Source organism: Microcaecilia unicolor, chromosome 11, assembly GCF_901765095.1.
Source record: "Microcaecilia unicolor chromosome 11, aMicUni1.1, whole genome shotgun sequence".
Lineage (NCBI taxonomy): Eukaryota > Metazoa > Chordata > Amphibia > Gymnophiona > Siphonopidae > Microcaecilia > Microcaecilia unicolor.
In genome coordinates, this window is record NC_044041.1 from 605,806 (window position 1) to 727,701 (window position 121,896).

At 45.1% G+C, this 121,896-nt stretch overlaps 1 protein-coding gene and 1 long non-coding RNA gene across 2 annotated transcripts; one reads left to right on the plus strand and one right to left on the minus strand.

Annotated features, from left to right (window-relative positions):
* The first annotated feature begins 37,755 nt into the window (after positions 1 to 37,755).
* Positions 37,756 to 121,321, plus strand: LOC115479528 (proline dehydrogenase 1, mitochondrial-like). Its single transcript, XM_030217482.1, has 13 exons — positions 37,756 to 38,158; positions 43,484 to 43,692; positions 58,539 to 58,573; positions 61,309 to 61,458; positions 63,543 to 63,607; positions 65,462 to 65,658; positions 72,767 to 72,848; positions 89,039 to 89,131; positions 91,046 to 91,192; positions 91,269 to 91,444; positions 94,681 to 94,779; positions 108,962 to 109,050; positions 120,224 to 121,321. Exons 1-13 carry the CDS (start codon positions 37,811 to 37,813, stop codon positions 120,412 to 120,414), a joined length of 1,881 nt encoding a protein of 626 aa, XP_030073342.1. The 5' UTR covers positions 37,756 to 37,810; the 3' UTR covers positions 120,415 to 121,321.
* LOC115479529 lies at positions 76,509 to 94,716 on the minus strand. Its single transcript, XR_003943709.1, has 4 exons — positions 94,640 to 94,716; positions 88,424 to 88,428; positions 83,064 to 83,068; positions 76,509 to 76,521 (listed from the first exon to the last, which is right to left on the minus strand). It is a non-coding gene; the product is annotated as an uncharacterized LOC115479529 (long non-coding RNA).
* Positions 121,322 to 121,896: the final 575 nt, after the last annotated feature.

Sequence of the window (121,896 nt, forward strand, 5' to 3'; positions counted from 1 at the left end):
CTCCCACCACTAAATATGCCATTTCACAACTTTTTATTTTCACCCTCAAATGTCATACCCACCTCCCTGGCAGCAGTATGCAGGTCACTGGAGCAGTTATTGGGGGGTGCAGTGGACTTCAGGCAAGTGGCCCCAGGCCCATCCACCCCCACCTGTTACACTTGTGCTGGTAAATGGGAGCCCTCCAAACCATCCCCCAAACCCACTGTACCCACATGTAGGTGCCCCCCTTCACCCCTATAGTAATGGTGTAGACTTGTGGGCAGTGGGTTTTGAGGGGGATTTGGGGGGCTCCACACCCAAGGGAAGGGTGCTATGCACCTGGGAGCTGTTTTACCTTTTTTTTTTTTTTTTTGTAAAAGTGCCCCCTAGGGTGCCCGGTTGGTGTCCTGGCATGTGAGGGGGACCAGTGCACCACGAATCCTGGCCCCTCCCACGAATAAATGTCTTGGAGTTATTCGTTTTTGAGCTGGGCGCTTTCGGTTTCCATTATCGCTGAAAAACAAAAACGCCCAGCTCAAAAAAAGATAAACGTCCATGTTTTTCGAAAATACAGTTCGGTCCGCCCCTTCACGGACCCGTTCTCGGAGATAAACGCCCATGGAGATAGATGTTTCCATTCGATTATGCCCCTTTTTAAGACTTTAATTCTATCCTTGAACCTCAGCTGGACTCTTTGGCTGGATTAAGTAGGGTTAGTCCTCAACCTGATAATGGTTTAAAAGTTTGGCATAGGAGCTTAGATTTGATAGGTGCGTGGAGAGTTCTCCAAACACAGGAAAATGATTTTACTCACTTGTTAGAGTACACAACACTTTTTCCAGAATAGATAACATTTTTGCATCCAAAATCCCTTTTTTTCTAAGGTAACAGCAGCTGAGATTGGTGCCTTAGCTTATCCGATCATGCTTCCATTTGGCTTGAAGTAGATTTGGGAGGGCTTCGGGTTGGAGGTGGGGGTCGCTGGAGATTCCCTGCTTATCTTTATTCAGATGTCTTTTCACAAAAATCTTCTTCAGAAATGGCAGATCTATGCATTTTGTAATGATGGACAGGCCTCAAATGTTCCCCTCTTTTGGGAAATGGCTAAGGGTGTTTTTAAGAGGAGATATTATTGCCTATGTCAGTAAACATAAAAAGCAACTCACAGCTAGGCAAGCTTTTCTCACTGCACAGTTGGCCCTTAATCACCTTATTCAGGAACACACCTCAGAGACATATCTTTTATTACAAATAAAAGCTTTATAGGTTTGGCAAGAAACAGGTGACTTTTGGTGAATCTTAAAAGCTCGACTGCACCAGCTCTAGTGACCTCTTTAAAAATTAAATCAGGGGATGTAGTCACAGGGCAAAAACAGAATCGCTCTTTATAAGCTTTTATAGGTCCTTGAATCAATCAGAACAAAGGGGAAAGTGGAGAGGACATTCATGGTTTGTTTGTTTTTAAATACTCTTCCATTGCCCTGTTTGGTAGACCCTTAGAGAGAATGTTTGAATGCCCTTTTCTTTGAAGAGAAAATTCAGAAGGATATCAAGGCATTAAAGCTTCATAAGTCCCCAGGGCCTGATGGGTATAGCGGAGAATTTTACAGAATTTTGAATCCGTATTTAGTGGGTCCTTTGGTAGCTATTTATACTCGGGCTATTGAAACCCATGGGTGTCCACCATCTATGAACCAGGCTTTTATAACTGTTCTACTCAAATCTGGTAAAGATCCTTTGTATCCAGAGTCCTATAGACCCATTTCCTTAAATGTGGATCTCAAGCTTATGGCGAAAATTCTGGCTGACCGGCTGGCACTCTATATTCCAAAGTTGGTGGCTGGGGAGTAGGTGGAATTTGCGGTAATCAATGTTTGTAAATTGATACTGGCTATTGAGTTTTGATTCAGAAAAGGCTTTGATAGGGTGGAGTGGTCATTCTTTTTCCCTTTGCTTGGGTACATGAGCTTAGATGGTTTCTTTTTACGAGCCATAGAAACTCTGTATACAAATACAGTGGTAGCCATTTTGGTTAATGGTGTCTTGGAGGATTTTCCTTTGCAGAGTTGGACGAAGCAGGGTTGCCCACTCTCTCTGCTCCTCCATATTCTCTTTCTAGGACCTTTACTGTGTCTGCTGAAGCATAATGTGAATATCCCTGGTGTGAGTCTGAGTAAGGAGCAGATTACACAAATGAACTAAACTAATCCTATGAACCCATTTACCTAACACTTGCCCATCTCTACCCACCTATCTTCTATTATTCTGCTTTACTTAACTTATATTTTCCCTATCAAGTTTCACCATCAATAATCTGTAATCCCTATTACTATGTAAGCCGCATTGAACCTGCTTTGAGTGGGAAAGCGCGGGGTACAAATATAATAATTAATTAAATGTATGGCTTTTGCTGATGATATTATACTTATGCTTACACAGCTGCACCACTCTCTAGACAAGGCCTTGCATGTGTTCCAATCATTTGGAGCTCTGTCCAGCCTAACTCTTAATGTCTCCAAGTCTGAGGCGATGCCGTTTCAGTTTCAGATTGCTGAGTGCTGAACATCTTTTCGTTTGAAGGAGGCCCAGGATATAGGGAAGTACTTGGGAACTTTTATAACCTCTGATGTACAGCATCTTTGAGTGTCATGTGCCTCCTTTGCTTAAGAAATCTATAGATTGCGTGTGTATATGAGGGGCTTTTCTACTATATCTGGCGGGATGAATCTTTCTTTAGAATATGTTGATTGTTCCCCAGTGCTTGTATCTTCTTCAGACATTACCTGTGTGGTTGCGTAAAAGATATTTGTATAAGCTTCAACAAGCACTCCGTGGTTTTTTTTTTTTTTGTTTGGTGGTGGTGGTGGTGGTGGTGGGGGGGGGGGGTGATAAAACTTCAGCTGTCTTTGCAGGTTCTTGCACTGGCCCAGGGATAATGGAGGGTTTGATTTATGAGATTTATGCACCTATAATTTAGCTTTGGGGCTAAGACAACTTTGAGACTAATATTTGGGGGATTAATCATGCTACTCCTTTGTTGCTGGAAGAGGTGGCTTTATGTCCTATGTCCTGTCTGTATTTCTTGCATGCTAAGCCATCTAGGTTGGATTCTGTTCACCATACATATGAGACATATTTGGCAGAAGCTGTGTAAGCATTTGAGGGGAAGCTGTAGGCAAACAGGACAAATAAGAGAGAAGGGAATTACTTAAGGTGAGAATGATAAAACAGACATGGGTACTGAACAAGTGAATAGGAGTTAAAAGCAGCCTCAAAAAGTTGGCCTTTTAGCCTAGATTTGAAGATGGCCAGAGATGGAACTTGATGTACTGGTTCAGGAAGCTTATAGAAACTTGACGGCAGATAAAGGCCATATGACCCATCCAGTCTGCCCATCCTCTGTAACCCCTAACTCTTCCTTTTCCTAAGCGATCCCACATGCTTATCCCATGCTTTTTCAATTCTGGAACAGTCCTCAACTCCACTGGGAGGCCATTCCATGCCTCCACCACCCTTTCTGTGAAATCGTACTTCCTTAGATTACTCCTAAGCCTATTCCCTCTTAACTTCATCATATGCCCCCTCATTCCAGAGCTCTCCTTCAGTTGAAAAAGGCTCTCTTCCTGTATATAAATGCACTTGAGATATTTAAATGTCTATCATGTCTCCTCTCTCCCTCCTCTCTTCCAGCGTATACATGTTGAGGTTTATAAGCCTGTCCCTATAATTTTTGCGTTCAAGATTGCTTACTAATTTTGTAGCCACCCTCTGGACTGACTCCATCTTGTTTATATCTTTCCGCCGTAGGTGCAGTCTCCAGAACTGCACACAGTACTCCAAATGGGGCCTCACTAGAGACTTATACAATGGCACTATCACCTCCTTTTTCCTGCTGATCATTCCTCTCTTTATGTACCCAAGCATCCTTCTGGCTTTGACTGTCGCTTTTTCTACCTATTTGGGAGCTTTTAGGTCATAAGACACAATCACCCCCAAGTCCTGCTCTTCCTTCGTACACTGAAGCACTTCACCCCCTATACTATACCGTTCCCTTGGATTCTTGCGACCCAAGTGCATGACCCTGCATTTTTTGGGGTTAAACCTTAGTTGCCAAATATCGGCCCATTCCTCCAGCTTCCTTCCTCATGTCATTCATGCCCTCTAGGGTGTCCACCCTGTTGCAGAGTTTGGTATCATCCGCAAATAGACAAACCTTACCAGACAGCTCTTCCGCAATATTGCTCACAGACGTTAAAAAGAGCCGCCCTAGGAGTGATCCCTGTGGTACTCCACTGACTACATCCTTTTCTTCAGAGCAAGCTCCATTTACCACTACCCTCTGTCTCCTACCAGTCAACCAATTTTTAACCCAATCAGTTACTCCAGGTCCCATACCGAGGGCACTCAATTTATTTATCAGTCTCCTGTGTGGAACCGTGTCAATGGCTTTGCTGAAATCCAAATATACCACATCAAGCGCCCCTCCCACATCCAACTGTTTGGTCACCCAGTCGAAGAAGACAGATTTGTCTGACACGACCTGCCACCAGTGAAGCCATGCTGCCTCGGGTCCTGCATTCCATTTAGTTCAAGAAATCTCACAGTCCTCCTCTTTAGAAGTGTTTCCATTAGCTTACTCACCACCGAGGTCAGACTGACCGGTCTGTAATTCCCAACCTCCTCCTTACTTCCATTCTTGTACAAAGGAACCACATCCGCCCTTCTCCAGTCCACCGGGATCACTCCAGTTTCCTCAGGTCCTGTAACCAGTTGTCTTCTAGAAAGTTAACTATCTTTTCTTTCAGCAGCGACTCCATTATTTTTCCTACCACTGACGTGAGACTTACCGGTCTGTAGTTTCCCACATCTTCCCTGTCTCCACTTTTGTGAAGAGGGACCACATCCGCTCATCTCCAATCTCATGGAACCTCTCCACTTTTGTGAAGAGGGACCACATCCACCCATCTCCAATCTTGTGGAACCTCTCCCGTCTCTAAAGATCTATTAAATAAATCTTTAAGAGGTCCCGCCAGGACCTCCCTTAGCGCCCTCAGTATCCTGGAATGTATCCAATCCAGCCCCATAGCTTTATCCATCTTCAGATTCTCCAGCTGTTTATAAACTCTTTCTTCCGTAAATGGCGCAGTATCCACTCCATTCCCAGATATTCCCTCGGCAGCCAACTGCGGTCGTTCTCCAGGGTTTTCCTCTGTGAATACCAAAGAGAAGTAACTGTTTACCACGTTTGCTTTATCCTCGTCACTCTCCACATAACCATTCTCATTAACTGTCAGTCTCGCAATTCCATTCCTATCTTTTCTCCTTTCTCCAGTATATCTGAAAAGGTCTTGTCACCTCTCTCTACATCTTTAGCCATTTTTTCTTCCGCTCACGCTTTCGCTAGCCATATTTCCCTCTTCGCTTCTTTGAATTTAATCCAATAATCTTTTTCGTGATCCTCTCATTGCATTCTTTTGAATTTCTTGAACAAAGCCTCTTTATAATTAAGTAAACATTCATGGTTTCCACCCTCCCACCCGATCTTAATTTGATGTATAACACGCCAGTGAGGATCTGATACAGAATGATTATATTGCATTCAATGGGAGACTAAGGAGGCTTGTTCATTTTTAGTAACGATTCTCGATTTGTGTTCATTTAATCGTATCTTGATTGATGGGAAGGTGGTAGAACGAGAGGACATGAAATGAGATTGAAGGGGGGCAGACTCAGGAAAGATGTCAGGAAGTATTTCTTCACAGAGAGGGTGGTGAACGCTTGGAATGCCCTCCCGCGGGAGGTGGTGGAGATGAAAACGGTAACGGAATTCAAACATGCGTGGGATAGGCATAAAGGAATCCTGTGGAGAAGGAATGGATCCTCAGAAGCTTAGCTGAAATTGGGTGGCGGGGGGAAGAGGGGTTGGTGGTTGAGAGGCTAGGATAGGGGAGGGCAGACTTATACAGGGTCTGTGCCAGAGCCAGTGATGGGAGGCGGGACTGGTGGTTGGGAGGCAGGAAATACTGCTGGACAGACTTATACGGTCTGTGCCCTGGAAAAGACAGGTACAAATCAAGGTAAGGTATACACATATGAGTTTATCTTGGGCAGACTAGATGGACCATGCAGGTCTTTTTCTGCCGTCATCTACTTTGTTACTATGTATCTACTGCTATGTCCCACATACACGAGGTTACACAGGCATTGTATTATATAGACTACATCAGAGCTATTACATGTAGTGTTCCCCTTAGTTCGTATAACTAAACCTGCATGCTCATTTTTCCACTGTGATCCAGTTAGGGCAAAGGGACACCATTGACATGTTCCACATGAAGTATGCTGGCCAAACTCTCAGTATCATATTAATGGCAATACCGTTGTTTCTTTAATAGCTCTCCTATATTCTTGCATCTAGTGTATGCAATTACTGGGAAATTGTCAAAAGCAGGATGAATCTCCAATATATGCCAATGTGTTCATAAAATGTGTACAGACTTGGAGGATAGCTGACTATACAGCATGACATAAGTCAAAATCTCTTCATGAATTGGGCGTTTATCCTGTATTAAGAGCTCCCTTTGTGCATATCGGGCTCTAAGGAATGCCCGCCGCAATGCTTTCTGAGGATATCCTCTAGCAAGGAACCAAGTGGTTAACTTCTGGGCTTGTATTTTAAACTCTGATAAATCTGAACATAATCTCCTCAGTCTGTAAATATTGACTCACTGGTAGATTAACTTTTAAATTGTAAGGATGATAATTCCCAAAATGTATTCTTTTCCACCGGTTTGTGGCACAAAGTTGTTTCAAATTGTCGATGCCCTTTAGATACCTGTATAGCCAAAAACTCTAAGCTTGTCCAATCATATTTCAAAGTAAATTCAAGATTAGAATCTAATGTGTTAATCCAAAGTGCAAACGATTGTAACTCATGTTCTGTACCATCCCAAAAAAAGAACACATCATCTAAGAATCATTTCCAAAAGTAAACCTTTTTGAAATTATCAGCAGGATACAGTTTAGTTTCGTTAAATTGTGCCAGATATAATGTGGCGGGTCCAAGAAAACAGCAGACGATCCTCAAACTCCAAGATGGAAAACAACGAAGCAGATCAGTAGAAAATAAAAATAGACTTTATTAATAAAATAACATCTGGAGTATATTGCCCGACACAGGCCGTGTTTCGCCCAGCAAGGCTGCGTCAGAGGCTATAAAATTGAATAAAACATACAGACAAGTCAGTAACAAATAAATTTGTTGGTAAAATGTCCCCTCATACCACAAATACAGGTCTGCATAGTCCATCCAGTTGGCCCAACGAGATGGCCAGAGCCGTCCCCGCCACTCTAGGCAAGTTACAGTCATTCATGCTTAAACACCAGTGGGAATTTGCCATCATGCCAATAACATATATGCAGTTAAATATGATGGAGTCTCGGGCCAAAATTATTGCTAACAGTATTTAACTTGACAATCATTTTTCCTGTATTTTAGAACAGGCAAATCTTGAGATGCATGTCTCAATTCCTACTTCTATGATCTGTCTAAAGTGAGGCTGACAATATACAGGCACAAATCTTTATACTCTTCAAATATACACACTTACGTTGGGGATCAGAGAAATACATATTTTTTAAAAAAATGTAGGGCTCCTTCTTCACAGTTTCTGAAATACCGGTTAACATTAGGCATGTCAGATTTCCAGCATACAGTACTCTCTACCCAACCTATATAACCAAGGATGCTACTTTATCCTTGTGATTGTTTTTCATATACTAAGGGGCTCATTTTCAAAGCAGACTATGGAACTTAGACTTACAAAGTGCTTTGAAAATACTCCTTTAAGTGTATTTGTCTATAAAGCAGCCGTTTCTAGTTTTTAGTGGTTATTTTGGAGGGGAAAGGAACGTGCATGGGGTAGGACGTGCACTCTTTTTGCTATCTCCCATAAAGTCTCTGGCTCTGTCATTTTCAAAGTTGTAAAAATATGAAAAATTTACAGTTTCTCAGGAAAGCTTTGTTGACTACATTGTGCCGTAACACCTTAAAAAAACAAGCAGGGGCTTAATAACTGTGTTGTGCTTATGAAATTTTCCATTAACTGCTTTAAAAATTCATAACTCTGCAGTACATCAAGTCTAAAATCAATACCCTCTGTTCTCCTGGGAAGCTATGAGCTGTCTGAGTGAATTTGTTTCATGTTCTGCATTAGGATACAAGATTAGACCCTCTCAGACAGTGGTCAATATTTTAGACTATCAGGGAGCTAAATGATAGGCCCTGGCCACATTGATTCAGAACTAAGTGATCAAAAGCAGCTCTCTGCAGCGAGCCACCGATCAGGGGTCTGTTCATTTGAGGAGGTAGCTGTTGATGCATAGGTGGATTGCTCTGATTCCCCAGGATATGGAGGAAGACACAGAAGCAGTGAGTTGATTCCCCCCATCTCCAGATGCAGGTTCTTGACTGGGTGACCAGAGAATTGAATCAAGGACGTGCGATAGATGTAATCTACTTAGATTTCAGCAAAGCCTTTGACATGGTTCCTCATATGAGGGCCTTAATTAAAGTTGACAGGCTGAAGATAGGACCCAAAGTGGTGTACTGGATTAGGAACTGGTTGACGGACAGACGCCAGAGGGTGGTGGCTAATAGAATTCACTCAGAGGGAAAAGTGAGTACTGGAGTGCCTCAAGGATCAGTACTGGGGCCGATTCTGTTCAATATATTTGTGAGTGACATTGCCAAATTGTTAGAAGGTAAAGTTTGCCTTTTTGCGGATGATACTAAGATTTGTTATGGAGTGCCCACCCCAGAGGGAGTGAAAAACATGAAAAAGGATCTGCAAAAGCTAGAAGAATGGTCTAATGTTTGGCAATTAAAATTCAATGCAAAAAAAGTGCAAAGTGGTGCACTTAGGGAGTAGAAATCCACGAGAGACGTATGAGTTGGGCGGTGAGAGTCTGGCGGAAGAATCGCGGCAGACCGGAGATCTGGAACATAGAGTTTCAGAGCTTGAAGACACGTGCTCCCCAATGCAACAGCAAATCCGCCAGTTACAGACCACAGTGACAATGCTATCAGAAAAGGTAGATGAACTAGAGAACAGAGGCAGGCGCAGCAATCTGCGCTTGATCGGCCTACCTGAATCGATCGGAGACTCCGCACTTGCAACGGTAGTGGAGAAGTGGCTACAAGAGGAGTTTGCCTTGTCAGACAACGCGGGGGCCCTGTGCCTGGAAAGGGTACATCGCATAGGCCGAATTCAAGATAGTCGCCAGGCCCCGCGCGCTGTTATCCTGAAAGTCCATAATTACTTACACAAACAAGAGATTCTGCGGGGCTACCGCATGAAATGAGATGATACGAAATACGATGGACACCTGATTAGAATATTTCAGGACTACTCTGCCTCACTCCAGGAGCGCCGGAAGAAATTTACTCCGCTGTGTCGACGGCTCCAAGAGCTGCATGCAAGATTCATGCTGGTTTACCCGGCAGTGCTGAAGATCCGCCATGAGGGACGCTGGAAGGCATTTGAATCTGCAGATGCGGCGAAAGCATACATCACTGAACTTGAGCAGCAATCGGCAGACCCGAATGGACAGCTGGTGGGAGAGTGATTAAACTTAACTTTGAACTTTCGGCAGCAAACTAGTACAACAAGAGATGAGGTTTGAAAGTATTGTACCTATTGAGGGCGGGGAGGCCTCGGGCATGGAAGGGGCTTCTCACTTATTAGGAGCATTCGATGTACAGGGGAAAGGAATTAGATCGGTTTAATGGGGGGAGGGGATAGCGAAGGGTTTCGGGAGGGGGGGCAGATAGGGATGGGGAACGCACAGGATCCAAATGTACAATCTAGAATACCTGGCAGAGATGGGCTCAATACATACAAGTTCATGGGATATCTAGTGGAAAGGAGGGTAGTGGCCACTGTATGTCTCTGGGGTAAGGCTGGGTGCCCGGGAGATGATTCACAGCTCATCTTGGGGCACACATATCTACAGACTCAGTCCTGCATCGAATAAAGTGCGCTTGATCTCCTGGAATGTGGGTGGCATCTCCTCCCCAATTAAGAGAACTAAGATTTTAACAGCCTTAAACAGGCACGGGGTGGGGATAGCCTGCCTACAGCAGACAAGACTTTCCCAAGAAGAGCACGCAAAACTGAAGCGTTTTTGGGTGGGGGAGGTGTTTTGCTCACCAGCTAAGGGAAGGAAAGGGGGGGTAGCTATATTAATTCATAAATCGCTTATGTGCACGGCAAAACTAGAGTTCAAAGATGATGAGGGGAGGATGGTAGGGGTACAGATTAATCTGCAGGGCAGGGAGTTGCTTCTGGTGTCAGCCTATGGCCCCAACACAACACCATCAGGTTTCTTTGCCCAGCTACTGGCACGGTACCGGGGGCACCAACCGCTCCCACTGATCTTAGCGGGGGATATAAATCAGGTGTTGGATGTAGACTTAGATCGGTCTAAACACCCACAATCGAGATCGTCATCTGCCCCTTCGGTCTTAGAAACATTTTGTCAGGAAATGGGATTGGTGGACCCATGGAGAATACTACATCCAGGGTCCACTGGACACAGTCCAGAATAGACTATATTTTTACTTCACAGATTTTATTCCCTCGGGTATTAGAAGCTTCTATAGGCCCAGAAGAAATCTCGGACCACTCCTTAATCTAGGTAGATCTTGAACCAGCATCATATTTTCAACAGTCACCGGGGTGGAGATTCCCTGCTCACTTGTTTCCCTCTAAAGACTTCACAACGTATTTACAAAAGAAATGAGAGGAGTTTACTTCACATAATCAGGAACATCTTGAGGATGCAGTCTTGTTCTGATCCACGGCCAAGGCCGTGCTCCGGGGCAAGATTATTGCCTAAGTCAGTAAACGGAATCGGCATATCGCCCAAGGGGTTGTAGCTCTAGAACGGCAGCTCAGAGCGGCGAGGCGAACATATGCTAGAGCACCGACCCAGACAAATTACGAGACACTCATGTCCACCAGGGTGGCACTTAACAGTTTACTGCACGAACGGGTAACGAGATCCCTCCTGTACAAGAAATATAAATTGCACAAATATGGAGACAAGGCGGGAGGGATGGTTGCCAGACTCGTGAAAGGCACACAAAAAGCCCACTTCATTACAGCGCTTCGCACATCGGCGGGGAGAATAACACATGACCTTCATGAGATCGCACAGACTTTCCATCAACACTTCACCACCTTGTACAGGGGGGAACGGGAGAGTGTAGGAACATGAGAGGCTATACAACAATATCTGAAAGATGTAGGACTAGAGAAAATACCCGCAGCCCAATTAATTTCCCTCCACGCTCCGGTATCGGCCAAAGAGTTACAAAAGGCGATTGGAACGTTGAGGTTATATTCAGCGCTGGGGCCGGATGGCCTCTCTGGAGAATTTTATAAAATGCTCAACACACAGATTGTAGGGCCGCTGACTGAGTATCTTAACACTGTGGTGGAGACTGGACACTTTCCCCCACATGCCAACACGGCGCTAATTAGCTTGATCCCCAAAAAAGATAGAGATCCGTTACAACCCAACTCCTATAGACCTTTCTCTCTGATCGATGTTGAGATCAAACTGTTATCACGCATTCTGGCAGAGAGACTAGCGCCCCTGATGTCGCGTCTTGTTAAAGAGGACCAAGCGGGCTTCGTCCGGGGCCGCCAATCTGTGTTGAACACACGCAGACTGATCCTTGCAATGTTGGCTAGCCCGCACCTTGGTGCACAGAGATTGGTGGTGAGCCTTGACGCGGAACGCGCATTCAACCAGATAGAGTGGCCATATATGTTTGAAATTCTGAAAGACATAGGGTTAAGTGGGTGGTTTCTCAGTGCTATAGAAACACTTTATACGCAACCGCAAGCTATGATTCCAGTCAATGGGGTTAAAACTTCAGGATTTGACATCGGCAGAGGCAGTCGCCAGGGTTGCCCTTTATCCCCGTTACTTTTTCTGTTAACGCTAGAACCCCTGCTAACGAAGATTTGCGCACAGGACAGCATAAAAGGGATTAAGGTCAGTGGGAGGGAGCTGAAGGTGCTCGCTTATGCAGATGATGTGATGGTGCTCCTGAGTGACCCACAGACCTCTTTGGGGTGCCTTCTGCACATTATTACTGACTATGGCGATCTTTCGGGCTATAAGCTTAACAAGTACAAATCAATGGCACTGGCCTTAGACGACACACTGAAATCAGAATGGAGAGGTCATTTCCCCTTACAGTGGGCAGATGGTCAGCTTCGATACTTAGGGGTAACTATCCCCCAGGCCTTGGAGACATTATCCTGCTTATAATCGAACGAGAAAAACGCCCAAGTTCCGACCTAAATCGGAAGATGGACGTTTATCTCACAAAAACGAATAACACGGTATAATCGAAAGCCGAACTTGGACGTTTTCAACTGCACTCCATTGCGGAAGCATACAAAGTTGACGGGGGCGTGTCGGAGGCGTGGTGAAGGCGGGATTGGGGCATGGTTATCACCCGAACAGAGATGGGCGCCTTTCGCCGATAATGGAAAAAAAGTATGTGTTTGTAGCTAGAATTTAGGGCACTTTTCCTGGACCCTGTTTTTTCACGAATAAGGCCCCAAAAAGTGCCCTAAATGACCAGATTACCCCCAGAGGGAATTGGGGATGACCTCCCCTGACTCCCCCAGTGGTCACTAACCCCCTCCCACCACAAAAAAATAATGTTTCACAACTTTTTATTTTCACCATCAAATGTCATACCCACCTCCCTGGCAGCAGTATGCAGGTCCCTGGAGCAGTTGTTAGGGGGTGCAGTGGACTTCAGGCAGGTGGACCCAGGCCCATCCCCCCCACCTGTTACAATTGTGCTGCTTAATGCTTTGTCGTCCAACCCCCCCAAACCCACTGTACCCACATGCAAGTGCCCCCTTCACCCCTTAGGGCTATAGTAATGGTGTAGACTTGTGGGCAGTGGGTTTTGAGGGGGATTTGGGGGGCTCAACACACAAGGGAAGGGTGCTATGCACCTGGGAGCTCTTTAACCTTTTTTTTTTTTTGTAAAAGTGCCCCCTAGGGTGCCCGGTTGGTGTCCTGGCATGTGAGGGGGACCAGTGCACTACGAATCCTGGCCCCTCCTACGAACAAATGCCTTGGATTTATTCGTTTTTGAGCTGGGCGCTTTCATCTTCCATTATCACTGAAAAACAAAAACACCCAGCTCACAAATTGTCGAATAAAACATGGATGTCTATTTTTTGTGAAAATACGGTTCGGTCCACCCCTTCACGGACCCATTCTCGGAGATAAACGCCCATGGAGATAGACGTTTTCGTTCGATTATGCCCCTCAATATGAGGCAAACGTAAGACCCTTATCGGCCACCACCAGGCGACTGTTGAAGTTGTGGGGAGCCTGCCCTTTATCTCTCGAGCCGCATAAGTCTGTTTAACATGATGATAGCCCCCAAATGGCTATATCTGTTCCAGATGTTGCCACTATATCTGAGGAGGGGGGAAGAGCGGACATTATATCGTTCCATACAGACCTTTTTGTGGAACGGGAAGAGACCTAGGCTCCCAATTCAAGTTATACAGAAGCCAAAACCACAGAGGGGGATGGGGCTGCTTAATATACGATCTCTCACAATAGCATGTTCCATGCGACATATCAGAGACTGGCTGGTGGGGACAGGTGATTTTTCAGTGATAGAACTAGAGAGGGCCCTGGTACCTACTGTATATTTAGGATGGAGGTTACACGCTCTGGGAGGGGGGCTAGGAACCGGGAAAGAACAGAACCCACTAGTTGCATCGGCGAGGGCAGCTTGGAAGTGGCTCTGCAAGCGGCACAGATTTGATTGGAAAGCTACCCCTTTCTTACCGCTGTTTCATAACCCAGATTTCCCAGAGGGAACTTCCTCGGTGGCGTTTCATCGCTGGCGGAAGCTTGGGATACAGTATGTTTATCAGCTGGTGTCAGATGAGGGGAGAGCGCGGCCCTTCGCAGATCTGCAGCAGGAGTTTGGACTCACAGAAGCAGATCGTTTTGCATATCTTCAGATGTGCCATTATGTCTCAGCATTGGGCTGGGCCAACCTGAGTGAAGATGTTCAGGATACATTAAATATAGCACTGACATTGGGGGCACAGAACTCGATACCTCTCAAATTCCATCATAGATTTTTACAAGACTCGACTGAGAATATAGACTTCCGCATGGGAGCGCAGCGCTGGGCCAAAGATTTGACGCCAGCAGTAACAGAAGAGATTCTGTGCAGATTTCTGACCTCCATACAGAAACGCTCCGTCTTCAGTCGATACTGGGAGATGCAATATAAATTTATTCTCCAGCTGTACATTTCACCAGCACGAGCCTTCAAGGCGGGCTTTGGACACTCAGATGCATGCCCGTGGTGTAGTCAAGCCCCAGCAACATTAGGACATATGTTTTGGTCTTGCCCACATGTTGGACTGTTTTGGGCCCAGGTGCTTGGTGAGATACAGTGGTACTGGGGCCGCACAATTGAGAGACAGCCACTGATGTTATTTGGGGAGTACAAATACGCGCGACCAGTCCCTCCAGGCTTTTGCGCATTTCTGCAGAGAACCATGCTGATGGGAAAGAGAACCATACTGTTGCACTGGCGAGAAAATAAAGGTCCATCTATGGGAGCATGGAGAACTCAAATAATAGAATTTTTGAAACTGGAAAGACGTGGAATTTCAGACATGTCCTCTGCGGAAGGGGAACATCTTCAGAAGACATGGGCGAACTTTTGGGACACTCTGCAACCCACAGCTAGAAGCAGAATCCTAAACTAGGGGATTACTGGTCTCTGTCACTGTTTGCACCTGCAGACTACAACTCCTGTGCGGGGCCGGGGGAGGAGGAGAAGGGTTGGTAGAGGGAGGGGAGATAGGTGGGAAGGTAGGGGAGGGTAAAAGAAAGTAGGGGAGGGGAGGGGGGTTGATAAAGTGAGTGGTTAGCCCATCTACCAACCCACCTGCCTCACTCACTACTTATGGCCCCTGTACACATTCTCTTCCTTGCCCTATCCCTTCCTAATCTTTTTCCCCTCCCCCTACCGCTGTCTACCACTGAAACGCACTGCCCACCCATGTCCTCTCCAGTCCTACTCACTACTGCAACACCCTATTCACCCCCGCCCATCACCACCTCACCATCTCTCTTATCCCCCTCCTCCTTCCTAGCTCTCAACCTTCAACTCTTCCTTCCTGCCATTAACCCATCCCCATTCCTCCTAAGTGCATCCTGTGTTCGTCGCCTTCGTCACCCTACCTCCCCCACTCTCCTCCGCACTCTCTTGCTCCTCCTCCTGCTATCCGCAGGAGACATCAATCCCAATCCAGGTCCCCCCCCCCCCCACCTCTCCTCGTCCTACCCATGCAGACGATTCTGGGATGTCTCCAATCTCATCTCTATTCCCCCCTCCTCCCTCCCCTTCTCATGTGCCCTTTGGAACGCCCGATCGGTCTGCAATAAACTCCCCTTCACCCATGATCTCTTCATCTCTCGCTCCCTTCAACTACTCGCCCTAACTGAAACCTGGCTCTCCCCTGATGACTCTGCCTCAGTCGCGGCCCTATGCCATGGAGGTTATCTCTTCTCCCACACTCCCCGCCCAGTTGGCCACGTCGGAGGCGTCGGGTTACTACTCTCGCCCTCCTATAGTTTCCAATCCCTCCTCCTACCGCAATCCCACTGCTTCTCATCCTTTGAAGCCCAAGCCATCCGTCTATTCTACCCGTTGCCACTCAGAGTGGCAGTCATTTACCGCACGCCTGATAAATCTCTCTCTTCCTTTCTCACTGACTTCGATGCCTGGCTTTCTGTTTTTCTTGATCCTTCATCTCCGTCCCTCATTCTCGGAGACTTTAACATACACGCTGATGACCCATCCGACCCTCACGCTTCTCAGTTCCTCACTCTAACATCCTCCTTCAACCTCCAGCTGTGCTCCACCACCCCTACTCACAAAAATGGCCATTGTCTCGACCTCGTCCTCTCCTCCTCTGGCTCACCCTCCAACTTCCATGCCTCAGCTCTTCCTCTCTCTGATCATCATCTGATCACCTGCACTCTTCTTCACCCCCCCCTCAGCCCCCCCCCCAACATTAACCACTACTTAAAGGAATCTCCAGGCTATTGGCCCTTCCACCTTATCCTCTAGTATTTCTAATCTCCTCCCCTCCATCATGTCCTCCGAGTCTGTCGACAAGGCTGTCTCCACTTACAATGCCACTCTCTCCTCTGCTCTGGACACCCTCGCGCCATCCATCTCCCGCTCCACCTGGAGTATTGTGTTCAGTTTTGGAGGCCGTATCTTGTTAAGGATGTAAAAAGAATTGAAGCGGTGCAAAGAAAAGCTACGAGAATGGTATGGGATTTGCGTTACAAGACGTATGAGGAGAGACTTGCTGAACTAAACATGTATACTCTGGAGGAAAGGAGAAACAGGGGTGATATGATACAGACGTTCAAATATTTGAAAGGTATTAATCCGCAAAGGAACCTTTTCCGGAGATGGGAAGGTGGTAGAACGAGAGGACATGAAATGAGATTGAAGGGGGGCAGACTCAAGAAAAATGTCAGGAAGTATTTTTTCACGGAGAGAGTAGTGGATGCTTGGAATGCCCTCCCACGGGAGGTGGTGGAAATGAAAACGGTAACGGAATTCAAACATGCGTGGGATAAGCATAAAGGAATCCTGTGCCGAAGGAATGGATCCTCAGGAGCTTAGTCAAGATCGGGAGGCGGGGCTGGTGGTTGGGAGGCGGGGATAGTGCAGGGCAGACTTATACGGTCTGTGCCAGAGCCGGTGGTGGGCAGCGGGACTGGTGGTTGGGAGGCAGGGATAGTGCTGGACAGACTTGTACGGTCTGTGCCAGAGCCGGTGGTTGGGAGGCAGGGCTGGTGGTTTGGGAGGTGAGGATAGCGCTGGGCAGACTTATACGGTCTGAGCCAGAGCCGGTGGTTGGGAGGAGGGGCTGGTGGTTGGGAGGCGGGGATAGTGCTGGGCAGACCTATACAGTCTGTGCCCTGAAGAGCACAGGTACAAATCAAAGTAGGGTATACACAAAAAGCAGCAAATATGAGTTATCTTGTTGGGCAGACTGGATGGACCGTGCAGGTCTTTTTCTGCCGTCATCTACTATGTTACTAAGGCGTACTAATCCCCAGCCCTGGTTGACCCCTTGCATCCGCTACCCTCGCTCCTGCGCCCGATCTAATGAATGCCTCTGGAGGAAATCTCGCACCTATTCAGATTTCCTTCATTACAAATTCATGCTATCCTCCTTCCAGTACTCCCTATTCCTTGCCAAACAGGACTACTACACCCAATTGACCAATTCTTTCAGCTCCAACCCTCGTCGTCTCTTTGCCACCCTTAACTCCCTCCTCAAAGTGCCCTCCGCTCCCACCCACCCCCCTCACTCTCTCCTCAATCACTGGCTGACTACTTCCGCAACAAGGTGCAAAAGATTAACCTTGAGTTCACTACCAAGCCACCTCCTCCCCTTCACCCTTCAACCCTCTCCCCCAACCAACCAACCCTGGCCTCCTTCTCCTCCTTTCCTATAATCACCGAGGAGGAAACCGCCTGTCTTCTTTCCTCCTCGAAATTCACCACTTGTTCCTTTGATCCAATCCCCACCAACTTACTTAACACCATCTCTCATACTGTCACCCCCTCCATCTGTCATATCCTCAACCTCTCTCTCTCCACTGCAACTGTCCCTGACACCTTCAAGCACGCCGTAGTCACACCTCTCCTAAAAAAACCATCACTTGACCCTACCTGTCCTTCCAACTACCGCCCCATCTCCCTCCTACCCTTTCTCTCCAAATTACTTGAGCACGCCGTTCACAGCCACTGCCTTGATTTTCTCTCCTCTCAGGCCATCCTCGATCCGCTTCAATCCGGTTTTCGCCCTCTACACTCGACAGAAACAGCACTCTCTAAAGACTGCAATGACCTGTTCCTTGCCAAATCCAGAGGCCACTACTCCATCCTCATCCTCCTCGATCTATCCGCTGCTTTTGACACTGTCAATCATGATTTACTTCTTGCAACACTGTCCTCATCTGGGTTCCAGGGCTCTGTCCTCTCCTGGTTCTCTTCCTATCTCTCCCACCGAACCTTCAGAGTACACTCTCATGGATCTTCCTCCACCCCCATCCCGCTCTCTGTTGGAGTTCCCCAGGGATCTGTCCTTGGACCCCTTCTTTTTTCAATCTACACCTCTTCCCTGGGCTCACTGATCTCATCTCATGGTTTCCAGTATCATCTTTACGCCGACGACACCCAGCTGTATCTCTCCACACCAGACATCACCGCGGAGACCCAGGCCAAGGTTTCGGCCTGCTTATCCGACATTGCTGCATGGATGTCCAACCACCACCTGAAACTGAACATGGCCAAGACCGAGCTTATCGTCTTTCCACCAAAACCCACTTCTCCTCTTCCTCCGCTCTCGATCTCAGTAGATAACACCCTCATCCTCCCCGTCCCATCCGCCTGCAACCTCGGAGTCATCTTCGACTCCTCCCTCTCCTTCTCTGCTCATATCCAGCAGACAGCCAAGACCTGTCGCTTCTTCCTCTTTAACATCAGCAAAATTCACCCTTTCCTCTCTGAGCACACCACCCGCACTCTCATCCACGCTCTCATTACCTCTCGCCTTGACTACTGCAACCTACTCCTCACTGGCCTCCCACTTAACCATTAATCCGTTCAGAACTCTGCTGCACATCTTATATTCCACATGAACCGATATACTCATATCACCCCTCTCCTCAAGTCACTTCACTGGCTTCCGATCAGATACCGCATACAATTCAAGCTTCTCCTTCTTACCTACAAATACACTCAGTCTGCAGCCCCTCATTACCTCTCTACCCTCATCTCTCCTTACGTTCCCGCCCGAAACCTCGGCTCACAGGACAAATCCCTCCTCTCAGTACCCTTCTCCACCACCGCCAATTCCAGGCTTCGCCCATTCTGCCTCGCCTCACCCAATGCTTGGAATAAACTTCCTGAGCCCTTACGCCAAGCCCCCTCCCTGCCCATCTTCAAATCCTTACTCAAAGCCCACCTCTTCAATGTTGCTTTCGGCACTTAACCTTTATACCTTTCAGGAAATCTAGACTGCCCATTTTGATGACCCCTACTTGTCTAACTGTACATTTTATCCTTTAGATTGTAAGCTCTTTGAGCAGGGGATGTCCTTTTATGTTAAATTGTATAGCGCTGTGTAACCCTAGTAGCGCTTTAGAAATGTCAAATAGTAGTAGTAGTAATAGAAAATACCACTGCTGTATTGTATTTTGCTGGTTGGTTTCTTGTTGAATAAAAAGGATTTAAACATAAATATAACTTAATGGGCACCTCGAATATTGCGTTCAATTCTGGTTGCCACATCTCAAAAAAGATAGAGTGGAATTAGAAAAGGTGTAGAGAAGGGCAACGAAAATGATAAAGGGGATGGGACAACTTCCCTATGAGGAAAAGCTAAAGCAGCTAGGGCTCTTCAGCCTGGAGAAAATGCGGCTGAATGGAGATATGATAGAGGTCTATAAAATAATGAGTGGCGTTGAACAGGTAGATGTGAAGCGTCTGTTTACGCTTTCAAAAAATACTAGGACTAGGGGGCATGTGATGATGCTACAATGTAGTAAATTTAAAACAAATCAGAGAAAATGTTTCTTCACTCAATATAAAATTAAACTCTGGAATTCGTTGCCAGAGAATGTGGTAAAGGTGGTTAGCTTAGCACAGCTTAAAAAAGATTTGGATGGCTTCCTAAAGGAAAAGTCCATAGACCATTATTAAATTGGACTTGGGGAAAATCCACTATTTCTGGGATAAACAGTGTTTTTGTACTTTTTTGGGATCTTGCCAGGTATTTGTGACCTGGATTGGCCACTGTTGGAAACAGGATGCTGGTCTGACCCAGTATGGCAATACTTTTGTATTTATGTAAGCCCCTAAATCAATCCATTGGTTTTCTTATATATTGTCCTTGTGATTACTTATAATGTGCCAATCAATAGAAATAAACAAAATAAAACATGGAAAAGAAAATAAGATGATACCTTTTTTATTGGACATAACTTAATACATTTCTTGATTAGCTTTCGAAGGTTGCCCTTCTTCGTCAGATCAGAAATAAGCAAATGTTGGTAGATGACAGTATATATAAGTGAACTTGTTTGCCTCTCGTCATTGGTCAATATATTTATATCTATTTTTCTTTTTTTATATCATTTAACTTTTTATATCCAATCTTTCTCAATCATCATAAAAATGATTGGATATAAAAAGTTAAATGATATAAAAAAAGAAAAAAGATATAAATATATTGACCAATGATGAGAGGCAAACAAGTTTAATCACTAGATGTTTGATAACATCAAAGTGAAAGCGTAACACCAACAACATCTCTGAAGTCTGCTATAATAAGAATGAATATTCAAGAGAATTAATATACAGCACTGTGTGTTAGTGACTGATTATTGAATCGTTACATTGCTATACATTTACATATCAATAGTGGGCATTCCTTTTGAATCAGTATATATAAGTGAAACATCAAAGCATTTCAGTGACAGTCTAACAGGATGGGGGTGGGTAGGTGAGAGTCAGGGAGACAGGAGACCACTACAATTTAAAAAGCAATACAATGTTATGCTTTGTAATGGGCTAGAAAACCCAGATCTTTAAGTCCTGTCTGGTGGGTGTCAAAATATTTAATCATTTTGACTTCAAAGGTCTTACGTTCCTGTATTGTTTTAAAGTTCCCTTTCAGGATCCTTACACTGAAATCACCAGTACAGTGTTCTGGTTTTGTAAAAAAAAAAAACAAAAACAGACTTTCATTTTGAAGCATGTGCTTGCAGGGTCCTCCTGCTCACTCATTAAGTGTTACTGCCAGCCCCCAACTTCTGTAGAAGTGAAATGTTGGGGGGGGGGGGGGGGGGGCGAAGGTGAGAAAATAAGTAAATCCAAGGGAGGGAGAAGGGAAAATCCCGGTAGGGGGGACCACAAAATACCTGGTAATGTTATAGAACTCATGGTTTCAAAAGGTTAAATGACAGAGTCCGTGCTGTTCTGTTGAATGATGAAGTTGTAATGTCACTTTGCTCTAGAACTAGAATAAAAGACAAAAGTGACAGAAGAAGGGCCAGCTGCAGTGGTGTTTTGGAGCGGGCTCTCACGGGCTCGCGAGAGCCGTTTGTTAAGTTTTTAAGAATTTTGGGGCCTCCCCATGGCTACTTTAACAACTGACTCCCAAAATGTGGGCTTGGGCCCCCTCCTGAATTCTCTTTTACTTTGCTGGCAGTGAGTAAATAGACTGCTGCTGCTCCCTGCTCCTTGTTTCTGACTCTGAGCATCAGGCTGGGACTTTTCATGCAAGCGCAAGAAGGTTCCATCATGCTGCTCAGAGCCAGAAACAAGCAGCAGAGAATGGTGGCTGGTGGGGCTCGGCAAAGGTATGCCTAGCGTGCCCGCACAAGGGAGGGGAGAGAGAGGCATGTATTGCCCCCTCCCCCCAAATTTCAGGGCCGGCTATGTCCGGAGAGAGAGCCCGTTGTTAAAAATTTACCAGCACACCCCTGAACAGCTGCTTCATTTTTCCTTATCTAGCCGTGCTTCTACTTCCTGCTGAGAACTGTTAAGGGTACAGTGATCTAAAAATGCCAACATAATAACCTCATCGACCTCCCAACCAGAAATAGATCATCGTCTTCTCGTACGTACCTCAATTTACACCTTCCCAACTGCAAAGGTATTAAATACAAGACCTCCTATGCATTCAGTTTCTCCTTTTTGGGCAGCCAGCTTTGGAACGCTCTGCCAAGATCCATCCGAACAATCGACGACCATCTACCATTCAGAAAAATGTTGAAGACCCATCTCTTCAAGAAAGCTTACCCTAATGACCCAACTTAACTTTTTTAACCCACCCACATGATTCCTGCCCCGACGATTATTATACCTTTGACCATGTCTCACAATCTCCTTATGCTCATTCCTCAATCTCTTCCTCTCCATCCTTCCTACTCCTTACCCCTCCCAATCACTTCTCCTTTTGCTCATCCTACCTTTGTTTACCTCTCCATGCTCAATTTACATATCCTCAAAACCCCACTACTACTATGTTTACTACAACTTGTAACATTCTCCTTCAAGACTTTGTAATTCTATTTACTATGTAAGCCGCATTGAACCTGCTATGTGTGGGAAAGCGCGAGGTACAAATGTAATTAATAATAATAATAACATTTCAAAATGATTTGGGATACCATACTTTTAATGGAAGAAGCAACAAGCTTTCTAGTGCCACACACATTCACCCTCAGATTCTGTATAGCGTGCCTAGAGATCGGCACAGATTCTATAACATAGTAACATAGTAGATGACGGCAGAAAAAGACCTGCATGGTCCATCCAGTCTGCCTAACAAGACAAACTCATATGTGCTACTTTTTGTGTATATTTTACCTTGATTTGTAACTGTCATTTTCAAGGCACAGACCGTATAAGTCTGCCCAGCACTATCCCCGCCTCCCAACCACCAACCCCGCCTCCCACCACCGGCTCTGGCACAATGTACGTAACTTAACAAGCTTAACAAGCTAATGAGTTCTGGTAACAGCACTTAAGCAATAAAGAGCACTAATGGCACTGATTAGAATTTAGGCACACAAGTCGCTAAGCGTATTCTGTAACGATGTACTCTGAACGTTTAATGCGCATAGACAAAAAGGGGCGTGGTTATGAGTGGGGAAATGGGTGTTTCATGGGTGTTCTGAAATTTATGCTCCTAGTTATGGAATATGGTCCACTGTGGCCCAATGCACCTAAATCTACGTGCTGGGACTTACAACATGTTTTTGTTGGTGTAAATGGATGCACTTAGATTTAGGCGCTGAAATATCAACTAAGCATTTTTTTAAATCACCTTATAACAAGGACAAACCATCTGCACATATTATAGCAAGACTCACTTATTTACTACCCCTAGCTGAGATTATATTCATACACCTTTCTGACTTCAAGCGCCAAATTAGTCTTCTTACATTAAAATGTTTTATTGCAGTTTTTGTTGACATTGTAAGAATATTTTTACTGTTGTAATTGTCTATTGTCTGTGTTTGACTTATTCTTGCTGTACACCGCCTTAAGTGAAATTCTTCAAAAAGGTGCTAAATATCAATAAATAAATATGTTTGCCTAGGGCCCAACATAGTGTTAATCCGGCCTTACGTGCAAGCCCTTAGCTGCTGGTAGTGAGAAGCGAATGTGTGCGAATCAGAGCAAACCCAAAAGTGAAAGCACATGTTCGGGCCTGTTTCCGGTGCTAAATTTATTTATTTATTTATTTATTTGTTGCATTTGTATCCCACATTTTGCCACCTATTTGCAGGCTCAATGTGGCTTACATAGTACCGGAGAGGCGTTCGCAAACTCCGGTGTGCACAAATACAAAATGATATTGTGTTGGGATAGGTTCTCGTGGAACAGTCTTATTTGGGGTTTCATAAGGCGTAAGGGTTGTGTAATGACCATTGCGTACTTAGGTTTTGATGTGTTGCAGAGTTTGAGCATTTACGTTGGATCGGTAGGGTTTGCCTTTTGAAACAAGTTGGTTTTTAGTGGTTTCCTGAAGTTTAAATGGCCATATGATGTTTTCACAGCTTTCGGTAATGCGTTCCACAATTGTGTGCTTACACAGGAGAAACTGGATGCGTAGGTTGATTTGTATTTAAGTCCTTTGCAGCTTGGGTAATGGAGATTTAGATATGTCTGTGATGATTCGGATGTGTTTCTGGTTGGTAGGTCTACGAGGCCTATCATGTAGCTTGGGACTTCTCCGAAGATTATTTTATGGACTAGGGTGCAGATTTTCAAGGCGATGCGTTCTTTGATAGGGAGCCCGTGTAGTTTTTCACAGAGGGGTTTTGCGCTTTCAAATTGTGTTTTTCCAAATATAAGCCAGGCTGCCGTGTTTTGAGCGTTCTGAAGTTTCTTTACAATCTGTTCTTTGCATCCCGCATAAATTCCATTACAGTAGTCGACATGACTTAGTACCATTGATTGTATCAGACTGCGAAATGCTTCCCTCGGGAAGAATGGTTTCAGTCATTTGAGTTTCCACATTGAGTGGAACATTTTCTTTGTTGTGGATTTCGCTTGGCTCTCTAGTGTTAGGTTACGGTCCAATATGACGCCAATGATTTTCAAGGTGTCTGAGATAGGGAGGATCTGGGGTGTTGATAGTTGTGGGGTTGTATGTGTTGTATTGGGATGAGAGGATAAGAGTGTTTTTTCTTTATTGAGTTTTAGTTGAAATGCGTTAGCCCATGAGTCCATGATGTTCAGGTCGAGTTTGATTTTGTTGTTGATTTCTGTTAGGTCATGTGTGTATGGAATGTATATTGTGACATCATCTGCATAGATAGAAGGGTTAAGGCCTTGGATGGATAATGCCTTGGCTAGTGGGGTCATCATAAGGTTGAAGAGGATCGGTGATAGTGCTGATCCTTGGGGTACACCACAGTCTGCTTTCCACGGTGGTGATATGTGGGTTTGCCTGGTGCATGCACTTCAGAACTCTTCTGCACATTCTCCAAGCATGTCCCCCCCCCCCCCCCCCCCCCCCCCTTTGCTTTCACTTTTACAGTGTGCATATGATTTGAAAAACACTTCCTTTGAGCATTGGAGAGTTAGTTTTCCTCACTGTTCCAGCGGTATGGGTTCTGTGCCATTGGCTTTACCGCGGGAAGTTCTGAGGATCGCTCATGAGCTGTGCTTAAGGTTTTTATGTTTAAATATATTTTATTGAAGAGACAACTTCCATTTTACAAATGACACAGAGAATTAGAACAATTACCTCTGCTCTCCAAGAACATTTTACATTTTTTCCTTCCCTCCCATCCTCCCCCCCCCCCCCCCCCCCCCCCCCCCAAATCTCTAGTTGTTTTTGATGGTACTGCATAAGGAACATTTTCAAGTAACAAATGGAGATAAGCCATATAGTACAAATGCGCATGCAACTCTCATTGAATAGACCAATCTACCATCAAACATTACTTCCAACCTTTCCCACCCCCTTCCCAAAAGCCCCTCATAAACTGCGTTCCACATTACATTGACATCCATGTATGACCCCCTAACATGAAACAATATTACAATGCTGCATCACAAACATTATTAGTGGAGCCTTCAACTAGCACAGCAGTATTTAAATGTCACTGCTCGAGCAGAGTGCCTGAACTCTGATGACACTCCACCCTAATTTAGAAACCATCTATTAACCCCCCCCCCCATGACCCTTTCCCACCCCCCCTATGGATGCACTTTCCCATCTTCTGTGTCTTTATGCTTCCTGACTGTCCACACAGACAAAAAAAAAAAAAAAAAAAAAAAATTCCTTCCTATCAGAGCTTGTTAAATATTAAACTGCGAGCTTTGTGTGACAAGGATTGTATGTAGGGTTCCCACACCGCCAAAAATGCTTTACGCCTTCTGGGGGACGACCCTACCCCCCTGCGCTCCAACAATAAAAGTTCATGTAATTTGTTCCTCCAGTGCCAGTAATCTGGTGGGGACCCACTCGTCCATGCGCCCATTATAAGCTTCTTCCCAACCAGACTGGCCTTGCGAATGAGCCGCTGGGTCCCTCCACCATGAAGTCGAAATACTTCATATTTATCCAATAATATCCCCTGGGGCGAAAGTGGTATCCTCAGCTTCACCAGAGACTCTAGATAATGAAATATCTGCCTCCAAAATGCCTGAATTTTATGACATGCCCAAAGGGAGTGCACTAGCGTACCCTCCCCCTGCTCACATTTCGCACAAAGCGGATCTGCAACCCCCCCAAATTTGAATACCTGACTTTTGGCCATATACGCCCTGTATATTATACGGTACTGACACTCCCGAAGACCAGCATTTACCGACAACTGGGGAATACGAGCTATCAATTTGGGGAAATCTAATTGCAAGTTTGGTTGTCCCAGATCTACTCCCCATCTTTGGCGAATAACCTCCGTATTCCTCTGTCCCTCATGTACCTCTAAAGCTTTCTGCAGGCCCGATACCGACAACCTATCTCCGGGTACCATCCCAAAAAAGGCTCTAATTCTACGCCCATGCCCACTTTCCAGCTTACTTTGGTTCAGAGACCGTACATAGTGAGCCAATTGATGATATGCGAATAGGTGGTTCATACAAATACCTACTCCTAAGGCTCCTAATGATAGGATCTTCCCCTTTGTATCCAGAACATGCTCAAGCCTCGTGATCCCCAAATCTGCCCAATTGCGAAATATTTTATTTTCAGACCCTGGGGCAAATTGTGGGTTATCCTGCAGTGGCAGTAGATCTGATACATCTGCCGCCAAACCCCATATCCTATTCAAGTTCCTCCAGACCTCCCTTAAGGGACCCAATAGCACGCTGTTTCGCATGTATATCGGAATTGCTCTCCTCTCGCAATGCAATAGGTAATGTGGATGAAACGGTTTAAAAAAACTCATATTCCACATCTCGTGGTGTGTAGTCCTGCCTCCCCATTAGCCAGTCCCCTAAGTGGCGCAGCAGACAAGCTTCGTTGTATCTGCGGATGTTTGGAAGTCCCATACCTCCCTCTCTCCAGGAGCCCATGAGTAAGTTCAAAGGAAGTTTCGGTTTAGCATCTCTCCATACGAACCTCCTCAGGTACCCATAGAGCTGACTCAAATCTTTACGCCTAAGCCACAAGGGTAGCACCTGGAATGTGTATAGCCACCTCGGGAATTCAGCCATTCGAAACAGATGTATCCGCCCATGTAACGTAAGCGGTAATGTCCCCCACAAGCTCAATCGACTCTTTAGCTTATCCAATAGATGATTAAAATTTAGTTGGTATAACTGGGACGTATTCATCGAGATTCTCACTCCTAAATAAGGAAGAAAATCCGAAGCCCATTTGAGCGGGAATCCAGCTCCCCACTCCGACTTTACACTTGTGTGAGCTGTTAGTGCCAATGATTTAGAGTAATTGATTTTGAGCCCTGCAAAATCACCGTACTCCTGAAATAATTCCAACAGAGCTCTCAACGATCGAGCTGGGTGTGTTAGATGTACTAATATGTCGTCCGCGAACGCTGAAACCTTGAACGATGAAGTGCCCCATGTCACCCCCTCCACTTCTGGGTGGTTCTCAATTTCCCTGATCAAAGGGTCTAGAGCTAACACAAACAGCAGTGGGGACAAAGGACACCCCTGCCTAGTGCCTCTTCTAATCTGAAACCGTGCCGAGTTCTCCCCATTAACCCACATGTATGCCTGTGGGTTTGAGTAAAGCGCACCCACTGCCCTCCGAAAGTACCCGTCCACCCCGACTCTTTCCATAACCGTAAACATGAAATTCCATATCACCCGATCAAAGGCCTTCTCTGCGTCAAAACTGACCAACAGGGAAGGCCTTTTCCGCCTCTCCACAGTCTCCAGGGATGCTAACAGTGCCCTGACATTCCTCCCCACCGACCTACCTTTCACAAATCCCACCTGCGGGGGCGCTATCAAATCTGGCAATACTCGTGACAGCCTGTTGGCTAAAATCTTAGCATAGATTTTGACATCACAATTTAGTAGAGATATGGGCCTATACGACTCTACCTTAGACCCATCTTTCCCAGGCTTCAATAACACTATTACTTTTGCTACGTTCATGGCATCTGACATTGCCCCTGAAGTTGCCATATCGTTGTAGAGATTTAATAGAGGGATTGTCACCTGTTCTTGGACTAACTTGTAATATGCTATGGTAAATCCATCTGGCCCCGGTGCCTTTTGTAGATTACTCTGCTGGAGCGCCAGCATCATCTCACCCTCTGTAATTGGACCATTTAAATATGCCTTCTGGGATTCTGTCACCCGAGGTAATGCCTGGTTAGTTAGGTACAGCATACTGTCTTCTATTGTGTCCAGTGACTCCCCGTACAATTTCTCATAATACCGTTTGAAACATTCTGCAATGTCCTTAGATTTTCTACAAAGCAGGCCACCTTCATCTTTCACCTCTAATATTCCCTGTGTACCTCTTTTCCCCCGCACCAATCTCCCTAGCAGTGCCCCAGCTTTGTTACCATGAATGAAAAATTGATATTGATAATACTTATGAGACTTAACAGCCCTCTGATGGAGTAATTCATTCAATGCTTTCTGAGTGGCCAAGAGAGCTCCCTTCTCCCCAGGTGTCATACGTATCCCACATCTAATCCTCTGTGAACGGACCTCCTTTTCCAGTCTGATGATCTCTTTATCCCTCATCTTCTGAACTCTAGCTCTGTACGCAATTATCTCTCCCCGTATCACCGCTTTTGATGTTTCCCAATATAAGCTAGGTTGATTTTGATGTTGCTTATTGTGAGTTGCATATTCCTTCCATTTGTCATTTACATATGCTTTAAATTGGGAGTCCCAAAATAGCTCAAAGGGGAACCTCCAACCTCCCCCTCCTCCCCCAGATCCTAGACCTTGTAGCTGGAACCAGATGATTGAGTGGTCCGAAACCTCGCATGGCCCTATCTCCGCTACTTGTACTTTGGAAAATAGATTCCTAGAGATGAAGAAGTAATCTATACGCGATTGCGTAAGATGCGCTCTAGATGTATGAGTATAATCCCTTACATTCGGATGTAACACCCTCCATACATCTATCAAGTCCAATGTAGAGCAGAGAAAGGGCAGGCCCCCCACCCCTGGGCTCTGACCTGATGCTGAGGAACCTGTTTTATCCATTTGAGCATCATATACCAGATTAAAATCACCTCCCAGGATCACATTTCCTCCCTGATAGGGACCCAGCAGCTCAATGAGGGATCGGTGGAACTTACGGTCATACACATTGGGTGCATACACATTACATAGAATATACATAGAGTGCCCCATTTCCACTTCAACTAGTACATATCTGCCCTCAGAGTCCCGCTTGACTCGTTTTATCCGGGCCTGTAGGCCTTTCCGGATTAATATCAAAACCCCCCCCTTCTTACCTACCGCTGGGGATCCTATTGCCTGTTCCACCCATCCCTGCTGGAATTTATTGTGCTCCTGGGTTGTCAAATGTGTCTCCTGTAACAAAGCAAGATCTGCCTTGTGCCGCCGCAAGGCCTGCAGCACCTTAGTGCGTTTAATGGGCGAGGAAACCCCCCCCACATTCCAGGAAATTAATTTAACAGATCCCATCGTTCAGTGAGACTTCTGTGCTGTATATGTGTTGTTGAACTCTCCCTGTGAGACCGCACCCCCCAGCCCTTGGGTGCAACCTCCATCCACCTTTCCTCTGGAAACAGAGCATTTCACATCTCTCAACCTTTTCTGCTCGGAAGGAAGAATTACAATAAGAAAAAAACATAACAAACCATACTAGACACAGGAGATATTTAAACCCATACTTATACTCCCCCCCCTCTCCCCTTCCCATCCTCCCCCTCCCTCTTCCCCAACCCCACCCCATTGGTAGCTGCGTTCTCTCTGAGAACTGGTCACGCCCCCTGCCCCTCCCCTCACCCAGCGACATCTTCTTACAGTATAACTTTTAGTAACTCAATTCTGGAAAAAGTTTCCAAATTATAGGCATATCTCTTCTAACTTGCCCTCATGCCCATCAGTAACTTAACACCTGCAGTGCACTGTCCTCTGCTGCTCCTGGTGCGTCTTCCTCAGTGATCTTCTCCTTGCGGCTTTTGTTCCTCTCTGCCTGGATCTCTCTCCGCCGGGCGCTGACCCAATAACTTGCCAGAAACCTCTCCGTCACCACTCTCCTGCTCGTGGACTTCCATTCGGTTCACAAATTGCTTTGCCTCTGCAGGGGATGTGAAAAAATGTGGCTTGCCTTCAAATTGAATGCGCAGCTTGGCGGGAAATAGTAGTGCAAAACGTGCCTGCCTCTCATAGAGCTGCTTGCAGACCTCTGTGAACTGTCTGCGCTGGGCCGCCACCGCTGCTGAAAAATCCTGAAAACAAAGTACTGTAGAAGCTTCATACTGGATCTTGCCCCTCGAGCGCCATGTATGTAAAATATCTTGTTTGTGGGTATAATTCAGAACTCTGCATATTACAATTCTTGGTCTCTCTTTCCCTTGTCTGGTGCTGCCCAGCCGGTGTGCCCGCTCTATCTTCAAACAGTTTTCCAGTTCTTTCAAGTTCAGCGCTTTAGGCAGCCATTTCTCCAAGAACTGCCTGAGATCCACTTCCCTAATGGACTCCGGCAATCCCACAAACCTTAGATTATTACGACGTGAGCGGTTCTCTAAGTCTTCCAGCTTGGATTCTAGGCTTTCCAGCCTTTTTTGCATCTCTTTCTGTTGGTTTTCATGCTGCATACTTTGGTCTTCCATATTAGAAAGGCGCTGCTGGAAGCCTGACATGTCCGTTTTTAAGCCTTCCACTTTCCCGTCCAGCTTTTCAATTTGGTCTGAGATCCGTTGCAGTTTCTTGTCCACCGATACCTCCAAGAGGCTCGATACTTCCCCCGCAATCTCTGTCGCCCAGATCGAGCTCAGCGATTCACCCGAGGGGCCTGCGTCCGCCATTTTGCCATCTCCCACGCGGCTCCTCGCTCCTTCCTTGCGGCTCGATTTTGACGCCATTCCAGCCTGTTTACAATGGCGATTTCGATAGATTTTATTGCCAGGGAGTTCCCGCGGTTCTTGCGGCGGTTTCACTGAGTTTTCCCCCGATTTTGATGTCGCTACGGGTCGATGTTATCTGGGGATCCGCGGAGCTACTACGTGCGGCGTCCTCCCCTTAGCCTAGCATCACGTGACCCCCCCTGTGCTTAAGGTTTTTATCCTGTCTTGACCACACCATCCCTGCTCTGCTCCTGCTGGGTCATCTCCTTCCTGACCTGTAGCCTGACTTTTAAGGTGGCTTTGTGGCTGTGAGATAATGCTGTGAAGGGGGAACACACTCACCTTGAGCTGGTTGGGTGAGGCGTTTAGGGGGAACAGAAGAGATTTGGCATTTGGCTCACACCTTTTGAATAGTAGTAGTTTAAGATGAGCTACACTGGGGTACAGTAGATAATTTCCTGTCCCTGGAGGGCTTACAGAGTTTATACCACAGGCAATAGAGGGTTAAATGACCTTCCCAAGATCCTAAGGCGCTGCAGTGAGATTTGAACCGGAATCTCCCATGGTTCTCAGACTCCTGCTCTGACCATAAATATACAGAAATATTGCTTTCTCATCATTTGTTTATATATTTGTGTTTCTGACAACCCCTTGATGGTTGAGGGGGGGATATGATAGAGGTCTATAATCCCCTGAGTGGAGTAGAACAGGTAAACATGAATCAATTGTTTACTCTTTCAAGAACTACAGAAGCTAGGGGATGGTCCATGAAGTTACATGCTCTAGTGTACCTAGGGCAGAGCAGTGGGGGTGGTCCTCCCCGTGTGCTGGCAGCAAGGGGGTGCATGGAACAGGCACACGTCTGTCGGCTCTGCCGGTCCCCTGCCCCCTCTGACGTCAACTTCTTGTTCCAGAGCAGGGGACCGGAAGAGCCAACAGCCATACACCTGCCTCGCGCACCCCCTTGCTTGGAGGAGAGGGTTGTACTCCACCCTGGGTGCTATATAAGGTAAGAATGCTGCTAGTTACATGGTATTATTTTTTTCACTCAATAGTGTAATAATCTGGGCTTAAAAAAAGGTTTGGACAATTTCCTTGAGGAAAGGTTCATAGTCTGCTGTTGAGCTAGTCCTGGGTGAAGCCACTGTTTGCCCTGGGATTGATAGCATGAAATGTTGCTGCTAATTGTGAATCTGGGCAAGTCACTTAACTCTCCATTGCCCAGGTGTCACGATCGTGCCCATGTTTCAGGCTCTCAGTCATCTCGCCACCTGGTGGTCAGACCTGGTGGCAGCATTGGACTGTCTGTGTGCTGTTTCCCATGTTCCAGAAATCATGCCGGTCCGGATCTTCCAGCCTCCCAGACTATCTTGGGATTTTTGGAACTTAGCAGCACCCTTACCTGGTGAACTCCCTTGTATGTGGCCTTTATTAGCCACCTGGAAGCTTCTGTGTTTGCCTTTGCATTGTCTAAGGTCCCTGGTATGCTGGTGTGCTCTGTGCACTTCTGCCTAGTCCAGTTTATTATCTGAGAGTCTTGCCTGTTTCTAGTTTAGTCTTTGTGTAGTTTATCTTGTACTGTTTTGCTTGCTTCCAAGTCTTGTTTCTTGTTTGTATTTCTATGTCTAGTTCTTGGTGGTCTGTGTTTCTTGTTTAGTGGCTGCCTGGCAGCTTTCAGTTCTGTCTCTTACCTGTTTGTATTCCCTTTCTTAGTGGCTGCTTTGCAGCTTTTAGTCCTTGCTCTCAAGCCTGTCCATTCCCTGCCTAGTGTTGTATTGTCTGTCTGTGAGTCCTAGCCCAGTTTCCTGCCTTGCTGCTCATGTATATTCCCTTCCCCTCTGACCCTCAGTCCCTGTTCTCCAGTTCCTGCCCTGTCTGGTAAGTCCTGTCGGCCGCCTGCACCCAGGGGCTCAACTCCTGAGGAACGGCGGTCAAGTGCAGGTGAAGTCTAGCTGTTCATGTCAGAGTTCTGCCTTGACTCTGGTGTGGGGTGGTTTTGCCTGCCACTGCTGCTCCACAGCAGTGGAGGAGTGGCCTAGTGGTTAGGGTGGTGGACTTTGGTCCTGGGGAACTGAGGAACTGAGTTTGATTCCCACTTCAGGCACAGGCAGCTCCTTGTGACTCTGGGCAAGTCACTTAACCCTCCATTGCCCCATGTGAGCCACATTGAGCCTGCCATGAGTGGGAAAGCGAGGGGTACAAATGTAACAAAAAATACTTCTTCATGGAATCGTGATGGAGACAAAAACAGTGTCTGAATTCGAGAGTTTAGGACAAGTACATAGGTCTCTGAAGGAGTGATAGGGAGAGTACAGGGCATGGTTGGGCAGACTGAATAGGTCATATGGTCTTTACCTGCCTTATTTTTTCTCTGTTTTGTTGATGTACTGGATCTGTGCAGGGTGCTTGTTGCCACATTGAACCAGAATTCTGTTTGGGATAATGCGGGATACAAATGTCATAATAAATAAATAATAAAATGTGCAGAGTACTTATTCTCAGTGCGTTAGTGGGCGTGGTTACTGATGGGTGGACCTGTCCTGCAGGTTCTGTTGCTGTATATAGATCTGTACAGGGTAGTGCTGTCCAATTCACAATTCGAATCGATTTATTGATTTGTTTTGGACAAAAATCAGGAGTCTCAATTTGGGATTTCCCCACCTCCCTCCCACCCGCCCGCTGTCACCCAAGCCACTGCTTCCCTCCCTCATGCTGTCACCCAAGCCACTATCGCTTACCATAGCAGTGCTTGAGGTCTCTTACATTGAGAGCCATAACATGATGTAAATAAAGAAAAATACAGCAACCCACACATGGCTACGTATAGTTCAACAAAGGAGGTTAACATCCTCCATAACAATATAAGCATTAACAATGAACAAGTAACTCTCAAACCTTGAACAGGCCCATGTTTTAGTGATATTTAATGGTTATTTCTTTTCTCCTCCACCATTTAAGATACTGCCTATCCGACTGAAACAGCTTTAGACTTGTTACAGATGGACCAACAATAAAAAATGACAACGTGGATGCAGCAGCTGATAAGTTTGCTTGCTTTGTTCTGAGTGAAGGCAATGACGGCACGTCCCACCTCTGCGGAAAACAGGAAGTTGCATTAGAGTAGGCAGGACGCGCCTGCGAAGAGGCTCCGATGCTGGCAGAAGGCTGACTACGTGAATTGCCGGTGCCGGAGGGAGAATGCTTTAGAGCAGTGAAAATGACCACGCAGACGGGAGAGAGCGGCGAAAGATGTAAGACTCGGGGGGAGGGGAGAAAGGAGAAAGAGCTGCCCAAGGAGGTTTAATAGACTGGAGTCCACTGTAAGCAAGGGAGCCAATTTGGTTAATCTGTTTCCATTCCCCCCGCGCTGCCGTCATTGCCTTCACTCAGAACAAAGCAAGCAAACTTATCAGCTGCTGCATCCACGTTGTCATTTTTTATTGTTGGTCCATCTGTAACAAGTCTAAAGCTGTTTCAGTCGGATAGGCAGTATCTTAAATGGTGGAGGAGAAAAGAAATAACCATTAAATATCACTAAAACATGGGCCTGTTCAAGGTTTGAGAGTTACTTGTTCATTGTTAATGCTTATATTGTTATGGAGGATGTTAACCTCCTTTGTTGAACTATACATAGTAGATGATGATGACGGCAGAAAAAGACCTGCATGGTCCATCCAGTCTGCCCAACAAGACAAACTCATATGTGTATACCTTACCTTGATTTGTACCTGCCTTTTTCAGGGCACAGATCGTACAAGTCTGCCCAGCAGTATTTCCCGCCTCCCATCACCGGCTCTGGCACAGATCGTATAAGTCTGCCCTCCACTATCCTCGCCTCCCAACCACCAACCTCTCTTCCCCCACCTGCTCCGCCACCCAATTTCGGCTAAGCTTCTGAGGATCCATTCCTACTGCACAGGATTCCTTTATGCATATCCCACGCATGTTTGAATTCCGTTACCGTTTTCATCTCCACCACCTCCCACGGGAGGGCATTCCAAGCATCCACCACCCTCTCCGTAGCCATGTGTGGGTTGCTGTATTTTTCTTTATTTACATCTTGTTATGGCTCTCAATATCAAATAAAGACTTCTATAAATGAAAAAAAAAATTATTGTAGCTGGTAGAAACCGCAATTATAAACTCTGTTGGTTGTGTTCGTTTTTCTTCACTGTTCTATACAATACAGATGTTCAGATTTCAGTGAGGATATCCTGTTTCCTGATGGGTTCATTAACTGTTGCTGTAATCTGTCTTGGGAAGCCTGGTGTTGTAGTGATAGAATAGAAGTAGAATTAAATTCTTCTTTCATTGGGGCACATGGAATCACATCTTCATCTGTTTTGTAGAAGTTTACCTTTTAGATACACAAATGGATTATTCTGTTTTTGAACATGTTTCTGCTGCTGGGCAAATTATAGCTGCAAGACTGAGGGCAAGGTGCACTAAACGAGCCTTTAACGAACAAGTTTTTAACACTGGCATGTATTAAAGCCCAATTTAAGACGACGGTAGCAGCAAACAAAAACGGAATGCAGATGAGGAAATTGTGTAGAAACCCTATTGAAATGAGATGCATCAAAGTTTACCGCTTGCCCTAACGCTGGAAAACTCCAGGAAAGCTAACGAGAGGTCTGTACCTCTCGTTAGGGCTGCCTAGTTTAAAAAAGTAAAATGTTTAAAAAAAAAAAACAAATCGCGGGGGGACAAAAACGCTCGTCAGGAGCGTCCTTTATGGACGGCCTTGCCCCCCCCCCGCCCCGCCCGAGGTCGCCGCTGCTCCCCGCTCCCCCTGCATTAAAAAATCATAACTTTAGTCGTCAGGGAACGTCCTTTATGGATGGCCTTGACCCCCCCCCCCCCCGCACGAGGTCGCCGCTGCTCCCCGCTCCCCCCTGCATTAAAAAATCAAAACTTTATTTTTATTTATTTATTTATTGCATTTGTATCCCACATTTTCCCACCTCTTTGCAGGCTCAATGTGGCTTACAATACATCATGAATAGTGGAAATACATAAGAAAATAGACATTTAGTATTGCATAAGGATCTTATGTAACATGATAATGATAAAGCATGACAGTAGTATAACAAGCATATAACGTAAGGCAATTCTGGATATTTGTGTAGGAGTTCACATTTGTTGATCTTTGTGGTATACCTTGTTAAAGAGATGGGCCTTCAGTAGTTTGCGGAAGTTATTAGTTGGTAGATCGTTTTTAAGTTGCGCGGCAGCGCGTTTCAGAATTGTGTGCTCAAGTAGGAAAAGGTTGACGCAGTAGGAAAAGTAGGAAAAGGTTTAGGCAGCTCCGGCCCCCCTCCCTTCCTCTCTTCCTCTCTTTCTCCTCAGCTCCATCTCCCGCCATCCCCTGCCCCCGTGCCCCGCCCCCGCCGCCCCCCTGAGGTCGTCGCCGCTGCTCCCCCCTCAACCAGGCCCCCAATCCGTCTTACCGGGCCCTCACATCATAACGCTTGGCTGCTCTGCGCATGCTTTACGGGCCGATTACCGACAGTTTTAACGAAGGGTTAGTGAAAACAAGTGAGCTGCAATGAGCAGCTCATTTGCATTCTCTTTCCTTCGTGCATAGCCGTTCCATACCGATTCGTTATGGAATTCGGTACGGAACGGCTCTAACGAGGACTTTTGTGCATCTTACCCTGAGTTGTCTGAAGCCAGCCAAAGTGGAGAAAATGATTTCTTAATAAAAACTGGAAGATGTAGGACTTGACCAAACTTCACTTTTCACATGATGTAACACAGCATGGCGTGCTCGCATTGAAGTTTGCCTTTGTTCAATTGCTGCTGCCTGGTTTTTTTTTAACCCTTTGTGTTATAATATTAGCATGTGGGCCTCACTATTTCAATTAAGTTAAATTGAATCGAAAAACCAAAATTTTTTTAAAAAAATTGAATGGTATGTAATCGAATTTGACTGAATGGGACAGCACTAGTGCAGGGTACTTGTTTTCAGTGCTGTAGTGGGGTGGGTGGGCGGGCTTGTCCTGTAGGTTCTGTTGATGTATGTACTGTGCAGGGTGTTGCAGTGGGCGTGGTTATTGGTGGATGGGCGTGCCCTGCAGGTTGTGTTGATGTATGCACTGTGCAGGGTGCTTGTTCTCGGTGCTGCAGTGGGGCGTGGTTACTGGTGAATGGGCGTGTCCTGCAGGTTCTGTTGATGTATGTACTGTGCAGGATGTTGCAGTGGGCGTGGTTATTGGTGGATGGGCGTGCCCTGCAGGTTGTGTTGATGTATATAGGTCTGTGTAGGATGCTTAGTGGGCGTGGTTACTGGTGAATGGGCGTGTCCTGCAGGTTCTGTTGATGTATATAGGTCTGTGTAGGATGCTTTGTGGGCGTGGTTACTTGTGAGTGGGCGTGTCCTGTGGGTTCTGTTTTAGGTAAACTGCGTGTGGGTCCAGTGCTTGTTTTCGGAGTAACTGTAGCTTGTCCTGTTTTGTACACAAGGTGCAATGTACTGGTGCTTGTTTTCGGAGTAACAGTGGCCATGGCTACCGGTGTGAGAGTGACTGAGGCATCTGCTGTATGTTGCACCCGGTGCGTGTTCTTGTGATTGTGGGCGTGGTTACTGGTGAGTGGGCGTGTCATGTGGGTTCTGTTTTAGGTAAGCTGCCTGTGGGTCCAGTGCTTGTTTTCGGAGTAACTGTAGCTTGTCCTGTTTGTACACAAGGTGCAATGTACTGGTGCTTGTTTTCGGAGTAACAGTGGCCATGGCTACCAGTGTGAGAGTGACTGAGGCATCTGCTGTATGTTGCACCCGGTGCGTGTTCTTGTGATTGTGGGCGTGGTTACTGGTGAGTGGGCGTGTCATGTGGGTTCTGTTTTAGGTAAGCTGCCTGTGGGTCCAGTGCTTGTTTTCGGAGTAACTGTAGCTTGTCCTGTTTTGTACACAAGGTGCAATGTACTGGTGCTTGTTTTCGGAGTAACAGTGGCCATGGCTACCAGTGTGAGAGTGACTGAGGCATCTGCTGTATGTTGCACCCGGTGCGTGTTCTTTTGATTATGGGCGTGGTTACCGATGTGGGCGTTTCCAGAGGCTCTTCTATATAAGCTGCGTGCGCCCGGTGCCGGTTTTCATTGTGATTCATTTCACAACCGGTTAACGTCTCTTGCTCCACAGTGTCTCGGAGGCTCCATGGCCAGCAGGCGTTTATCCCCGGTGTCCCGGGCCCTAATCCCGGTCTTTCGTCGTCTGCAGTCTTCCGTTGCCCCCCAGCCGCGGCGCTCTACCGACTCGGAGCCAGTACCGGGGCCGCTGAAGCGGTGCTCGCTGCGGACAAAAGTGGAGCACATGCAGCGGGCAGAGGACGTGACTCGAACCCCTTCCTCCTCCTCCTCCTCCTCCACTCTCTCCTCTGACGTCACCATCCGCTTCCGAGACCCCCGGGAAGCCTATCGGAGTAAAAACACTTGGGAGCTGCTCCGGAGCCTGATCGTCTTACGCCTCTGCTCCTACGATGCACTGGTGGAGCGGAACCAGCAGGTGAGTCCTGGGGGGGGGGGGGGGTACAGAGGACAACTGAAGGAAGGTGGGGGAGTTAGAGGAGGAAGACAACCTGAATGCCGGGCATTAGGACACAGGGTAGTTAGCAGAGTCTTAAAAGAAGTAAGGAAGTGAAAGAGTTAAACTGGGGGTGTTAGGGACACGGAGTTAGGGTAGTTCTGAACGAATGAAAATGTTAAATTTGGGAGAGGAAGAGACAATCTCAATGCTGGGCATTAGGACACAGGGTAGGTAGCAGAGCCTTAAAAGAAGGAAGGAAGTGAAAGTGTTAAATTTGGAGGGAGGGAGGAGGAAAGTGTGTGTGTGTGTGTGTGTGTGGATGGGTGGGTGGGGGGGGGGGGGGGTATCCGGATGCTGTGCGGGTAGATAGAGTTTTGAAAGACTAAAGGAAGTCAAAGTGTCTTTTTGTTCCGAGACTAGAGCCCAAGACTTTTAAAGAATAACCTCACCTTGTGGGCGGGTAGTTCCCAGCCAGGGGGCTGTAGCAGCAGGAAGCTAATGCTGTTGCCGCCCCCCCCCCCCCCCCCCCATGCCTGTCACTTTCCCATCCAGAGGCTCCTCCCTGCATTAAAGTGATGCACTTAGCTGGTAGGAAGGGGCTTGACGGTACTGTCAATCCTTCATAGCACCTGCTGGTCATTATTTATTTGTAGCATTTGTATCCCACATTTTCCCACCTATTTGCAGGCTCAATGTGGCTTACATTATGCCGTGATGGCGCTCGCCATTTCCGGTACAGAATTTCAAATGGTATTATTAGTGCTGTTGGTATGTTCACTTATATTGGACTCAACAAAATAATGCAGATATGACCAGTGGTGAATCAGGTAAATCTATACGAACTGTAATATAATCACTCCTCAATTGTAAATTGCCTTTGCCACATCTCTGCAACACAACCAAACTAAAGAACGTAATGGACATAACACAATTCTTCCGTTGTACTATTCCTACAAACTTTATCTTACCACAACATCACCCTGTATTTGTTCACACCGGAGTCTGCTATGCTAATAAGATGGCGCTTACACCATCTAGACTGCTGTCATCAGCTGGTCTTAAAGGAGCAGGTTACCTGCGCACACTTAATAAAATATGAGCCAGTCTATTTTACTGTTCAAACCCTCTTCTAAAGACTTTAAATATCCATTTGGCCTGTCTACGTTTCAGTTTGTGGCAGGCCTGCTTCTTCTCACTGATGGGTCTGCGTCCACGGCAGCCCAGAATCAGTAAAACTTTGCCAGATGCTTCCAGAACGCGGGGCACCGCGCATGCGTGGCTGTCTTCCCGCGCAGCGCACGCGAGTCCCCACTCAGTTTTTTCTTTTCCGCGGTTGGAGAGTGGCTGCTTGTTGGTCTCTCTCCGTTTCGGCCCGAAGAATGAGCTTTCAGTGCTCGAGGTTTTTTGCCTCTTAGTTTCTTTTCTTTCTCATCAGTGTGCCTTCCCGTGTTTAAAAACAAAACAACCTTATTTTCTTTTGTTTTGGTCCCCTTAAGTTTCCTTTTGCTTCCACTGCGGCCCTCTTAGGCCGCGCGTCTTCTTTTTTGCGCCTCCTTTTCGGCACCATCACAAATTTTGATTTTGCCGCTGTGATTTATTTCGTCCATGTCATTGAGGACTCCCAGCGGCTTCAAGAAGTGTACTCGGTGCAACTGTACGATCTCAGGCACCGATCCCCACACGTGGTGTCTTCAGTGCCTTGGGCCCGACCAACGCCCAGTCGCATGTAAGTTGTGTCTTAGCTTGAAAAAGCGGACACAGGCGTCGAGACAAGCTCAGCGGGACCGACTTTTTGGAGCTGGGAGTCGACTTCTCGGCACCGCCATCTAGGACATGGTTCCTCAGTGTCAAAACGGGCCCGGTTTTGGATGGCCGTTGGAGAACTCTTGTCCGATACCGAGGAGGATGCCTCGTGGGATGAAGGCGAAGACCCCAGGTATTTCTCTTCTGAGGAGTCTTGTGGTCTTCCCTCTGATCCTTCACCAGAAGGAAAGCTTTCTCCTCCAGAGAGTCTTTCTTTCTCTTCATTTGTCTGGGAAATGTCTGTGGCTATTCCCTTCCCTGTGGTATCTGAAGATGAGCCCAGGACTGAGATGCTCGAGGTCCTTGATTATCTTTCGCCACCTAAGGAATTGTCCATTGTTCCTTTGCACAATGTCCTTAAAGAGACACTTCTGAGGAACTGGATGAAGCCATTAAGTAATCCCACCATCCCCAAAAAAGCTGAGTCCCAATATCGGATTCACGGAGAACCTGAGTTGATGAAGTCGCAGTTACGTCACGACTCTATGGTTGTGGATTCCGCTCTCAAGACAGCTAAGAGTTCTAGAGATTTTGCCTCGGCGCCCCCTCAGTTCTGTTCTAGGCTTCAGGTCCATGACAGACTAGCGTCAGATGCCTTTCTCCTTCATTGGGGGAAGGGCCTTCTGTATGCATATCCTCCCATACCTCTGGTGGGGAAGACTTTGCTGAAACTCAAGCAAGACCGCGGAACCATGATTCTGATTGCTCCTTTTTGGCTGCATCAGATTTGGTTCCCATCTTCTTCTGGAGTTGGCCTCCGAAGAACCGTGGAGATTGGATTGTTTTCCATTACTCAGAACGAGGGGGTGCTTCTGCATCCCAGCCTCCAGTCTCTGGCTCTCACGGCCTGGATGTTGTGAGCATAGAATTCGCTTCCTTGGGTCTTTCTGAGGGTGTCTCCCGAGTCTTGCTTGCTTCCAGGAAACATTCCATGAAGAGGTGTTACTCTTTTAAATGGAGGAGGTTTGCCGTCTGGTGTGAGAGCAAGGCCCTAGATCCTCGCTCTTGTCCTACACAGACCCTGCCGATTCCAGGCCGCCATGGACGCTGACCCATCAGTGAGAACAATCAGCCTGCTGTCCTCGGAGAATACCTGCTGCAGGTAAGTATCTTCGCTTTACCGCCCCTCTGGTGTGTATGTTGTATACGTCATTCAATGTCCGTGTGACAAAGTGTACGTGGGAATGACAACCTGAGCCTTTAAAATCAGGATGCTTGAACACAAGTCTAACATCAACAGGAAAAATACAAAAGAGCCTCTGGTAGAGCATTGCATAGAGAAGAAACATTCTTTTGAGGATCTAAAATGCTGCATTTTGGAATTGAACAGAAACATAGTAGATGACGGCAGAAAAAGACCTGCACGGTCCATCCAGTCTGCCCAACAAGATAAACTCATATGTGTATACCTTACCTTGATTTGTACCTGCCTTTTTCATGGCACAGACCGTACAAGTCTGCCCAGCAGTATTTCCCGCCTCCCAACCACCAGTCCCGCCTCCCATCACTGGCTCTGGCACAGACCGTATAAGTCTGCCCTCCACTATCCTCGCCTCCCAACCACCAACCTCTCTTCCCCCACCTGCTCCGCCAGACAAGTAGCTGAAGTTAAGCATTCACAGTTCATAAGCCTTCGAGACCACTGTTTTCACTCTCGGAAAAATTTAAAACTTCCTTCGTTGTATGACTGGTACAGACTTCCCATTTCTCTCTTATCACCTGCTAGACCTCAACTTTGTAGTTCTCCCGGGTCCCCTTCAGGGTCCCTACAACACTGTATCTGTAATTTACTTTGAGCTTGGATTTGGAAAAGGTAAATAAATCTAAAGGTTGCAAAAAAAGTCTACAAATGGTTAAGGTAGATTTGTGGGAAAGTCACAGCATGACATATTCTGCCTTTTGGGCTTCTGCCAGATATTTCTGACCTGTTTCTTCCACCCTTAGAAGCAAGATGCTGGGCTTCAGATATACTTGATTTGACCTAATACGACAGCTCTTGTTAAAATCCAAATCAAATTTTTTGCATTAAAATAATAGAGATTTGAAAATAATACATTGCTATAGACTAGAGTTCTGGTTATCAGAAGGAATGTAAATAGATGAGTGTAACAGAAGTGGGATTAGAATCAAGTTCCTTAGAGGTGCCATAGAGAAGTGTTTGGACAGTTTGGTTAGTAGAAAGCATTCACCCAATCGGAGGCTTGATTAGTTTGGTGTTGCACACAGTTCTGATGACTCTACCACTTCAGGCTGTTGGTTGGGGGGGGGGGGGGGGGGAAACAGCAATACTCTTGAGTCTTTCATAAAATAGTGCATGTGGTTTTTGCGTTAATAAAGTATCTTCCAGTAGTACATCTGTACATGACATGTGCTGCTGCTTTTGGTTCAGCTTCTCTTGCTCTCGCACGCCATTGTGCACAAAGTGATTGGTCTTAAACACAGCAACCCAAGGCTTTCTCTCTTATCTCTCTATGTAAAAGGCAACCCCAACGTTCTGAAGCCTCCACGGAAGTTGAGGCGCCAGAGATATCCGGTGTGCCCTGGAGTGTCTGCACCGCCCTCGCGTCAAAACGTCATTACGTTGAGGGCGGAGCTATAACACTCGAGGGCCGAAACGCGAGGCGAACGCGAACCCCGAACAAGTAACGCAAGTAGCTCCGAGGGAGGGGGCCCCTTGCTAGCGCCCGTTTCATTGCACTCAGAAACGGGCATTTTTTCCTAGTGTAGAATAAATGGCTAGCAGTTGTAAAATATTCAACAGTGATCAATAGTTCTGTTTCAAAGCTGTACAGATTTTTAGCAGCATAGTCCATCAGTGATTCAGCTGAAATTTCACATGTAACTTTAAATTGGTAACTGTTGTAGGTTTATACCTGCTATTGTTGCAGGACCATGTGGACAAATTGTGTAGTGACTCTCTCCTCTTAAATGGTTAACTGTTTGGGCCAATTTTGGGATACTCCTACCCATGCCAAAATTAGCAGCTGTAAAACTGGTGATGTAGCAAGTCATGTGGCCAAAGTTATGAGTATTAACTACTCAGGATTTAATAAAAACTTGTGGTCAGTGCTGTTATCACAAGTGTCTAATACTGACCAATAGTAGCAAAGATAATTTACAGCAAAGTGTCTGATGGCACATGTAATTCTTTGAGTCTCTTTACGAGAGTTAATTACTTGAGCCAGACGCACTCCATGACAACTACCTGACAGCGCTCATCGGTGAATTAATGGCACCTTCTCTCAGACTTAGCCCAGCAAGTTAGATATCCACAATATAAAGTGCCTTAGATTCAGCCTAGCAAAATGAGATGGGGGGGGGGGGGGTACTTGGGGGCAGATACAGTACCCAATAGGCTCAGTTCAAGAACTTGGTTCTCCCAGTATATGGTATCTGACAGTAGTTTGTAGAAGTGATTGAGCAGAGGGAGGGTTTGCGGCGTCTTCCAGCCTGTAATACCGGGGAAAAGTCAGGTTTCCGGCTTTTTCTCTTTGTTCACAGCTGATGACCCTCTGCAGAGCCATTCTGGGACAGCAGCTGTTTGAGATGATGATGAAGATGACATTCTATGGACAGTTTGTGGCTGGAGAGGACCAGGAGTCTATCAAACCTGTCATTAGAAGGAACCGAGCCTTTGGAGTGGGCTCTGTTCTCGATTACAGTGTGGAGGAAGACCTGACGCAGGAAGAAGCGGAGAAGAAAGATGTGGAGTGAGTAGACTGGTTTCCCAAGGCCTGATAGAAAAGCTTTTCCTTGTGACTTACAACTGGTACAACAGCCAAAATTGTTTTTCTGTATATGTTAAATTGGAGACTGCTAAACCAGCTTTCATATGACACACTGGCTCCTCCCACAAGCTGTAGGTTACTCTTGGTCAGCTTTCATTCTGGTGTTAGGTCACTTGGGCTTGGAGTAATAAATATTCAGCAGGCAGCGATCAGCATGTCCACATATTGAATGCCAGGCCATGTCCAGGCACTGGCATTGAGTATCTGGGTTTGCGTTAAGTGTGATCTTCAGCCTGTAAATGCCTAAGCAACACAGGATAAGAATGGACTGAGTTTTTCATGTGGTCTGACTCGTCTGGTTAACTTAGGTGTTTAAGTGCTGAGACTGCCCACGTTAGCCAGTTTTCACTTTAGTGGGTAGCGCTGATATTCAAATGAAGTGCCGTTGAATATTGGTGGCACTAAATACCAGGCAATCCTTGTCACAACAGGCCAGGATTTTGGAAAAGGTAATTGCAAAATTATCTTTATTCTTGGGTTCTGGTTTATAAAACCTTTTTTTTTTTTTTCTCCTGTGAATCCGATCTCTAGGACGGTACCTCATTAATAGGAATTTTCATTCTGAAGGACTTGTCAGTTCTATAGACAGGCTCAGGGGCTGCAAGATTTCAAAGAGAAATGTGCTGTGACGTTTGTCTTGCAAACCTGTTGCACATGCTTCTGGTGCAAACTGTCTCCCAGGAAGCATGTGCAATGAGTTTAAATAGTTCACTGCATATACTTTGCCAGGGTAATCTTAGTATTGGCTTTACCATTTTCTCCCATGGGAGCGGTATGCATCCTGTGGATAACACACTTCCTTGCACTCGGGGTGGGGCAGCCAACTTTGAAAGAGGGAGTTCTGCACTGGTAAAAACCAACATATCCATGGATGCTTTTCAAAGAAATTATCCCCTGATATTTCTGCCGGGGCACTGATGATCATACAGGTAGACAAAATGATTCCTGAAAACTACAGGGCTGGTATTGGTACTCGGTGATTGAAACAGCTCCTGGACATTTATTTAGCTTGCCTGGGCCTATGCTGAAAATGCGCAGTTAGTACTTAAGACAAAGCTGGCTACTTTTGGGTATTTTGGGGCAGAGCTAGTGTTTGGAACTTAATTGGTTAGGATAACTGAATAAATAGGAGCCCATAACAGTCCTATCTTTATGTGGGTCATCGTAGCTGGTTAAGTGCCAAGCATTCTAGATCATTTTAAAATTGTCATGTGTTGGACTGTTGACACAATGAGGAATGAGCCTTTATATTTCTCACAAGATGATTAGAATATCTGAAAGTTTATTTCTCTGGGTTTCTAAATATCAAGAAGTTTTCTGATACTGGAACACGTCTATAAATGTTTGACGTTACCCCCTAAAGAAACATGTAAGACCCATAAACACTCCTCTCTGTAGTTTTCTTTAAGGGGAAATTGAAGTCTTTAGAATGTGAATGGATTACTAAACCTACAGATGAAATTGAGCTTCGTTTACTGAAACATAGACACAATATCGGTCACTAAAAGGAGTACTTTGATAAGCTTTCACCCTCCTTAACAGGTTGTAAATATTTGTTCTCTTTTTTTTGTGAAGACATTGACTAGCAGTAAATCTTAAACTTAGAAACGTCTGCTCAAACCTTTGCAGATGCCTTTTCTTTAAAATCAATTTGACTCTTGAGTCCTTATCTTTTCCTGTCTCTGATCAATGTTGTATTGATGATCCAGAAAAGTGGAAGGAATTTTTTTTCTGGTTTCAAGGAAACAAGCTTTACAGATTGTTAAAGGGTTGACTAACATTTTGTAAATTGGATCCCTGTCCAGTTTAAAATCTTTGCAAGTGGCTCAGAACTCTGCAGCTCGTCCAATTACTCAAACCTCAAGATTTGATCAGTTTTCTGTTCTTGGCGTCTCTTCAATAAAAGGATTCATTTTATTTTATTTATTTGTTGCATTTGTATCTCACATTTTCCCACCTATTTGCAGGCTCAATGTGGCTTACATTGTTCCATTATGGCATTCGCCATTCCAGAGTAAGAGATAACAATTGGTGTTACATAGAGAACATGGATGACATAATAGAATTTGGCAATCAGATATAGGAAGAAAACACTTCAGAATATAAGGTAAAGTGGTGGTGTTACGTTTACAATAATTGATCGTTGTGGTATGCCTTGTTGAAGAGAGAGGTCTTCAGAGATTTACGAAAGTTAATTAGTTCGTAAATTGTTTTTAGGTTAAGTGGCAATGCATTCCACAACTGCGTACTCATGTAGGAAAAGCTTGGATGCATGTGTTAGTTTGTATTTTAGTCCTTTACAGCTGGGGAAGTGAAAATTTAGGAATGTGCAGGATGATCTTTTACCGTTCCTGGGTTGTAAGTCAACCAGCTCTAACATGTAACATAGTAGATGACTGCAGAAAAAGATCTGCACGGTCCATCCAGTCTGCCCAACAAGATAAACTCACATGTGCCATTTTTTGTGTATACCTTACCTTGATTTGTACCTGTCTTTTTCAGGGCACAGACCGTATAAGTCTGCACAGCACTAGCCCCGCCCCCAACTACCCACCCCGCCTCCCACCAACCGCTTTTCTAGTTTTTGCAACCACATCCAAAGCGATTTACCTGGGGCGACGGAGAGTTAAGTGACTTTACTCATTGTCACAAGGAGCTGGAGCGGGAATCGAGCTCAGTTCCCCTTGACCGAAGTCCGCTGCACTAACCGCTAGGCTACTCCTCCACTCCAACAGCTCTGGCACAGACCATATAAGTCTGCCCAGCACTATCCCCGCCTCCCAACCACCAGCCCCGCATCCCACCACCAGCTCTGGCACAGACCGTATAAGTCTGCCTAGCACTATCCCCGCCTCCCAACCACCAGCCCTGCCTCCCACCACCGGCTAAGCTTCTGGGGATCCCTTCCTTCTGAGCAGGATTCCTTTATGTTTATCCCACGCATGTTTGAATTCCGTCACCGTTTTCCTCTCCACCACCTCCCGCGGGAGGACATTCCAAGCATCCACCACTCTCTCCGTGAAAAAATACTTCCTGACATTTTTCTTGAGTCTGCCCCCCTTCACTCTCATATCATGTCCTCTCGTTCTACCGCCCTCCCATCTCCGGAAAAGGTTCATTTGCGGATTAATACCTTTCAAATATTTGAACGTCTGCATCATATCACCCCTGTTTCTCCTTTCCTCCAGGGTATACATGTTCAGGTCAACAAGTCTCTCCTCATACGTCTTGCAATGCAAATCCCATACCATTCTCGTAGCTTTTCTTTTTCACCGCTTCCATTTTTTTTAACATCCTTCGCAAGATATGGCCTCCAAAATTGAACACAATACACCAGGTGTAGGCCGGGGCATCTCCGTGAATGATTTTATGAACTAGAGTGCATACCTTAAACGCGATACGCTCTTTAAGTGGAAGCCAGTGTAGCTTTTCTCTTAGGGGTTTTGCACTTTCATATTTTGTTTTTCCAAATATGAGATTCTGACTTTGGTTTTTAGGATTTTAAAAAATGAAGCTCCTTCAATTTTGCCCATTAGAGCCTTAAGGTCTGCTGATAAACTCTTGGAAATCCCTAGTTGTTGTACTATTAATCTACTTGGCATCTACATTTCAAGTAATAAGTCCCACTTTATGGAACTCATTGTCTGTTGACTTATGGAGAATTGATTCACCTCTTTCCTTTAGAAAGCAGTTTAAGGCTTATTTCAGAAAGCATTTTCATAAGAGTTGAGTACAGGTTGTCTTTTGTGATAGGATGTGGCGTTTGGTATGATTTGTGAAAGTTTATTTTGATTGTGTTGTGCATTTGGTTGTTTTAATTATGTATGTTACTGTTGTAATCCACTAGGAACTGTGAACTAAGCAGAATCTAAATATTTGATGCTGGTGCCTTTTTACATGACCTGGCATATCTGGGAATAAAGCCAGCTGAATATCAGGCCCTACATTTTTAACCTGAAGCGTTGTCCCAAGCAGTGTGTGTTAAATGCAGAATTAGGTTTAGCAGTAGCGTCTGTGGAAGTTATTGTGCTGTTAAAAGCCTGTAACATTGTAAAGCGTTGAAAGTATTAGGGCTGCTGTGAGGACAGGAAGCCTCCAGTATGCTTCATGCTATGATAATCACATTGGGGGGGGGGGGGGGGGGGAGAGAATCCAGCCTTAAAGAGGAAAGTATTAGGGGATGCCAGTAGGACACTGCTCTGAGGAGAGGAAGCCTCCAGTATGCTTCATGCTATGATAATCACATGGGGGGGGGGGGGGGGGTGGGGGGAGGAAGGGAAATCCAGCAATCAGGCACATATCCCACCATAGCTCTCAACAGCTCTCTCAAACTTACTGTGCCCATAGCTTTCTATAAATCCTTCTGATATACCTGGGCTCTTTTCTTGCTCCCTGCCCCACAGCATCCTCCGTGTGTGCACACACTTCACCTGAGGCAACCCCCCCCCCCCCTCCCTTGTGACGTCCTCTCCTGTGCCTTTCAGCATAAAGGAGAGCACTGCTGCATGCCGGGCCACATCCTTTCACTTCCTTTGCTACCCCAGCTCTGTAAAGGTGGAAGGTGTGGCCTAGCCTACCCTTCATTTCCCATTTGTGTTAAGTGCAGGAGAGGCAGGGGAGAGAGGAAGCTGGGGGATGTTGTAGTGGTGGTTGGGGGAGGGGGGGTGCAATAGTGCCAGTTGCAGAGAATTCCCTAAAACAGGAGTGGCAACAGGACAATGCAGAGTTTGCACAAAATTACCCCAGTGGGAAAGTAGATGTCAATTTACAGATGTAACTCAAAGTGCCTTAAGCTGAGGGTTGTCTGTCTGGACCTGTCAAGTCACTAGTTCAGTGGCATAGTACATGGGGGTCATTTGCAATATTCTTGACAAGGTGAACAGCAGTCCTGCTTCAAGGATAAGTATAAAACTTATCAAGTGCTTTCGTAGATATAAAACCAGCACTTGCACACCAGGGTTGCCGCCTTTTAATGTTTGTTTGTTCAACCAGTCACTCTTGGCTCAAAATCTTTCATTCCTTTACTGAGGCAGAAATGTCATGTGAGGGGAGGGAGGGCTGTAAGGGTGGTGGTTTTTTTTTTTTTTTTTTTTTTTTTTGCCTCATGGAAAGGAACACGGTGGATGTTTGTCCAGTGTTACATGGAACATGTGATCTCCATGTGCCTATTAAGAGGCAGGAGTTTGTTTTATTCTTGGCTGCCCTCTCTGCTATTGCTGGGCCTTACATAATCAGAAGCCGTCTCTGCGTCCAGGGTTTATCTGAAGATTTCCAAGTGGCCCAAAGCCAGGGAGGCACTGCAAGGCATTGAAGCTGGTGTGCAGAGGGAAAGCTCGATTGCCAAGTGACTGTTTCGGGATGTGGCTTTCTGACATTATGTGCTTTCATATGTAATTAAGGGTATGATCCCTGCACCAGTGGGGACTTGAGAGGAACAGTTATGAAATTATTTCACTTGCACTTCAGAGTGATACATTAGTGGAGTGACTTGACGGGATTTGCTTAGGTAACTCCATGGAAAACTGGGATATGAGGCAGAGAGGATACAATTTGATAACTGGGCCTGGAGGCTCCCCGCCAGTCAGGTTTTCAGGATATCCACAATGAATATTCAGGAGAGATTTACTTTTCCTGCCTCCACTGCATACAAATTTCTCATGAATATTCATTCTGAATATGCTGAAAACCTGACTGGCTAAGGTGCCTCCAGGACCAGGTTTGAAAACCACTGACCTAGGTGAACTACCCACTTAATGCTGGTAACATTTACACCGAGTCTATGGTGGGAATAAGTGTTAGCACCTTCGACACTTATGCGTAATTAAGTTTTCTGTACATTAAACACAGATTTGGGCTCTGCCCATGTGAGCCTCTGACAATTATATGCTTAGTGCTTCATTTCATAATCACATGCACTGCCTTCATTTAACACATGAATATATGCACTTAAGTCCTAGTCGACAAATGTTAAAGCGCATGTGATTTGGGCCTAGACAAAGATGTAAAAATGAAACCAGTGCCTTATTAACAAATCTGAGGCCTGTTGCATCACAGGGCCAGGAAGAAACAATGAAGTATTTTTAGTTCAGATAAGTCTTAACCAGGGTCTGCGGCTGACAGTTGCTCTCTCTCTTCTCCAGCCACAGTACCTCAGCCAGGTTACTAGACATAGCTATGCCTTCACTTCTTCCTTCCCTGTGCTTCTTTAGTCCCACACACTCTGGCCCTGCCTTTTATACTACAGTGAAACCTCGGTTTTCGTTGACGTCGGTTTCGGATTTCGTTGATTTTTTTTCGACTAGAAATTTGTCTCGGTTTTCGTCGGTTGCCTCGGATTTCATCGAAAAAGAAGGATGTCCATCTCCCAATTTGTATCGGAAGATGGACATCCTTCTCTGGATTTTGGTCGTCGTCGTTAATTGCCTCGGTTTTCGTCAGTTTCGGATTTCACTGATTGTTTTCGGACGGATTATCGACGAAAACCAAGGTTTCACTGTACTTGGTTCTCACTCTACCCTCCTGTCTCACTTCCTTCCTGGGCGGGACTAGAGGTTTTAAGGTGGCTCAAGCTATCTGAAGGACTATTAAGTGTGAGCCACCTTAAAACCTCTAGTCCCGCCTAGGGAGGAAGTAAGATGAGAGGGTGGAGTCAGGAGCTTAAGTTTAGGTGACACTGGAGAAGGAAGCAGTACCTTGAAAGGAATAAACAGCGGGAGAGTGCAGAGAAAAGCAGGGTCTGCATCTAAAGTCCTTAGAGAAAGTAAAGGGCCTAATGTGTAGCTTGAAGAGAAGAGGGGACCAAATGATTTGAAGGCTTGTCAAGTGATTCATGTTGGCTATACTGTAATTATGATTTATTGCTGTTTAATGCTCCATAAGGCGATCATAGAAAGGGAAGAGTATCAAATGTAACCAAGGGAGTGGAGTTGCAGTGAACAAACAAGATCAAGATTAAAGGGTTTAGGAATAGGGGAGACACGATTAATACTTAAGATATTAATATCTTTTTCAGAGACGGGGGAAGCAGTAGGTCACCAGTTGAGGTTTCAGGATGGGATACTTAGGAGCAATGCCAGGAAATACAGGGTGGTGAATGCCTGGGGTGCCCGCTCTCAGAAAATTGTGAAGACAAAAAACGATAGCGGAATTCAAAAATACGAGGGATGAACAGGATCACTGTATAGAAAAAAGGATGGGATCCCCTTAAAGCAAAACTTAAATGACCTCATAACTGGAGTGACCCAGGCAGACTTGTACAGTCTGGATCTCATATGGCAGATACAGGTCAGGGTCAAGGCTGGAATTGCCTTTGCCAGCTTCAGTACTTGGGAAGTATAACTGGTAACAGGCAGACTTCTCAGTTCTGTGCCCATAGGCGTAGTTTGACTGTTTCATTTGGGGGGGGCAAAGAATGGGCGGAGCATATTAGCATATCATTTGCATATATAAATATGCAAATGAATATGCTAATATGGAGGAAGGAAATGAAATTTACAGGCAAAATATCACAGATGCACATTTCAAAAAGCTGACACATTTCAATTAATAAATTATGAATAAAATACTTTTATTTACCTTTGTTGTCTGATCATTTAGTTTTTCTATTCGCTTTGATCCCAGTGTCTTCTGTTTTATGCAGTGTCTTCTTTCCAGTAGGCTTCCCTCTGCTCCCCACCCTCCCAGTCCCATCCATCTCTTGCTCCTTCCCTCTGCTCCCCAACCCTCCCAGTTCCATCCATCTTCTGTTCCTTCCCTCTGCTCACCATCCCTCCGTCCCATCCATCTTCTGCTCCTTCCCTCTGCTGTGCCTGACCTCTCCCAATCCCATCCATCTCCTGGTCCATCCCTCTGCTCCCCGCCCCTCGCAGTCCCATCCATCTCTTGCTCCTTCCCTCTGCTTCCCACCCCTCCCAGTCCCATTCATCTCCTGCTCCTTCCCTCTGCTTCCCACCCACCCAGTCCCATCCATCTCCTGCTCCTTCCCTCTGCTCCCCACCCCTCCCAGTCCCATTCATCTCCTGCTCCTTCCCACCCCTCCCAGTCCCATCCATCTCCTGCTCCTTCCCTCTGCTTCCCACCCCTCCCAGTCCCATTCATTTCTTGCTCCTTCCCTCTGCTTCCCACCCCTCCCAGTCCCATCCATCTCTTGCTCCTTCCCTCTGCTTCCCACCCCTCCCAGTCCCATTCATTTCCTGCTCCTTCCCTCTGCTTCCCACCCCTCCCAGTCCCATCCATCTTTTGCTCCTTCCCTCTGCTTCCCACCCCTCCCAGTCCCATTCATCTGCTCCTTCCCACCCCTCCCAGTCCCATCCATCTCCTGCTCCTTCCCTCTGCTTCCCACCCCTCCCAGTCCCATCCATCTCTTGCTCCTTCCCTCTGCTTCCCACCCCTTCCAGTCCCATCCATCTTTTGCTCCTTCCCTCTGCTTCCCACCCCTCCCAGTCCCATTCATCTCCTGCTCCTTCCCTCTGCTTCCCACCCCTCCCAGTCCCATTCATCTCCTGCTCCTTCCCTCTGCTTCCCACCCCTCCCAGTCCCATTCATCTCCTGCTCCTTCCCTCTGCTTCCCACCCCTCCCAGTCCCATTCATCTCCTGCTCCTTCCCTCTGCTCCCCACCCCTCCCAGTCCCATTCATCTCCTGCTCCTTCCCACCCCTCCCAGTCCCATCCATCTCTTGCTCCTTCCCTCTGCTTCCCACCCCACCCAGTCCCATCCATCTCCTGCTCCTTCCCTCTGCTCCCCACCCCTCCCAGTCCCATTCATCTCCTGCTCCTTCCCACCCCTCCCAGTCCCATCCATCTTCTGCTCCTTCTCTCTGCTTCCCACCCCTCCCAGTCCCATTCATTTCTTGCTCCTTCCCTCTGCTTCCCACCCCTCCCAGTCCCATCCATCTCTTGCTCCTTCCCTCTGCTTCCCACCCCTCCCAGTCCCATTCATTTCCTGCTCCTTCCCTCTGCTTCCCACCCCTCCCAGTCCCATTCATCTCCTGCTCCTTCCCACCCCTCCCAGTCCCATTCATCTTCCCTCTGCTCCCCACCCGCGAGGTCCAAGATGGTGACTCCGTTTACCCCCTCGCTTCCTCCCTCCCTCCCTCCCTCCGGTGCAGGCAACAGTCTTCAGCTTTTCCAGCGTTCCTGGCAGCGGTAGCGATGTACACGCTGCCTTCGGTCTGCCCCGGAAGCCTTCTCTTCAAGTTCCTGTTCCCACCTATGCGGGAACAGGAACTTGAAGAGAAGGCTTCGGGGCAGAGCCAAAGGCAGTGTGTACAACGCTACCTCTGCCAGGAACGCTGGAAGACTGCTGCCTGCGCCGGAGGGAGGGAGGAAGAGAGAGGGGTAGACGGACACGCTCCTCTCCGTCCGCTTGGCTTCCCTGCCCTCTCTGTCTGCGTCCCGCCCGAAAGGAAATGACATCAGAGGAAGGCGGGACGCACGCAGATAGAGAGGGCAGGGAAGCCAAGCGGACCGAGAGGAGCGCGTGCCTGCATGTGGTTTTTTTTTTTTAAACTAATGGCGCGGCGGCGCCTCACGTCGTTTGGGGGGGCATTGCCCCCCCCCCCCCCCCCCCCCCCCCCCAAGTCTACGCCTATGTCTGTGCCCCAGAATAGCTAGGGAGAGTCAGATTACAGATAACAGTGGAACCTGTGTAGTGCCAGATTCAATTCAGGCACCTTGGTGGACAAACTAGATAGACCATGAGGTCTTTATCTGCCGTTACCGTAAAGGTCTGTAATCCCTTGCAATAATCTTCAAAGCAGACGTGGGCCTCTACTTTGTGAATTTGTTTTAAGCAATTGCCTTTAGAGGACTGAAGTATGAAGCCTGTGAACAGTAGTTCTAGTCCTGGTTACTGTTCAGATTTTTAATTTCTTCATAACTTAGTCCTTAGTGGTGCTCATGATCTAGTGCAGGGGGTAACGATACGAGGGCCGCTTGATAACAGTGATCATAATATGATCAGTTTTGATATTGGCATTGAAGGAAGTGAAACTAGGAAATCAAGTACGCTAGCGTTTAACTATAGAAAAGGTGATTACGACAAAATGAGAAAAATGGTGAAAAAAAGACTGAAAGGAGCAGCTCGCAGAGTAAAAAACTTGCATCAGGCGTGGATGCTGTTTAAAAACACCATCCTGGAGGTTCAGGACAAATATATTCCACGTATTAGAAAAAAGGGAAAACAGACTAAACGTCAGCCGGCGTGGCTAAACAGTAAGATAAAGGAAATCATTAGAGCCAAAAAACAATCCTTCAGAAAGTGGAGAAGAGAACCAACTGAAAGTAACAGGATAGATCATAAGGAATGCCAAGCCAAATGCAAAGCGGAGATAAGGAGGGCAAAAAAGGACTTTGAGAAGAAATTAGCGTTGGAAGCAAAAATACATAGTAAAAATTTTTTTAGATACATTAAAAGCAGGAAACCGGCCAAAGAGTCGGTTGGGCCGCTGGACGAAAATGGTGTTAAAGGGGCGATCAAGGAGGACAAAGCCGTAGCGGAGAAATTAAATGAATTCTTTGCTTCGGTCTTCACCGAGGAGGATTTGGGGGGGACACCGGTGCCGGAAAGAATATTTGAAGCGGGGGAGTCGGAGAAACTAAACAAATTCTCTGTAACCTTGGAGGATGTAATGGGTCAGTTCAGCAAGCTGAAGAGTAGTAAATCACCGGGACCTGATGGTATTCATCCCAGAGTATTAATAGAACTAAAAAATGAACTTGCGGAGCTACTGTTAGAAATATGCAATCTGTCCCTAAAATCGAGTGTAGTACCGGAAGACTGGAGGGTAGCCAATGTTACTCCGATTTTTAAGAAGGGTTCCAGAGGAGATCCGGGAAATTATAGACCGGTGAGTCTGACGTCGGTGCCGGGCAAGATGGTGGAGGCTATTAAGAATAAAATTGCAGAGCATATACAAAAACATGGACTGATGAGACAAAGTCAGCACGGATTTAGTGAAGGGAAGTCTTGCCTCACCAATCTAATGCATTTTTTTGAGGGGGTAAGCAAACATGTGGACAATGGGGAGCCGGTTGATATTGTATATCTGGATTTTCAGAAGGCGTTTGACAAAGTGCCGCATGAAAGACTCCTGAAGAAATTGCAGAGTCATGGAATCGGAGGTAGGGTATTATTATGGATTAAGAACTGGTTGAAAGATAGGAAGCAGAGAGTAGGATTGCGTGGCCAGTATTCTCAGTGGAAGAGGGTAGTTAGTGGGGTCCCGCAGGGGTCTGTGCTGGGTCCGTTGCTTTTTAATGTATTTATAAATGACCTAGAGATGGGAATAACTAGTGAGGTAATTAAATTCGCCGATGACACAAAATTATTCAGGGTCGTCAAGTCGCAGGAGGAATGTGAACGATTACAGGAGGACCTTGCGAGACTGGGAGAATGGGCGTGCAAGTGGCAGATGAAGTTCAATGTTGACAAGTGCAAAGTGATGCATGTGGGTAAGAGGAACCCGAATTATAGCTACGTCTTGCAAGGTTCCGCGTTAGGAGTTACGGATCAAGAAAGGGATCTGGGTGTCGTCGTCGTCTGATACGCTGAAACCTTCTGCTCAGTGTGCTGCTGCGGCTAGGAAAGCGAATAGAATGTTGGGTGTTATTAGGAAGGGTATGGAGTCCAGGTGTGCGGATGTTATAATGCCGTTGTATCGCTCCATGGTGCGACCGCACCTGGAGTATTGTGTTCAGTACTGGTCTCCGTATCTCAAAAAGATATAGTAGAATTGGAAAAGGTACAGCGAAGGGCGACGAAAATGATAGTGGGGATGGGACGACTTTCCTATGAAGAGAGGCTGAGAAGGCTAGGGCTTTTCAGCTTGGAGAAGAGACGGCTGAGGGGAGATATGATAGAAGTGTATAAAATAATGAGTGGAATGGATCGGGTGGATGTGAAGCGACTGTTCACGCTATCCAAAAATACTAGGACTAGAGGGCATGAGTTGAAGCTACAGTGTGGTAAATTTAAAACGAATCGGAGAAAATTTTTCTTCACCCAACGTGTAATTAGACTCTGGAATTCGTTGCCGGAGAACGTGGTACGGGCGGTTAGCTTGACGGAGTTTAAAAAGGGGTTAGATAGATTCCTAAAGGACAAGTCCATAGACCGCTATTAAATGGACTTGGAAAAATTCCGCATTTTTAGGTATAACTTGTCTGGAATGTTTTTACGTTTGGGGAGCGTGCCAGGTGCCCTTGACCTGGATTGGCCACTGTCGGTGACAGGATGCTGGGCTAGATGGACCTTTGGTCTTTCCCAGTATGGCACTACTTATGTACTTATGTACTTGTATCTATCCATGTCCATTTTTCTTTGTACCTGGATAAGAAATGCCAGACGCATACAGGTTGAAATTCTTAATGAGTCTGTTTTGGAAGCTTGGATCTCGAAACATGTTTGAGGTAGATTTCGTCAGTGAGGAAGTAGGGGATATTTTGAGGGCTGTGCCCAAGCAAATTGTACGTTGCCACTGATCTGCTGTAATCCTCTTAATATATTGTGAAATGTAAGGGTTTTTTTTTTTTTTTCCAGAGTCTCGGCTGTCCAGTTTAAATATGCTCCTAAGTGACAGCTTTGTGTGTATAACCTGTCTGTGGACACAGGATGAGATGGAAATTTGAGCTCCAGTGTTTACAAAGTGCAGTGTAGTTTTGCAAGTCCCTGGCCTCCTGCCAACCTCTTTGATTGGCTAATGTGGCCCATCCCCTGAAGGGGACTGGCTGCTACGGAGGCAGTGCCCTTACCCAAACAGGACTTCTGGTTGCAGCTCACAAAGGGAACGTGACTCAGCTGGCAGTTCACCAGAGGTTTTTGTTTATCAGCATTAGCCAGTCTCAGCCTGTGAGTCTGAAATAAGCAGGATCTCAGTACTTTAATTCCAGTGCTCTGTCCTGGCTGGGGTTGGGAGAGGAGGTGGTGAGTGAAGTGTGTTCAGCAAGAACGCTGGTGTGAATCTTGCTCAGGAAGACTTTGTAATAGTTCTCCTGGGCACCAACCACCAAGTGTGTCAGCTGAGGCCTTTCTTTGTAAGGAGAGGGCAAGATTGTGTGCCCCTGCTTAACTGACAGGTGATGGGTAGGCCTGCCTGTAAAGTCTGGAGACTTTTTAAATTTTGTTTCCAAAGAACGCAGCTAAATCATTGCTGTACGTTTCAAATGGGCAGGCTGGTTTCATTATAGGGATTGTAGTAGGCAGTTTATTGTGCTGAATAGCTACTCGGTTGAATTGGCAGCCTTTTCAATGCATTGAGATTATCAATAGAAATCAAACAAAATAAAACATGGAAAAGAACATAAGATGATACCTTTTTTATTGGACATAACTTAATACATTTCTTGATTAGCTTTCGAAGGTTGCCCTTCGTCAGATCGGAAATAAGCAAATGTTGGTAGATGACAGTATATATAAGTGAAACATCAAAGCATTTCATTGACAGTCTAACAGGATGGGGGTGGATAGGTGAGAGGAGGGTGACAAGCAAATGAGATCAAGTGTTTATTTCAGTAGGACTTAGCCCACTGAAGCCCCAGATTATACGTATTTGAATTTAAATCACTATTCAGGGCTCAATCAAATACAAATATTCAGTACAGCCCTAATATAAATATATATTTTGCCCTCCTAAGGCCTTAAAATGTGATGGAAGAGTACGGAGTCCACCTCTCACCAAAGGTAGGGGTGGGGATTGACTAGCGGCCCACTGAGCCACCAGGGCTCCATTCATATGAGGGGATACCAGGGGGGATTATGGGGGCTGGAGACCCCCCGGATCTGAGTCGGGGGGACAGGAGGTTCACCAGACCTCCAGCCCCCGTGTCACTGGAGGGGGGTGTCAGGTCGGGGTTCCTGCTCTTGTGGGGGTGGGGGTGCAGGCTGTAGCATTGGGGGGAATGGGGGAGCCTGCTAGTATGCAAATTCATGCTGGACACGGCTCACTGTTCCTCCCCAATGGTCTGCAAACCCTAATGCCAGCTTCAAGCTGGTGTAGAGTTTGCCATGGCCTGCAAGCCAATTTTTGGCGCATCGGTCGCTGATCATTGGGGAGGAATAGGTTTAGCATGCATTTGCATGTTACTTACGCTAAGAGCCCTGTTTTGCATGCTAAGTGCGTTGTTTCATGTGCTCGGGGGCTCTGATCATGGAGCGGTAGCATGGCACTAGCAGCCTCTTTTGCCTGCGTTTGCTTCTGATCATCGGCCTATCAGATAGGAGCACAGAGGGCATGATACAACTTCACTCAGTAGCAGCGTTCAAATGGCCTAATGGTTAGTTCAGTGGGTTGCAGACCTGAGGAACTGGGTTCAATTATCAGGCAGTGAGTTGAGATCCTAGGAAACCAAATTCAATTCCCTCTGCAGCTCCTTGTGACCCTGGGCAAGTCATTTAGCCCTAACATATAACGTAGATTGGGATCCTGTAATAGGCATTGTAAACCACATAGTCGGCTCAGGGCTCACTTGCGGTATATCAAGTGCTGAAAGTAAATATAAAATTTGACCAGGTAATTAGGAAAAGTTAATTTTATCCAGATAATTATGTGGCATATTTATCTGGATAAGTTCCACAGATCATCTAGATAGTTGTATGGAACTGTACTGCTCCATTGCTTTCAGTATGGGGGGGGGGGGGGGGGGGGGGAAGGGGAGAGCTCAACAGTGTCAAAGCTAATGATGTCTTACTGGTTAATTTTAGGTTTTGTCAGGATCAGGACAGCAGAGGCTTTAACAGACAGTAACACTTTTTTTTTTAATATCTTGGTCAGGTCTTGCACTGCAGAAGCTGAGAGAGAGCAGAAGGGTATGTATATACTTACTATCCTTATAAAATGCCCAGGTCACCACTGGTACTGTGTTCTGGAAATCCGTGTGATACATCTGTCCTAGAACACTTTGTAGTATGAAGTTAAAACTACCTTCTGGGTTTCTCAACAGGCTCCTATTCCTCTCCCAGTAAGACCTCTTTTTAAAGATTTACAGCCTTGGACTAAACGGTGACTTGAAGATATATAGAATCGAAGTAAATAGTCCCCCAAAAATAAGCACCCGATCTGGTCACCTCTTTTAGGCAAGTGATTTAGCTTTCCAGGAGCCATTTCTGGCTGGTTAAATTGCTTTGAAATATCAACTCCTGAAATTTCAGCTGAACTTGGGAACTGACATTTCAGTGCTTATACTCCAGTCCTCTCAAAGACATGAAACAAAGCAGTTTACGGTTAAAAAAAAAAAAAAAAAAAAAAAAGAGTATAGCATTAACTTTATCCGAGTTATGTCACACTCTAGACCAGGGGTTCTCAAGCCAGTCAGATCTTCAGACAAATTTCCATATAATGGAGGTAAGGCATTCAAATCTCTCATGAATATTCATTGTCAATCCAGTCAATCATATATTTATTCACAGAACTATATACACCAAATGTCTTGGTGTCCAACAATGAATGTTTTTTTCCCATTGTCTCTTTCCAATGTTTCTAAGTTGATGTCCCATTGTTATATTCCCAATGATATTCGAATGTCTCGCACAACCCTGTTCAATGTAATCCATAACCTAGTTGTAACCAATGTATCTCTATTATTCATATCTTATTGTAAGCCACACTGAGCCCGCAAATAGGTGGGAAAATGGGGGATACAAATGCAATAAATAAATTGAGTATCCTGAAATCCTGACTGGCAAGGTGTCCTGAGAACCCCTGCTCAATGCTTTGAAGGAAAATTCAGTCACTGCCTTTGATGGGGGAAAACCTGTACTCTGTCTCCATCTGGCTTTGGGTCCAGGAATGTAATTGAACCATATGAATTTTGACTGATGTGCCTGGGATCTCTTTCCTTTATAGTGAAGGAGTATACTTGTTATAGCCATATCTTACCTGTTGTAAGTGCTCTATAAGCCAGCCATAGAGCCGCAGTAAGGGCTTATACCTAAATGCCAGTGATACCCACACAACTCCTAGTGTTCAGTGCATTTAACACTCCCCTGTCAAATACACGTTGTGCAAGATTCTTAAGTTCTTACTAAGCAGATGGTTGGCATTTACATCTCTGCTAGTGTTTTAATCATTTACTTGCATATCTGACACACATGTTGGTGCCTTCTTGGTGTAGAAATGTCTAATACTAATTTTACACAATCAAGAAACTACTCCAGAGTTTAAAGTAGAGGCCTCATTTCAATTTCAATGGAAGAGCATTCCACATTAGAGGGACTGCCCCTAAAAAACACAACCTGTCTTCTTTCACTTAAACTCTGAACCAAGTGGGTGGTGATAGGGATCAAAGGGTACACTTGGAGGTGCAAAATTTCAAGTGCTCTATTTCATGAAGAGCTTTAAACAGCAGGCATAATGTTTTAGGAGTTATCTTATCCTATATCAAATGCGCTGGTATATTTTTAGTCCTTTGCAGTTTTTTCATGCTCTTTGTTAACCCTATATCAATAGCATTGCAGGAAGAGTTGCTTGAAGCACTGTCCAAAAATCATGAGGTTGGGGGAAATCCTCGGCAGTTATACCATCTTAGTTTGAACCAGTCTTTCCTTACTACCCGATTAATTTGTCAATTCAATGTTCCCAATATTTTTCAACTCTAAACTGACACGTCCTGATTCACACACACAGTACATAATTCCCCAGATTCACAAGATCTGTTTTAGCCACATTCAATTTTAGGAAACATACTATCCAGAAATAGTCTGCAGTCCGTCTTCTAGCCACTGTTTCATTATTTGTGTTCTGCATTAGGGACATAAAAACCTTTCCCTGCTTGTTGTAGATTGCCATGAAGTGATTACGTCTCATCTGCATCTACTCCTGCCTCATGATTGGTAGCGACTTTTCTAAGTTTCCACTGTCTTGTACCATTTTAATACCTTTTCAGTAGTGTCTGTCGTTGCTTCCACTTACTTGCATGGAGGAGTAACCCAGTGGTTAAAGCAGCAGGCTGAGGACCAGCAAAGTCGGGGTGCAAATACCACACACTCTTTTTTTTTTTTTTTTTTTTTTTTTTTTCAATTGTTTGTTTTGGGTTTTTCCATCATTTTACAAGAAAATACAAATACAGTAAAATCTCAGAACATCAACTTTTACCCAAAACACACAGAGCTTTGTCTATAATATCATAGTCCCCTTCCCCCTCCCCTCTCTATAATATCTTAGTCCCCTTACCCCCCCCCCCCCCCCTCAAATGCCACACATTCTCATTGTGTCCACTGGATTGTATGCCTGTTGGGCACTGGAGAAGAGATTCTAGTACCTGAATGTAACGTGCCTTGAATTGCTGAAAGATGTGAACTAAATGAAAATAGAGAATGGTGGCTTTGCAAAGAGAGATGATCGGTTTGAGACAGAATGAGACTTGGCACATGCTGACAATTCTCAAGGCAGTGTTATGCCCCAGCTTCCTTGCCTTCTGCAGCAGTTAGTGTAAGTTGGCCTGAACAAACCCAGAATCTGATTTCTAGCTTTCTGCCTGTAGAAATGTACAAAATGCAATATAATTGCAGGACAGAACTAATACCGCATGGCTTCTGCTTTTCAGGTGCAGACCATCGAGAGAAGAAATACCAGATACACCCAGGGTTTGGGGACCGAAGAGGTGGTGTTATTAGTGCCAGAACGTACTTCTATGCCGATGAGGCCAAGTGCGACCAACATGTGGAGACATTTTTGAAGTGCATAGAGGCATGTGGTATGTGGTGAGTCTGCAGGTGTCCGCACCACCCATGGGGAGAAGTAGGCAAATTTAGAGGCCTGTAAGTGCTTTGTGCATCTTGCAACAGTGTTTTGGAGTAGCAACCAACGGTGCCCTGTAAGTGTGTATCAAGGAACGGAGACATTGCTGTGGCAGCTTGCAACAGTAGAGGCAATGAAGTCATATGGAGGGGTGAGAATAAGATGTTGTACAAGTGAGTTTAATACTGAGAAAACCATGGGTGAGGAGGGATGATCGGGGGGGGGGGGAGGGGGAAAGGAGCACAAGGGTCACATGGAGGATTACTGACGTAGCACAGGTAAGGGATACAATGCTATATCTCGCTGAATAGAATGGCCCGCATACGAGAAGGGACACACAAGGCTTCTGATTGAACACTTATAAGCAGTGGTGTACTCGTAAATGTTTAACAGGTTCTCTCCCCGTCCACCTCTGCGCCCCCCCCCCCCCCAAATTGCAGAGCTGGCTATAGCCGGGGAGAGAGCCTGGGGTGGGCGGCAATGCATTACTTTCTCCAGAAAAAAAAAATTAAATGCTCCCAGGTTCCAAACTAATTCATGTTTAATGGCTTTTTCTTCCCTGATTGCCCCTTTTATCCCTCGGTCATCTAGCAGTCCAACCGATTCTTTTGCTGACTTCTTGCTTTTAATATACCTAAAAACGTTTTTACTATGTGTGTTTTGCCTTCCAACGCAATCTTTTTTTCAACGTCCCTCTTTGCCTTCCTTATCAGCGCTTTGCATTTGGCTTGACATTTTAACTCCAGGAACTTGTGGATAGACCATGGCCTCTAGGAAATTCTCAATGCTCAGCTTTTTTTGTCTCTGATCTTCTTCCAAACTCTACGAGGTGCCATTTATTTCAGGTGGTCACTTAGGGAAAATGTAATTAGAAAATAGTCTGACCATGATAGGGGTGTTATTTCAATACTTCTATCCCAGAATTCTGGAATGTCAACCTCTTTGTAGAATACCAAATCTAGTATGTGACCCTTTTCGTGGGTTGGAGAATTGATCACCTGTAGAAATCCTAGTGCTGTCATCGTGTCCAGAAAGGCAACTGTGGTGGTATCTGGGGATTCGACGTGTAGATTGAAATCTCCCATGGTCACCATCCTAGGGTAATTCAGGGTCACTTGAGTAATCAGGTCTAGGAGTTATGAGGTGATTGGTTTCTCCTCTTCAAGCTGGATTAAAAGAGATTCTGATTCATTTAGCTGGGGTATGGAGATTCTGCGCAGTTTGATTGTTTCCCGAATCACAACTGCTACCCCTCCACCCCATCTTCCTGGTATTGGTTGATGTTGGATATTGAAACCTGTTAGGTATAGTTCAGCCAGTGGTAGACCCCCCCCACTTTCATCTTGCCGGGTTTCACTTATTCATAGGATGTCAAGATCCTGTTCATGTATGACATCGTGGATGATTGAGGCTTTCTTTTGCTGCTGATCTGGCATTCACCAGACCTATAGTTTCCAAGGGTGATCTGGGGGTAATGGGGATTATAGTTTCCTCTCCCACATACCACTGGGATCCCAGATGTCTCTTGGTCTGCTGGACCAAGGTACGTTCTTTGTGTCAGAAGCTAGTTAGGCAAATTTCACTTGGTGGCACTGCAGTTCACCCTGTGGATCAGCAGTCTTACTAGTTGGCAATGTAGAAGAAACTTAGAAATACTTATGCAGTTAAAATAAAACTTCAGCTCACGGATTGTAGGTATTCACTTTGCAGTTTTTGGTTCTGAGATGGTCCAATTGATGCAGGTTGTCCAAGAGGGGAGGGTTGGATGTAAATTATAAATCAGCTCAGATTACAGGACTCGAAGTTATAAATAAGCAAAAAGTGTATTACTTAATCTAGCCTGAAGTGAACACAGCCAATCCCAGCCCCCCTCCCCCTCCCAGTTGATGCACAGGGTGAGTGCTAAGCTTCTGGGTGGCTGTGTATTTAGTCTGTGCTCATTCTTTGTTCTAAAAACTCCTTGGAAAAGCTTAGCTAGTAAAACTTAACCTCTTTTAGTGCTTTGGTCTGCATGTGTTCACGATGCATTTGATTTTACAGGTGGTAGCTCAGAAGATGGATTTTCTGCAATCAAGCTCACAGCCCTGGGACGGCCCCAGTTCCTGGTCAGTATCAGAATTGTGTGGCCATTTTTATAAAAGGATTTCCACGGTCATAGACTGCAGTTTCAGCCCCTGCTGTGCCACGCGTGTGCAACTCTAATATACACGGACCTGTGTAGTAAAATCTGTGAGAATTTGTGGTGTTTTGAGGGATTTTGTATCAGTCCAGAAAGGAGTGGCTAACGAGTTTAAAACCTATCTAGTTCTGCCCTGAATGCTTCCAGTATAACTGGCCTTAGGAAAGTAGCATTGACGCAGGTCTACTAACAAATAAGTATGCCACTAAACTCCAAAAAAACGTAGACTGTAGGTTCACTACAAATTTGGTATGTGGGGGAAAAGAAGTCTCATTCTTGTCACAGGGTCATGATTTGCACAATCAACACCCAGTCTATGGACGAAACCTTTTATTTTGTGACTGGCTTAATCATAGACAAAAACCCTCTTCCAACCAAATATATGTCTACAATTGTGCAAAGAAAATTTTACTTTTTAAATGTTTTTGAAAAATAAGCATCGAAAAACTTTTCAAAGAGTTTAAAAGGAAAAATTTTCTTTGCGTAATTGTGGACATATATTTGGTTGGAAGGGGGTGAATCATGACCCTGTGACAAGTATGAGACTTCCCCCCCCACCCCCCACATACCAAATTTGTAGTGAACCTATGGTCTACCTTTTTCCAGTATAACTGGCAAAGAACTGGAGAGGGAGGACGGAACTCTGGAAGAGGCACCAGGCTGACCTGACAGCCAGAGTGTTTTGTTGAAGGTAGAAAGTGCAGAGATGAGGGAAAGAGCTGATAGGGGCGGCATTCAATGAGCAGCATCATAACACCACAGCAGAAGTGTGAACAGCAAGAGTGCATGTCTATTGAGAAGGAGGGGAGAAAAGCTCAGGAAAGTACCAGCTTGACAGCTCTCTTTTGAAAATTGGGCTAGTACTACTGTTACAAATGTATCCATGTCAGTGGCATAGCTAGGAGGGGGCCTGGGCCCCCCCCCAATTCTTCTGGGCCCCTGGTTTTGCAGGCGGGGGTCCTCAACCCGCGCCAGCTGAAGCGTTCATCCACTGCATTGCCTGCCCTGCTCTCTCTCCTCCTCATGTCTGGCACGCTCCTTTTAGTGAAACTGAGCATGCTCAATTTCACTAAAAGGAGAGTGCAGGATGTGAAGGGAAGAGAGAGCAGGGCAGGCAATGCAGTGGTGGCCCCAGAGACCAGGAAAGCTGTGCACTAAAATCTTAGAGGAGAAAGATGGAGTGACTGGGGTGGGGAGCATAGGAGCCGATTCTGTGGCTGCTTGAGCTCCCCCAATATTGAGAAAATTCCTTGTATGTGTCCAAGGAGGGGTTATTTCCATTGGGTTTAGCACCCCCAATAATTTTGAAAAGTTGGCTCCTATGGTGGGGAGAATTCTGAAAAGTATGAGAGGGGGGGGAGCCTAAACATGTATTAGTGGTTTCCTATAGTGTTAATGTGGCCGTGGATGTGGGACAGAAGAATTCTGTACTTAAACCACAAAATCCTTTCTTTGAGAACGTGTGGTTTCATAATTTTTCACACTCCATTTAATTGGCTACCACATCATTACAGCCATTCCTCTATCAGAGCCATGCAGGAGATTGGAAAGAATTCCATAAGCCGTGTTCACATGCTTTCCCCACTTGCTTTGCATGGTTAGCTGAATGTTTTTGTTTTTTTTATCCCAACGTCTCCTCTCTCCATCATGGCTGTTCCAGTGACTTCCTTGGCCAAGACAAAGGTGCTCCATAGCAGGTGCTCAGAGGAAGCAAGAACCAGGATCTCCTGAACAGCATGTTGGGCTCAGTATGTGATTTGCACTCATGTTCTTTCCTCAGCTGCAGTTTTCAGAGGTTCTGATCCGGTGGCGAAGGTTCTTCCATCAACTGGCAGCAGAGCAGGGGAAGGCAGGACTGGCAGCAGTGGACATACGACTGGAAGTAGAGAAGTTACAGGAGACCCTGGAGAATTTGGGTATTGTGACTAAGGCTGAGTGCCAGCACTGGTTCACTGGGGAGAACCTGGGGGTCTCTGGGTAAGGATTCCTCGTTTTTTTAAGAGAACTTCTGGAACTTAAAACTATGACATTTAAAATAGTCTGTGATGAGGAGGAACACTTTAATGTTAGGTTCTTTAACCTGTGCCCTCTCCAGACCCTTTGCATGCATTTCATAAAAGTCTAGAAGGGTAGTTTGGGGTAGAAAAATGTCTCAAGCCAGTGGCCCCTGTGGCTCAAATAGGCCGATGCATCTTACACACCAATCGATTCGGAAACGCTTCATTGTGTTAGTGTTTCCATATTAAAGAACAGACTCCAGCAGTTCATTTTATTTATACTCTTAAGGTTAATGAGTGTGTGAACTTCTAATTATTACCATAAGCAGGGCCAAGGGAAATGGGATTTGATATACTGCCTTTCTGAGGTTTTTGCAACTACATTCAAAGCGGTTTACATATATTCAGGTACTTATTTTGTACCAGGAGCAATGGAGGGTTAAGTGACTTGCCCAGAGTCAGAAGGAGCTGCAGTGGGAATCGAACTCAGTTCCCCAGGATCAAAGTCCATTGCACTAACCACTAGGCTACTCCTCCACTCATTCCACCAATAAGAGCCAACCTCATCAGTGATGTCACAATGGCTTAAAGTCCACTGCACTAACCACTAGGCCACTCATTCCACCAATAAGAGCCAATCTCATCAGTGATGTCACAATGGCTTGATTGCCCGATACTTGGCTCACTTCTGTTATTGTGATGTCATAAGGGAAAGGGGGAAAAGGAAATGGGACTTGATATACCGCCTTTCTGAGGTTTTTGCAACTACATTCAAAGCGGGTTACATATATTCAGGTACTTATTTTGTACCAGGGGCAATGGAGGGTTAAGTGACTTGCCCAGAGTCACAAGGAGCTGCAGTGGGAATCAAACCCAGTTCCCCAGAATGAAACTCCACTGCACTAACCACTAGGCTACTCCTCCTTCCCTTTCCCATGGAAGTTCTTATAAGGTGGGGATAGTCTGTTGGAAATTTATGGCCTGAGATTCAGCTTGTGGCAATAAGTGACTTAAAGCCGCCCATAGCTGTGGCTGAATTGACCCCAGATATTTAGTGCCGGGGAATTGTCTGGTCTCCGGCAATGAACATCTAGGTTAGTACAGCAACCTGGTTAACCAGGGCAGCCACATACGTGTTAGTGACAATATTAATTCTGTTAACCTGTTAAGTAGTGGCTCAGCCCAGACTTCACCCCCAGACTGCCCTTAACATAGTAGATGATGGCAGAAAAAGACCTGCACTGTCCATCTAGTCTGCCCAACAAGATAAACTCATATGTGCTACTTCTTGTGTAGCTGATTGCTGCTAATTGGGCTTCTGCCAGGTACTTGTGACCTGGATTGGAAGCAGGATACTGGGCTAGATGGACCTTTGACCCAGTATGGCTATTCATCTCTAACCAGCTATTCCCTAATCATAACAACTATGTGGTTAAGTGCCACTGAATATCACTGGGCAGGACCCTCTCCTGTCCCATTAAAACCCTTTGAATATTGGGCCCTTGGTAACAAGCTTTTAGGGTTCAGATCCTCTAATTTCGACCTGCAACTTTGTTTTTTGAGATTATTCTGAGATGGGCAGGAAGGAATATTTGGAGGATCAGATATGGGAGTTGTCAGGTCAGTACTACACAGAAGGTAGGTGCCAGGCAGTTAATTGCAGTAACGTACAAGACCCGACACTTGCCTGCAACAGGGATCTGCATGAAAATACATATAAAGTACATATATTTTAAAAATATTTTTATAAAATTTAATGTATATTCAACGTATAGTTAAATTGCAATCAACATGAAAAAGGGCCTCTTTTACTAAACTGCGCTAGCAATTTCTGGCACGGCAAATGCACAATAGTCCGTCCATTTTGAATGGGCTGTATCACATTTGCCGCGTGGGAATCAGTAGAGACTTATTAAAAGAGGCCCTAAATGCATTACTGAATTAAAAAAAAAAAATGTATAAAAAGGAAGTGAGGAAAAATGTCGAGTGAAGCACCCCACAGTTTTTTCCATCCCATTTGACTGGAGACAATCTGTTCAGACATAAATGAATACATCTTAAACGGAAAGAAAAATAAGTACCATTCTTAAGCATAAATAGTGATTTGTAGAGTAGCATTTAATTTCCTTTACAATATAACGAATATATCTGTATGTAGCGAAGACACATGATTACATAGATATGTGGTATCTGGATTGGCTGCTGTCATGGACCCTTGGTCTTTTCCCAGTGTGGCATTACTTATGTACTTATTAATCATAAAATATAATACTTAAAACAATTATAAAAACATAATTTATAAATTTATCTCTGTTAAACTATAAAACTATGGTAAAAAAACTTGTGCTCGATTGAGTTTTAAAAAGAGAATCCATTAAGAACATAAGCTTAAGCTAACATGTTCATAAAATATTCAAATGAAGAGAACTTGCTCTAAAAAAGTGAGCAAACTCCTAAATGTGTTTACAAACACAAATGTGGTCTCACACATTTTTTTTTTTTTTTTTTTTTTTTTTTTAATTTTCAAAAATGTATATACTGCACAATTGCAGGGGATGGTGCGAGAGGTGATGGTGTTGGATCCACTAGGAAATAGTGAACATAAAATGATCAAATTTGAGCTGCTGTCTGGAGTGAATTCACTAAAGAAATCTACTGTAATAGCATTTAATTTTCAAAAGGGAGACTATGACAAAATGAGGAAAATGGTTAAAAAGAAGCTGAAAGCGTTGGCCACAAAGTTTAGGACTTTAAATCAGGCATGGATGTTGTTTAAACATACCATTGTGGAAGCCCAGATTAGATGTACTCCACTTATGAACAAAGATGGAAAGAACAACAGACAGCCAGTGTGGTTAAAAGGTAAAGTGAAAGAGGCTATTGGAGCCAAAAGATCGTCCTTCAAAGAATGGAAAAAGGATCAGAATGAAGAAAATAAGAACCAACATATGAGGTGTTAAGTTAGATGTAAAGCACTGATAAAAAAAAGGCTAAAAATATGAAGAAAATCTTGCTGTGGAGACAAACTCATTATAACACCCTTTTCAGGTACATCAGAAGCAGAAAGCCTTTGAGGGAATCTGTGGGATTGTTAGATCATGAAGGAGCAAAAGGGGCACTCGGTGGACAAGGCCATAAAGGAGATATTGAATGATTTCTTTGCCTCGGTCTTTATGAAATAATATGTAACAGGGTGACGATGCGGAGGAACTGAAAGAAATCTCTTTGAACCTGGAAAATGTACTGAGCTAAATTGACAAGTTAGAGTGATAAATCACCTGGACTGGATGGTACACACCTCAGGGTACTGAAAGAACTCAAATGTGAAATTGCTGATCTGTAACCTGTTTAAAATCACCCATAGTACCTGAAGATTGGAGGGTGGCCAATGCAACACGATTTTTTGTTTGTTTTTGTTTTGTTTTTTTGAAGGGTTCCAGGGGTGATCATGGAATTACAGACCAGTAAGCCTGACTTCAGTGCTGGACAAAATAGTGGAAATTATTATAAAGAATAAAATTACAGAACATGTAGACAAACATGGTTTAATGAGACAGAGTCAGTATGAGTTCATCTTGCTTCACCAATTAGCTTCATTTCATTGAAGGCATAAATAAACATGTGGTTAAAGGTGAACCGGTTGACGTAGTGTATCTGGATTTTCAGAAAGCTTTTGACAAAGTTCATCATGAAAATTTAAGAGAGTCATGAAATAGGAGACACTGTTCCGTGGTGGATTAGGAATTTTTATTGGACAGAAAACAGAGGGTAGGATTAAATGGCCACTTTCCTTGATGGAGGAGGGTGAAAAGTTGAGTGCCGCAGGGATCTGTACTGGGACCAGTGTTATTTTAACATATTTATAAATGGTCTGGAAAATGGTGTGATTGAGCTGATTTAAATTTGCAGATGACACACCGTTTCTGGTCTCTTAAAGCGTAATATCTTAAGACAGACAGGTTCCAAAATAACCAAACAGTATATCCTTGGTGTGACAGCAAGCACCAGAAGCCTTTCTTTTTTTAATTGAATAAATATTGCCAATTTAGTATTACTACTACTTATCACTTCTATAACTCAGTAGATGCTCAGAAATTACTGCCCTGAGGCAAGAGACTTCATAGTTCTGAAAGCTGTAACAGAGGGTGGAGATGGAAATGTGAAGAGAATGAATTTTTTTTATGGTAGAGGTGAGAGAGCTGATAGGTGTTGAAGGTGGTTCAGAGATGAGATGCTGGTTCATGCAGTATCTTGCGAGAGAGAATGAATGAGGTAAAAAGACGGGTTCTCTTCAGGGGAACAGGTGCATGCAGACAAGATGGAGAAAGTGAGCTCATGGGACAGAGGTTGAGAAGAATACCCACAAGCCCTGGGGAGAGAGAAGGACCAATAGGGACAGAATTTGAGACCAGGTAGCAGAGGTGGTCCTAGAGGGCAGCCCTCGATTGAGGAGACAGATCATACTCTAGCTGCCCACCATAGGGACAGAATTTGAGACCAGGTAGCAGAGGTGGTCCTAGAGGGCAGCCCTCGATTTGGGGAGACAGATCATACTCTAGCTGCCCACCAGGACAAAGATAGTAGAAATATTCAGGCAATGACAATAAATAAAGAAACCAAGCTTGGCTGAGAAAAGGAGGAGGCCTTGCAGGAGAATAGACCACTAGTAACAAACTTTATACTAAAGAGCAGGAGTGGCTGCAGGACTAGTGAGACTACATTTTACAAAATGCATTGCTCATATATCTTTGCAGGGAGTGATGGCAGTAGTAAAAATCCTTAGAAGTAAGAATGACAGTGAAGGCATTAAATACATTGTAGGGCTGCACTATAAAACCTAGTGTAAGGCTTTTGGGGGCAGACCACTTGTTACAATTTATTACAGATAACACAGAAAACTATTAAAAATTGTCTAAACACATGAGGATTGTGAAAAATTGCAGGAAGACCGAGCATCCAAATGGCAGATGAAATTTAATGTGGACAAATGCAAAGTGATGCATATTGGGAAGAATAATCCGAATCAGTTACCTGATGTTGGGGTCCACCTTAGGAGTCAGCACTAGGCGTCATTGTAGACAATACACTGAAATTTTCTGCCCAGTGTGCGGCGGCCAAAAAAGCAAATGAGATGCTAGGAATTATTAGAAAAGGGATGCAAAGTAAGACCAAGAATATACTATGCCTCTGTATCGCTCCATGGTGCGACCTCAGCTTGAGTATTGCATTCACATATCGCAAAAAAGATACAGCGAAATTAGAAAAGGTTTCCAGAAGTGCGACCAAAATGATGGGGTGGAACTCCTCTCATATGAGGAGAGGCTAAAGAGATTAGGGCTCTTCACCTTTCAAAAGGCTCAAGGGGAATATGATCGATGTCTAAAAATCCTGAGTGGTGTAGAATGGGTAAAAATTGAATCTATTCTTAACTTTCAAAAAGTAGAAAGACCAGGGGACACAATATTACATGGAAATACTTTTAAAACAGGAGAACATATTTTTTTCTCTCCAAGAATAATTAGGCTTTGAGGATGTGGTAGCAACGGTTAGCGTTTCTTTGTTTAAAAAAAGGTTTGAACAAGTTCTGGAGGAAGTCTATAGTCTGTTGAGATGAACATGGGGAAACCACTGCTTGGTCTGGGATTGGTGTAATGAAATGTTACTAATTGAGTTTCTGCCAGGTACTTGTGACCTGTATTGGCCACTGCTGGAAGCAGGATATTGGGCTCGATAGTTAGACCCAGTATGGCTGTTCTTAGGTAACCAATCATTTAGCTATGGGTAGACAGTGCTTCAGATATTACCTGATCCAGTGCTTGCAGGATTTATATTGTGTTCTGCCATTCCTGATCAGCTTTGTGAAGTCCATTCTAACAAACATACAACAAACCTCTGCAGTCTAAAGACAGACTCAAACACAGCGTGTTTACATAAGTCCAGCCTATCACCTTCACTTAAGCCTTTGCTCTTGTGTCTATCACAGCACTGTGCAACTGCCTCTGCACATCAGCTTGCATTTGTTATTCTTGCTTGATGTATCTGCAGTCATGTGGTCATCTTCAGTGGTTTGTCAAGCTTCACTGGAACCAGAAGATACATCAGTTCCAAAAGTTTCTACCTGTTCTCTGCAGTTGTGGTGTCACTCCCATGCCTCTGTTGCAGGATATCCCTTTCAACTGCCAGTATCTCAGGTCACCCTGACACCCAACACACATAGCTCCTAATTTAGGGAGGGCCAACTAGATCAATCAGAGTCGGTGGACTTGTCACAAATTGTGAGCCCATTAGGGACAGAAAAGTACCTGCAAAAAATAGTATGTACAAACCACTTTGAGTGTATCTACAGAAAGGTAGCAATATCATGTGGAATAAACAGCTGGAACTCTGAGCCGTATCCTACACATGTAGATACTAGCAAAGAATGTCCTCATTGCCTCATGCCCTGTACAGACAACCCTGTTCTATTACAACAGGAGACTCAGGATCCCTGTGACTCTGGCTAAATGCCAGGTGCATGTGGCTTCCTGAAACTCACAGCAGGAGAGTGCAATCAGTTTGCAGACTAGTGAGTCTCAAGTTCATCCCTCACAAATGGTGTCTGACCCACGGTTTAGCAACTTGTATAGATTGGGACAGCCTCGTTTTAGACTTCTTTGCCATGCCAGAGAATGCAAAATGTGTGCTTCCTTCTCTTCCCTTCATCCAGGAGAGGCACCCATAGCCTGTGGTGTTTTCACATCTCATGCAACGGAGGTTTTACACCCCCCCCCCCCCCCCACCTCTTCTAATATCCCAAGTCCTCCAGAAAATATGGCAGGACTCTGCACAAATCGTAATAGTGTCTCTGGCCAAGACAAGTGTGGTTCCTTTCTCCTATAATATAACAGTATATAAATACATATAAGTACATAAGTATTGCCATACAGGGACAGACCACACTTGTCTTGGGCAGAGACACTGGAGGATTTGGGATATTAGAAGAGGGGGGGTGTAAAACCTCTGTTGCATGCCTGCATATGATTTGGCTGAGACTGAGATGTAGGAGCGGTAGCCCTATGAAGATTTAACTCTGTTTCCTCTTTACCCAGTACTGTGGATCTGTTGGATTGGAACAGCCTCATTGATAGTAGGACTAAGATCTCCAAACTATTGCTGGTGCCAAATCTGCAGGTACAACTGAAGCTACCTTTCTTTGTGTTTAACCTCTTGTACTCTTCCATCCTTCAGACATTACCTTTGATTACTGCATGGTGTCCAGAAAAAAGGAACCCCCCCCCCCCCCCAAAAAAAAAAATTTTTTTTCCAAATAATACAGAAACAATTGTACTAGTAAAAAAATTATTATTGACAAATGTTGCTGTAAGATGCTGTATAAACTGGATGACACCTGTTTTCAAAATGACGACATTCAAGAAGCGGCCATCCATTTTAGCAAAATGGCGTTTAGTGAAAATAAAGTAGTGATTCAAATTTTGCGACAAAATAAGGTATACGGTGCAAAATGTTTGCTAAGGGAGTTTCCTAATAAAGGTTGGACTAATGTATTTTCAAAGGTCAAATTAAATGTTTAAAGAAATGCAAAGTATTTTGAAACTATGTAAGGGGTCCTGTTTTTTTTTTCTAGACACCATTTATATTCCCTAAACACCTGAGAGGAAACGTGAACTACTTCAAAATTTTGACTCCAGATGTTTGAGACTCTGAGTAATATTTCTAAATGTGGTGTCTCCTTTTATTTTTCCTGTCTTTTCTATGATCTGTTGTAGTTTATGAATGCTGACCTTCTTGTGTTTCCCCTGTTTTAAGGGGATGACTTTATAGTTTGAGCATTTCCATATAAATTGAATGTCAATATGATCGTTTTTGTATTACTATCTAATCTGCCTGTATTGTGGGGGGGGACTATAAATGCTATATTAAATAAGTACATAAGTACATAAGTAGTGCCATACTGGGAAAGACCAAAGGTCCATCTAGCCCAGCATCCTGTCACCGACAGTGGCCAATCCAGGTCAAGGGCACCTGGCACGCTCCCCAAACGTAAAAACATTCCAGACAAGTTATACCTAAAAATGCGGAATTTTTCCAAGTCCATTTAATAGCGGTCTATGGACTTGTCCTTTAGGAATCTATCTAACCCCTTTTTAAACTCCGTCAAGCTAACCGCCCGTACCACGTTCTCCGGCAACGAATTCCAGAGTCTAATTACACGTTGGGTGAAGAAAAATTTTCTCCGATTCGTTTTAAATTTACCACACTGTAGCTTCAACTCATGCCCTCTAGTCCTAGTATTTTTGGATAGCGTGAACAGTCGCTTCACATCCACCCGATCCAGTCCACTCATTATTTTATACACTTCTATCATATCTCCCCTCAGCCGTCTCTTCTCCAAGCTGAAAAGCCCTAGCCTTCTCAGCCTCTCTTCATAGGAAAGTCGTCCCATCCCCACTATCATTTTCGTCGCCCTTCGCTGTACCTTTTCCAATTCTACTATATCTTTTTTGAGATACGGAGACCAGTACTGAACACAATACTCCAGGTGCGGTCGCACCATGGAGCGATACAACGGCATTATAACATCCGCACACCTGGACTCCATACCCTTCCTAATAACACCCAACATTCTATTCGCTTTCCTAGCCACAGCAGCACACTGAGCAGAAGGTTTCAGCGTATCATCGACGACGACACCCAGATCCCTTTCTTGATCCGTAACTCCTAACGCGGAACCTTGCAAGACGTAGCTATAATTCGGGTTCCTCTTACCCACATGCATCACTTTGCACTTGTCAACATTGAACTTCATCTGCCACTTGCACGCCCATTCTCCCAGTCTCGCAAGGTCCTCCTGTAATCGTTCACATTCCTCCTGCGACTTGACGACCCTGAATAATTTTGTGTCATCGGCGAATTTAATTACCTCACTAGTTATTCCCATCTCTAGGTCATTTATAAATACATTAAAAAGCAACGGACCCAGCACAGACCCCTGCGGGACCCCACTAACTACCCTCCTCCACTGAGAATACTGGCCACGCAATCCTACTCTCTGCTTCCTATCTTTCAACCAGTTCTTAATCCATAATACCCTACCTCCGATTCCATGACTCTGCAATTTCTTCAGGAGTCTTTCGTGCGGCACTTTGTCAAACGCCTTCTGAAAATCCAGATATACAATATCAACCGGCTCCCCATTGTCCACATGTTTGCTTACCCCCTCAAAAAAATGCATTAGATTGGTGAGGCAAGACTTCCCTTCACTAAATCCGTGCTGACTTTGTCTCATCAGTCCATGTTTTTGTATATGCTCTGCAATTTTATTCTTAATAATAGCCTCCACCATCTTGCCCGGCACCGACGTCAGACTCACCGGTCTATAATTTCCCGGATCTCCTCTGGAACCCTTCTTAAAAATCGGAGTAACATTGGCTACCCTCCAGTCTTCCGGTACTACACTCGATTTTAGGGACAGATTGCATATTTCTAACAGTAGCTCCGCAAGTTCATTTTTTAGTTCTGTTAATACTCTGGGATGAATACCATCAGGTCCCGGTGATTTACTACTCTTCAGCTTGCTGAACTGACCCATTACATCCTCCAAGGTTACAGAGAATTTGTTTAGTTTCTCCGACTCCCCCGCTTCAAATATTCTTTCCGGCACCGTATCTTCACAATTAAGAATGCTCTCACTATATCATAATGGATAGAGGGCTTTTCAAATATTCAATTTAAACAAATGAAACCTCAAGTGTCTAGGGTGCCTACAGATATGATCTACCCTTTAACGGACTCATCATCATAGGTTTCTTTCCAACCTCCGGAACCAACCAATTTTGTAAAAAAACTCCTTGATGGAGAAAAAACGGAGGAAACTATTCAATAGAAAAGTCCACTATCCATAGTGAAATGTTCCAAAGAACTGGAAAAGATATATAACCAAAGTACTAATAATACACCACATAAGTGTAGGAGAAAAACGTCACTTAGCTTCTACCACTGGAGCAGAACAAACTGTAGTCCAATCTAGGAGAGCGATGACTTTAAATCGTACAACCCAAAAGAGTGGCCACTGTCTTAGTTGCCCCAACAGTGGGATCCCCTGTTTCGATCCTGCCTCAGGGGAAGTTCTAATAAATTCACCAGTCTTGAAAGCAACGGTTTCAGAGGTTGGTTCGAAACTTATGATGACGACGAGTCCGTTAAAGGGTAGACCATCTCTGTAGGCACCCTAGACTCTTGAGGTTTCATTTGTTTAAATTGAATATAATATTTGAAAAGCCCTCTATCCATTATGATATAGTGAGAGTATTCTTAACTGTGAAGTTTCCATTATTGTTGCTCTCTAGCTCTATACATTTATATTTTGCATAGTAACACAGTAAGTGATGGCAGATAAAGACCTGTATGGTCCATCCATAACATAGTAGATGACGGCAGAAAAAACCTGCACGGTCCATCCAGTCTGCCCAACAAGATAACTCATATTTGCTGCTTTTTGTGTATACCCTACTTTGATTTGTACCTGTGCTCTTCAGGGCGCAGACCGTATAAGTCTGCCCAGCACTATCCTCACCTCCCAACCACCAGCCCTGCCTCCCAACCACCGGCTCTGGCACAGACTGTACAAGTCTGTCCAACACCAGCCCTGCCTCCCGATCTTGACTAAGCTCCTGAGGATCCATTCCTTCGGCACAGGATTCCTTTATGCTTATCCCACGCATGTTTGAATTCCGTTACTGTTTTCATTTCCACCACCTCCCGGGGGAGGGCATTCCAAGCATCCACGACTCTCTCCGTGAAAAAATACTTCCTGACATTTTTCTTGAGTCTGCCCCCCTTCAATCTCATTTCATGTCCTCTCGTTCTACCATCTTCCCATCTCCGGAAAAGGTTCGTTTGCGGATTAATACCTTTCAAATATTTGAACGTCTGTATCATATCACCCCTGTTTCTCCTTTCCTCCAGAGTATACACGTTTAGTTCAGCAAGTCTCTCCGCATACGTCTTGTAACGCAAATCCCATACCATTCTCGTAGCTTTTCTTTGCACCGCTTCAATTCTTTTTACATCCTTAACAAGATACGGCCTCCAAAACTGAACACAATGCTCCAGGTGGGGCCTCACCAACGACTTATACAAGGGCATCAACACCCCCTTTCTTCTGCTGGTCACACATCTCTCTATACAGCCTAACAACCTTCTAGCTACGGCCACCGCCTTGTCACACTGTTTCGTCGCCTTCAAATCCTCAGATACTATCACCCCAAGGTCCCTCTCCCCGCCTAACACATACGTCTCCCGTGGATTTCTATTCCCTAAGTGCATCACTTTGCATTTCTTCGCATTGAATTTTAATTGCCAAACCAGTCTGCCCAACAAGAAAACTCTTGTTACTTTATACCCGAGTTTGATTTGTCCTTGCCATTCTCAGGGCACAGACCGTAGAAGTCTGCCTAGAACTGTTCTTGTACTAAGTTCTGAAGCTAATGTTGAAACCCCTCAAAACTTACACTCCAGCCCATCCATATCTATTCAGTCATGATCAGGGCGTAGACCACGGACGTCCACCCGGCACTGGTTATGCTTCCCAATTACCGGCGTCGCCACCTAATCTCTGTTAAGATGCTGTGTAACCATTCAGGGCCGTGCCAACACGGTAAGCGGGGTAAGCGCCGCAGGGGGGCACCTGCCTTCAAGGGCGCTGCACCATCGAGTTGTATTTTTAAAAAAACCCTTACTTCTCCACTCCATCCCCGATTCCCCAGTGCTTTAAATTTACCTTGCTCCGCCTCGGACGTCTGCGCAGTGTCAGTGAAAGCGCTGCCTGTCTGTCGTCTCTCCACCAGCCTTCCCTTTGCTCGTTCGTTCCCTCTGTGACCCGCCTTCTTCTGACGTCATTTCCTTGAGGGTGGGACACAGAGGGAACGAACGAGCCGAAGTGAAGGCTGGTGGAGAGACGCCAGACAGGCAGCGCTTTCACTGACGCTGCGCAGATGTCGGAGGTGGAGCGAGGTAAATTTAAAGCGCCGGGGAATCGGGGATGGAGCGGAGGAGGCTCAGGCTGACTGAGAAGTATGCTTAGAGCCTCCTTTGTAGGCGAAACCCAGCCATTTCATCCATCGCGCCCCAGATGGCAGCTTGGGGGAGCAGCGCTCAGCTCTTTGGCACCGCCCAGCTCTTCCATGCGCCTTGGAGCCAGGCAGGTCCAGGGGGGCGCACGCCAACTGATAGTCTGCAGGGGGCGCCAGAGACCATAGGCACGGCCCTGGAACCATTCTAAACAGGATTCCTTTGTGTTTATCCCACGCACGTTTGAATTCCATTACCGTTTTCATCTCCACCACTTCCTGCGGGACAGCATTCCATGTATCTACCACCCTCTCCGTGATCAAATACTTCCTGACATTAGTCCTGAGTCTGCCCCCTTCAACCTCAATTCATGTCCTCTAGTTCTACCGCCTTCCCGTCTCTGAAAAAGATTTGTTTGCGGATTAATACCTTTCAAATATTTGAATATCTGTATCATGTCACCCCTGTTTCTCCTTTCCTCCAAGGTATACATGTTCAGGTCGGCAAGTCTCTCCTCGTATGGTTTGCAATGCAATTGTATGCAATATTTTTGCATGACCACTGCTAGCAGTACAGGTGCAGTAGATACAGTGGCTTGAAGATGTCTTAGCCTGCAGGTCCCCTGGAGCTACTTTAGAAGCAAACAATCTCCCTGGCTCTATAATCAGGTTCACACACTGCACACGTCTCCTCTTCTCTCCTCTTCCACAGTTTGGATTGGCTGCTCAGAACTGACTCACACACTGACCAACCACACTGACCTCAGGACATGGCCCTTCTGGATTGACCAATTTCTTTATCCTTACCCTCCACCCTGACTATCTCTTTCCGTTCATTGTACTCAACTATTTGTAATAAATGTTGTAAGCCACATTGAGCCTGCCAGTGGTGGGAAAATTGTGGGATATAAAAGCTGAAAAATAAATAAACTCAAGAGAGGGAGACGAATGGGCTGTTGATAAAATTTCTGGAAGAGGTAGATCTGGGAATCATCAGGGGAGGAGATCAGAGCTCCAAGGGAATGAATATGAAGAGAAGAGGTCCTAAGATTGAGCCTTAAGCTATAGCAGATTGATAGTGGAGAGACCACCAGAACATACACTGAAAGTGTAATGGGACAGATGAGAATACCAACACAAAACATAGCCCTGAGTGCATCAAATTTTACTTACATACAGAGGCTGATTTGATAAAGAAATGGCACATCTAAACTTTCTGATCGCTGCTGATACTTAGCATAAATATAGACATCAGAGATGCCAAGGAGTTTGATTTATTTTCAGACAGAACAGCAGACTGTAAGTCTAGAATGATTTAAGTGTAGTATTGCTTTGCAAATGATACTGCCAACAGACACAGTGGGGAGCGATTTGTATAAATGTTTTTCAGCTGAAAATTCTTCCATCCAGTAGTTAAGTTTGTACGTCAGTTTCAGAGTGCATTCGCTTGCAGTAAAGCGAAAAGGGACAGGGGAAGCAGTAGGCAGGAAGGTTTGCTCAGATTTCCTCCTACTGCTTTGACCACTTGGTTTACTTCTCTAAGCCCTTCCAAGATTTGTGCGCTGGTATTGAAGTGCTGAATGAGAAATAGGGCTCAGAGTGTGAGAGCTTTAAAATGAGTGTGACACATTCCTAATGAGTGACACTTGGCATCTCTGAGACAGTGACAAACTTTATTTAGATATTGAGCTGGCCTTATCTGGATAACGTTATCCAGATAACTTACTATGTGGTGAGTATCTTTCCCCGATACTCTTCAACCTCATGATGATCCCCTTGGCCAGGTTATTAGCCAAACATGGCCTTAATCCCTTTATATACGCTGATGATGTCACCATATTTATCCCCTTTAAATTCAAATTTATCTGAAATTTCCAATAAAATCAATACATGTCCACCATAACCTCCTGGGCTAATGCCTTCAAGATGAAATTAAATAAAGAAAAAACTCAATGCCTAGTCCTTTCATCTCAATACTCCCCACTTCTCCCGGCTATTCTCAGTACCCCAGATGTAACTCTCCCCATCTCCAATAGCCTAAAGATCCTTGGAGTTATGATAGCCACTTATCCTTCGATAACCACGCTGAGCTCACCATGAAAAAAATGTTCAATATGATGTGGATTCTGAAGCAAGTAAAATCTTATCTTCCCTTGAACACTTTCTGGAACCTGGTTCAATCCACAGTCATTACCCATGTCGATTACTGCAACAGTGTTTTCCTAGGTTGTAATACCCAAGTCCTGAAAAGTCTTCAGACTGCCCAGAACACAGCAGCCAGACTTATCTTTGGCAAGTCAAGATTTGAAAGCGCATCACCCCTCCGAGAGAAGCTTCACTGGCTCCCCATCAAAGAGAGAATATACTTCAAGGCCCATACAATGATCCATAAGATCATATCAGGAGAATCCCCTAACTATATGAACAACTTGATAGACCTTCCTATCAGAAACAGATTGTCATCACGAACATATCTCAATTTACACCTTCCCAATTGCAAAGGTATCAAATAGAAAACCTACTATGCATCAAGTTTCTCCTTTTTTGGGTAGTCAACTTTGGAATACTCTACCAAGACCCATCCGAGCAATTAACAACTATTTACCATTCAGGAAAATGTTATAAAGTCCCATTTTTTTTCAAGCAAGCTTACCCTAATGGACCAGCTGAATTCTACCAGCCCACCTACAATACTCCTGCTCTGACGATGACACTGACTCTGACACCAATTATACCTCTCACCTTATTTTCAAATCCCCTTATACTCAATCGCCAATCTTCTCCTCTCCATCCTTTTTACCATATCTCTCCCAATTTCCTTCCATTTTACCTTTCCTATCCTATCCTTCCCTATTCCAATTCACATATTCTTGGACATTGTTGCCACTGAGTTTATCACAGTTTATAATATTCTTCTTACGTGTCCTTTGTAATGCTTTTTTTAAGCCGCATTGAGCCTGCTGTATGTGGGAAAGTGCGGGATACAACTGTAATAAATATTGGGCTTATTTTGTTGTAGATCTCGAATGATCTTGAGTCTTTTGGCATAAGAACGCTTACAATACAGAAGTATTGTAATGGTTTGAGGGCAAATTTTCAAAATCTTGTGTATATAAATTGGCAGTCTGAAATTGCACTCCAGTGCCACTAAAACTACAGATTTCTCATTTTTATATTTTATTATATTTTCAATTCAAATTTCATTACAAATTTGAATAGCAAAGGATACAAGTAAACTTACAATACATAAAGGAAATAGTCAAACAGTGTCATCACAATCCTCACTAAGAACTGAAATATCAAAAAAAGGGATCCAAATAAGAAAAAAAGGAGATCTATAAAGGAATTATGCAAATCATAATTACTAAAATCGCCTGGTTCCCCTCAATCTAATCACATAAGCCCTCAATATCCAGCTCCCACGTAAATACATTGACATCTCTGAGACCACACCTACATTTGTAGACCACCTTACTTTCATTAAAATTCTGACGTGGAACATACAAAAAAAAATCTATTATTCTCACTGGTAACAATACATTTGCATGGAAATTGAATAAATACCTGCATACCCAAGTCGCAAGCAGAAAGAACTTTCTCCGAGGACGAGCAGGCTGCTTGTTCTCACAAGTAGTAAGTGGGTTGGCGTCTGCGTCGGCCCAGGGCAAAATTTTTCCAGCAAAAACATAAAACTCAGTTCTTCTTTTGTCCGGACGAGGTGACAGCTGTTTTTTTGGTTCTCCTCGTTTTTTTGGCCCAGGAACAAGTGTCTGACGACTTTTTTCTTTTTTTCTATTTCTTTAAATTTTTTTATCCCCGTAGTTTCCTTTAGTGTTTTTTGGCCTATTTTTAAGTTTACTTTCTTTTCGACGCGGCCGGCCTTTCCCCTTTTTGTGTCCTTCGCTTTTTTGGCACAATCACTTCATTTGATTTTGCCGAAGCCATTTTTCCTTCCATGTCAACAAAGGCCACCCAGCAGCTTCAAACATTGTGCAACCGGACCATCTCAGGTACCAATTCCCACGCCTGATGTATCCAGTACCTTGGGCCCAACCAGCCCAGCCGCTTGTAGTCTGTCTCTTTGTATGAAGAAACTGACTCAAGTGTCTCGAAGCCCAGCGAGAAAAGCTTTTTGGGGCTCAGTCCGGTCCTTCAACATCAGTATTGAGGTCGGCGGCGTCGGAGTAGACATCAAAAGGAGCATCAACGTCTGAAGGAGAAGTAATGGCTGCCCCAAGACCACCACATACTGGGAGCAGTGGGGCGTTGAGTGGGTCTCCACCTGCCTTGAGGCCTCCTGTTATGCAGGCCCTCCGGAATCGACCTTTGTCGGACCCGGCCCTGAGGAGACGTGAGAATTCCACGTCCTCATCGGTACTGAGGAGTATCGACGGGCGTCGAGCGAAGGCTAAGAAGCACCGTCATCGTTCTCCTTCGACACATGGTGCCGGGAGCTCTGGGTGTTGAGAGAATCGGCACCCGAGAAGCGTCAGCATCAAGAGGACCGCTCCCCCTCTATACAGGAGGTGTTAATGCGTCAATCTCGTGGCAGCCCCGATACCTCCTCCCGAGCCTCGACAGATTCTGCTACCGGCTGCTTCACCAACCCTGCAGTCTTTTCCAATGGCGGCTCTCGACGAATGCATCCGGGCCCTGCTACCAGAGCTGCTGGAGGGATTGCTGCACCAGTCTGCTTCGTTGTTGGGGGTGCTTGCGCCTTCCGTGCCGCCGGCGTAGCAGCATCTGTCCCTTCTCCTGTGGAGAGGTCCCCTGCCCTGGTGCTGCCTGCGGCATCGACGTCAGCTGCCACCCGGGTTGACTCCTCTTCGACGTCGGTGGAGGAAGCTTTACTGCAGTCTAGGCGGCCGTCAGCTTATCCGATACTGAAGAGGAGCGTTCGTGGGAGTCAGAGGAAGACCCCAGGTACTTTTCTTCGGACAAGTACTTTGGGATTCCCTCTGAACCTTCCCCTCCACCAAAAAGGAGACTATCTCCACTGGAGAGTCTGTCCTTTACATCTTTTGTCCGGGAAATGGCTACGGCTATTCCTTTCCCTATGGAGGTTGAGCCCAGGGCTGAGATGCTAAAGGTCCTGACTTATCCTTCTCCACCTAGAAAGGCTGTGACAGCTCCTCTACATAAGGTACTGAAGGAAGTCTTATGCGGAACTGGTCGTTCCCTCTGTCTAGCCCCGTGATCCGGAAGAAAACTGAATCCCAATATCGGATCCAGGGTGAACATGGATTGATGAGGTCTGTTACCCCACAATTCCATGGTGGTGGACTCCACCCTCAAGAGAGCCAAAAGTACTAGGGACTATGCCTCAGCGCCCCCAGGCAGAGAAGCTAGGACTTGATTCTTTTGGGAGGAAAACATATCAGGCCATTATGCTCGCTGCCAAAATTCAATCTTGCCAGCTCTTCGCGAGCATTCACTTACGGAACTCGGTGAAGCAACTGTCCCGCTTGGTTGATGCACTCCTTCCGGAGCAGGCCGCACCAGGTGGTCAGGCAGCAGAAGGTGTCAAAATTCCTGGCCAGGGGTACATTCGACACTTTTGATGTAGCATCCAGGATCGCTGCCCAAGGTATAGTGATGCGCAGACTCTCATGGCTGCGTGTCTCTGACCTGGATCATTCGGTCCAGCAGCGGATGGCAGATGTTCCTTGCTGGGGGGATAACCTTTTTGGTGAGAAAGTAGAGGATCTAGTTGACCAGATCAAGAAGCACAATGATGCTATGGATTCTTTCTCCCGCCGGGCGTGTTCTGCTACTACCTCCTCATCTAGGAGGATTTTTGGAGGGAAGAGGAGTGCTCCCTATTCCTATGCTAGGCATAGGTACACTCCTGCTTCTCGGCAGCCTGCCCAGGCTCAGTCCCAGCTCGCTCGTTCTCATCAACAGCATGCGCCTAAGGCCACTGTGGCTCCCCAGCAAAAACAAGGGACGGGCTTTTGACTGGCTTCAGTTCAGCATAGTCCCAGTAAACGTGTCCGTACTGGACGACTTGCCGGTTGGGGAGAGGTTAATTTTTCACCGAAGGTGGCCTCTTATAACCTCCGACCGGCGGGTTCTTCAAATTGTCCGGTTAGGATACACCCTCAATCTGGAATCCAAGCCTTCAAATTGCCCACCGGGAGCTCAGTCCTACAGCTCCCAGCACAAGCAGGTACTTGTAGAGGAACTCTGCACCCTTCTACAGGCCCAAGCGGTTGAACCCATTCCACCAGGGGAAGAATGACTGGGATTCTATTCCAGGTACTTGTGCAACAGAAAACAGGGGGGATGCGTCCCATCGTAGACCTAAGGGCCCTGAACAAATTTCTTGTCCGAGAAAAGTTCAGGATGGTTTCCCCGGGCACCCTTCTTCCCATGATTCAGGAAAACGATTGGCTATGCTCTCTGGACTTAAAGGATGCTTACGCACATATCTCGATACTTCCAGCTCACAGGGAGTATCTTCAATTTCGGCTGGGAACACAGCACTTTTCAGTACTGTGTACTGCCTTTTGGCCTGGCATCTGCGCCCAGAGTGTTTACAAAATGCCTAGCTGTAGTCGCAGCGTCACTATGCAGACTGGGAGTGCATGTGTTTCCTTATCTCGACGATTGGCTGGTGAAGAGCACCTCAAAGAAAGGTGCTCTGGAGTCCATGCGAATGACTATTCAGGTGCTGGAGCTATTGGGGTTCGTCATAAATTATACCAAGTCCCATCTCACCCCAATCCAAAAATTGGAATTCACTGGAGCTCTGCTGCACACTCAGACAGCTTGAGCTTATCTCCCCGAGGCAAGGGCGGACAACCTTCTGTCCCTGGTGTCCATGGTTCACTCATCTCAGCAGGTCATGGCTCGGCAGATGTTGAGACTTCTGGGGCACATGGCCTCCACAGTTCATGTAACGCCCATAGCACGTCTACACATGAGATCAGCTCAATGGACCCTAGCTTCCCAGTGGTTTCAAGCTGCGGGGGATCTAGAGAATGTAATCCAACTGTCGACCGACTTTCGGAATTATCTTCAGTGGACGATTTGATCCGATTTGACCATGGTGCAACCATTCCAAGTTCCTCAGCCACAAAAATTGCTGACAGATGCATCCCTCCTGGGTTGGGGAGCTCATGTAGATGGACTTCACATTCTAGCTTGGTCCTTTCAGGAAAAAGATCTTCAGATCAACCTCCTGGAATTACGAGCAATCTGGAACGCTCTAAAGGCTTTCAGAGATCGATTATCCAACCAAATCATATTGATTCAGACAGACAATCAGGTTGCCATGTATTATACCAACAAACAGGGCAGGATAATGCAACTTCATGAGTGGTCACTGAACATGGGCGTAGTCCACAAGATCTTCCGAGCGTGGGGCACCCCCTCTGTGGATCTTTTTGCCACTCAGATCAATCACAAGGTCCCTCGGTTCTGTTCCAGGCTTCAGGCCCATGACAGACTAGCGTCAGATGCCTTTCTCCTACATTGGGGGACAGGCCTTCTGTATGCGTATCCTCCCATACCTCTAGTAGGGAAGACTGTGCTGAAACTCAAGCAAGACTGCGGAACCATTCTGGCTGCGTCAGATTTGGTTCCCTCTTCTTCTGAAGTTGTCCACCAAAGAACCGTGGAGATTGGAGTGTTTTCCAACCCTCATCACTCGGAAAGAGGGGTCACTTCTACATCCCAACCTCCAGTCTCTGGCTCTCACGGCCTGGATGTTGAGAGTTTAGAATTCGCCTCCTTGGGTCTTTCGGAGGGTGTCTCTCGAGTCTTGCTTTCTTCCAGGAAAGATTCCACGAAGAGGTGTTACTCTTTTAAATGGAGGAGGTTTGCCATCTGGTGTGACAGCAAGGCCCTAGATCCTTTTTTTTGTCCTACACAGACCCTGCTTGAATACCTTCTACGCTTGTCAGAGTCTGGTCTCAAGGCCAACTCCGTAAGAGTTCACTTTAGTGCGATCAGTGCTTATCGCCGTGTAGAGGTAAGCCTATCTCTGGACAGCCTTTAGTTGTTTGCTTTATGAGAGGTTTGCTTTTGTCAAAGCCCCCTGTCAAACCTCCACCAGTGTCATGGGATCTCAATGTCGTTCTCACCCAGCTGATGAAAGCTCCTTTTGAGCCACTAAATTCCTGCCATCTGAAGTACTTGACCTGGAAGGTCGTTTTCTTGGTGGCTGTTGCTTCAGCTCATAGGGTCAGTGAGCTTCAGGCCTTGGTAGTTCATGCACCTTATATCAAGTTTCATCACAACAGAGTATTCCTCTTCATGCACCCTAAGTTCCTGCCAAAGGTGGTGTTGGCATTCCATCTGAATCAGTCAGTTGTGTTGCCAACATTTTTTCCCCGTCCTCATTCCCTCCCTGGCGAAAGCAGTTTGCATACCTTGGACTGCAAGAGAGCATTGGCCTTTTACATGGAGCGGACAAAGCCCTTCAAACAGTCTGCCCAGTTGTTTGTTTTCTTTCGACCCCAACAGGAGGGGGGGGGGGGGGGGTCGCCATCTCTAATTGGCTAGCAGATTGCATTTCCTTCACTTACTCCCAAGCTGGGCTGACTCTGAAGGACCATGTCATGGCTCACAATGTTAGAGCCATGGCTGCATCAGTGGCTCACTTAGTCAGCCTCCATTGAGGAGATTTGCAAGGCTACAACGTGGTCACATCTCACTACTGCCTTCAGCAGGATACCCGACGCGACAGTCGGTTTGGGTAGTCAGTGCTGCAGAATCTGTTCGGGGTTTAGAATCCAACTCCACCCCACTAGACCCATTATTGTTCTGTTCCAGGCTGCACTCTCAGTTCTTTGTTTTCAGGTCAATCTATGGTATGTCCTCGCCGTTGCGAGGCCCAGTTGTCCAATGTTCATTGTTTTGAGTGAGCCTGGATGCTAGGGATACCCCACTTGTGAGAACAATCAGCCTGCTTGTCCTCGGAGAAAGCGAAGATACATACCTGTAGCAGGTATTCTCTGAGGACAGCAGGCTGATTGTTCTCACAATCCCGCCCACCTCCCCGTTGGTGTTTTCTTATTTATATGCTTTTTGATTTAACTATTCTTACTGTATAACTGAGGAGGCACGCTTGTGACGGGCTGGAGGTTGTCCGCGCACGCACGGTGTGCGCTGCTTATGTGCCAGAAGGCTCTGGCAAAGTTTTATATTTTTGCTGGAAACATTTTGCTGCTTCCTGGGCCGACACGGATGTCGACCCACTTACTACTTGTGAGAACAGTCAGCCCGCTGTCCTCGGAGAATACCAGCTACAGGTTAGTATCTTCGCTTTCTTGCGCCTCTCTTCATAGTTCTACATTAATCAGGAAAAACCCACAATTTCTGACCTAGAAACAAATCTGTTCAGTAATGTCAGTACAGAGTAAATATTCTATCTTTGTCCTGCTCAACATCTAATGCTACTAACAATGTAGCTCTGTTTGTTTCTCCATCTCCAGATCTCTCCAGGATGCCTGACACATTGAGACTATCCTCTGTGATAACTCTTTCAGGTCCCCCTTGCCCTTATCTCACAGGCAAGAAATAACATCTAGCAAAAGGAGGGTTTAAGTCTTGAGGAACCTTCAAAATATCCATAAAGTACCTTTTCAAGGTGTCCTTGAGAGGCACCTTGAGAAAATTCACAAATCTCAAATTCAGATTCCTTAATTTATTCTCTAAGATCTCAGTCCTTTGATTAGAAATAAATCTATCCTGAACAAAAGGGTTAGTAAAATCCACCTGTTTCAATGACTGTTCAACCTCCTCCACTCTCCCATTCAGGGCTCCAGCTCTCTCCTCCTGTTGTGATGTACCCATTTCCAACTTATTTGCAATTGCAGCAAGATTCAAGGAATTTTGTGAGCCTGAGGTTTCCAAATGAGCTAACGCAGTCCACATAGTATCATGTAATCACTGGAAGTTTGACCACAGTAGGTTTAGGGGTAAAACATTCCAAGTGGGTCCCCACTTGCCAGTCCTGTAAAACAGGACTCACTGATGGTAACTGCTGACCAAACTGCTGGTTATACCCTGCAGGTATGGGATCTTCACTCTTACCGCACTCTCCAGGGCCTGAAACTCCCAGTGAAGCTTCTGATTCCATGCAAGGATATATCCCCTTTAGGATCCTGTCCGAACAATGCTTCACTTCCTCGCACTTTGGGGGTTGGCACTTCACCCCATAGCCTCTCTGCTCTGGGAGTCGGAGGGGGAAGGGTTCCTCTCATCTGGGCTCAAAGAGCATTCCAGCATAAGCAGTTGAGGCAAGGCCTCCTTACCCAGCGGCTCATTGACTGGAGACGACTTACAATCTGAGAGAGCTACGAAAGATGTAATCAAAAACTGTGATTCTGTAACAGAACCAAGAGATTTTGAGGGGTGGCTCTTGAGTTTCTCTCATCACGTCGGGTGTCATCTTCAAGGTTAAAAGGTTGGTAGGCAAATAACAGGAACAATATTTTCCAGCTTTGTCCCCGTACAGCTTACGTGTCACTCCAGGCAGCAGCCATCTTGGATTCCAAAACTACAGATTTCATTCCAAATGTAGAGAAGGTGATCCCAGAAAATAGCACATGATCTGAAAAAAGCAATGTATGTGTTCGACAAATAAAGCACCTAAAAAAGGAAAACCTTGCGCAACCATGTGGATATGGTACGTGTACAGGAAGTTTCAGTGTGGACTTTGAAAACTACCCCTCCTTTTTCTTAAACTGTCCAGAGGGAACATTTTTTAATCGGATTTGCAAAGACAGTGGGACCAATATTCAGATTGTGGGAGGGAGCCTGCTAACTACCATGGTCATCCCAGATATTCAATGCCAGGATTTTTCCAGTGACTGGCATTGAATATCCAGTTTATTTTTGGACGGTTTAACTGGTTAAGTTGATATTCTGAGGTAGCCAGCTAAGTTTAAACTGGCCAAAGATATCTCCTAGACGCTAACCGGGAGTATTCATTGAAGGATAGCAGATTAAGTTCCATTTAACTGGCCAGGTGCCATTCCTGGACGCTTAAATGGTTTTCAGTATCTGGGGGAGAGAGTGTGCATGTTAGATATATAATGTAATTAAAATGTTTAAATGGGATTAGAAGTTAACGTAGTAGGAAGTAAAGTGCTCTGCAATTAAATGTAAGCATATTAGTGTAAAAATTACCTAAGTCAAGGGCCCGTTTCAGCCAAACTTGAATACCCGTTAATGTGCTGAACATGGGTGCTGCTCTTGTTTTGAATTTTGCCATCTTGGCTGTTGTATATATGAGGGGTTTTGGTGACAGAGGACTCAGGTGTGTTTTTCCTTTCACTGTAGACTGGACATCTAGAGCCGCTTCTTTCCAAGTTCACAGAGGAGGAAGATCTGCAAATGAAGAGGATGCTGCAGAGGGTGGACATCTTGGCAAAGGTGAGGAAGATGGATTCTTAGTAGATGACGATGGAAGGAATCCTAGTTGCCAGCTATAGATGCCGCTTGATTACCACTAGGCTGTTGCTTATCATCCAAATAGCTTTTGTCACCTTTTAATAATCGTCTGTCTGCATTGGTGGAGAGCCAAAATTCCTATACTCAATTCAGTACCCCATCCCATCTCCCCACATTAACCACAAGTCCTACAGAAATCCAAGAAACTACCAAAACAGACCAAACATGTCTGTCTAGGTGCCCAGTATCACCTAATGGTAGCCAACCACTACAACCCTTCAGTCACTGCTGATTTTTCTAATTGGTCATCAACCTACCAGTATCAGCATCACTGGGGCTGGGTGTTACTTGCCCTTCCCATTGTACTGTCCCAGGCTTATTTAATCATGTCCTGGATCTGGTAGTTATCTGAACTGAGAAGTGATTCAGGCATTTTATTTATTTATTTGTTACATTCGTATCCCACATTTTCCCACCTATTTGCAGGCTCAATGTGGCTTACATAGTACTGTAAAGGCGTTCGTCAATTCCGGTATGAACAAATACAGTAATGTTGTGGTAGAATAAGGTTTGTGTGCACAGACACATTAGGGAATCGTAGAGAAGAAGAGTTATTATATGTCCATTACAAGCTTTGGTTTTGTTGTGTTGCAGGGTACAGGCATTTAAGTTGGGTCGGTAGGGTATGCCTTTTTGAGCAGGTTAGTTTTTAATGATTTCCGGAAGTTTAGATGATCATAAGTTGTTTTCACTGCTTTTGGTAATGCGTTCCATAGTTGTGTGCTTATGTAGGAAAAGCTGGATGCATAGGTTGATTTGTAGTGGAGATTTAGGTATGTTCGCGTTGATCCTTTAGTGTTTCTGGTTGGTAGGTCTATGAGGTCTGTCATGTATCCCGGGGCTTCGCCGTAGATAATTTTATGAACCAGGGTGCAGATTTTGAAAGCAATATGTTCTTTGATTGGGACCCAGTGCAGTTTTTCTCGGAGGGGTTTGGCGCTTTCGAATCCCGTTTTTCCAAATATAAGCCTGGCTGCCGTGTTTTGAGCGGTCTGAAGTTTCTTTATAATTTGTTCTTTGCATCCCGCATAAATTTCGTTGCAGTAGTCTACATGGCTTAGTACCATTGATTGTTTCAAGTTGCAAAATGTTTCCCTCGGGAAGAATGGTTTCACGCATTTGAGTTTCCACATTGAGTGAAACATTTTCTTTGTTGTAGATTTCACTTGGTTCTCTAGTGTGAGGTTACGGTCGATTGTAACACCGAGAATTTTCAGGCTGCCTGAGATAGGGAGGGTATAATCTGGGGTGTTTGTGGGTTTGTTCGTATTGCATTGGGATGAGAGGATGAGACTATGTGTTTTTTCTGTGTTGAGTTTTAGTTGAAATGCGTTTGCCCATGAGTGCATGATATTCAAGCTGAGCTTGATTTCATTGGTGATTTCTGTCAGATCACGTTTGTAAGGAGTGTATATTGTGACATCGTCTGCATAGATGAAAGGGTTAAGGCCTTGGTTGGATAAGGATTGGGCTAGTGGGGTCATCATTAGGTTGAAAAGGATCGGTGATAGTGGTGATCCTTGAGGTACTCCGCATTCTGCTTTCCACGGTGGTGATATGTTTGAGCTTGATTTCACTTGATATGTTGTAGTGGTTAGGAAACCCTTGATCCAACTAAGTATGTGTAATCTAGGAGTCTCATTTTATGGTTTCCCATGTCAAACGCACTGGACATGTCGAATTGGAGGCGAAGTATACTTTTGCCTGTTGCTATTTCCTGCTTGAATTTGGCTAGGAGGGTAATTAGTATTCCTCCTCCTCTTGTATCCAGTTTGCTTGTGCTTTACGCACTTTATGCTGCTCTCGACTTATGTTCAGGCCCTTGTTCGTTCATAGAAAGCCTTGAAGATGGGAGTGAGGTTGATGGTAGATGCTGAACAGACCTATTTCCAGCCTGCTATCAGCCGGCTTACCTTGGAGATGCAGCGCAAGTTTAACATTGAGAAACCCACAATATTCAACACCTATCAATGCTACCTGAAGGTAAGACACTTTCTCCCAAACCCATTATTGTTACCTGACAGTGCCATCTAAGATTAATCTGTTGTTCTTTTTGCAGGACGCATATGATAATGTGAGTGCAGATGTGGAACTCTCACGCCGTGAGGGATGGTATTTTGGGGCCAAACTGGTGAGGGGGGCATACATGCAGCAAGAGAGGAAAAGAGCAGCCGAACTGGGCTATGAGGACCCTATTAACCCAACGTATGAGAGTACTAATGAGATGTATTACAGGTACTGTAAAGAATGGATGGTGGCTTAATAACATTGGTAGAACCAGGATGTACTACAGCTATTAACTTATAATGGTGATGGCTAGAGGGGTGAGACTTTACTGACCTACAGGTATGAAAACCCCTTGATCATTTGTTCCAATGACTTGCCAAACGAGCAGGAGTTGATGCAATGTCTGCATAGCACAGAGTAAAACATATACCCAATATTCAGAAAATGATGAGATCCTACGCTTCTGCCCTATTTTCAGCCAAATTTGGGAACTTAAGTTATGCTGATTGAATTTCGGCCTGCCATTTGTCTATATTTGAGCCTAAATTATGAGGCTGTTACTAAAAATCAGAGCTAAGTTCCTAACATCTTTCACTGCCCTAAATCCACCCATCTTTCTACCCACTCTTTATGCTCTTAGATTTAAAGATTTAGTGAAATTTTGAGTAAAAATGCATGCATTTAGCCCTAAACAGTACTAATGTCTGATCTTTAATAAATTGAAAATAAAACGAATATGGTAGGTACAGGTTTCATCACCCTTCCAGTTATTAAGTTATGGCCCAATATGTTAGGTTTTCAGTTAGGTGAGGACAATTCCATGTTTGAACAAAGACTGACCTGTCAAAATGAAATAACAGTCTGAGATGTTAGTGTAAACAGCTATGGCTCTTTTAAACAGCTTGTCTGAGCATTAGAAAATGAAGAACATTATTCTTACAATCCAGAGGAAAATCTAAATGCTATCAGCAATTTCATTTGGAAGGCAAAGGAGATCGTATTACTCTGAGGTGTAGGTATTCTCCGTCTTGCTCTTCCCAGTCATTGAGGAATTTTTCTTGACCCAAATAGCAAAGGGCCCCTAAGATACAACCTACATCGCAGCCAAAACCAGAGACAGTATGTTGACTATCTACATGAGAACATAACAGAATCCTGATGTGACTAGAACCAGGGGAGGGCAACCTTTATACACAGTCGCATGAATATTCATACTTTCCCAAGCGAGCCACAACATTACATAATATCAAGTCTTCTGTACTGCTAATATCCCCTTTCCAGGGTTCAATGTGGTTTACGTTCTAGATGAGACAAAAGCCAATAATTTTAACATGAGGTATGAACAATTAGAGACCATTGGTAAATGCACGTCGGAACTGGAAGCACAGAGATCACCTTTCATAAGTAAAACAATGAAAACAGAGTGGCTATTCTGAAAATATTTGTGAAATACGCAGTGGCGTACCAAGGGGGGGGGGGTGAGGGCGGTCCGCCCCGGGTGCACGCCGCTGGGGGGGTGCCGCGCGCCTGCCGGCTCTTCGTTTTCATGCTCCCTGCATGCTCCCCCCCGGGGGGGGGGGTTCTTTCGCCGGGGGGGGGGGGGGGGCGTCGCGCTGTTCCGGGGGGCGGGGCGCATCAGCGATCCGCCCCGGGTGTCAGCCCCCCTAGGAACGCCACTGGAAATACGGTATCTAAATGCCAACGTTTTGGTTAATGTTTTTCTGTATCTACTTTTCATGGTCTCAGGGGCCATATAAACTTCAATGGTGAACTGCATTCAGCCATCAGGTCTATCATACCGGTCTATCATACCATCCATGTACTATTCAAAACATTACCAAATTGCCTACTGAGAGCATTGTGGTTAATCTCTCAGCATTTAAAAAATACTTAACAAGATTCTTTTTCCCTCTTAGGTGTAAACATGTTCCCACCAGAAGGGGCAGAATATTTACTCCAAATATTTAATTCTTGGTCACAGAAAAGATTGGGGATTCTGTCCCATCCTAGACCTAAGGACTGAATAAATTTCTAGTAAGAAGTTCATGATGGCTTCCATGGACCCCCCCTTTAATTCCATTTCTTTAAAGAGGATATGGAGTTATGGTCTCTGGCCTTAATATTTACACCTAAGTAGAGACATCCCAGTCGCAGGAAGAATCTGATTTCCTCATAGGGAACCAGTACTGCATGCTTGTTTTGCCTCCAAGTATTCAAAAAAGACCTTGTGCTCATAGCAGTTCACGTTTCCCTATCTGGATGACTGACTGGTGACGAGCACATCTTGAAGCAGAAGGTTCACTGCACAAAATCATCCAGGTGCTTACTAGGGTTTCTCATAATCTACCCCAAGTCCCAATCGAACCTGTCGCTGCAATTCATTTCATTGGAACTGTGCTAGACACGACTTGGGTAAAAGCCTTTTTACCATAACAAAAGATCTAGTGGTTGAAATCCAGAGGAGTCGGATGTTAGTATAAAATAGGTTGAATGTTGGGCCACATGACCCTCTACTACATGCAACGCCGCTGGCAGGTCTCAAAAAGAGAAGCTCAATGGACCTTGTGCAGTTAAGCCACTTATTCAGCACATTCAAACCATCAGAAAAACCCTCTGGGCCCAATATTCAGCTCTATTTAACCAGCCAGGAAAGGCTCCTGGCTGGTTAAAAAACACTTAGCTGGCTAAGCGCGAATACTCAATGTGAGATAGCTGGGTATCTTCACTGAACAATAGTGCTTGGCAGCTAAGCATGAATACAGTGCGAGGTAGCCGGTTATCTTGGCTGAATTATAGTGCTTGGCGGCTAGCCGGGAGACTTAGCCAGCTAAACACGAATATTCAACGCTAAACTGGCTAAGTTGAGCGGTTAAGATAGGCGCTTAAATATCAGGCCTATATTTAACCGCTATTAACCAGGTAGTGTTGAATATTCACTTTGCCGGTTAAGTTGCAAAAGCCAAAACTGAAACCAGATATTCAGAGCCGGTTGCCAGATATGGCCCACCATTGAATGTTTGGGGTCAATAATGGCAAGTAACCATTTGGGGGGGGGGGGGGCGGTTCTGTGCCTAGTGGGCTCGCAATTTAAGCCTTTTGTAGTTAGGGCAGTGGAGGGATAAATGACTTACCTAGGGTCAGAAGATGCCACAAAAGGAATTGAACCCTGGTTTACCCAGTGCTTAGCCCACTGTGTTAACCATGAGGCGGCTACTCCACTCCCTGCCCAAACAAGTTTCACAGTGTTAAACATTTTGTGGTGTTTGAGAACAGTAAAATCAGCAAGTCATTGTTTGCAAATCATCAGGAGCAATAGAAATTTTGTCTTAAGTAAAATAGAATCTGGTACAAGTTGTCCCCGGAAGTCCTGCCTTTTGTAGACTCTGCTTTCCCGGGTTCCTACATGGCCATTGAGCAGCTCACATTATGTCCCTTCTGAATTTGCTTTTAATTTTCCTCCATAGATGCCTTGACTACGTGTTAGAAGAAATCAAGTACAACCAGAAAGCCAATGTGATGGTTGCGTCACACAATGAGGACACTGTGACATTTACACTCAGGAGGTAGGAACAGCTGGTGGCTGACCACTCTCAGTTAAATAGTAAACAAGATAACCTTGACTGAAAAGCTGATCTTGTTAGAGTATAGCACAAAACTGACCCAGTGAGATCCAGCACCTGTGCCTTTTGGAGTTGTTTCTCGTAAGAGGAATGCACGTGACGCGTAAGCTAAAGATGCCGTTGCAACATACATCATTTCTTTGATTACAAGGTGGACATGAAGTTTTCTTGCTATCATTTCAACATAGTAACATAGTAAATGACAGCAGATAAAGACCTGTACAGTCCATCCAGTCTGCCCAACAAGATAAACTCATTTTACATGGTATGTGATAATTTATACCCGAGTTTGATTTGTCCCTGCCATTCTCAGGGCACAGACCATAGAAGTCTGCCCAGCACTGTTCTTGTACTAAAAGCTAACTTCAAAGCCCCTTAAAATTACACTCCAGCCCATCCATATGTATTCAGTCATGATAAGAGCGTAGACCATAGAAGTCTGCCCAGCATCGGTTTTACTTTCTAATTACCGGCATTGCCACCCAATTAGAGAGTTGCACGGAGACAGAAATCTTACCCGTCCCCGCAAGAATTTAACCCATCCCCACCCATCACTGTAAGAATTTAATGGTACATAAAAGAAAATTCCAGTCAGCTCCCTCAGTCTCTCTCTGGATTTGAGCCACAGCACTGTAGGCAAGGGAGGAATGGAAGCTGAAACTTGGAACACTCTGGTGTGCACCTGTAAGATTTGTCTCTGATTTACTGACACTGTGTGCTGAGAGGTCACCACATGCACGCACCAGTAGGTCAGGTGACATCTGATGCTCATGCCTGTGTCTGAGCTGAGGTCTGCTCATCAGCCCAGGAGCAAAGAGGATTAATTGTAACATAGTATGTGACAGCAAATAAAGACCTGAATGGTCCATCCAGTCTGCCCAGTAGCCACACTCATTATTAATTCATGATTAAATCAACGATTGTGATATTGTATACTTGATTATGGTGTTTCTTTTGTGTTTCTGGAACATAGACCATAGAAGTCTATCTGGCCCTATCCTTATGTTCCACTCCAGTCTATGCATCTTCTCATTTGTGGGACACAGATCATAAAAATCTATCCAGAACTGTCCTTATGTTCCAGCCACTGAAGTTGCTGTCTAAGCCCTTTCCAGCCCATCCTAAGCCAGACTTCCATATATTAGACACAGACCATACAAGTCTGCCCGGTATTGGCCCTAGTTAATCACAGCCAGAGTCACCATTTAAGCATTACTTCACACATCCACACACATGCAGCCATTTAAGGTTAGGTTTTTTATAACTTCCATTTTCTAGTTTTTTTATAACTTCCATTTTCTAATTAGAGATCCTCTGTTCATCCCACACCTTTTTGAATTCCATCAACATTTGTCTCTACCACCTCCTTAATGGAAAAAATTTCCACATTTGTGCTGCTAAAGCAAGGAGGAAGAGGCAGCGGAGGAAGAGACAGCACTCAAAGAATTTGGTACTCGGTAGATGAGAGGCTGGTGCAGGTGTAGCTTAGACTTCCATGGGAACCCTGCAGAACTGCTTCCGTCCCCGCGGGAACCCCACAGGAACTGTTTTCGTCCCCGCGGGAACTCCGCAGAACTGTTTCCGTCCCCGCGGGAACCCCACAGAACTGCTTCTATCCTGCGGGTTCCGCGGGATTCCCGCAAACCCCGTTCCCGTGCAGCTCTCTACACCCAATCTAGTGGTTAGTGCATTGGACTTTGATCCTGGGGAACTGAGTTTGATTCCTACTGCAGCTCCTTGTGACTCTGGGAAGTCACTTAACCCTCCATTGCCCCTGGTACAAAATAAGTACCGGAATATATGTAAACCCCTTTGAATGTAGTTGCAAAAACCTCAGAAAGGCGGTATATCAAGTCCCATTTCCCTTTCCCCTCATAGTCTAAATAAAAAGGTTCAACACTTGCAATCCCTGATGTTTGAAGAAAACTTGGATATTGCTGCTATTAAAAGACGTGGTTCAACGATTCCCATGAGTGGGAAGTGACCGTACCGGGCTATAATCTTTTTAGGAAGGATAGAAGGGCCGAAGAGGTGGAGGAGTGGCAATGTATGTGAGAGCAAATATCAGAGCGGCTGAAATGCGGGGACCCTGAGGAAAGGAAGAAGCTTTATGGATCATCCTGGAAAAAGAAGATGGAACCTGTATCCACACGGTTATCTACAGACCTCCTGCGCAAACGGAGAAGTTGGACAAGGATCTGATAGAAGATATTCAAAAGATTGGTAGGAAAGGGAAGGTGCTACTGTTGGGAGATTTCAATTTGTCTGACGTGGATTGGAACGTTCCGTCTGTGGAATCGGACAGAAGTAGGGAGACTGTGGATGCCTGTCAAAGTGCCTTGCTCAGACAAATGGTGACAGAACCCATGAGGGAAGGGGTGATGCTGGATCTAGTGCTCACGGACGGAGGTAGTGTTTCCGATATCCGAGTGGGTGCCCACCTATCTAATAGTGATCATCACACCGTATGGTTTGATATAAGGGCAAAGGCGGAGTGTGGACGCACAAAACTCAAAGTACTAGATTTCAGACATACTGATTTTGATAAAATGGGGTATACCTGAAGAAGGAGCTGTTGGTGTGGGAAGGCGTAGGAGATGTGGAAAAGCAGTGGTCCAAGCTAAAGGCTGCTATTAATATGGCGACTGATCTTTTGTGAGGAAAGTAAACAAAAACAAGAGAAGCAGGAAGCCTATATGGTTTTCCAAACAAGTAGCTGAAGAAATAAGAGTAAAAGAGGCTTTGTTCAAGAAATACAAAAGAACGCAACGAGAGGATCACTGAAAAGATTGTTGGATTAAACTCAAAGAAGCGAAGAGGGAAATACAGCTAGCGAAAGCGCGAGCGGAAGAAAATATGGCTAAAGATGTAGAGAGAGATGACTATCTTTTTCAGATATATTGGAAAAAGGAGAAGAGAGAGGAATGGAATTGCGAGACTGAAAGATAATGAGAATGGCTATGTGGAGAGTGATGAAGGTAACGTGAATGTACTAAACAATTATTTTTCTTCGGTGTTCACGGAGGAAAATCCTGGAGAAGGACCGCAGTCGGCTGCTAAGGGAACATCTGGGAATGGAGTGGATACTGCGCCGTTTACGGAAGAAAGAGTTTATAAACAGCTGGAGAATCTGAAGGTGAACAAAGCTATGGGGCTGGATGGGATACATCCCACAATACTGAAGGAGCTCAGAGTTGTTCTGGCGGGACCTCTTAAAGATTTATTTAATAGATCTTTAGAGACGGGAGAAGTTCCGTGAGATTGGAGACGAGCGGATGTGGTCCCTCTTCACAGAAGTGAAGATGGGGAAGAAGTGGGAAACTACAGACCGGTAAGTCTCACATTGGTGGTAGGAAAAATAATGGAGTCGCTGCTGAAAGGATATTTAAGTTTCTAGAAGCCGATGGGTTACAGGACACGAGGCAACATGGCTTTACCAAAGGAAAATCCTGTCAAACGAATCTTATTGACTTCTTTGGGTGACCAAAGAACTGGATGAAGGACGTACGTTAGATGTAATCTACTTGGACTTCAGCAAAGCCTTTGATACGGTCCCCCACAGAAGACTTGTGAATAAGTTGAAAGGGTTGAACTTAGGACTGAAAGTAGTGAACTGGATAAGAAACTGGTTGACCGACAGGTGGCAGAGGGTGGTGTTAAATGGAATCCGCTCTGAGGAAAGGAAAGTGAGCAGTGGAGTTCCTCAGGGGTCGGTGCTGGGGCCTATTCTGTTTAATATATTTGTGGGAGATATTGCTGAAGGGTTGGAAGGAAAGGTGTGCCTTTTTTGCGGATGACACAAAAATAGCCAATATAGTAGATACCCTGGAGGGAGTAGAAACGATGAGAAGGGATCTACGAACCTTAGAAGAATGGTCGAGGGTCTGGCAGTTAAAAGTTAACGTCTTAGTCCTAATAGGGGATATACATATAATAGGAAGTACCTTAATAACAAACAGTACTCCTGTTCTATATAAATTACAAAATCTTTATTAGTGAAAACAAATCAGTGCATTAAAAAATTACTAAATATCCCTGTAACTCACTCGCACTGCCATCCACACTACACTTATACCCTAATCACATATGCAAGTCCCACAGTGAGCATTAAACGTAAACCCTGAGTTGCAGTTTCTTCAGTCTCTGTATATCAGAGCACAGACTCAATAAAGATCAGTCAATAAGCCATAGATAACAATGGCATACCAGACCCAGTTCTTAGTAGTAGTAGTGGATATCGCTGATCTTTGTATCCAACAAGTTCTCAGGTGAAGAGAGGAAAAAACCTCACTGCAATATAAAGCCAAAGTTCTTATCCCTGTGATAAAAAAGCACACAGGGAAACGCTGGGGATTGCAAAGTCACACGAATCTTCTGTGATCCTACACACAGTCAAACCTTTAATTTATGTTTAAACTGTTTTATTAACAATTCTCACAATACAAAGTAATGTAGAATATGCATATAGCATTGCTTGATATACAAAACAGCATTCTTACAACATATTCAACTTCGCCAAACACTTTTCGTCCCCATTTTTCTCCCCCCTCCCCTCTTAACAATTCCTTGGCCCATGCTAACATTAGGTTTTAAGTGACTCTTGTTCCTAATATCATACACTTGAATACTTCATTAGGTAAAATAGTGCTTATCACAAAATATCAGTAAACTAAACATCAAAGCTCTAGATCACTGCCAAGCTTTAGCCATTTACATCTCACTCAACCCCTCCAACCCCCCACCCAATACCTCCCCCCCTTGCAAGCAGAATTCCACTCTAGACTAAATTTACTACTCCAGGCTACCCATACTCTCCATTGTTCCACTATTTATCAGGCATTAACAAGCAGACTACGTCCCCTTGGACTAAGCATTTGCAGGTATGGTGTCCAAATCTGCAGAAAGCGCACTCTACGTTTAGGCGATTGTTTTGAATCCCTAGCCTCCCAAGAGGCCAGGAGATGCACCTGATTGCGCCAGTGCCAGTAAGCTGGCCCTTCCGATGAGACCCAGTATTGCATAATGCATTTCCGCGCTACCAAGCTCAGCTTCCTGCATAACATTATAGCGGGGGCGCCTAATGGGGCAAACGCTCTTGGTTGATCCAACAGAAACTGCCGCTCCGTTCCTTGAACTCTGTTCCCCAATCGAATCAAAAACCCTCTTACCCTCTGCCAAAACATGCGCACCTTGGGGCATTGCCATAATGCATGATATAACGAGCTGGGACCCCCTCCGCATTTAGAACAACCCGAGTTGTCCGGCCCCAACATATGAGCCAGTTGTGTTCTAGACATATACCCCCGTAGGACCACTCTATAACCACACTCCCTCAGCCTCTCATCTGTTACCAACGCCCGTATGCCCTTCAAGGTAGCTGACACATCCCATGTTGCCAGGGAGGTCCCCAAATCTTGTTCCCATTTTCGCTTAAGATCAACATATTGCCTCTGGGACCTACGCCTAGCCAGTGCCCCATACAGTGCTGATACAGATTGTTTCTCTATCTGCAACTCCTCAAAGAGAAAACCCTTAGCAGCTCCCCCATCCGCCCTCTCAGGGGTACTTGGCTCAGGGACTTCACATAGTGTCGGACCTGTGCATAGGCAAATCTATTGCCCCAAGCTGATCCCACTTTATCTTGAAGAGCGTCAAATGTCATCATTTCCCCATTGTCCAATAATAGGTGTTCCAATCTTGTGATGCCCAGCCCTTGCCATCTGCCAAATGTCGGGTTATCTATCCCTGCTTCAAAAACAGGATTGCCTACGATTGGGATTTGATCTGTAACGTGTGGTTGGCCCCCCATTTGCCGCATCCACCACTGCCACGCCTCTCGAAGGGGCTGTAGTATTATACTTTTTTTAAATTTAGAAGGGAGCTGACTACGAGGTAAATGGAGCAATGCTAATATATCATAGGGAGCAAAAAAAGCTTCCTCCAAGCCCATAGGTGTGTAATACTGCGTGGCATTCACCACATCTCCTAAGTGGCGCAGCAAACACGCCTGATTATATAGGAACACATCCGGGATACCCATTCCCCCCTGTCTCCAGCTCCCTATTAACAGGTTTTGGCTAACTTTAGGCTTTTTGCCTGCCCAACAAAATCTACTAAAAAGGTGCATCATCCGCTTCAAATCAGACCGCGATAGGCGTATGGGTAAAGTTTGAAGAACGTACAACCAGCGCGGAAACACCATTTGTACTACATGTATCCGTCCCATTAATGACAGTGGCAGACTCATCCAAGAGTCCAATTTAGTTTTAGTATATTCCAGTAAGATTTTAACATTCAACTGATATAAATCTAATGTATTCATTGTGAGTCGGATTCCTAAATATTTAAAAGACTCTCTGGCCCATCTCAACGGAAATTCAGGAACCCAGTCCCTCTGGTTCACCTCTGGCGAAGCCAGCGCTTCTGACTTGTCTAGATTAATACGGAAACCTGAGTAGTCGCCATATTCACGAAAGGTTTCCAATAACGTGTCTAAGGATTCCCTTGGGTTTGTGAGATGTACCAAAATGTCATCCGCAAATGCTGCAATCTTAAACATGTGGGTCCCTAAGCCAACTCCCCGGATCAAAGGGTTTGCCATGATATCTCTGATAAGGGGATCTAAAACCTAAACAAAGAGAAGAGGGGACAATGGGCACCCCTGCCTCGTGCCCCTCCTAATACAGAAACTTTCCGATTCTATCCCGTTTACTCTGAGTGGCACATGGGTTGGCATATAAAGCATGAATTGCCTCAACAAATCTCCCTGAAAATCCGTAATGTTCCATCGTATCAAAAAGAAACTTCCAGTGAACCTTATCAAAGGCCTTTTCCGCATCAAAGCTGATCAGCAATGATGCTACCTTCGCCTGCGAGCTGTGTTCTAGTGATGTCAATATTGCTCTCAAGTTTTTACTCACTGCTCTACCTCCCACAAATCCCACTTGACTTTCATGAATCAACCTTGGGAGCAGCCTCGCCAGTCTATTAGCCAAGATTTTTGCAAACAACTTGGTATCATAATTTAACAGGGAGATAGGCCGGTACGATGTCGGCTCTAGAGGGTCCCTCCCCGGTTTCAACAAAACTATTATTTGAGCCCTATTCAAGTCTGGGGGTAACCTCTGTCTCTCTATCAATTGGTTCAAAAATCTAGTAATTGCAGGTATAACTCCTCCTTCCATTAATTTATAGAATTCTCCCCTTAAACCATCAGGTCCCGGGGCTTTCAGTCGCGGGCTGCGGGCAATAACTAGACTGACTTCATCCTCAGTAATTAATTGATTGAGACTGTCCAACTCTTGTATTGTAAGCTTTGGTAAAGCCAGATTTTCTAAATACATCTGATTTAACAGACCGTCTTCCTCTGGGGAAGCGTACAGCTCTTGATAAAAGGCCCGAAAAGTTTCACATATAGCTACGTCTTGCAAGGTTCCGCGTTAGGAGTTACGGATCAAGAAAGGGATCTGGGTGTCGTCGTCGATGATACGCTGAAACCTTCTGCTCAGTGTGCTGCTGCGGCTAGGAAAGCGAATAGAATGTTGGGTGTTATTAGGAAGGGTATGGAGTCCAGGTGTGCGGATGTTATAATGCCGTTGTATCGCTCCATGGTGCGACCGCACCTGGAGTATTGTGTTCAGTACTGGTCTCCGTATCTCAAAAAAGATATAGTAGAATTGGAAAAGGTACAGCGAAGGGCGACGAAAATGATAGTGGGGATGGGACGACTTTCCTATGAAGAGAGGCTGAGAAGGCTAGGGCTTTTTAGCTTGGAGAAGAGACGGCTGAGGGGAGATATGATAGAAGTGTATAAAATAATGAGTGGAATGGATCGGGTGGATGTGAAGCGACTGTTCACGCTATCCAAAAATACTAGGACTAGAGGGCATGAGTTGAAGCTACAGTGTGGTAAATTTAAAACGAATCGGAGAAAATTTTTCTTCACCCAACGTGTAATTAGACTCTGGAATTCGTTGCCGGAGAACGTGGTACGGGCGGTTAGCTTGACGGAGTTTAAAAAGGGGTTAGATAGATTCCTAAAGGACAAGTCCATAGACCGCTATTAAATGGACTTGGAAAAATTCCGCATTTTTAGGTATAACTTGTCTGGAATGTTTTTACGTTTGGGGAGCGTGCCAGGTGCCCTTGACCTGGATTGGCCACTGTCAGTGACAGGATGCTGGGCTAGATGGACCTTTGGTCTTTCCCAGTATGGCACTACTTATGTACTTATGTGGAGCCCTCCCCCCCCTTTGTCTCAGTGCCAAAATGTTCTTAGTCCCTCCCCGGGGGTTAATTATTTTTGACATCAACTTGCCTGTTTTATTACCATGTTTATAAAGCATATATCTATAGTATAGCTGTGACTTGTGTGCCCTTTCTTGCAAAAGTACATTTAAGGCGGTTTGAAGCTCCAACACTTGTTGTTTATCACCTATCGCGTGTGTCTCCCCATATCTCTTCCGTGTCTTACAAAGTTGGTTACTTAAACGCAAGATCTTTCTATCTCGTGTCTTCCTCACAAAGTGCGTGTGACTTATCACTTCGCCTCTAAGAACCGCCTTAGCCGCTTCCCAAAACAAAACTGGGTCTTCTATGTGTTCTTGATTATGAGTACTATACTCCGCCCAGCGAGCTTGTAATCTGCCTTTAAGCATTGGATCTGAGCTGAACTCCAGGGGAAATTGCCATTTATATTCCTGTGGGGTTGTACCGCTTGGTATCCATTCTATCTTAACCCAGGCATGGTCCGACACCATGTACGGTCCTATCTCCGCTGTTGTCACTTCCCCAAACATCTGACATGATGTCAGAATATAGTCAATTCTCGACTGAGTGGAGTGGGCCCGCAACAGGTGTGTATAGTCTTTCTCACCTGGGTGCAGCACCCGCCACACATCAACCAGGCCCAACATCTGGCTCAACTGTAAGAGGCCTCTATTATTATAACATGAAGAGGCCGTCTCCGGGGCTGATCTGTCCAGAGAGGGGTCCCAAGTTGCATTTAAATCACCCCCCAGCACTATAGCTGCGTGCGGTTGCCTAAGCAAAAAATTAATCAAAGTTTGATAAAACTTCCGATCGTATCTATTTGGAGCATAAACATTACAGATTAGCAGTTTCTGTCTCCCAACTACCACTTCCAATATAACATAGCGGCCTTCAGTATCAATCAGAAGTGGATTAATTACAGAGGCTATGCCTTTTCTAATTAGTATCGCTACTCCTCCCTTTTTACCTTGTGCATTTGCTGCTATACAATCCCCAACCCACCAGGTGCTGAGCTTGGCATGTTTAATCTGGTTCAGATGCGTCTCCTGCAAGAGTGCTATGTCTGCCTTCTGCCTATTTAATTGTTGTAAAATCTTAGAACGTTTGATTGGCGAATTAACTCCGCCTACATTCCACGTTAGTATTCTTACTATTCTTGGATTTGGAAGTGTGTGCCTATGTCCATAGATGTCCACTGTTGTACTCGAGGGGGACATCCCAGCCTCTGCCCCCCCCCCCCCCCCCCACTTGCACCTCCACTATGTCAGCTTCATTGTTATGTTCTACATCCTTTCTAGTTAAGACTTGTGCCCTGCTTGCATCCCTCTTCCCTCCCCCCCCCCCCTCCCCCCCCCCCCCCAAATCCTGTATCCCTTATTCTCAGGTCCACCAATTAGGACCTCGACTTCCTTACGTCTCTCCCTCCCCCCTCCGCATTATACAATGTTACATTAAACATAACTTTCTTTGTTCAAACCTTTAATTTAAAGGCAGCCATGAAGTGCTTCAGGCAAGTGGGAGACTTCCAGGGATAAATTAATTAAACCCACACCATTGGTATACTCCAAAGTTCCCCAATGCGAGACCGCATTTCGTAGCTCTTCCTCAGGGGGAACCACCCATTATAGCCTATAACATATCAGCAAAAAACAAAAACCCAATAGCATAACTAGCTAACAATCTAACAATCACTCTTCAAATCAATACAATACGTATGAGTATACATTGTAACAGCTACTCACCAACGGGGCCAACGTCCAGGCAGGGAATCCCAGCCCCGCCTCCAAGCTTCCAGCCAATTTGCACGTCCAACTTAATTGTTTAACAGGCAATTATCATAATTAGAATTTGCATGTGCAACTTTCTAAGCGTATTCTGTAAAGTGGGTCGTGTAAATTCTAATGCACGGATCACATGCCTAAATAAGATGTGCAAGTTTTTACACCAGGTTTTAGTTGACATAAATGGCTGCACATAAATTTTAGTTGCGGAATTGGCTGCTACATGTATTCTATAAACCCCCCCAGTATAGCTTATCCAGTCTGCCCATCTATACCAAGTACTAATCGATATCCTTTCATCCCGCTTAGAGAGCCTCCACGCTTGTTTCAGTTCAGATAATCCATCACCCTTTTAGTGAAATGCTACAGACAAAAATTAAACACCTTTATACAAAAGCAGGATTACAATTTTTTTCCTAAAGACACAAATGCAGTTCCTGTTGCAATTCTAAAGATACATCGAAAACAAACATAATTATATATATGTTTGTGTGTGTATGTATATATGTATATGTATATATATATATATATATACACATACAGTGCACTCCATTTAAGTGCATGTCGGATAAGAGCATGCTCTGTTTAACTGCATGCCATACTTCGGTCCCATTTTTGGTGCCATCAATTTCTGGTGCCATCAATTTCTATGGGGACAAACTTCGGTTTAGCGCACCACTGATAAGTGCAAGATTCGCTTATATGCATGGTTTAAGACCGCTCCTCTGCAGGAAAGACTCCGCATAAGCGCGCACATGGAGTATGGAAACCTTGAGTATTGTGTTCAATTCTGGTCGCCGCATCTCAAGAAAGATATAGTAGAATTGGAAAAGGTGCAGCAAAGGGCGACTAAGATGATAGTGGGGATGGGATGACTTCCCTATGAAGAAAGACTAAGGAGGCTAGGGCTTTTCAGCTTGGAGAAGAGACGGCTGAGGGGAGACATGATAGAGGTATATAAAATAATGAGTGGAGTGGAACAGGTGGATGTGAAGCTTCTGTTCACGCTTTCCAAAAATACTAGGACTAGGGGGCATGCGATTAAACTACAGTGTAGTAAATTTAAAACAAATCGGAGAAAACTTTTCTTCACCCAACGCATAATTAAACTCTGGAATTCGTTGCCGGAGAACGTGGTGAAGGTGGTTAGCTTAGCAGAGTTTAAAAAGGGGTTAGACGGTTTCCTAAAGGGCAAGTCCATAAACCACTACTAAATGGACTTGGGAAAAATCTACAATTCCAGGAATAACATGTATAGAATGTTTGTACGTTTGGGAAGCTCATCAGGTGCCCTTGGCCTGGATTGGCAGCTGTTGTGGACAGGATGCTGGGCTCGATGGACCCTTGGTCTTTTCTCAGGGTGGCATTACTTATGTACTTATGTAATTGGCGCCTGACAACCAACGAGATTTCAAATTTACCGCCCCTTTAACTGCCACAGGCAGAATAAGTGAAAGAATGTTGTTAGAGTGTACACTGGGGTTGTCGCGGCGGAACTGTAAGACTTTAACACTGGCTGAACGAATAGAAGTTCTTAAAAAATTAGAAAACAAAGTCAAGCATCTATTGCTGGGTGTCAATCCCAGTCAAATTTCACGTGTCTTGAAGCAGAAAGACCAGCTTCTGGAAGACTGGCAAAACAATATGAATCCACAACTGAAACGAAAACGGGCTAGAAAAGCTGAGGAGTTAGAAGATGCTCTTCTTCGGTGGTTTTCTCGAGTCAGGAGCAGACAGTTTCCTGTCAGTGGTCCACTGCTTATGGAGAAAACTAACCAGCTAGCTGAAAGTCTTGGACTAACTGATTTCAAAACCACTGTTGGATGGTTGGAAAGATGGAAGGAGAGGAACAACATAAAATTCAAGAAACAGCATGGTGAGAAACAAGACACTGTTGACTTTGGTGCTGAAAATTGCAGCATGGTGAGAAGCAAGACGCTGATGACTTTGGTGCTGAAAATTGGGTTGTTTCAGTTCTTCCTACCATCTTGAACAAGTTTGCACCTCATGACATTTTCAATGCTGATGAAAATGGTCTCTACTGGTGAGCGATTCCTGATGAACACTTGCATTCAAACATGCCAAAACTACTGGAGGTAAAACGTCGAAGGACCGACTGACGGTCTTCCTTTGCTGCAATATGGATGGGAGTGAGAAGTTGGAACCCCTCATCATTGGAAAGAGCAAACAGCCCCGTTGCTTCAAGAAAGCCTCGTATGACACAGGAAGTCGCTTAACTAACGCAAATTCATGGATGACTGGGGAAATTTGGAAGCAGTGGCTAGAGAAGTTAGACACTAGAATGCGGACACAAAAGTGTTAGATTTTGTTGCTTTGTGATAATGGTGCTCCACACAGGGATGATGTCAGGCAGTCTAACGTCAAGGTGGTCTTCCTGCCACCAAACACTACCTCTCTGATCCAAACTATGGATCAGGGCATAATAGCCAATTTCAAACAACATTATCGGGCTCTTGTGCTACATCGTCTGATGAGCGTTATGGATGACCAGACTGGCAAGGATAAACGTGCTGTTGAACTGGCTCGTTATCTATCACGGTTGGATTCCCTACATATGCAGAAAGAAGCCTGGAATCATGTTACACAGGCAACCATTATGAACTGCTACAAGCAGGCAAGCTTTAAGGATGTGAAGAGGGACGAAACAGATGCAGCTGTTGCAAACGCGTCGGATGAAGAGGTTATTGACATCCCAGCCGGTGTTACTGAAGAGGAGTTTCATCGCTACATGGCTGTTGATTACGATCTACAAACAGCTGACAGCACTGATGTCGAGATATGCGCCTAAACGCAGGCAACAACAGTTGATGATGAAACAGATGAAGAAGTGAGCAGCGAGGCACATGCTGATGAAATTCAACAACCTCCTCCTGTCACTTTTGCAAGAGTGCTGGAGAATCTAAACACCGTGCCTATCTCGAGGCCACTACCGTCTGACAGGCGTAGTCTATAGAACTCACAGACCCAATGGTGTACAGAGGACTATAACTGATTACTTCAAGCAAGCCTAACGTGAGTTAATGGAGACTGTATACTGTACATATAATAATAAACAGTACTGTACATATGTTTATCAGATGTCAAGCTTCTTTGGGTCACAGTGGTTGTGCACACTCCGGTTAACTGCATGCATTTCTTTGGTCCCAGACCCTTGCACTTAAGCGGATTGCACTGTGTGTGTGTGTGTGTGTGTGTATATATATATATGTGTGTATATATATGCCTTGAGTGAATTCCTTCAAAAAGGCGGTAAATAAATCCTAATAAATAAATTTTATATATATATATATATATATATTGCGTGTGTCTATATATGTATGTATGTATGTATATAAATAACGTGTTTATGTATGTATATCTCCTATTCAGTTATCTTTTATAGTGCAGCAGTTGAAGACTATACCTCTTCTTCCCCCCCCCCCCCCCCCCCCCCCCCAACCTGCTGATGCACCCTGCTAGCATCCTGTGTCTGTGGCTTCCCTGGATCACCACTAGATGGTGCCAGAGGTTTAGAAAAGTGCTGAAAATGGTAGAGAGCCCTGCATTGAAGATGGCCCCTTAACACTGATGTATATGCTAAGCTAATAAGATACAAGTGAAGAGTGCTAAAATAGATTTAAAGTGAGTGCATAGTGATGTTCCATTGTTAACAAGGCACAAAATGAAAGGACATGGTGGCCATAGGAAACAGCTCTTTCCACTCTTAAAAATGAGGGAATGATAATAGGACGAGCAGGGGGAAGGCCATTACCAGCACATCATGCCCTTTTGCTTAGTCTTCTGGAGTAGGACAGCGCTTCCCTCTCATAGGCACAACTGTGTACTGCATAACACTAAAAAGCTGTGTCCCAAATACAATCTACATGCTGTATATAGCGTTAATGTTGGATAAGAGGAGTAGCATCCATATGCCATGTCATTTGTATGAACATTAACGTCCCGCCAGGGACTGGTAGTATCAGTGTATTTACCTGTTTAAACAGAAATCCCTTTGTGCCCGGTTCCTTTGACCTGAACTCATGCTGTGTCTCTTTTCTCCTTTGTGGTTACAGGATGAATGAGTTGGGCATCCAGCCTTCTGACAACAAGGTCTACTTCGGCCAGTTATTGGGCATGTGTGATCAGATTACTTTCCCCCTTGGTAAGTCTGATTTTTCTTGCTTGACGTGTGCATAAGACTTAATTTTTGAAGTCTTCATTGGCTGCCTGTTTGGTGAATCCAATGTAAGGTCTCTTCTCCAAGGACAAGCAGGCTGCTTGTTCTCACAATTGGGTCAACGTTCGCGGTGGCCCAGGAACTGGCAAAAGTTTTGCAAGCAAAATAAAAGTCTTTCTGGAGAGTTCCCTTGCGCGAGCAACGCGAACCACGCATGCGCGAACGTGCCTCTCTAGTTTTTTTTCTCTGAGGTGAGGTGCGGTTCGTTTTTCGTGTCGCTCCTTTCTTAGGCCCAGGAAAAAGTTCTGTGAGACTCGTTTTGTTTCTTTTTGTTTTTTCTTTCAAATATTAAAAAAAAGTAGATTTAGTTCCTGTACTTCTTTTATATTTTTTTTTTTCCCTGTTAAGTTTCCTTTCTTTTTCGACGCGGCTGACCTTTTGGCCGCGCGGTGGGTTTATTTCCCTTTTTTTGTGCTTTTCTTTTGTGGCACAATCGCGTCGTTTGATTTCGCCGAGGCCGTGTTTTCTTCCATGTCATCGAAGACACCCAGCGACTTCAAACGTTGTACTCGGTGCAACTGGACCATCTCAGGTACCGATACCCACGCTTGGTGTATCCAGTGCCTTGGGCCTGACCATAGCCCAGCTGCTTGTAGTCTGTGTCTTCATATGAAGAAACAGACCCAAGTGTCTTGAGAAGCCCAACAGGAAAAGCTTTCAGGGGCTCAGTCCGGTTTTCAACATGAACATCGGTACCGAGGTCGGCGGCGTCAACATCGACAGGAGCATCGACGTCAGGGAGCAAGGTAATGGTTGCTGAGAGACTAACTCGCGCTGGGAGCAGTGAGGCGTCGAGTGGGTCTCCACCTGTCTCGAGGCCTCCTGTTATGCAGGCCCCCTGGGACCGACCTTCATCGGACCCGGCCCCGAGAAGACGTGAGGATTCCATGCCTTCCTCTTCGGTACCGAGGAGTCTCGATGACTGACGTCGAGCAAAGGCTAAGAAGCACCGTCATCTTTCTCCTTCGATGCATGGTACCGGGAGCTCCGGGGCGTTGAGAGAGTCGGCACCCGAGAAGCATCGCCGCCGAGAGGACCACTCCCCCTTGGTGCAGGAGGTGCCGATGCGTTGATCTCTTGGCAGTCGACCGAGCCTCCATGGATTCTGACACCGCCTGCTCCACCGGCCCCGCAGCCTTCTCCGATGGCGGTCTTGACGAGCGTATCCAGGCCTTTTTTCCAGAAGTTCTAGACTGCTTACTGCGTCAATCAGCTTTGGTGTCGGGGGTGCTTGCGCCCTCTCTGCCATCTGCTGTAGCAGTGACTGGCCCTTCACCTGTGGTGAGGTCTCCGACTGCGGTGCCGCCTGCGGCATCTGCGTCGGTTGCCACCCAGGTAGACTCCCCTTCGACATCGGTGGAGGGAGCTTCGCCGCAGTCTGATCGGGCGTTGACCTCTCGACATCGCCACAGAGGACATCGTTCCTCGGCGTCGAGACAGATCCAGTGTCAGAGAACCTTAACACAGGTAGTGTCTGACACTGAGCAGGAGCGCTCGTGGGAATCTCCTTCTCTTCTGCTGGAAAGAAGACTATCTCCACCAGAGAGTCTTTTTTTTTTTTCTCTCTTGTCCGGGAAATGGCTACGACTATTCCTTTCCCTGTGGAGGTTGAGGATGAGCCCAGGTCTGACATGCTGGAAGTCCTGGATTATTCTTCTCCACCTAAAGAGGCTGTGACAGTCCCTCTCCATAAGGTACTGAAGGAAGTCCTCCATGAGAAACTGGTCCGCCCCTCTGTCTGGCCCTGTGGTTCCCAAGAAAGCTGAGTCCCAATACTGGATCCACGGTGAACCTGGATTGATGAGGTCTCAATTATCCCACAATTCCATGGTGGTGGATTCTGCTCTCGAGAGCTAGGAATACTTAGAGACTATGCTTCGGCGCCCCCAGACATAAAAGCTAGGACTCTTGACTCTTTTGGGAGAAAGATGTATCAGGCCGCTATGCTCGCTGCCGAGATCCAGTCATACCAGCTCTTCACGAGCGTACACTTGTGGGACTCGATAAGTCAACTGTCCAGCGTGGTTTATGCACTCCCTGCGGAGTTGGCCGAGCCTTTTCGCCAGCTGGTCAGGCAGCAGAAGGCGTGTCGCAAGTTCCTGGCCAGGGGTACTTTTGACACTTTTGACGTGACATCCAGGATCGCTGCTCAGGGTATAGTGATGCACAGACTCTCATAGCTGCGTGTCTCTGACCTGGATCATTCGGTCCAGCAGCGGATGGCGAATGTTCCTTGCCGTGGGGACAATCTTTTTGGAGAAAAAGTAGAGGATCTTGTTAATCAGATTAAGAAGCATAATGATGCTATGGATTCTCACTCCCACCGGGCGCCTTCTGCTACAGCCTCCTCATCTAGGAGGTTTTTTGGAGGGAAGGGAAGTGCTCCCTATTCCTACTCTAGGCATAGGTACACTCCTGCTTCTCGGCAGCCTGCCCAGGCTCAGCCCCAGCGCGCTCGTTCTCGTCAACAGCATGCGTCTAAGGCTCACTCTGCTCCCCAGCAAAAGCAAGGGACGGGCTTTTGACTGGCTCCAGTTCAGCATAGCCTCTGTAAAAGTGTCTGTACCAGACGACTTGCCGGTAGGGGGGAGGTTGATGTTTTTTCACCAAAGGTGGCCTCTCATAACCTCCGACCGGTAGGTTCTTCAAATAGTCCAGTTAGGATACACCTTCAAACTAGAATCCAAACCTCCAAATTGCCCACCAGGAGCTCATTCTTACAGCTCCCAGCACAGACAGGTACTTGCAGAGGAACTCTCTGCCCTTCTGAATGCCAATGCGGTCGAACCCGTTCCACCAGGGGAAGAAGGGCTGGGATTCTATTCCAGGTACTTTCTTGTGCAAAACGGAGGGGATGCGTCCCATCCTAGACCTAAGGACCCTGAACAAATTTCTAGTTCGAGAGTTCAGGATGGTTTCCCTGGGCTCCTTTTTTCCCATGATTCAGGAAAACGATTGGCTATGCTCTCGGGACTTAAAGGTTGCTTACACCCATATCTCGATACTACCAGCTCACAGGAAGTATCTTCAGTTTTGGCTAGGAACACAGCACTTTCAGTACTGTGTACTGCCCTTTGGTCTGGCGTCTGCACCCAGGGTATTCACAAAGTGCCTGGCTGTAGGCACAGTGTCGCTACGCAGACTGGGAGTGCATGTCTTCCCTTATCTCGACGATTGGCTGGTGAAGAGCACATCGGAGGCGGGTGCACTACAGTCCATGCAAATGACTATTCAGGTGCTAGAACTACTGGGGTTTGTCATCAATTATACCAAGTCCCATGTCACCCCAGTTCAAAAATTGGAGTTCATTGTAGCACTGTTGAACACAAAGACAGCTCGAGCTTTTCTCCCCGAGGTGAGGGCAGACAATCTCCTGTCCCTAGTGTCTGTGGTTCGAGTGTCTCAACAGATCACGGCTAGGCAGATGTTGAGACTTCTGGGGCATATGGCCTCCACGGTTCGTGTGACTCCCATGGCACGTCTACACATGAGATCAGCTCAATGGACCCTAGCTTCCCAGTGGTATCAAACTGCAGGAAGTCTAGAAGATGTAATCAACTGTCCACTGACTTTCAGAATTCCTTGCAGTGGTGGACGATTCGATCAAATTTGACTTTGGGACGTCCATTCCAAATCTCTCAGCTGCAAAAAGTGCTGATGGACGGATGCATCCCTCCTGGGGTGGGGAGCTCATGTAGATGGACTTCACACTCAAGGAGCTTGGTCCTTTCAGGAAAAAGGTCTTCAGATCAACCTCCTGGAATTGCGAGCAATCTGGAACGCTCTAAAGGCTTTCAGAGATCAGCTGTCCAACCAAATCATATTGATTCAGACAATCATGTTGCCATGAATTATACCAACAAGCAGAGGGGCACCGGATCTTGCCCCCTTGTCAGGAAGCCGTCCAAATGTGGCTTTGGGCACACCACCACGGCATGTTTCTCCAAGCCACTTATCTGGCAGGCGTAAACAGTCTGGCCGACAGATTGAGCAGGATAATGCAACTTCACGAGTGGTCACTGAACATGGGCATAGTCCACAAGATCTTCCGAGCGTGGGGCACCCCCTCTGTGGATCTTTTTGCCACTCAGATCAATCACAAGGTCCCTCGGTTCTGTTCCAGGCTTCAGGCCCTCGACAGACTAGCGTCAGATGCCTTTCTCTAATAGGGAAGACTTTACTGAAACTCAAACAAGACTGCGGAACCATGATTCTGATAGCTCCTTTCTGGCCATGTCAGATTTGGTTCCCTCTTCTTCTGGAGTTGTTCTCCGAGGAACCGTGGAGATTGGAATGTTTTCCAACCCTTATCACTCAGAAAGAGGGGTTGCTTCTACAGCCCAACCTCCAGTCTCTGGCTCTCACAGCCTGGATGTTGAGAGCTTAGAATTTACCTCCTTGGGTCTTTCAGAGGGTGTCTCTTTAGTCTTGCTTCCAGGAAAGATACCACCAGGAGGTGTTACTCTTTCAAATGGAGGAGGTTTGCCGTCTGGTGTGACAGCAAGGCCCTAGATCCTCTTTCTTGTCCTACGCAGACCCTGCTTGAATAACTTCTACACTTGTCAGAGTCTGGTCTTAAGACCAACTCCGTAAGAGTTCACCTTAGTGCGATTAGTGCTTATCGCCGTGTAGAAGGTAAGCCTATCTCTGGACAGCCTTTAGTTGTTCGTTTCATGAGAGGTTTGCTTTTGTCAAAGCCCCCAGTCAAACCTCTACCAGTGTCATGGGATCTCAACGTCGTTCTCACCCAGCTGATGAAAGCTCCTTTTGAGCCACTGAAGTACTTGACCTGGAAGGTCGTTTTCTTGGTGACTGTTACTTCAGCTCCTAGGGTCTGTGAGCTTCAGGCCTTGGTAGTGCATGCAGCTTATATCAAATTTCATCACAACATAGTAGTCCTCTGCATGCACCCTAGGTTCCTGCCAAAGGTGGTGTCTGAGTTCTATCTGAACCAGAGGAGTGTGGTAGCCGTGTTAGTCTACTCTTAAGGTTATCAATAGAAATCAAACAAAATAAATCTTATTTTCTTTTCCATGTTTTATTTTGTTTGATTTCTATTGATATCTGAACCAGTAAATTGTCTTGCCAACATTCCTTGTCCATCCTCATACCTGCCCTGGCGAAAGCAGATTATATACCTTGGACTGCAGGAGAGCATTGGCCTTTTACGTGGAGCAGACAAAGCCCTTCAGACAGTCCGCCAGAAAGCGCACAATTTCTAATTTGCTAGCAATAGAAATAAAACAAAATAAAACTTGGAAAAGAAAATAAGACGATACCTTTTTTATTGAACATAACTTAATACATTTCTTGATTAGCTTTCGAAGATTGCCCTTCTTCATCAGATCGGAAATAAGCAAATGTTGGTAGATGACAGTATATATAAGTGAAACATCAAAGCATTTCAGTGACAGTCTAACAGGATGGGAGTGGATGGGTGAGAGGCAGGTAGATATGCATGGAGACAAACAGAGCATTACAACTTTATGGTTTATAATGGGCTAGAAAATCCAGATCTTTAAGTCCTGTCTGGTGGGTAACAAAATATTTGATCTGACTTCAAAGGTCTTACGTTCCTGTATTGTTTTAAAGTTACCTTTCAGGATTTTTACTATGAAGTCACTGTACAGTGTTCTGGTTTTGTAAAGTGCTGCCACTGGCATTTTTCATGTGATGTCTATGTAAATTAAATCTTGTCTTTAGCATCTGGCTCGTTTCTCCAATATAGCATCCTTCGTCACATTTTTTACACAATGATGTAAACCACATTGGAAGATGAGCATGTAAAGGATTTCTTTGTTGAATATTTTTCCTTTGTGCATGACTGTGGGGTCCTGTGAAATGTTTTGGCATAGTTTGCAGCTGGATATATTGCAAGGATGTGTGCCATTCTTTTCTTTTTGAGTCTGTGTTGGGAGCTTACTTCTAATTAGCTTGTGTTTTAAGTTGGGAGGCTGTCGGAAGGCCAGCACTGGTGGGGATGGGAATATCTCTTTCAGTAATTCATCCTCCTGGAATAGAGGCTGCAGATCTTTTATGATTTTTCTTAATTTTTCCAGCTCTGGGTTGTATGTCACTATAAGGGGGATTCTGTCTGTGGCTTTTTTTTTTCTTTGTACTGTAGCAGATTTTTCCTGGGTGTTTTGAGGGAGGAGGCAATATTCTTGGAGATTATTTTGGGGTTATAGCCTGTCTGTTCAAAGGATGCAGTCAGGATTTCATGATCAAGGTGTCTGTCTCTGTCCTCTGGGTCAAAGCAGATACGGCGGTATCTTGTGGCTTGGCTGTAAATAATGGATCTTTTTGTATGTGAAGGGTGGAAGCTGGAGTTGTGGAGGTGGCTGCATTTGTCTGTGGGTTTCTTGTATATGGATGTTTGTATATATCCATCGCTGATTGAGACTGTGGTGTCCAAAAAATTGACTTTTTCTGGGGAGTAGTCAATTTTGAATCTTGATTGTAGGATGGTATGTATTGAAGGAATTGTAAAATTGTTTCACAGTTTCTTCCCCCTCAGTCCAAATCATAAAAATGTCATCGATGTACCGGTAGTATTTTAGAGGTTTGGTCTGGTGTGTATTCAGAAATGTCTCTTCCAGCTCAACCATAAAGAGGTTGGCATATCGGGGTGCTGTCCTGGTGCCCATCGCAGTGCCCATTATTTGTAGATAGATATCATTGTTAAAGCGGAAATAGTTGTGAGTTAAAATAAATTTGATTAGTTTTGTAATGGTTTCTGGTGAGTATTGATTGATGGTCCAGTGTGGCTGTTTTTAGGAATTTTTCACATGCAGCTATGCCATCCGCATGGGGAATGTTGCTGTATAGTGATTCTACATTCATCGTGACCAGAATGTGGTAATTGCTTGATATTTTTCAATTTATTCAGAAAGTCTGTGGTGTCTTGTATGAAGCTGTTTGTTTTGTGCACGGGAGGTTTCAGAATTTCCTCCGTGAGTGTGCCAATACCCGATATGATTGGTCTGCCCGGGTTTCCAGGTTTGTGGATTTTGGGTAGCATGTAGAATGTGCCCACAGAAGGTTGGTTTGGTATGAGTTTCTTCAGATGTGGCTGTCCTTGTTTAGGAAATGTTCTGATCAGGTCTTTCAGCTGCTTTATATAATCCTGTGTGGGATCCTCAGTTTCCTGTAGTATGTATTGTCTGAGTGCTGTCTGTGCCCTTCTTTAATGTATTTTTGTGTACCACTGCGCCTCCTTTGCGGGTTTGATGATAATGCGTTAGTTAGTTTGTAGAGTTCTTATGGCCGCTCTTTCTGATGGAGTAAGATTGTACAGAATTTTCTTTTGTTTGCTGGAAAGTTGTGATTTTATCCTATGTCTGAAGCTTTCTATGTAGTTGTTCAGCTTGTTTTGTCCATCCTGTGGAGTGAAATAAGTGTTTTTTTTTTGTTTAAAACTGTATTCCGGTCTGTTGGGAGTTCCTTTGTTGTGAAAATGTGCCTTCAGGCCACAGTTTTCTAAAGAATTGGATGGGAGGGTAGGGGAGAGAGGAGATGCTGGATGGAAGGATGCAGAGAGAAAGAAGGAGAGACAGGATGGGGAGAGGGAGTTGAAAAGCTGTTGGTAGATGTAAAGAAAAGAGGAGTGAAGTCTAAGCAAATAAATGAAGGAAAGCTGAAAGGAAACGATCAGTCAAAGAGGGATATAGGAAAGGAAGTGAAAACAGGAAGGGAGAGAAGAAGTGGCAGATGGACTGCAGATCTTGTTGAGGAAAGCAGAAACTGGAGATTGGGACAAACATGATAGGGGGAAAAAAAACAAAACAACCAGACAACAAAGGTAGAAAGATTTTATTCTGAATCAGCAAAGGGAAAATGTCAGTTGCACAGCACATTTACACTGCTTTCTTTATATTTTTTAGAGTGCAGGGTGCTCTTTTTCTCTAGTGTTGCAGTGCCTGCAGAGTATGGCTTTCTTGGAGTTTAAATTTTTGTCTACATATATTCATATTTTAACTTTGTGCTGACTTAATTCTGTACCTGTTTGTGACTGAGGCCAGGTACTGTTTCCATGGCGTTACTACTTGCGCATCTGTAATTCAGCTTGTTAGGTTTCCCAAAAGGCATATTAATGTTCTAGGTCCCACCGTAATATTTGCTGTGCTGTGTTTTCTTAGGTAGGGGCCTTGTTTTTTTTTAAGTTTCTTTTCATTTTCACTCAAGGCGATGTACAGTAAGAGTAAATCAAACATGAGCAATAGGCAATTACAGCAGTAAAAATATTCAAATAATACAAAGTATGGCATAGTTTACTACTTACAATGTCAACACAATATGTAATAAAACATTTTAATAGACATTGTAGGGTATAAGCAAAGATGGAACATGTGGAGGGGCATAATCGAATGCAAACGCCTATCTCCATGTGCGTTTATCTCCGAGAACGGGTCCAAGAAGGGGCGGGCCGAATCATATTTTCGAAAAAATGGACGTTTTTGAGCTGGGCGTTTTTTTTTTTGTTTTTTTGTTTTTTGCGATAATGGAAACTAATACTTCCTGTTCCGGGGCAGAGGGAGCATGGAAATGAACGACGCTGACCGGCACGCGGCGTGCACCCGGGGCGGACTGCCCCCACCGCCCCCCCCCCCCTTGGTACACCACCCCCCCCCCCCCCCCCCCTAAAAAAGTCGGGTCTAGCTATGCCACTGCTTCTAATAGACCTGACAGTATCTATGGTGAAGGCATGAGGGGAAGGAGGAGCTGAAAAGTTACCCAGACAGCGGTAATATCATTGCGGCTAAGGTTAGGCCCTAATTGTGTAATGCTATAACTTGCATGCAGCAGCTCTCGAGTACAGCGTAACTTTAAAATCTATGTGCGGAGGGGTTATATAAATGACCGATGATCAGGCTTGTTTGAACCAGAGGATCCTGGGCCTGCTGTACTGCTGTGAGTGGAGAGAAACGGCTGCCTTGCGAAGGGAAGGGGTATAGAGCTCAATCGCATGCAGCAATCCTCTTCCCATCTTGGATGATGCATCCTGTGGCAATTTATCTGCTGCTGCTTGTCCACTCCCTAATCCTTACCCATCTGGATTATTGCAGTTCTCTATTTAAGGTGATCAGACGCAAAGACATATGGGGCCAAAAAAGTCGGCACCGAAAAATGCTATTCTATAAGCCACACTTAAAATTCTTCCCAGTTTAGAATAGCGCATACGCCCGGGAATTGCGCCAACTGAAATGTGGTGCAAATGTATGTGCCTGCATTAGGTACATATCCCCAATATTCTATACCGCATGTTAACTTGAGGAATGTCCCCGTACCTCCCATGACCCCCCCCCCCCCCCATTTCTGTGCGCCCCTTTTTCAAATTGTGGGTAAATTTTAGGTGTGTAAAATGCAATTAAATTTAATTAGTGCCAGTAAATGCTTGTTAAAAAGCCAATTGTTGCAAATTAGCTTGTTTAATTTGATTGCATAATTTTTGGCAACTTTTACAGAATTAGGGGATGAGAAACGTTGATCACATAACACTGTTGCTGAACACTTACAAACTCCTGACATGATCTACCAGAGTGTTTATTCAACGTCTGGTACCATATTTTCTATCTCTCTTAGCAGAATCATTTGGCTATTTATTTATTTGTAGCATTTGTATCCCACATTTTCCCACCAATTTGCAGGCTCAATGTGGCTTACATTTGCCGTAATGGCGGTTGCCATTTCCGGTTAACATAATTACAGATGGTATTGCGTTAATGTGCATACATTCATGGTAACATACATGGAACATAATATACATGGAACAGATCATGGTGTGTGCGTACATACATGGTAAAGAAGAATACATTATGGTATTGCAAGAAGGTTCCTGAGTAATAAATTGGGTTGTAACATACATTAGGTCATCGGCTATAGAGAGACCCTATTCGACATAAGGTTTAAAGTGGTAGTGCTTGATCATTAAAAGCAAAGAGGTTAAGCAGTCAGGCGATAAAAGTTCGGTTTTGTATAGATCATATGTAATGGTATTGTTTAGTATTTAAGATGGAAGTTTATGGTATGCCTTCTTGAAAAGATCTGTTTTCAGTAGCCTTCGGAAGATGGTTAGGTCTTGCGTTGTTTTTATGGCCTTCGGTAGAGCAATTCCATAGCTGCGTGCAGATGTACGAGAAATTGGTCGCATATGTGGATATTGAGGAGTTTGTATGCAGTACAGAGTTTGGAAGGGGGGGTGGTGGATCGAGACTGGACAACTTAGACATACTTATTTTCTTCTTTCCTTTAAAGATTTGATTTCTTGTTTATTAATTTGATATGCCACTTCTTTGTGAGCATGACTCAATGCGGTTTACATACAATTGTACAGGTAGTTGCAGTGTCCCAGATGGGTCACAGTCTTAGTAGTATATTGTACCTGGGCAAAGGAGAGTTAAGTGATTTGTCCAGGGTCACATGGAGCTGCAGAGGGAATTGAACCTGGTTACCCAGAATTTATTTATTACACTTGTACCCCGCGCTTTCCCACATGTTGCAGGCTCCTTGCGTCTTACATAGTAAATACAATTACAAAGTCTGGAGGAGAATATTACAAATTGTAGTAAACGTAGTAGTTGTGAGGTTTGAGAAAATGTAAGTTAAATGTAGATGCAAGCAAAGATGGGATAACAAAAGGAAAAGAGAGAGGGAAGGGTAAGGAGTAGGAAGGATGGTAAGGAAAGATAGAGGGAAGTGCATAAGGAGATTGGGATTTCAACCCATAGCTGATTGTGAGGCAGTAATGGGAATCAACTCTGGTTCTTCAGGTCTGCAACCCACTGCACTAGCCACTGGCAGTATATCGGAATTAAATACATTTGAAACTAGTGGGTCCCCAGATGCTTCTGGTGTTAAGGGAAAGTAGGTGTAATGAGCTGCTCCTACAGTTTGCTGCCAGTGGAAGTGATCTGGGGCACAGGGGAAGGGGTAAGTGATTACGCTGGGAAGTGAGGGGGCACAAGTTTAAAAAAAAAAAAAAGCAACAACTTAGGGGTTCGGATCTGCTTTACACTGGCCTTGTTAGTGTGTTAACCACCTAGGACATTGTACACCTTCTTAATGGTTATTTCTGGCTTGTTTTGTGTTCCTGTGGCAGGTCAAGCTGGGTATCCTGTATATAAGTATGTCCCGTATGGACCAGTGAATGAAGTACTGCCCTACCTCTCCCGAAGAGCCCAGGAGAACCGAGGATTCATGAAAGGAGCAGTCCATGAAAGAGACCTTCTCTGGGCTGAGTTCAAGAGACGCCTCTTGAGTGGGAACCTTTTCTACAGCCCCAGCTACTGAAATGTACAGAACTACAAGACACCCTTCTCACCCTATCTTCTGAACAGCAAGGAGCCCAGGTCCACCCTATTTAGCAAATTACAAGGAGCCTAGGACTAGTTAACTGCCACTCCCACTGTTTTCAGGACGCCTGACCCCACCCCTTCTCTATCAACTAACTGAATTATAAAGTTACCTGAGCCATCAAAATCAGAAGAGTTTAGGACTATACTTAACCCAGCTATTACAATTCCTCTACTAGGTCACTCCTAGATCATTGGGGGGGGGGGGGGGGGGGGGGGGAACTCTGAGATCCTATCAGTTGGGTGCAAGCTGCTGTCGTCTTCACTGATTGCAGTACTGGCTTTATGATCACTGGAGTCGTCAACCTGATAGCAGCAAAGAACCAACAAATGTAATGCCCAGTTGATTACTGACATCATTTCATCTGGTTGAATTATGGTGAGTTGTAGTTTGGGGCTAGGACTGAAATGAGGTTACCAAAAACTGGTGCAATCTACCAGTCCTATGAAGCTTTTAGTTAACCCCACAGTGGTGTATTTTATACAATATAGACAATTTTAATATATTTATAGGGAGCAGACTGGAACAGCTTCTTCAATACCTTTTTAATGTGGTGATGATATAACATGAATGATTTCTGTTTCCTAAAATGAAGAGAATGAATACAAAACAGATTATGCTATCAAGCAGACTGACTGTCTATATTGGGGGGGGGGGGGGGAGGTTAAGGGTTTAAACACCTTTCTTCCAGACCCCTTACCCCCTTTCACTGCTCCCCTACCTCTACCATTTCAACTGTTTTGTCTCTTTCTGTAAGAGTACTACACAGTGCTGGGGTGGGGGAGGCATCTGCTTTATTATAAGTAATGGAAAATGTTACACATATAGGAACAGTTCCAAGTGAGAAAATCAGCTTGTGTCACTTTTTTGCCCGTTATTTCTATACACTGGATTTGTAAGGTGAAACCTTTTGTATGTGTTTAAACTAATAAAGAGATATTCATTACAAAATTAACGTCTCTGGTGTGCTTTCTTGCACATGGGACTGATGGTGAACAGAGCTACTGCCCATTTGAGCTTTCCTCCTTCTACATCTTGCATTAAAAGCCAAAGCCTTAACTGATAAGACTCCAAGATTTTCTCTTGTCTCTTCAGGTGGATTCCAAAGGAAAATTGAAATTCTCTGTCAATGGTGAAGAGATTTCTTTTTTTTTTTTTTTGCCTACCATATATCTACAGTAAGATTTGACAAAGTTATTCCTTACTGAAGGAACCCTGTAAATATGAACACCATTCCCTGATAAAGGAGCACTACGACTTAGGCTGACTGATCATTGTAAACAGAGTGCAAAAGTGACCTAATGGAAACAGAGAAAAATGTAGGCAGATAAAGCCCATATGGGCTATCCAATCTGTCTATCTGTGCCATCTACTCCCCTATCACTTCCTTAGAGATCCTATGTACTTGTCCCAAGCTCT

Coding starts and splice junctions, on each gene's coding strand:
- LOC115479528 (XM_030217482.1), top strand. CDS start 37,811: ATGGCCAGCAGGCGTTTATCCCCGGTGTCCCGGGCCCTAATCCCGGTC. Junction 61,459..63,542: donor GAAGTGCATAGAGGCATGTG/GTATGTGGTGAG, acceptor TTGATTTTACAG/GTGGTAGCTCAGAAGATGGA. Junction 72,849..89,038: donor TGCTGGTGCCAAATCTGCAG/GTACAACTGAAG, acceptor CTTTCACTGTAG/ACTGGACATCTAGAGCCGCT.